The 142500-nt window shown below is 40.2% G+C and overlaps 2 protein-coding genes and 1 non-coding gene across 10 annotated transcripts; 2 read left to right on the plus strand and 1 right to left on the minus strand.

Moving 5' to 3' along the window:
* Positions 1 to 11375: 11375 nt before the first annotated feature.
* Positions 11376 to 85920, minus strand: Pum2 (pumilio RNA binding family member 2). Of its 8 annotated transcripts, XM_051181672.1 has the most exons (23): positions 85757 to 85887; positions 69266 to 69334; positions 68207 to 68331; positions 67173 to 67246; positions 61769 to 61877; positions 57713 to 57900; positions 56824 to 56990; positions 53980 to 54250; positions 53740 to 53833; positions 50758 to 50883; positions 48156 to 48298; positions 46608 to 46746; positions 42251 to 42394; positions 41817 to 42104; positions 37448 to 37684; positions 22282 to 22549; positions 21713 to 21842; positions 20714 to 20848; positions 18242 to 18379; positions 16984 to 17109; positions 16704 to 16825; positions 16101 to 16293; positions 11376 to 14314 (listed from the first exon to the last, which is right to left on the minus strand). In XM_051181672.1, exons 6-23 carry the CDS (start codon positions 57890 to 57892, stop codon positions 14183 to 14185), a joined length of 3033 nt encoding a protein of 1010 aa, XP_051037629.1. In that variant the 5' UTR covers positions 57893 to 57900; positions 61769 to 61877; positions 67173 to 67246; positions 68207 to 68331; positions 69266 to 69334; positions 85757 to 85887; the 3' UTR covers positions 11376 to 14182. The 8 variants fall into 8 exon arrangements, with proteins under 8 accessions (XP_051037629.1, XP_051037630.1, XP_051037628.1 ...); XM_051181673.1 differs by lacking the exon at positions 67173 to 67246; XM_051181671.1 differs by lacking the exons at positions 67173 to 67246; positions 68207 to 68331 and having other exon boundaries at positions 50758 to 50868; positions 85757 to 85920.
* On the plus strand, positions 69896 to 70002 carry LOC127220183 (U6 spliceosomal RNA). The gene has a single exon (XR_007834360.1). It is a non-coding gene; the product is annotated as a U6 spliceosomal RNA (small nuclear RNA).
* Positions 85921 to 127395: 41475 nt separating the features above from the next.
* On the plus strand, positions 127396 to 136467 carry LOC127220024 (b(0,+)-type amino acid transporter 1). Its single transcript, XM_051181684.1, has 6 exons — positions 127396 to 128228; positions 131202 to 131335; positions 131493 to 131622; positions 132528 to 132652; positions 135477 to 135564; positions 136217 to 136467. The coding sequence occupies exons 1-6, from the start codon at positions 127470 to 127472 to the stop codon at positions 136445 to 136447; spliced, it is 1467 nt and encodes a 488-aa protein (XP_051037641.1). The 5' UTR covers positions 127396 to 127469; the 3' UTR covers positions 136448 to 136467.
* The last annotated feature ends 6033 nt before the right edge of the window (positions 136468 to 142500 follow it).

Consider the following 142500-nt stretch of genomic DNA (forward strand, 5'->3'; position numbering starts at 1 on the left):
GGTTCCCCAGTGCAGTCCCCTGAGACCACCACAGTTCACCATACGCTGTTCCTGAGAATGCAGGGGCACTTGAGCCTTCTCTCAGGGGAAGTGGTTTGTAGTTCACTCACTTGGTAGGCTTGCCCACAGTGGCTGTATCGCCCGACCCAGGAAGCATAGTTTAGAGCCTCTTCCACAATAAATAAACAAACAAATAAATAAATGAAGGCTCCATGGTTCCTGGGGGGTAGGGGCTAAAGGATTCAGATATGTGAGCATCCTGCATTCCTGCATGAATGCTGCAAGTAGAATTGACCTTCTCAGCCTTGCTGCAAATCTGCAGATGCAGAGAGAGCCTATGGCATCCAGGCCTGGGGCTGGATCCTGGAGATCCTCAAGTGAAAACATACTGTTTTCATTTTCTAAGAGTTCACACGGTCTTTGAGGAGAAAGAGATATAAACAATCTTTATAAAACAAAGAAGTGTGTGTAATACTGGCCTGTTTACCAGAAGCTGGAGGGAACAATGGCTTCCAAATGCAGGGACAACTCTCCAAAATGTCCCACAAATGTGAGTGGAGGCCAGGGAGCATTGAAGCCATTTGAACTTGGCCTTGGATGGAGAAAGAGAGTTTGGGCTGTATATGAGTTTCCTGCAGCTGTTGTGACAAATTACTACAAATTTTGGGACTTAAAATAACACACATCTATTCCCTTCCAACTCTGGAAGCCAACTGCCCAGGGCTGCTATCTGGAGTCAGTAGGCCTGCACTGCCCCCTGACACTGGGGTGAGAACTGGTCCCTCCTAGCTCACCCAGAGGAGGGCACTGTGGCTGCATTTTTCCATTCTTTACAGCCACAATCTTCAGTTCTCTTCAGTTCCTTCTGTTCCAGGTTTCCCTCCTGTGTGTGGGAAATCCTTCCTTGGACTCCTTTTTATAATAACATAAATGCAAGACTGGACAGATGGCTCAGCAGTTAGTGACCTAAGTTCCATTGCCAACACCCATGTATAAGTAGAAAGAGGGGACATAACTACCTGTAACTCCAGTCCAGACCACCTGACACCATGAGGGCACCTGCACGCACATGCATACACCCTCACACAGACACACAATTAAAATAAAATAAATCCATTCAACAACAGTAAAGACAATCAAGTTGAACCTGTAGGCTCATGTCTATAATCCTAACACTTGGAGGACGGAAGCAGGAGGATTGCTGTGAGTTCAGACTGTAATTATACTTTCTTGTCAGGACCACTAGCCCCATGGAGACTTATTATTCATTATGAAATCTTGGCCTATAGCTTAGGCTTGTTCCTAACTAACTCTTATAACTTAAATTAATCCATTTTTATTCATCTATTTTTATCGTTTTTAAAAAAGATTTCTTTTATTCTGTATGTCCATCCAACTCCTTCTATGTCTCATTGGCATCTCCTCTGTGCCTTGATGATCTCCTCCCACTTCCTCTCTCTGCCCGAAAGTTCCACCTATACCTCCTGCCTAGCTATTGGCTGTTTGGCTCTTTACTAATTGGTTTAATTACATTTGTACACAGTGTAGTGATGGGAGATGTCATTCTGTAAACATGTTTCTCTTATTGGTTAATGAATAAAGCTCAGTTGGCCAATATGGAAGGCAAGATAGGCAGGACTAGGAGACAAGGAGGATTCGGAAAGTAGTAGGGAGGAGCTTCAAGATGTCGGACCAACAGGGTAGAACTCCTTGTACTCTCTCCGGTAAGATAAGGCCATGCAGAAATACTTAGATTAATAGAAATGGGTTAATATTTAAGACAGAGCTAACCAATAAGAAACTAGTAACAAAACAGCTTTATATCTAATCCAGCGTCTCTGTGTGTTATTCGGGGCTGACGGCAGCTGTGGGCCCAGGCCAATGGGAAAACCTGTTCATAACAGTGTACAAATATCCCACAACACAAGACCACCAGCCTGGGCTACAAAGTGAGACTCTATCTCAAAAACAAAAGAAAAGAAAAACGAAAAAAGGAGGGAAGAAGAGAAAGAAAGAGAGAAGGAAAGGAAAGGAGAGAATATACGTGATCAAATTGAGGTGAGACTCAGTGCAGAGCACTTGTCTTGCTTGTTCAAAGTCCTGGATTCAGTCCCACCCCTGCAAACTAAATAAATAAAAACTATGTGATTGCCTTTAAGCTTCACCCAAATAGTCCAGAGTAATTGTCCCCTACCTCAAAAGGTACCACCTAATTACAATAGACACCCAAGTGTCCCCCCTCAACTCCATTGTTTTGTTCCAGGAGTTTGAATATAGTTTGATTTGGGGTCTATGTGCCTCTGGATGGCTTTGTCTAGGCAAGAGGAACTCCTGACCCTTCAGAGCAACAAAGTCAGGATCGGCAACCCTCTGGCCACTTTGTGGAGGACAGGGTATGGAGAAAGAGACCGTGTCTGAGAACATGGGAGAGACCAGAGGGATACAGACATCCTGAGTATAGCAGGATGGGGACAAGGAGACAAGGGGAGGTAAGAGGGAATGGATAGGGTGGGCAGCACACAAAGCTGAAAATCCAAGCTATGGCATAGTTCCAGGCAATGTGGTTCCTGGCTACTGAGGTTAGGTGGTGAACCCCACCTGAGGCTGGTGACTCAGTCTAGGCTGTCTCAAGAAGCTGTCTTTGTTGGAGGCTTGGACAGGAAGCCCTCGTGAAGGTAGGTGTGCTGGCACCAGCCACACCCTTCCAGGTGTGCCAAGAAGAGTCACCCTGAGCCACTTCCTGGGGGTGGGACAGCTCACTCCTGGCCCCCAGCAGCTATCCTACATAACAACCATCAAGGACTCGGTGTCTCAACAGTCCAGGCTCCCTCTGACTCAGTCCCAGGCCCTGTGGAAAGGGGACCAATGTAAATGATCCTAGTGAGGGGACAAAAATAGTGGGTCTCTACAGGGATTCACAAAATCCCTGCAGGTCTGCATTGTCCTTCCACACACCCTTAGGGCCACACACTCTTTTCCTGGGTGGCTTTGGACATGCACTTTAATTTGCCCCACTGAATTAGGGAATCCAAGTGCCCACTCAAGGACTTGGGAGGACTGGAGGAAGTAATGCAGGTGAGCATGTGCCTGTCACACACATGTATGTGGCACTCCCACCCTTGAGGGAGATTACAGATGCCCCAGTCAGGAGGGTCAGAGAGAGGTGGGTATACATGACAACTTAATGTCCACTCTCCCTGTAACTTTGGACAAGTTCCTCAAGTACTCTGACATAACACATGGGAAACACTAAGCATTTTATCTACACAAAGCAGGACCATAGAAACGATGAAGCAGTGTAGGCTGGACTGAAGGCTAAGGGGACTCCTAGGCTCAGCAAGAGGTGCACAAATCCCAGGACTTTGTTGGTACAGCACAGGACTGCACGTACAGGAGTGCCTCACTTTCAGCCCTGAGATCCATGTGCAAATCTACAAAACACATCCTCAACACATCCTAAAGGGACTGCAAATTCCTTTAATGGGACTGTTCAGGGCAGAGGTTGCAAAATGATAGCTTTGAATATTACATTTGTCCTGGGGGGGGGGGAAGAAGAGCGGAGGAGAGGAGAGAATTGGTTGTAAGAACCCCAATTTCTGACTTTTCCAGTAAAGCCAGAAGATTTAGCACATCCCATCTAAGCAGCAATGTATTGCAGCTGTGAGTAATGCAAGTGTTGTCTCTAGCTCCTGAGCCTTCAGGGAACTGAGTTCCCCAGCCCAAGCATAGCAGTGAAGGAGTGTGTGAGCTCTGGCAGCAAACTGGACTTGATGATCTCTGATTGTGCCGTGTTAGACAAGCCACAGAACCTCTCTCAGCTTCAGAGACTACTCCCGTGATAACAGTTGTGTTAGTCTATCTTGTGCTGCTACAATGGAGTGTCACAGGCTAGGAAACTAAGACTAAGTAGTTTATTTGAATCACTGTCCTGGAGGCTAGAATCCAAGCTTAATGGATCAGTACCTGGTTAGGGTCTTCTTGCTCCAGTCCTCCCTTGGGAGAAGGCAAAAGGAGTGGGGGATAATGAGCAGGCGTACAGGGGAGGCTAACGTGTTCTTTTATAAGGGAACCCTCCTCAGATAATGGCAATTACCATTTAGAGGCCCCATGCCCTAACTGCATCGCCACTGTGTGGGGGTTACCAGAATGAGGACTTTAGGGAACAGCTTCCAAGCACAGCCAGGATGTAATGAGGTAGTATAGACAGAACAGTGTCTGGGTCTTAGTAAGTGTTCTAGAATTTGCTGCAATTGCTCTCATTATAGTTTGCAACACCAGTCTGTGATTTTAGAACCCACATCTGGGGAGATCTGAAGAAACCTTCCGTGACAGGCAAAACTTGCTTTTCTCCGGTCTCAGTCCTGCCAGTTGGTGATCCCTGGAGACCACACTGGGCCCTGGAACTATCTCCAAGGACCAAGGTCTCTGCTTTTCCTGTCTGTTGACCACCCAATGTGCAATGTGGGTATGGAGGTGTGTATGTGGGGTGTGTGCCGGTGCAAGACACATAGTCTCACACACTGCACAGCTTATGTTACATAGGCCTCCCTGAGCTCTTTGGTAGTATTTATCTTCTCACCTTCCTTTGGAAGTTCAGCAGTGTGCATGCTAAGACAAACAGGAACTCCTTCAGCTGTAGGGTTCTGGACACGGAGTTGGTCATTGCTCCAGACCCAGACTCACTGAATTAACATTCTGTCCAGACACTGAGCCCAATAGGAGTAGGTGATCTGCTGTCCCAGAGTACAGAGTGAAGGAAAAGTGTCATGCAGAGTATAAGTGTGAGCTACTGGGAGAGCTGTCAAAGGGCCTGTTCTGTGCAACAACAGCCACTGGGCCATGGGTGGGAAGGTGGGGTGAGCTGGGGGTCACAGAAAGGCTGTGCACACACTGGGTGGCAGCTGTATCCACAGGTGGTAGAAATACTGCAGTTTTTACTGATCTAGCCCTGACCAGGATGAGGGGATAGAAAGGGGAAAGAGCCTAAGCTCCACCCACTGCTCTCTCCATTGACCATTTCAAGCTGTCACTCAAACTTTCCTTAGAAAACACTGCTGTTCTCCCATCCCTCAGGAGACTGAGATATAAGGGTTGCCAGTTTAAGGTAGCTATGTATTAAGACCCTGTTTCAAAGAACAAAAAAGAACAACAGCTAGGCTTTGTGATTATTTTTCACAAAATTAGTATTTGCTGGCTATAACAAAGTGAAGCCCTACAAAAAGCTTTGCCGATAGCTTAGTATAGAATTCTCCAGGTGACTTCCTGAGTTAATACTTACACGTCAGCAATGGTGCATGATAGGTGTGGATTCACCTCATTTTTTTTTTAAATAAATGTGACATTGGGGAGACACTCAGAAATTAGAATTTGTGGCTCTTGCAAAGGACCAGAATCCGGTTCCCAGTATCTATCTACAAGGTGGCCTCGAGCTTTCATGATGCCAATTCCAGGATTTCTAGTGCCCTCGTCTGGCCTCTTTGAGTACTGGAAAGCACACTGTGCTTACACGCACACAAGTGAAATACTCAAAGGCATAAAAATAAATATTTTTCAAAAATGTGTGTGTATATGTAGTGCTAGGCCAGAGATCAATATGGGCTGCCTTCCTCTACTGTTATCAGTCTTTTTTTTTTTTTCCACCAACTCAGCAAGATTGGCTTTTCAGCCAACTCCAGGGATCCTGTTTACTTCCCCACCACTGGGGTTGCGTTTTGTGGGGTCCGAATTTAGGGTGTGTGTGTGTGTGTGTGTGTGTGTGTGTGTATTTGTGGATGAGGTCCATTGTGTTGCCAATTATGTTATAAGCCTGGCCTCAAACTCAGATTTCAGTAATCAACCAACCTGCCTCAGTCTCCCAACAGCTGGGATTACCAGTTCACCAGCACACCTGGGTTACAGGCCATTTTTAAAAAGTACAGCCTGGGAGTGCTGTTGTATGCTTATAAATGTTAGTAAATGGGAGGTGGAAGAAGGAGGATTACATATGAGGGCCACATATATGAGCCTTTGTCTCAAACACAAGCATAAAAGTAATACATAAAGAATTCAAACAAGCCAGATGGTGGTGGCACACACCTATAACCCCAGCACTCAGGAAGCAGTGGCAGGCAGATCTGTCAGTTAGAGGCCAGCCTGGTCTACAGAGCAAGTTCCAGGACAGCCAGGACAACACACACACACACACACACCAAACAATAGAGGCATAGAGGGACAAAATAAAACATCACCCCCTCTTTTCTTTCTCTTGTGCTCCCCTCTCTCCAGTTTGGCAAGATTTTATTACGATCTTTTCCCACTAATTTGCATATGCAAGCAGTACACACATCTTTGTGTATATGTGCTTTTTAACACCTCCTGTGACTTACCTTTAGGACTTAGTAACTATTAGACTCTCCCTTGATTAATGAACCTTCCATGGTTCTGCTAGGTGATTTTGTTGTTTGTTTTACTTGTTTGTTTTTAAATACTTTGTTGCTAGAATCAGCGCTGCTAGGATTTTCCCATGAACACATTGCTAAGGCAACCCTCTCTCAGGACCAAAGTAGGCAAGCTGGGGTGGGAGAGATTCTGACCTGTACAGATGCCCTGGATAAAGGCTCTACTTGCACCACACTTGCCATAGTTTTGAAAATAGCCTGGGGCACTATCCTAAGCAGGGTCCTGGAAGCGCACAGTGACTCAGGTGGAGAGCTGTTGAGGAATAAACATGTCTCAGTTGGTGGGGGAGTACACCAAGCCCAACAATGGGTGAGTCAAGCATAGGGGACCCTGTACTGGGTGGGTGGAGAGATCAGGGAAAGGCTCCCCATGGAAAACAGTTGCTTAGGTGCAACAGGCAAGCACAAACACAGGTAGGAAAAAAATACCAGCAGGAGGCGGGCTTGGACAGCTGAAGCCCTTGAAAGGCTTTCCCAAATGCTTAGGGCAGGTCAAGGAATGGGACCAGGTGGGGTTGGTTGATGGGGCACCCGCATCTGTTGGTGAAGGGCCTTAAAGGCCAAGCTAGGGTGAATATTGCCTCAGGTGGGCTTCAAAAACATTGGGCAGAATATTGATTGCTTACACATGAAGCCGTGCCAGCCAGGCATATTGGGGAGGGGACAGTTGCCCCGTGGGTGGGGTCAGGAAAGAGCCCACCAGGAACCTGGCCCTGGGTGAGGAGAGGTGTTCCTCCCGCTCTCCTCTCTTCTCTCTCTTCCCTTTCTTCCTTCCCTCTGCCATCTCTTCCTCTACCTCTCTTCAGTCCTTTCCCTTCCTCAGTATTCCCTGTGAGGCCCCACCCCCTTACCTAGGCTTGGTTTGAATTCCTGCCTCAGTCCTCTGAGTAACCAGGACTGCAATTAATACACCCACCAACTAGTGTCTCCTGTTTGACCCTTGTGTTAATGTGGTACATCTGCTTTAGCTATGAAAGGATACACATGCATTCTTTGTCACAGTCCTTGTGGCTATACTTGTTAGCTTTTTATCAACTTGACACAAGCTAGGGTCACATGGGAAGAGAGGACCCCTATTGAGACAATGCCTTCAATCAGATGCCCTGTAGGCAACTTTTTGAATGATTAATGTGGGAAGACCCAGCCCACTGTGGGTGGTGCAGCCCCTAGGCAGGTGACCCTGGGAAGCAAGCAGAACAAGCCACGAAGAGCAAGCCAGTGAGCAGTATTCCTCCGAGGTTCCTGCTTCTGCCCTGATTGCCCTCTCTGATGAACTGTGATCAGGATGTGCCAGCCAAATAAACCCTTTTCTCCCCAAGTTGCTTTTGGTCATGGTTTATCACAGCAATAGAAAACAAACAAGGATAATTACTGAACAGCATTCAACCTTTTGGCTGCATTCAACTGAACAGTATTCAACCTTTGGTTAATTCATTTGTTGGGATACATTGGTGGCTTTGAATTTGTGGCATTTATGAATACAGTAGCTATGTTAGGTAGCTTTCTGTTTCTGTCAACACGTCATTGACATAAACAGCTCATAAAGATACCAGTGTGACTTGAGTTCAGTTGGGAGTTGGCAGCCATCAAGCCTTCAAGCAGTAGAGATGCATTGTGTCATGGTGACATTGGGTGACAAAACTATTTGCCTTGTGATCAGGTCACAAAAGAGAGAGGAAGTAACTAAGACCCTACTTGGAGGCCAGGCATACTTCCAATAGTGTAACACCTCCTGTGGGTCCATTTCTACTTAGTACTGTCACTGTCCAGAGGACCCTACTTTTGATGTGTGGGCCTGTGGGTGACAATGCAGATGTAGTCTGTCACAACTGCTATAACCACTGCATGCAGCCTTTTGATGAAGACTATATTTTTGTATTTTGGGGGGAGAGATACCAAGGAGTAGGATTGCTGGGTTCCATGGTAAGACTTTTTAAATTCACCATCCATGGCTGCATGGCTGCCCCCAGTTTCATGCTTGTCATACTGACCACCAGTGTAAGGCAGTCAGGTGAGGAGGAGCAAGTACAAGGCATGGTTGTCTTCACCCTCCAAAAGTGGCTTTGCATTCTGAAGTAGCCTCTTCCCTGGGAAACACATCTACTAGGTGGCCCAGGGGTTGGGATGGCTGGGTGGGTTTCGAGCAGGTAGGTACTTATGATTAGGGAGGAAATGTAATGGCAAAATCACAATCAGAGTGATCTCCAGGTTTTGAGTGTTGATGGCTGATGGAAAGAACAGAATTGCTCATCTAGAACAGAACTTGGGAAGGACAGGGTTGGAGGTAGAAAGGCCTCAGGTTCATGATTGCAAGGTGGAGATGCCTCTCGGTGGTGCAAAAGAAACTTCTAGGACTCCAGGAGTTGAGCACTGGGAGGAGTGCAGGCTTGAGGTGAACTTTGTATGACAGCAGTGCATGAGGTACCAGACACAGGCTGCATACCTGAGGTGTGCTGGGGACAAGTGGAAGGGCTAAGGGTAGAGAACACAGGGGAGCCAGCTCTGCCTAGAGGAAGAATTCATCATGATACTCCATGACAGCCCTGCAACTGGAAATAGTTGTCAATAGTATGTCCTTTCCATGTGGTCTAAACTAGTATCGAGAGGTTCTCACCACCACACTGAGAAGATCCATGTAGTAGTATTGGAACCAGGCTACTGCCGTAACTTTAACTGCCACACTGATCAGTGGGCAGAGATGGGGAGGTTTTTGTTGGTACCAGTTAGGGGACTGATCTGGCAACTGTGGCAGATTGATGGTATGGTCTTTGGCTTGCCATCTCTCTAGCCCAAGCCAAAAATGCTGATCCCTCTGGAGACCCTAAGGCAATGGTTCTCAAGTTTCCTAACACTTCAACCCTTTAATACAGTTTATGTTGTAGTGAACCCCAATCATAAAATTATTTTTGTTAGTTCATAACTGTAATTTTGCTACTGTTGTGAATCATAAATACCTGTGTAGTCTTAGACAGTCCCTGTGAAAAAGGATGGTTTGGGTTGAGAACCACTGCCCTAAGGGATCATGGAGGAAAGTATTTGATCAGTTTGGAAGATAAATGAAAATGTCTTTTAGCTCCCACAGTTTCAGGCTGGTTGTTTATTTGGGGTTTACATTTTTGTGTTGGTGTTTACACAGGATCTCACTGTGCAGCTCTTGCTGTCCTGAAACTCGCTGTATAGACCAGGCTGGCCTTGAATTCACATCTTCCATCCACACTACGCCTGGTCAGGTGTTTTCTTTGTTTTTAAAGCTAACAATCCCCAGACTGGCCTCAAATTCAGGATGCAGCTGCTAAGGTTAACCTAACTTCTGACTCATCTGCCTCCACACAGGTGCATCATACCCAGCTTTACATGGTCTTGGGGAACAAACCTAGCTAGTATTTTGGGTTCCTGTATGCTAGGCAAACATTGTCAACAGCACTACATCCCAGGCTGGTTCCATTGTGTCTGACAAGTATTAAAGATGTGTTCTATCATCAGAGGGCCCACAATGTCTGTATTTCTGTGACATTAGTAGCCCTTACTTATACCAGTCTTATAGGGCCACAGACTACTAGACTGTGAAAGCAGCATAACTTGATCTTCTCAGTCCTAAGGAAGGGCTAGAAGTCTGAAATCAGGATGCAGGCAGGCCACCTTTCCATGCTGCCAAGGGGGACTCTCTTGTGCTCCTCCTTCTGTGGAAGCAAGGAGCTCCTGAGTTCACACACTGAGTCTTGTCTCTGCTTCTGTCATGAGGCTTTGTCTTCCCTCCCCTTTTTGAGGCAGTTCCTTTGTGTAGCCTTGGCTCTCCTGGTACTCTGTAGACCAGGCTGGCCTCTATCTACCAAGTGCTGGGACCAAAGGTGTAAGCCATCACTGCCCAATTCCCTTATAACAGTCTACATGGACACACTCAGAATGACCTCTCTAACAAAGATGTTAGCAAGTTAGATTGCACCTACAAGTTCCAGATAGCCGTAATACTCAATCTAGTACACCTATGACGACCATGCTGTATACTTGGTATAGAGAAAGACTATGGAAACTTGAACCTGGATGACTAAACACACTTCTTGCTTCATATGGTCATGAGACTATGGGGGCCAGGAAGTAGAATGTAGCGATTTGAATGATAAAATAGGTATGGCCTTGCTGTAGGAAGCATGTCACTGTGAAACTCAGACTTGTGGCATGCTTGTAGTTCTGAGATGTGAGCTCTCAACTGTTCCTGCTACCATGCCTGGTGCTTTGCTACCATGTTTCATTCAATGCTACAATGGTGACAAACTCATCCCACTGGGAACTTTAAGCCCAAATAAACAGGTAAGTTGCCTTCAAAGTGTTTCATCACAGCAATAGCAATGTCATTCTTTCCTTGTATAATACGGTAGGATATGACTAATCCCCCTTAGATCAACTGTAGGAAGCCATAGGAGCACTTCCAGAACTTGATTCCTAGGATTGCAGTTGGCAGAGACAGGTGGATCTGTTAGTTTGAGGCCAGTCTGGTCTACAGAGCGAGTTCCAGGACAGGCTCCAAACCTACACAGAAACCCTGTGGGGGAAGGGGAGAGGATCAAGACCTAGGGCTGGAGAGACGATGGCTCAGCAGCTAAGGTCCTGAATTTAATTCCCAGCAACCATATGGTAACTCACAACCATTTATAATGGGATCTGATACCCTTTGTGCATTATACACGAAGATAGGGCACTTAAATATGCAAAATACATATTTAAACAAAGCCCCAAGCCCTAGATATCTTCTAATGTATTTTCAATTCCTACAACCAATGAGCTAAGTAAGTAGCACTAGCCCACCAAGGCACCCAGGCTTCTGACATAGCCAAATTGATAAAGTCTGGAGTTTGTGTGAAGTTAAGTGACTTAATTAGGCAGTCTCGACTATAACTGAGATAGAGGGATATTTTATCTAGAGAAAAACACAAGACCAGGTTTATTTCATACAATGTTATTCACACATTTCATTTTCTAATTTATACATAATATACAAAGTGAAGATAACATTTCATATGAACCAATAAGAGCCAGGACTTAGACAAACTGGTCCAGAAACAATCTACATCAAAATGAGTCACTCAAGAGTAAAGCCTAAGTGGTCTCCGCCCAATCAGACTTCTTTATTCTGAAATATTGATCTTTCTAAAGTTCCATGCCAACATACTAGAAAGTGGAATCAGGGTGGGCACCAAAACTGGCAGATCATAATAAAATTTCTACACAAACAGGTATTTTCTAGAATATGCCTAAAAGTATCAGGAAGACTAGGTTGTCAGCACTGGGAAGTATGAATCAGGACTGCTAGAGGAGGATTCAGTTCCAAGTAACTTTCTCTAGGACTTGCCACTTTCTGAACTGAGTGACAGCTGCCCGAGCATCCAAAAGTAAGGGTGAACAGGAACCAGGAAGGAAGGGCTGCTAATCTCTAATACCTGCAGACAGCTTTGACCCTGAAACCATGGGCTGATGCCGGGAAGTTACATTCAACCCAGGGCCAAGACACTCTGAGGCTGGCAAAATTAAGTGGAAAAAGGAGGAAGAATTCCACTCTACAGGTGACAAAATTCTGCTACTGTGACAGGGACATGCTGATGAACCAGTGTGACTGAGAATGGTGAAAAGTGGCTGGATTTAATGGCCTCACCAAGGAATGTTGGGTTAGAAAGCTAGAGTAACTCAACATCAACATGAAATACTCCTGGCACCCCAAACTTCATGCCAAATTTTAAGGTTCATGATATGAGTAACAAAAGGATAGAACTTTATACTCAATATTGTGCTCTGATTGCTTCTGTTCTGCAGACCTCTAGTAAAAAATCCCTTCTACAATTCATGACAGAAATAGCAAGTCATTTCAGTGTTCAGCACTGAACCTAAGTGGGTCAACATAAATGTTTATACAAAATACTGACTTCAACAAAATACAAAGCACTTTCTTTATCTTTCAGAAACTGAATATACAAAGCAATTTTTTCCAAAATATTTTCATAGGCAAAGGATTAAAAACGGATTTTTAATTATACACATATGGTCACAATTTTGCCTTAAAAAGATTGTTGGGAAATGTACATAAGGCCGCTTGTAAATGTACATCATGTTACTGTTATAATGTCTTATGTCCAGAGGAAAAAATGTTATCATACAGATTTGCTCTTACTTGGGAGTAGGCTATTCAAAAATACAGTACTCTTTTGTACAAAGAAAAAGTCACATCACTTTTAAAGATGGAAGAAGCATTGGCATCTGTGGTAATCAAATCTCAGTCCAACACTTTCTATTTACTATGCACAATACCCTGACTTCAGTTGAAAGTGATCCAGATCCTAGCATGTCCATTATCAACAGAATCAACAACTATGTTATAAAACAAAATGTTTTCCACAATAATAAAAGGAAAGCTGGTTCATACTTCTGAAACCATATAAAGATAAAAAATTTTTAAAAATCACTCTCAATTTGGAGAAATAAATTTACATTATACAACACTATATTGCCAGGTTAAAGAGGGCAGGGATGTAAATGTACACTAAAATGCAAATGTTTCCCAAAGAGATAAAACAGATTCCATTTACAGCGTGGAGGTTTACAAATGTACACCTGTACAACCAAAGAAAGTTACTACGAAATTAGCAAGGCTTTCAACAAACACTGAAACAAGATCTGCTTTCAAACTGTAAACTTACACCTACCCCTACACACACAATGTGTTTATTTATAGGAAGAAAAAAAGCTCTCTGAATATGCAATCATGCTAAATGCTGAACTATCAGTCCACTTCTCAGTGGCCTCTCTCACCTCTATCAGGTTCCTATTTATGTATCTACTATGAAAACGCAGAATAAACCGACACTTCCTCAAGTCTTTAATTCTATAATTAGAACAAAATACAAATCTCCATTCGTTCTTGTTGCAAACCAAATTGAAAAGCTAGTGTGAAATATAACTTTTCATTCAGTGCAATTTTAACTGAATGGAAGTGCCACCATGATTTTTTTTTGGGGGGGGGCTAACTCATTACAATAAGTATATACAATTCTTCTGTACATTGCCAGGGATATTAGGGCAGTAATTTTTTTTTTTATTAAAACCACATCCACTGTAAATAATGTTATCTCAAATCATTTTATTCTTGTCTTTTTCTGAGTTTTTCTTTGCATGATAGTTTGTGAATTACCAAAATACAACTTAACTTTCTTTTTAAAATATTAATAATATTTATGCAGTTGATTGTTAGTCTGTTATAAAAGGCTTCACATAAAGGAAAAAAATAAGAACTATAATTCTATGTACATCTATATAACGCTGTTGTGCTATGGGTGTAGACCTACCAGACTGCAAAGCCAGTTTACTAAAATACTGTACTTTTCCCTTTAAAAACTATTTTTTTGCGACTTTACAAGGTATAAATTTACAAAATATGTGACATTTTTTTTCCTTTTTTTTTTGTTTTGTTTTTTCTTGGGGGGGAGTGGGGGGATACAGTTACATCATATACAGGCATTCTGTGCTTCACCAGAAATCCAATCTGATAGGTCTCCACTCAGGGTTGAATATAATTTATAATTCACCACCCCCACCCCCTAAATATACACAAGAACCTTAAAAATTTACAAATGGATGAAGAAAGTCAATAAATAGTTTTGCTTTAAAAAAAAAAAAATCAAGATTCATAGTTGAATTGTGTTTTGATAATTCACAAAGAAAACCCATTCTTTAAACATGGTTGAATCTTCTCCTTTCCCTTAGAGCATTCCATTTGGTGGTCCTCCAATAGGCCCTAGATCTGGGCTGTTTTTCAAATAATACTTTTCCAACTTGGCCAGTATATGCTTCCCATATGTATATTTGCGAAGAGTAGTAATGTGAGGTCGAATCTGAAAAACAAATAATCTTGTTTAAAAAAAAAAAAAAACCAAAAAACCCTAAGTTATTACAGCTTCTGGTTTTTAATTTTTGTATGGTGTGGACATGCCAGTTCAGTAAATGGAGGTCAGTACTATTTGAGAGTGTTCTCTACTTCTACTATGTGGGCTGGGGATTGAATTCAAGTCTTCAGGCCTGGTGGCAAGTACCTTTACCTGCTGAGCCATTTTGCATACTCTATGATTTAAAACAGTTCTGGATAATCTTGCTATCAAAAATAATTAAAAAGTTGCTTGGGTACAAAACCAATTGTAAACCATAAACTTCTCTAAAAATGCTTAAAAAGGCAACATTTTTTGTTCAATGAATAAATAAACCACTGCTGTGTCACATGCAAAGGAAGTCCTGAATACAGTACACTAGGGAACTGTATGTTCTTCAAACCTATATTGCCCCCTTTACAGCTAGACTTGCAGTGAATACACTCATTTTCACCGACCAGACTGATGAATAGGCAACTCTTCTCACAGGGACACAGCTTCTAGGATTCCTGAGTACAACTGGGCAATATCTATATCATCCTATAAAAATAATTATATAAGGGCATTTATAGAATGCATTAAACAGCTAAAAAATACTATATATACTGTTGGCTCAATAAGTAGTATAAATTAAAATTTTTAAGTCTTAGGAGAGTCAAAAAGGCAAAAACAAGCCCCCCCCCCAAACAACAGCACATCAATCTGTAAAATCTCAGTGCTATAATTAAGGCTACTATCTGTTAATTACCATGCACAGGAAATGGCCCTGACATAGTGCATGGCATGAGGAAATACTGAGAATACTCTCTTATTAAGGGAAAGAAAAGTTTGAAGAAGTGACAAATGCTGCCCCATGTTTACTAAAGCAAACAGGTCAGGGAAAGCAGTAACACTTTTTTCCCCCTCCCAGTTTGTTTTTGTTAATTTACTGAGATAGAATCTCGACAAGTTATACAGGCCTCCCAACTACAAAATATAGGTACACGTGTGTGTGTACACAACACACACACACACCGTCTGAAACACAACAAAAGCCCAAACAAAAATTACACGTTGTGTTTAAGCATATGTGCATCATGGCACACAGGTAGGTCAAATGACAATCTGCATATAAGTCAATTTTCTCCATCCATCATATTTGGAGCCCAGAAACAACACAGGTCAAAAGACCTGATAGCAAATAACTCCACCTTTATGAGCCATTTTGCCAGCACAGTGAGTGATTTTTAAAGTATGATTAGATTCAAGAGAAGAAATAGCTTGAAGTATAATAATATAAAGGAAAATCTATCTTTAAAATGATTGATTTGTTGCTAATTGTGTGTGTATATACATATGTGTGCAGGTGTTCACTAAGGTCAGGAGAGTACCAGACACCCTAGAAATGGAACTACAGATGCTTTTGTGACACCACGAGGATGCTGGGAATTCAAACAGTCCCCTGGAAGAGCAGCCCCCTTAATAGGGAAATCTAATATTAAAAAACAAACAAACAAAAAAACACCCCAAAACCTCAGCATTCAAAAACAAAAACAAACAAACAAACAAAAAAAACCCTCAACATTCAACCAATGAATTACTGCATACAAGTGAAAAAAGATGAGGGAAGGAAGACTAACACAAAAGTAACAGTTGAGAAATGAATATGATTTTACTGAGTGAACTAGAGTGGGGAGATTAATCCTACAAGAACGAGAGTATATGCGCACAGTCCAGAGTCACACAGTGTCACTCATCCCTGATCTGTGCACCTTACCTTGTGCATGATTATCTTTCTCTGAGCAGGTTCGGCCATGTCAATCATCTTCTGAACCACGTAATTGGCATACTGATCCTTCATCATGGTGTATAAGGCACTGTGAGGACCATCATTCTGACAGCACACCTCGTCAATCAGTAAAGCTCTCTCAGCACGGGAGGCGTGAGTAACACACTTCTCTACTACATTGCTAAAAATTACAGGCAACACAGAAAAATTTTATGTTTTTTTTTAAAAGTCAAATATTCTTGACTTTTCAATTTGTTCCACTGTACTAGAAAACAGACAAAATAGAATTTGTCATTTAAAAATGACTCCCCCCCCCCCCCTTTCTCCCAAGACAGTGCTTCTCTGTACAACAGCTTTGACTGTCCAGGAACTTGTTCTATAGACCAGGCTGGCCTTCAACTAACAAAGAGCCACCTGCTTCTGCCTCCTGAGTGCTGGAATTACAGATGTGGACTACTAACACCTGGCTTGTAATTACTTTTAAAACAGAAATGGCCACAGAACATCTCACAAGTTGACAACCATGAATTTAACTATAGGCCTACTAAAAAATTGTGTAAAACGAGCTGGGGGAACTGACTGTTGCAATACCTGGCAAATTTGTGTTGACTCAGGGCTAACACCTTTCCTCTGATTTCAGAAACAATTTTGCTCTTATCTTCAGGTCGACCATGTTCCAGTACATGCTGAATAACATAATTGCCATACTGATCCTATAACAGACATTTAAAAATTACTTTCCATCATTAAGAATTGAGAGAATAAAAAAAAGTTCTCTGCTTCATCATCTTTAGAGTTTAACAAAAAAATTACATTTCTTAAAGAAAAATTCAAAATATACAAACATTTCAAAGTATAAGATGACATGTACCTGTACCAACTGTTCTGTGTGTTGGTGAAGCTCTTCCAGGATGGGTAAGGTCTGCTCTGCAGTGCAGTGCTCTAGGATACGCTGAATGACTCTGCAGCCATAAGGATGGGTTGATAGCACAAACACCTTCAAAAATAGATGGATGGAAACAGACATTTTCTGTTATTTCTGAATCATTGTATGAGACTGAGAGATGACAATATGACGACTCAGTTTAAACTAGGCGAGTGGTGGGCCCACACTTATTATTATTACTACTACCATTTATTTATTTATTTAGATTTTTCCAAGGCAAGTCATAGCTATCCTGGAATTCACTCTGTAGACCAGGTTGGCCTTGAACTCACAAAGATCCATCTGCCTTCTGCCTCCTGAGTGCTGGGATTAAAGACATGGGCCACCACCGCTCAGCTGGTGGATCTGTATTTAGCATAATCACAACATTAGTATCCCCCAGCATGGATGTCAGCAGCCAACTTGGTGCAGTCTGTTTTTCTTTTCACCATGTGGGATCTGGGGAGTCAAACTCAGGTCAACAGGCTTGACAGTATTTCCTTTTGACTTGCTGAGCTACCTAGACAGCATAAAGCTAATTTTGATCAAAAAGTAATCTAATGGCAGGAGATATAGCTCAGTTGCCTAGCATGTGTAAGGACCGGGGTTCAATCTTTAGGAGGAAACCAAGTCACAGGATCAAGGGGAGACGGAATGTGACTAGGACTGTTAATCATTGTGTTTTTGGTACTAGTTACTTTGCCTGTGTAAATATAGTTTCATTATTAAGGAAAGAGGTCTCACATCCTCGGCTGGCTCTCAGACATGATACCTGACAACGATAGTGAACTTACAAATACCCCTGCTTCCATCTCCCAAGTGCTGGGATTACAGCTATGTACAACTGCACCCAATTTACATTCACCACCTCAAATTATGTATGTATGTATGTATGTATGTATGTATGTATGTACGTACATTGGTGTCTTGCCTATATATTTGTTTATCTGTATACAGGTGGCAGGTGACAGATCCCCTTTGACTGGAATTAACAGACAGTTTTAAGCTATCATGTGGGTGCTGAGAATTGAACCCAGGTCCTTTGGAAAAGCAGACAATGCTCTTAACTGCCAAGTCCTCTCTCTGGTCCCTACATTTACTGTGTTTAATGAAAGTGACAAATATAATCTTGTACTTAAAAGAATGTAAGATTCAAATCACAAAATGCTCTGCTAAAGAAATTAGTGTCAAAAGTCAATCTTACTTGTCCTTTGAAAGCATCAATGATGAACTGTAGTGACTGTGGCTGAACGCATTCTATACATTTCTGTACAACATGGTTTCCATTCTGATCTTTCACGCATTTAAGCACATGACCATCTAGCTCCTTTACCATTTCACTCTGCAAAAGTTATTTAAATAATTATTTCACCAGAAAACCCAACAGAATTAAAAATATTCATATGGAGAAAAATTAAAAATAAAAAAGTATACTCAAAAGTATTTTGGGTTTTTTTAGTATATGAAAACTTAGAAACCATCCAAAATAAAAACCATTAAAACAAACCACAGAAACAATAATATATGCTAACATAACCCAGTGATGGCAAACTTGTTATATTTAAACTGCAATATTCACTATGTACATGTTCTTTTAAAACAAGTTTCTAATAAACTTTTGTTTCTCAAGACAGGATTTCTCTGTGTAGCCTTAGCTGTTCTGGAAGTCAGTCTGTAGACAAGGCTAGCCTTGAACTCACAGAGATTCACCTGCTTCTGCCTCCCAAATGCTGGGTTTAAAGGTGTATGCCATTACCACCCAGTCTGATAAATATTTTTTTTGAGATTTTATTTTTGTGACCTATTTAGTACCTCCACCCTTTATTCCTAAGGAATCATTATTATGTCTACATGACTTTATCAAAGTATATAAAAGAGTAAAACATGGGGTGCTAGGTTATCTGTGTTTCATCTATTGTCATTACTGATGGCATTTTTTATTATCTAATGCTTAACAATAAAATTTGTAATAAAATTTACTATTAATATGATTTGTATATCTTATTAGATAGAAAATATTACTGCTAAGCAACGGGCACACATAATCTAAAGGCATTTGAAGAACCTTTAACTCTACTATATATCCCAACACAATTATAGAGTAATCCTGTTAACCTACAACATGGATTTATGCCTAAACTAAAACAGACTGAATTACAAAATATAACTTAAAATCCAAAATTTAAAAGAGATACTATTATTTATTAGCTAGTTCTTATTACAACAATGTCAGTGCTTTCTACCTCCAAATATCCAAGATACAGCAATGAAAAGACTGGGCTGCTTGTGACACTGATGGCAGGCAGAGAAGTTGTATGGATTTTCTCCACAGTGCCTCATTTCAATCAGTCTAAAACTAAGAATTTCTTCCAAAGAAGTAATGGAGTTTTCTTCCAGATTTTAAACTTTGTGATTAAATTGTACACTCACCCACGCCCCTTTATCCACCTCTTCCTTATTGGCTAGTTCTATGACAACTTGACACAAACTAGAATCATTTTGGAAGAGGGAACCTCAACTGAGAAAATAGCCCTACCAGACTGACTTGTGGAAAGCCTATGGGGCATTTATCTTAGTTATTGATGTGGAAGGGCCCAGATCACTGTGCTGGTGCTGTAAGAAAACAGGCCGAGTAAGCCATGGAGAGCAAACCAGTAAGCAGCACTGTCCACTACTTTTTGCATCAGCTCTTGCCTCCAGGCCCTAATGTGAAATAAACCCTTTCCTCCCTAGGTTGATTTTGGCTGTGGTGTTTTATCATAGCCACACAAACCCTAAGATAACCTCCTCTTTCAGTTTTCAAACCTACAGAATTTACTTACATTGTCTAACAGTCAAAATTAGCTTTCTAAATTATAAAGATGAAGTTAAAAAGTTTTTCCACTTATATTTCTGTGTAATATAAACACATAAAACAATTTCATATTGAAAGACAACATAAGATGACACAAAAACCTACTAAGTAGTTAGTATATCATTTAAAATATTTTAAAATCTGGTAAAGTAACATTCATTTTCATATTGTACTCAATACTGTTAAGTCTAATGAATATATAACAGGAAATATATTGGCCCTTTATTAACATACTCAAAACTCACACATATATTTCTCTTCTTTAAAATCAAGTAAATCTTTTTATATATGCTTATACATACACTATTTTTTTTAAATCTGAATGTGTATCTGTGTGAGATTATGCCCTGTGTACTTGGGTCTGAACTCAACTGTGTCTTCTAGTAGAGTAACATGTACTCTCTTTCCAGCACCGAAGAAGTCAATCTTTTTCTTCACTAGACTAAAAAAAAAAAAAACAGTATATAATATATGTATGCACATGCTAACTGAAATATGAGAATTAGAATTCTTAAAATAGAAATACTAGGTAGACCCCAAGAAAATGGTGGAAACAGTGACATATATCCTGAAACTGCAAATGATAAAAAGTTAAGAGGCATCATTGGGTGCACTATCTGCCAGACTGCAGATACTCCACAGAAGCTACAGCAGTGAACAGATAAAACATTTGCTTTGGAACTTTTAAATAGCAATGACAGATTTTATGGAAAAATCTTTAAGTCTCCTGGTAAAAATCTTTAGATCATTTTTTCTCAAGTGTTAAGATGAAAAGAAATTCAATTTTAAGTTAAATATTACAAAACTCGTATCTCAACTTACAATTACCTGCTGATCAGAAGAAATAGACTCTAAAGCTTTCTGAATGACACGGCAGCCATACATCTGCAAGGCTAATGGGAGAACATGACCACGAATACGAGTAGCCAAGGCTAATTTCTGATCCAAACTTCCAAACTGAAAGACAGCATTAGTAAGAAATGAGCATCATAGTACTTCGCCAAACTTGACCAACATACTATCTGCTGTACTTTGTAACAACAGTAAAAACCTAAGACTCAAGAAACACTTGCATTGCTAGGTGTTGGTGGAATACGCCTTTAATCCCAGCACTCTGGAGGCAGAGACAGGCATATCTCTAAAAAGAGTTCGAGGCCAGCCTGGTCTACAGAATGAGTTCCAGCAATAGAGAAACCCTGTCTTGAGTGGGGGGGGGGGGGGGGAAACACTTGTAGCAGTTACCTATTGGCGAGTGTTAAGTCCTATCAAAATTTCCTTATTATTATCTTACTATGTTTACAACATCAACCCCAGCAGACAAGGTCACTCTGTAGCACTGTCTGGCCTAGAACTCAAGGCATCCACCTAACTATGCCTACAGAAGCGCTGGAGGTGTGTACAACCAAAAGTGTGCACAACAATGCCAGGCTCATCTGTACTCTTTTCTTTTAAACTGAATTTTTAAAATGTGTGTGCCTTCATAGGAAGGTGTCAAATAGTCCCTGGAATTGAAGTCACAAGTGTTTATGAGGCTCACAAATTGGGTGCTAGGGGAACTATATCCTTGTCAGAGCAACACGTACTCTCATCTGTTGAGCCACCTGTCTAGCCCCACCTTGGCCGTTCTGAGACACTAATCCTGGACACTGGTAATTCACACAGTCTCACCAAGAAGCCACAGGGACTCTGTCCCTGCCTATGACTTCCAAAAATTTGATCCTAGTTTTATATATATTTTTACTAAAAATAACTGTTGCTCAACTTTAGAGCTATTTGCTAGCAAAACCGAATGAACACATAAACAAAAATAAACGTTCTTACCTCAAAAAACTTCTGTATAACATAGTTTCCAAAAACATCCGTCATTAACTGATAGGCTGCCTGTAGAATTTCATTAAATACCATCTGTCGCTCAGCTGGAGTAGCTCTCTCTAGCTTTTGCTGTATAAATCTATAAGGGAAAAAAATTTAAATTCCAAGACAGTAAGCTAATAACAATCTTTCTGAAATCATCTATATGCCCCGTTGTGTGTGTGTAAAAAAAGGATCTTGTGAAAAGGGCAAGGCTGCCCCCCCCCCAAAAAAAATCACTAAGTAGAGCTTAGGGTAGCCTCAGGCATGTGTCACTTCAGTCAGCAAAATTAAAAACTCTTCCTTTTATTTTTTTCTTGAAGAAAAAGGAAGGAAGGAAGGAAGGAAGGAAGGAAGGAAGGAAGGAAGGAAGGAAAGAAAGAAAAAAAGAAAGAAAGGAAGAAAGGACGAAAGGACACACATACAAGAATCTTACCATGCATGTAGCCCAGGGAGATAAACACTTAGATTCCTTTCTTATTAAAGTCAGTAGCGTGGAACAGAAGCAGCGGATATGTGAGGAATCGTTAACCACCTACCTGGAGCCATGCTGGTCTTGAGAAAACTCCACTATGTGTCCAATCAGGTCTCTGAGCTGAAGGTTGGGGAAGCGGTTGTTCCTGAAGTCTTCCAGTAACCTACTGCGGCCGGAGGGCATGATGTCAGATCTATTATATCGTAGCCGAGAAGGAGGAAAGAGCTGGCTGCTGGAGCTGAACAGACTGGAAGTGCTTGATGCACTGCGATATTTTGCTTCTGCTCCAGGTGCTGCAGAGATATACCGACCACTGCCATTTGTCAGTCCTCCTACAACAAAGCAGCTGTGGTCAGCAAATATTTCTGGCAATTATTCCACAGGTAAGTTACAATGTAACTTGTATTAACAAGCATGTTATAATTAATTAGTAAAACTCAAATTTGGGTCCATGAAAATGGTTTAAAATTCATTTGCAGTCTCAGCATGTAGCTCAGGTAGAGTGTTTGCCTAGCATACTCAATACCCTGGATTCTACCTACAACACCAGAGGAAAAAAGATTCATTTACAGTAGAATGGAGTAACATCGAGTGCTAAATCTATACTTTTGGGAAACATTGAAAATATACTGTCAAATATACTTCCATGTAAAGGCAAGCGATTTTAGTTAATTTACTAATGCTTGAAACTTAGAAAACATCATATAAATACTTTTTTGAAACGTGAAAATGTATTAAAATTATTCTCCTTAAAATGCTATTATCGTATAGGTAAGTCATAGTAGTAATAAAGAGCAGTTATTACTAAAGCCATTACCACAAGCCTCTAACTTACATTTATTCCATACAAGAAAATAAAAGGCAGTAACAGAAACTTAAAACATAGGGAAATTGTTTCTACTATGAATAACAGCTAAAGTACTTGACAGTGTCCTTTTAAAACAAGAAAATGTAAAGACAACTAAAATGCAGATTTAGTAGTTACAAAAACAATTATCCACCACCAGCTTTCTCTTATATCAATTGCACATACAGTAATACTGCACAGCGAGTCCAAGCCATGATGTAGGGATGACCCCAATACCAGCGCAAAATCAGACGTTATAATCCAAAAGGCATGAAAAGGCCCGAGAATAGCAATTTAATACTGCAGTGTGAACTGCACTCTTTCTTCCTCACTCTAGCATCCACGCCATAGTTTTCTTTCTCCGAACATCCCACTCTACAGTATATTAAACATTTATTTGAACCATTCACCCTTTGCTAAGTATTATCAAACTGTACCAAACTACATGCTAGATACCTGATGTCTAGCTATATAGTATATATAGCTTAGTAAGTGACTACCAGAAATCTTTGTTTATGAGCAGCAGTTGTCAACCTGGAGATTGTAACCCCTTTGGTGATTGAATATCAGATATCCTGCATATCAGATATTTACATTATGACTCATAACAACAGCAAAATTAAATTTATCAAGTAGCAAAGAAAATAATTTTATGGCCGAGAGTCACAACATGATGAACTGGGATGAACTGGATTAAATCATAGACATTTTATGAAACATACAGGCCCTGAATTCAGTTTCTTTCTAGAACAATCTTATTAAAGTATGTACTTCAGCCAAATTCTGTTGAGTTCTAATTATCTCAGTGTGTGACTAAATTCAATGTTTCAATTCTGCTCAGATTTCATCACTACCGTTAACCCTTCTGGTTCTCGTTATCTCTTCATATAACTGCATGAACGACTGATTATCAGCATGTTTTATTATTTATTCTCCATCTCAAGTGGGATAGGGTGCTTGTGTGGAGGTCAGGGGACAGAAGTCAGCTCTCTCCTACCATGTGGATTCTTGAAATCAAATGCTGGTCCTCAAATCCGATAGCAAACACCTTTACCCAGAGTCATCCTATAGGCCTAGGTCATTTTACTTTTGAGACAAGGTCACATGCATCCCAGACCTACCTTGACTTTGCTATATGGTCGAGTACCTTGTGCTCCTCTCATCCTCTTGCTTCCACTCCTTCAGGTTATATAAATAATTACCACACCTGGTTTATGTGGTCACGAGAGCAAATCCAAGGCTTTGTGTATACCAGCTAAGTAAGCATTCTATCAACTGATTGACATATAACCCAGGCAATTTCACCCTTAATTATTTATTTATGGGACAGGGTTTCTCTGTGTAGCTCTGAAGGCTGACCTGGAACTTGCTCTATCGGCCAGGCTGGCCTTGAAAAGAGAGCTACCTGCCTTCTGCCTACAAGCGCTGGGATTAAAGGTGTGTGCCAACACTGCCAGGGTAATTTTATTCTTTAATAATGCAGTTAGCACAATTTTTATAAACACTATCCTCATTAGCTACTTAAACCCTCAAATTGTTCATACACACACTTTGTACCACTGCTTATCTTTACTGTTAGTCAGTAATGTCTCTATATTAGACAATCCTTGATCCTATTCTATGTGTTCCCCAAAGCCAATTCTCAACATGACCTTTGCTTAGTTAATAATGCTAAATTGATTAGATTTTGAAAATATGCCATTTAGATGACAAATAAATGTGCTAAAATTCTAGCATTTAGAGAACTTAAATATTTTAGACTATGCAAACAAACCGGTCATCCTTATTTGTACTTCTACTGCAAATGATTTTGGGCCAGTGTGCTCCACATCCGGTATGTGAGAGCTTTAAAGAAAAGGAAAAGAGATGGTCGCAACAGACAGATCTGAAGGCTGATGAGGAATTGCTATTCCAGATTGGGTGGGAGATAAATGATAAGTGAAGCTAGTCAGATGTGCTTTGCTTTGTTGCTATATTGGTTTCTCCCAACATTTTAAGTTTGTTACAGTGTCTCACTGTACAGGGTTTGCTGGTCTGGAACTCAGAAAGATCCACCTGCCTCTGCCTCCCAGACTATGGGATTACAGGCATGTGCTACCATAGCTTGTATACTTTCTTAAATGCTTTTAATTTCTGGTATATAGTATGGAAGAATTCTAAACAACTAGATTTCTTAGAGAAATTTCTATGAAAACTTAAAATCATCTTCAATAAGATTGTTTTTAATATTTTCATAGATGAAATGGAAAGATAATAGCATATGAAAGCAGCATACCCTCACTAGCTGCATGTCAGTAACTTTGTTGTCATTCCCAGACTGAAATGATAGTCTGCTTGTTCTACATACCTAGTCAGATGTTTTAAAACTAGTGAGTGGTAAAGAATGAAATTGGACCTGTCACCCTCTCAGGACAGGTGGAGCAGAGGAGAACTCTGGGTATTTTCTTCTTTCATCTTCTATGTATCCTTAGAAACTCAAGTCTAGTTACCAGGCTTGTTCCATGTTAAACACCTTTACCTGCCAAGCCAACTCACTGTTCCATGTCTTTCTTTCCTTGAGACAATTTAAAGTAGCACACGCTGAGCTCTTATTTTGTAGCTGAGGATGACTTTGAACTCCTGATACTTCTGTCCTATCAAATTCTGGGATTAGAGGCGCTCCTGTTCTAGATTTGTTATCCTGCTGTGCTTAGCAATAACCTGAAAAATGGTAGCTATCTACTAAATATTCTATATTAAACTAATACACAAATTTTAAATAAAACATTTCATTATCCTATATCTTTCTTCCCCAAAACTCATTATTAAAATAGTTTAAGGCAATCATTTGTTAGAATACATTCCACTGTGTTCCTAAAATTATTTTCTATCCTTTCTCTGGTTCTGAGTTGGGAAACCAGGGTTGAATTGTATAACTTTCCTGACAAGAGTTTATAACTGACACCTGTCTCTGACTTTAGAAACAGACCTCTATGGACAAAAATGAAGTCAGACTGGGGTACAATTGGTTTTCATACCTTAAGACAATGATTCTCAACCCGAGGGTCAGGCCCCAGGTGGGGGGTGTCCAATGACCCTTTCACATGGGTTGCCTAAGACCATCAGAGAACACAGATATTCACATTATGATTTCTAACAGTAGCAAAATTATAGCTATGAAGTAGCAAAGAAAATAATACTATGGTTAGGGTTACCACAACATAAGGAACTGTATTAAAGGGTCTTATTAGAAAGGCTGAAAACCACTGCCATAAGAGATTCTTATGAAAAAAGCCATGTGCTGACTTGACAGTGGCAGATTAGAGTTCAGCATCTTCAAATAACAGAAAAGGGAAAACTGACATCAACTACCAGAAGCTCAAAAAGTATAAGGAACCTTCAGAGTATGACCAAATCTACACATCCATTTTAGACATCTAGTCTTCAGAAATACAATATATACCTAGGTGTCCATTCACTGGCAAGAATATTAAGTATGCTTAAACATAAAGCATATGTACCCACCTCGGTGTGAATGGTGGAAGGACAAAAAACATATATATGTCATTTTAATTCATTAAAGTTAAATAATATACTATTTCCTAGATTAATATGACTGAAATGTACTGTTTTTCACTATTTCCTCATATTTAAAAATGTTTATGTAAAATCACTAAAGTTCACACCTTTTTATGCTCCTCTGCACTGGCAACATTCTTAGGCTTTACTGTAACAATGGCATATATATCAATCAGAATGTCATCATTTTAGTAACCCTATGACACAAATGTATTCCATTTTATTTTTGTTAAAATAAGCCCAAGAAACTAACTTAATCAAGAAAGCATAACTAGTTATGCTGAACAATCAACTTAAAAGTTTTCAAACTGTTCTCCTGCACTTCAAAGAACATTTAACATCATTTATAATATATACTTGGATAGTGATGTTATATATAAACAGTAAAAATTTTTCTAGTTCTTATCAATTAATTACATATTTACACAATAAACACATATTTTGTTGGAGAAGGGATAAAGACTGTATGTTTAAATTTAATTTTATTCCATGTGTACTGGTGTTTTATCTGTGTGAGGGTATTGGATCCTGGGAATTAAACCCAGGTCCTTTAGAAGAGCAGCCAGTGCTCTTAAGCATTAAGCCATCTCTCAAGCTCCAAAGAATTTTCTTTTCTTGTTGTTGTTTTTTATTCCTTTTCTTTTTAAGAACTACATGTTCAGCCAGGTGTTAGTGACGCAAACCTTTAGTCCCAGCACTCGGGAAGCAGAGGCAGGTAGATTTCTGTGAGATCGAGGCCAGCCTGGTTGACAGAGCTAGTTCCAGGACAAGTTCCAAAATAATACAGAGAAACCCTGTCTCAAAAAAAAAAAAAAAAACACCAAAAAACAAAAACAAAACTACATGTTTAAATACCGAAGTGATCCTAGTAAAAAGTGTAAGTTTGAGCTCATCTTAACAGGCTAATATAAAAAGCACAAATGTTTAAAAAAAATTGTGGTGATATAATAATATAACTAAGCTTTCCTGGGGATCAAAATGCAAAGCTAGCCACAGCCATAGAGGCAGGCAGTGGTGACACATACCTTTAATTCCAACAGCCACACTAGTTAGCCATAGAAGTGTAGGCATACGCCTTTAATCCCAGGACTCAGGAGACAGATAGACATCTATGAGTTCAAGGCCACCAAGGGCTACACAAAGAACCAGTCTAAGAGAAGTAACAGAACTCAATGCCTTTAATCCCAGCACTAGGAAGTATAAAGGGAAGAAGCAAAGGGTCTCATGTGAGATTTTGTTTCCAGACCAGGAAAGCATTTGCTTCTGAGGATTTGTGGAGACAGGATTGCCATTTCAGCTTTGTATAAGTAAGAGCCATTGGAGTGGCTGCTTTGCTCTGATCCTCAGCTTGAACCCCTATATCTGTCTCTGGGTGTTTATTATTCATGTTACATATAATATTGTAAGAAAATGTACACAGACAATGGGTAAGTGTAGACTAGAAGTTCCTTTACACAGAAAGAAGTTATCTATGTCTATGATTATTTTCTAAAAGCAGTTTAGAAGTCTTATACTCTCTAGTGCTGTAACAAAATGTATGGTGTATGGCTTCATCACCCACAAGGTTCTTAATACCCCCTTCATGCATTAGAATATTTTAAACGGACCAGGTTTTAGCATATGACCCACACAGTCTAGTATTATACAATATCTCTCCAAAATACATACATAGTTCCACCTCCATTATTCTATCAAAACAGAATGGTTCTGTATGGTTTCAAAACCTGCTTGGATTCCTTTCATGAAAACTAGATTGATAAACACAAGAATACAGATGGTGGGTACTGAATTTCAGTTCTCTCCAAGCGCACTTATGTGCTCTTAACCACTGAGGCATCTCTCCAGCCTTTCTTGATTATGTAATTTCTCTTAAGTCATGATTAGTAGCAGCATCAAAGTTTGTTCCATAAATTATGAATATTACACTGTATCTTGAACACACACAAGCACATTTATTTTCTCCCTTGGTTTTATGAAGTGGTAAAGGACTCAACTGGCAAGGTATTGTGAAAGATGTACCAAACCTAGAAAAATCTTTTAAAAACTTACATATACACATACAAAAAGCAAAAACCCCATAACTACCAAAAATAAAAAGATGTTAAGTATTTACATATATATATACCCAGTAAAGAAATGGAAACCTGAAATCCACAATTTGTTGAGACCAACATGCTACCACAAACTGTTGCTCAAGCTGGCTTTGAACTTAGAAATCTTCCTGTCTCAGTCTTCCAAATGCTGGGATCATATGAGTGTACCAGCCAGCTCAATTGAGTCTGCTAACTTTTAAAGTTATACAATGGTCTGGACATTCTAAGTTGTATTGGGAAAAATAACCTTAAAACAATTCTAATCACTAATCTGCTAACAACAAACTGAGCATGTAACTACAAAGGAAAGTTACTGTCCCGACTGGAATCACCACCTTCCTATAGAACTAAATTATTTAATGAAGTAAGGTAAGAGCACCACAAATATACAAACCTGATGACAGAGAATAAAGGCTATGGTTTTTCTCAGCCAGGATACATCACATTAAGTATTCAATATTGGATAAATTTGGGCTGGGTAATTGGACAAGTGTTTAGCACTTGTTTTGGTTCAATTTTTAGCACAAAAAAAAAACAAAAAAACAAAAAAACAACAACAACAAAAAAAAAAAAAACCAGCAAACCAAAGCAGGGGTTATTCAACTTCATGGAAAAGACACTGAATAAGCAATTCATTTTAATAATTATGAGTAAAAGTTATTTATATTCAATTTAGAGTATTTTTAAAGCCATAAAAACCCTCACTGATTAGTCAGTTTGAAAATGAGCAATAAATATTTATTTTTGTTTTTTTTCGAGAAAGGATTTCTCTGTATTGATTTGGAGTATGTCCTGGAACTGGCTTTATAGGCCAGGCTGGCCTTGAACTCAAGGAGATCTACCTGCCTCTGCCTCCAGAGTGCTGAGATTAAAAGCATGTGCCATCATCGCCTGACATAATAAAACATTTTAAGGCAGTCTCTGGTAATTTACAGTCAACTAGCAAGTAAAAAAAAAAAAAAAAATCTAAAGACAACATATTAGTAAACTCACCTTTCTCAAGTAACAATTTTGCTATTTATGTTTATAATTAAAGTCTTATTATTACATAAATATCTAAGATTATAAATTTTTAAAGTAAGATCCTTTTAATTTATTCACAGATATTACCAGAAAATAAAGGAACCCTCTGAGAAATATCTGAATAAACCATATGCACACAATCAAAATTTCTGTTGTCTCTTTTTATAAGACTAAACTTAATCACTTCATTTAAAAATGGTATGTGTATATTTACTTGTGTGAAACAAAACTCAAAAAGCTCATATTACTTTGGTCCAACTCACTGATAAGAACATCTTTTTCATTCATTAGAATAGCAACTATTGTCATAAGTCAGGTAATTAAATGTGCACATTTATCTCTGGGTACTCTTATTTGTCTGCCCATGTCAGTGTCAAAATTCTAATTACTACAATTGTATATGTTCTGGTATCTGGCAGTATTTGGTTCTTTTAAGTGTAATTCAAGGCTGTCCTGAATATTCTTGATGCTTTTCCAATGATCTCCAAAATCAGTTAATTTCTTTTTAAAAATTTGAAAAAAAATTTTGGTAACACTAAATGCATCCATAAATTGGAACGCTTACAATGCTCGTCTTTCGACCTACAGTGTGAAATTGAAATTGGAAGATGGACAATGGGAAAATAATAAAATGACAGTAAAATGATATTAAGTAAAGGTGGAAAATAACATTTTTAATGCAAAGGCTCTCATCTACAAAATATTTAAGGGGTGGGCATGTTTTTTACAACAAACAAAAAAATTAGACTCATTTCTCTCATTCCATAAACCCTTGTCTCCATTTTAAAATGTAATGGCACATACTGTAGAGTCAATGGTATACAGTGGAAAAGGAAAAACTACATGAAGTAGACAATGGCTGACAAAGTTATATAAACACACAAGGGATCCTTGAGTTAAAAATCAAGTGTGCCATTCTAGATAACTTGTAACCATGGATTGTTTCTTTGTGCTTGATATCTCTTTTCACATAGTAACTACTGCAAAGTTCAGTGAGGATTATGTGTTGTGGAAGTGCAGCTTCTGCAGCTGGGCACTACCAGCCATGGCTGCAAGCCTATTTTCAAACTCTTCACTTCCTGAGGTCTAGCACAACTGTGTTCCATATCTGAAATGCTCAGGATTACAGGTGTTTCAGAGTTTGTTTTCGAGACAGGGTTTCTCTGTATTGCTTTGGAGCCTGTCCTAAAACTTGCTCTTATAGACCAAGCTGGCCTTAAACCCCCTGCCTCTGACTCCTGAACGCTGGGATTAAAGGTGTCTGCCCCCAAGGCCCAGCTTTGCATTTCTAAGTTTTACAGGTTGAGTATTTGTGTAGAATTCAATGCTGAATATGCTCAGGCTGAAAATTTGATTGGAAATGTTCCAAGTAACAGCAAACTGAGTGCTCAAAGACTCAAGTTTTGGGTATGATGCCCAAATTGTACAAATTTAAATGTGTGCTTCAAGTGATCTAATGCCAAACTGTATGATCAACCAAGTATTCTGTCTTAAATCTGTAATCATTTTAACTAAATTAACTAGAGAAAACATTCACAAACATTAGAACCACAAAGTCACAAATATGCTTAAAGGGTTCATGGTTAATTTTCACTGTTGATTTGACTGGCTTTGGAATGAACTAAGAGACAGGCCTCAAGGCTCATCTGTGAGGTTGTTTCTTGGGTGGTTTATCTGAGGAAAACTTTTCTGGAATATGAACCATACCATCTCAAATCCTGGGTTCTCAGAATGAAGGAGAGGGGTTACAAAATAAGCATTACCAGTCATATCTTTCTAAATCTCAGAACAGAATGTAACCAACCACCTCACTATGCTGATGCCACAACTTCCCTGCTATAATGGGTTGTATCCTTAAGCCAAGAGTCATAATAAACTCTTTCCCCTTACTGCTTCTGGTTGGTTATCTAGTGATAGTTCTTAAAAAAAAAAAAAAAAAAAAAAAAAAAAACAAAAAAAACCCAAACTAATACTAAGGGTAATGAACAAAATCATTAAGAGCAAAAAAATTTAATCATTCTGTCTTGACATCACAACAAAAACCAATAAATTTTTATCCAATTAATTTTTAGCCAGGTATGGTGACACATGCCTTTAATACCAGCACCCAGGAGGGCAGAGACAGGCATTATCTCTGTGAGTTCCAGGTTATCCTGATCTACACAGTAAGCTCCAGGCCAGCTAGAGTCACATAGTGAGAGCCCTTATAAAAACAAAACAAAACTTATGCAGAAAGCCAATCATAAATTGTACCATAAAACACATTTTTAGAATTTCTTCGTTTAACCCTTCCATGAGAAAATAAACAAGTTTCCAATGTCCTGAAGAGTAGAAATAGTGCCTTAGCATACATGACTATTTGTGCATAACCTGCTAAGAGCTAGATGTGATGCTCTACAGTCTGTTCATGAGTTGCCCATCTTAGAATAGGAAATATGATTTCATAGAGAAGGTACTAAAGGTGCTTAGACAATTGTCTATCATACAAATCTCAAGAATAACTAAATTGAGAAAAGAATCCAGAAAATCCTCAGGATAATGTAAACATTACTTCCTGAAAGGCTAGTTAAAATATATTACTCAAACGCCTTTTAAAATCATTCCATTCCTCATGTAACAGTGTAATGGGACAGGAATAATATCCAAGGTTAGAACTGTATAATGGCTTCAATTCTTTTAGTTATTAGTCTAAGGAGTCTTTTGGGCTCATTTACTTTTTATTTTCTTCATTTTAAATGGACATCATTGAGGCAGTCAATCTCCACATCAAAGATGAAATGATGAACATGAAGGTGTTCTAAGGAAAAATGACTTGATGCTACTCAGTTAGCACTTTGAAATATTTAACTATCATACATAAAACACAGAAATGAAACAGAGCCTAACAATCAACTTTCCACTTGTTCACTCTTATACATTTCCTCTAAGAGGAGCAGCTGAATAAATCAGTTGAAATCAGAAATTTTAGTAAGACTTAACAGTAAATAATAAGCCATTTTAATATAAAATATTCTGACTAAGAGAAAAGATGAGTCTTGAAATCATCTAATGCAACAGTGAATGTACTCCTATTTACTTAACATAATCTTCACCATTCATAGCTTTCGATCAACTAATTCCACTGAATTCAAAGCTCATGCTATACATTCCAATATTTCTTTTCTTGTGGGGTGTTGGCTCACATTTTGAGAAGCCATTTATTTAGTCTTTCAAAACCAAGGAAAAATACACAAAATGGTGCATTATAACTAATAAGACCCAAAGTAATCTAAATACTAAGAGCATAAGCATTAGGACAAATTAGAAACCATTAACATATTTCAGTTTATTAAAAGGGGAGAAACAAGAAGGGATTACTTGTCTAGTTCTAGAAGAGTAAAGTAATAGTATAAATGCCCAATGTTCCCAATGAAGTATTAAGTATAGATATTCCCTGACTTAGGGTTCCACATTCTAATAAGCCCAATGTAAGCTAAAAAATTTCCAATTCACAAAATGCACCTAACTGACTAAGCAGCATAGCCTAGCCTACGTTACATGTGTTCACAGACTTACATTACCAAACAGCTGGACAAAACTAACACAAAGTCTGTTTAACAATGACTAGTTCATATAACCCACTGACTAGTAAAGTGAAAAACATGATGTTTGCATGGTATGCTCTTGTATATAATGCAAGGTCCAGAACAGGTATCCTCAAGTAAAAAAAAAAAATTGCATATAAAGACTGTTCTCAATGTAACACCAGAAAATAACTCACTCACTATTCAGGGTTGATCCTAAAGCAGAATTTTAGTTAAACCTCAACAGGTATGTGGTTCATACCTGTAACTTTAGCACTTTCAAGGTAGAAAGATTACAAATTCAAGGCTAGTCTAGGATTTTATAGTGAATTTGATGTTAGCCTAGGGTATATAACAAGATTCCATCCACTTCCCTGCCCTAAAGAGTAGTGACAGAATTGAACTGAGGGGACCAAACAGTGTAACTTGATTCAAAACTAGACATTAACTAATTATTCTGAGAGTTAGAGAATAAAAAGAATAAAGCATTATTACCCTAACTGCCACAGGAGTGGCTCTTTAGGGTAACCACATTAGTTATAAAGGAAATAAATTTATAAATTTATAGTTACAGCATTTTGTAACCTCTAAAGATATATAAACTACACACACACACACACACACACACACACCCACACACACACCCTTCTTTTCGAGACAGGGTTTCTCTGTGTAAACAATAATGGCTGTCCTGTAACTTTGTAGACCAGGTTGGCCTCAAACTCAATTAGATCTACCTGCCTTTGCCTTCCCAAGTGCTGGGATTAAAGGCTGGCAAATTTTATCTTTGTCTGAAGAAATATTTTGGGCAATGGTCATAAGGTTGCTATGCTAAAAACATTACAGCAACTAGTTTAGCAATCTCAAACATAAGACTACCAGATGACAACCAGATACATCCTGACATAATGCAAAAAACAGAAAGTACACAGAGTCGCATCTTGCCAAACATTCCCATCAACCCACTTACTAACCGACCAAGGTTCTTGATAGAATTCCATTTACAGGAAACACTGACAAGAAGGCACATGCTTACCACCACCATAGGGAAGCAATCAGCAAAGTCAAGAATGGGAGGAATTCAACAGGACAATTTCTTCAACAAATGAATGGAAGAAAAAAGGTTGAGGAAACAACTATAAATGAAAAGACAAACTAAACAAAGGCACTGTATTTGGACCACGACTCAAATGAAATGACTATAGAAATATTTAAGTCAACCCCCCCAAAAATTCAGTCAATAGGAAATTAAGTTATAATAACAATGTTATGATTATAGTACTTTGGAAAAACAAACCTGATTTTATATTACACATTGGAAGGCTAAGACTATTTTTCATTCTTCTAAATTCAATATATTAAAAATTAATACAGGTTCTAAAATCTAAGATTTTACTTTAAATATAGTCAAAACTTATGAACTTAAAATAGTTCTCCAATAAAGTGATTCTAGCAATTCTAATGATATATGTTGATTATGTATTTACTATATGAAAAGAAAACTTTTTAGAAACAGAAATTGTTGCTTTTTGGCACTTCCTGTGCATAACCAAAAGGTGAGCTGGGTTTTAAATTTAAGGTCTCATCAGGAACTTTGGGAATACTGAGACCAAGAACCACCGATAAGTGTAACAGTTGTATTTTCATTACTTCCAACTCTTATGCAAGAATAAACTAGAATTAATTTCAATCAATTTAGTAAGGCAGGAGGATCTGCTTTCTTTTTGAAATAGGGGAAAGTTTTTGCTAAGTCCCCAGCTAACCTTAAGTTTACTACCATCCCTGTTTTAGGCTCTAAGGTAATTAGTGATTATAAAACACATCCTCAGACTCAGAGATATAATGCCTTATGAGAGATAATATTTGATTATAAAATCAAATACAAAGTATTTTTATTTATCAGCAATCTTGGTACTGACTCACACAGAAATCTAATTCAATGATACAGAATTCAAACTCACTTTCTACAGTACTGAGGCAAGAGCAGAAAGATCATCATTAAGTCAGTTTGGTCTATGCAGCAAATTCTATGCCAACCAGGCCCTAACAGCAACACTCTGTTTCAAAATAATACATTTTATTTCACAAAGCACAGCTTTGTATCATGATCCCATCATAAGAAAGTATAGACTAGGTTATTTTCATGAAAAGGGTATATAAAGAGCAAATTCATGTAATCTGAATTATTTTCAATTTGGCAGGAGATAATCTTGTTAAAAATTATTGTCCATAACATGACTAAAACTAGAGGAAATTGGGAGCTTACACAAGAAAACAAGACAGGTTTAACTGCCATCAGAAGAAGTGAGCGTGAGTATGTGATTTCCAGCTGAAGCTTTGGGGACAATAGCAATACACTGTAACATAGGATGCTTGCTTAGATGTTGAATATTTCCCACAACTGACTAGAATTCCTTCTCTAAGTAACTCAGCCAGATTCTTTTCTGTCTAAAGAGGAGAAACACATATCCAGATGGTAGTGTAAGTACAGACACCTAAAATGTCACTTCTATTCACTGTCTTAGCAAGTTATATAAAATGAGTCCATTTATACATGTTCTAAGTGAACAAACAAAGGCAGTAACAGTTAAACACAACCTGATCTACAACTTACCTATGAATAGATGACAGGACACAACAAATATAATTTTAACAAACACAAGACTGTTGCCATACATCTGTTTTTATGGCTCCCCCGCCCCCCCCCCAAAAAAAAAAAAAACAACAGAGATTCTCTAATGTAGCCCTAACTGTCCTGGAACTCACTCTGTACACTAGGCTGGCCTAGAACTCAAGAGATTTGCCTGGCTCTGTCTGGGATTAAAGGTGTATGCCACCAACGCCTGGCATTTTTATGGTTCTTATGTTCCAAATGTCTGCATACATTTCAAATGCATGTCTTAAAGTGGAGAAGAGTTTGGTAACAATAAAAGAAAACAAGCAGCTCTTGTGATTGAGACATGTGAGAACGGAGGCTGAAGTGAAGATATACTCCAAGCAACTGTGCTACTGCGAGGCAGCCCTCAGGACTCCATCTGAATAAACTAATCTGCATATATTCAACATAATCAAAAGAGCAAATCATTCAAAGAGTAAAATTCCAGAATTTGGGATGTAGGACCAAGTCTTTCAATAAAGAAGCCTAGCTCATCATGTAATAATACAAATTAAAATGATGGCCACTGCCAACAAATACCTTTGTTATATGGACATTTGCTCTATCAAATGAGCTTGAGGAAAAAGTTATAGACCTATATATTAGGGAGAGTAAAAGAGGATACTAACTTATATAGTCTATTTATAATGTTACTTAAAAAAAAAAAAAAAGGGCAGGATATTTTAAATCTTCCCAAGCACATAAAGCCAACAACAGAACCCTTTAGTTTCAGTTGTACTTTAAAAATATTTTTGAAGACTAATTTTAAAGCAGAATTTTTTGATGAGGTAGAGATTCATACCTAATCTGTAATGTCTAAAATATTTTAAAGATCCTTCAAAAAATACTGTTATCTATATGGACAAATGCTATGCTTCCTAGAGAGCAATAAATGGTAACCATTAATTTAATAACCTGGAAGTAAGGATAATTTTAAACTAGAGATAGAAATAAAAGTTCTAAATGCTTCACCTTTAAGAATACAACATGCTCAAAACATTTATTTTTCCTTTAACATATTCAAAAGTAAGAGAAGTCCATCAACTTCTCTAATACACACACATTAACTGATGTTCTGGTATAACCTTATGGTAAAATGGTCAACACTGTACTAAATTATTTACATAACCCATTATTGTGTAGCTAATCTTTTCTTATGGTGTGTAAAAACTTCTTTCACTATTATGTATATATAGTTGGCTTTTCAGATGTTCTAAAACACACAAATCAAAAGCACAGACATGAAAAACACTGTTGTATGTCATAAAAAGAACATAAGAATGCAAAAGAGGGTCTTTACCTTACTGTACATTAGACCCTCACTTTGAATTTCAGGAAAGTAGAACTTTTTCAAAAGGCTAGTATCTAAAAGCAAAAGCAATTTGGCATGTTTTATCCAACATTCAATATTTTACATATATTATAAACATACACACAAACACACATACATGTATACATACAAATAAAAAGGGTTTTGGGTATTTTTTTACCTAAATGCAAACTGGATGAGGATCCATGTGATGAAAGTGATGGCGGTGGCGTAAGTGAATGTCCTGGAGTTTGGCTTGGCAGAGGCATGCCTATTGGACTTGGAGAGGAGGAAAATCCCAGACTATTGTAAAATGGTTGCCCTATGGGTGCTAGGCTGCTACTAGATCTTTTGTACAAGTCAGAGCTAGTAGATAGAGACTCTCTCCTTGTGGCACTACTACTTGCAGAACTGCCAACTGAAGAAGAAATAAAAAAAACCCTAATTACATACAGTGTTAACTGAATAAAACCTATCCCCAACTCTCGCTGGGCAATAATAGAAGTGGTCACAATAATTATTTTTAGAAACATTATGGAAAAGATAATTACTGTGATAACTATATATACACCAACTTAGTAATCATAAAAGGGTATAAATGCACCCCAATAAATCAATAAGCAATCCTTAACAGAGCAGTCATATGTTTAATTATTTCACACATATTTACCACCGACACATGATTACTGTGCTTTAATACCCTGGTATGATTTATAAACTCTGAATTGGAAAGTTGTCTGTTTTAGGACATGGTAAAGATTACATTCAAATAAGGTTTACTTTGGTATTGTCCTAATTTTCTGCAACTTGTTTTTTAAGATTTCAACTCAATGCCAAAAAAGTATTCATAAAGTTCCCTCACCAGCTATATCTGATTTGAAATTCAGCTGTGTTCAAAATGAAGCCCTTTAGTCCATATTGGCCCGAATTAGTCCATAACTGGTTGGTTATGAAATACAAGTGGAAGGTAACTTCTCAGTAGTGTTCATATAATTTGTTAAACAAAAACTCCCTAAAAACCAAACTTTCTCTTGGAAAATTAATGCCTCTTTTTATTATATACTAAACCAAAGACATGCCTTTACTTCTTAACCCCAAGGACCCTTCATTCTTTAAGAGTCTAGCACTGGCCTCCTGATATCCCTATTCAAGTTCACAATCTGCCACCCCTGAGCTAGCTAGGAGTGCATGCACAGCATAACAATCCAAGATTTGTCTGTAAAACAGCATGCATGTGGATAGTCAAATCCTTTACTGAGAATGTAAAAGGGACGTCCCCAATTTCTATCTCAAGACATATCTTCAGAGTGGTTATTTTATTTTGAAGTATCAAACTCTTTAGCCAAAGACCTTTAATATAGTAAAGAATTTCATGTAATATTTCTTATGCAACAAATAAGGTTTTAAGGACAAGCTCTATATTCGGACCAATATGGCAATTCTTTCCAAGGAATTGTAAATCTATTAAATCTTAGTTTTATGTCCAAAGTCATATATAAGTAAGTCATAGACGTTTAAGTAGGTCATACACTATATGGGTTAAGGAAAACAATTAGAGAACATAATAAGTAAACCAAGTTGAACTTGTAGCACAGAGAGGAACCATGATTACCCTGGTTTTTGTCAAAATCAAATACACAGGAAAAAAAGGTGCTTATGACACTGCACCATGCAAAAGATTATAATGCAATATTTGACTTCTATAATATTCAATGCCATGTCTCACGGAAAAACTCACATCTTAAGACCTTACATATGAAAACTAGACTCTGCAAGGAAGCTATATGCACTTTTAATAGTAAAACTAAATTAAGCCTTAATATAATAATCTTTTTTGAGTTGGTGTTAGAAAAACTGTCAATATGTGCCATTATCAAATATGCTAATTTAAAAGGACACTGTCAAAGTGATTGCTTGAAACATGTATTGCATACTGTATTTATCTAAGGTAATTATTTTACTAATCAATTTACCTGATAAGGAAAGACACCAGCTCTCTACTAAGAGCAGCAGCATTATCATTCCTTTGCCAAATAACCAAAGAAACTGGTTATGACACATACAATATATTCCTCCAAAAAGGAAATAAATTTAAAAGTCAGAAATTATTTGAAAGCATAAAGCTCTATAATTTTGCTCTGTATGTAAATTACCTGCAACACTGACAAACAAAACATACTTAAAATACCAAGCAGCTATACAAATGCTGAAATCATTACTCGTTCATCAACTATGCATGAAATATTACATCACAAACTCTCAAAATATCACTCTAGAAATATCAGGAAGATTTAATTGTTACATTACAGCGGCAACCAGTCCTTGGTTGGCCAACTGTATTATAAATTTGGGTGTTTAATACTACTCAACAATAAAAATATATCGTAAGAAAAAAAATCTATATAAAAAACAGGCAACTGTATTTTAGCTTTCACTTATATATGCAGTTGTGTGACATGGCAGTACCAGGTTTGTTTTAATGATACATATGTACAGCACTTGAATGGACTCTCACAAAATGTCCAAAAGAATGGTAAAGATGAATTTGATTATTTAGAGGCAGTTACTGGTGTCAAGTGTAAGGACCCCTCTTTTTAATTATTAATTTTAAAAAGTTTTATTTCATTTTTACATTGTACTTACTGGGAATTGAACTCAGGGCCTAATGCAAAATAGACAACTGCTCTAATGCTGAGCTTTGGGTTAGTTCTATTGCTCCTAAAAGCCAGGTGAAATGGCTGTCCCAGACCAGGCGTCAGAATAAAGTGAGAGAGGCATGAACCTTCTGAGACCATTGCATTCAGATGAGGGGAAAATTCTTACTAAGACAAATGGGAATCTGACAGAACCGAGAAGAGTGACCTACCAATCTGTACCAGAGCACCAGTAACATACATAAGAGAAAGGAATATGGAGTTTAACAAAGCTGTTCCTTCCCCATTCCCATTCTCAAGGATAAGGGGACAACATCTATAGTTTACAAACTATATGTTGTGCCCCAAGATGTTCCTATTTTAAGCTGTATGTTCTTTCAGTTTTGCTCACACTATTTATGGCTCTTTGGGGATAATGTCTCAACTGGGTTAGAATCAAAGATTGAACCTCACAGGAGTGCATTGCCTGGACATTAAAATAATCATCTCCAAAGGAATTTAAAGACTGGACAGTAGAATCGGCTAAGTATCTAAGAGTACTGGCTGCTCTTCCAGAGGAAACCCAGCATCCATGTGGTGGCTCACAACCAACTCTAACACCAGCCCCAGAGGATCCAAGACCCTTTTCTGGCCTCTGAGGGCACTGCACACATGTGGTGCAAAGACATACATGCAGGCACAACACCCATACACAAAAAATAACATGAAAAAAAAAATTAAAAGAGTGAACATAATCTCCAAATTCACCAGATTTTCCCTAAACTGTGCTCATTATTTAAAAAATTGTTAGGTAAGTACAGCATTCCTTTATTGTATTTCATTGGAAGCAAAGTTGCCTTATATTCTCTACATTTTATAGCTATTTTAGGTCATTTCTGCTACAAAAACAAATATTAAAAGTTCAGAAGACACAGCAGAAAAATGGCAAGTACCTGATACCCAGCACTGCATTAGTTTTGCCATTTTCTTTTCTGGGAGGGAAACAGGGTCTCATGTAGCTACTAGGTTGGTTTCAAGTTCACTATTTAACATAAGATGACCTTGAACTTCTGATTCTTACATCTCTACCTCTGAAATACTGGAATTATGACCCTGCACCATCATACCCAGTTTATGCTCAGGATCAAACCTAGGGGGATGTGCATACTAGACAAGCACTCTACCAACTGAGCTACATCCAAAGACTCGGTTTTGTCATTTTCCAGAGAATAATATAAAGTGTTAAGAAAACATATGGAAAATGTATTAAGGATTCTATAGTAAATATAAATGTTAAGAACTTTAGATTATAGAAAAATCCTTGACGTTCAAATTCTTATTTGTGCTCTTGAAGGCCATCAATTGTATCAACAGAATTAGGGTAAGCTGTCCTTGCCTAATGTGAAGGTGTTTTAAAATTATGATTTCTTAAGCTAACAGACAATCTATTACATTAATTTTAATGAAAAAAGGCTAAAGTATACTAGTAGTTTCTTAAGGGACTGTTTAGAGTGTTTCAAAATTTATTTAGATGTTATGTCAACTAAAGAAAAATCATAATCACCTACCTAAACCTAGGAAGAATGTACCACCCAATTACTATTTTTGTTTTAAAATTATTTATGTTTTAGGTGGCAAGCTATTTACCTCCTCCAATATTATGGATAATAGGAAGTGCTAATGATGAGCAAAATTTAGAGTACTAAATTCTTAAAAGCTGGGGGGGGGGCAGCGGAGGATGGGTGCTGAAATGAGCACATTTATTAATGCCTGAACTGAAGATTGACAGGAATTCTGTGAAATTAAACTAGAAGCCCCACATTTTATTTCTATCCCTCCTATACTGTTATTCCTGCTTATCTTTATCAAATACCAAGTACATTTAGCAAAGTACACTTTTTTTTCAGACAAACTTACCTGATGAGCCAAATCCACTGAGGGCTGAGCCTATAGCAGCTCCCAAAGAGCTACCACTTCCAAAGCCAAGAGATGCACTTCCAGGTTGGCCAGGTCCATGAGAAAACAAAGAGCTGCTCTGGGAGTTGTTAGTCAAAGAGCTGCTCCCATAAAATGAATTAGACTGCAGGTTAGAGCTTGGTTGCTGTTGCTGCGGCTGCTGTGGTGGCTGAGTGCCAATTGGCCGAAACAGACCATTTGTGCTGCCTGTGAGACTATTTGCAGTTCCTCCAGCTGCTGCTGCTGCTGCTACAAAAATAAATTTCAGATACTTCTTGAAACTACCCAGAAAAGAATACTTAAATATAGACATTTAATTTAAAAAAAAAAAAACAAAAACAAAAACAAAAATCGAACTCTAAGAAAGCATCTCTAAAAATGTCAGATCCACTCACCAGCTTGTGCTGCTGCAGAGCTTATTAAGACAGGGGTTGGAGCCATTAACCGTACTGGGGCTCCAAGGCCAGTTCTTGCTCCAGGGCCAACCACTAAGGCACCAGTCTGATCATAATAGGCAGTTGGAGCTAGTACTTGATAGCCTAGATAACATGAAAATTAGTATTTATTAATGAAAACTTTACTTCAGAAAACATATTTACTTTCCCTTAAGTGTTTTATTACCTATTTCACATTTATTACCACCAAACCTTTGAATACCAACCATTGAAATACTTACTCCATCTTCAGTATTTTAAAATACAGTTTTAAAAGGTAAAGTCTTTTACCTTTTAATTAAGTCAAAAGTCTTATTAGCAATGCTTTTACTTATAGATTTTTGGAAAGAGTTTCTTTCCTTAAAACAGAAGCTAAAGACTACCAACAATATTAGAAAATTATCACCATTTGGTCAGTTATGAAAAGAGTGGCTTGAAAGACATTGGAAAGTAAGTCTGTAAAAATAAAAGACTCAACTTCAAGCTGAAGATCAGAAAAGCAAAGCAGCTGGTCACTAGTTCTTACTCCATACTGGCTTCAAACCTTAGACTGTAACCTCTCTTCAGCATGGCTGGAGAATGAATTCTAGCTCTGAGACCTAGCTCCTGTTTTACACACCTCCCTAATGCAGGAACTAAAGGCATGTGATCACAATTCTGTTACTCTTCACTCTTGTAAAGGCCATGGTGGCCTTGAACTAACAGAGATCCATCTACCTCTTAATTCTGAATCCTGGGATTAAAGGTGTATGACACTACCTGACCCCTATAGCTTGTGATTAATTCTGCTTTCTGAATTCTCAGGCAAGCTTTAATAATATCCCCTTACAATTTCACTTGTAAGCATTGTTTTAAAATCTTAAATATTGGGGCTAGAAAAATGGCTGAGGCCAAGAACACTCATTATTGTTGCAAACAACATGGGTTCAGTTCCCAAACCCTAAATGGCAGTTTACAAGCAATTTCAAGGGATCTACAACATGCATGTAAACAAAAACACTCATACACACAAAATAAACATTTTTTTGAAGTGTTTTTGAGTACAGATGCCAGCCTGATCTACACAGTGAGTTCTAGGACAGCCAGAGCTACAGCTACAAAGTGAGACCCTAATCTCAAACACCCTCCCCCACCCCCCGAAAAAAAAGTTAAAAATGTTTCTTAGGGCTGGAGAGCTGGCTCAAAGGTTAAGAGCACTGGCTATACCAGAGATCCTGAGTTCATTTCCCAGCAACCACATGGTGGCTCACAGCCATCTATAATGAGATCGGATGTCCTCTTCTGGAATGCAGGCATACATGCAGACAGACCACTGTATAAATAATAAATAAATTTTTAAAAAAAATTCTTAAATATAATCTGAACACAACTTAAAATCACTAAGAGTATTAGTTTTATTGTAGGCTTTTGTGTGAAGCAGATAACACTTTCACATTACTCAAAAATATAGTAAGTAAAATTCACCTCTACACAGCTTCCCTCAACTGAGTTCTTTCTCTGAACCCAAAACACACAAAATTACTCACATGACAAGTAAGCACTGCTCTAGTGGCACTGGAGAAAAGTTAGCCACGGTTAATAGGTATTTTGGAGCAATAAAGTTTAATTCTCTCCTAGAACACTGGCTGAGAAAGACTTGCCTTACAGAGACAAGAGCTTGACAGCTACCTGTGAAAAATGTAACAAGCTTTGACGCTCAAGTTTTAAAACCACAGAACATACCAAATTATGTGAAAATAGCAGTTCTGAACTGTATTTTATCACAACTATGAAGAAACAAAGTCACAATAAAATTACAATAATAAAGAGGCTTCAAACACAAGCAAATTCACTTCATGTTAAAGAACTATGCTGGGATAAAACATTTACCATTAAGACCAATACTTTCATATATCAAGATGTAGAATGTCAGCCAATGGTTTTCTGTAGTACACACATGGTCCTAAATTCAAGACCCAAAGAGTACTCCTACTCAAAAGCATTATAGTACAACTGGCAAGATGCCTCAGCCAAACCCAAAGAAAAAAAGATAACCCCCATTTGGATACTAGGTTGCAAATACTCTGTAGAAAAAAAACATTAAACTATACTTAAATGATGTATACAAATTCCTAGTATCAATTTACCTAGTCATTTCCTGACACCTTGTAAATCTCTCTCAAACCCTTCTTTCTTCCTTTCAAGACAGGGTCTCTCTGTGTAACAGTCTTAGCTGTCCTGCAACTTGCTCAGAGATCCACCTGCCTCTGCCTCCTGAGTGCTAAGATTAAAGGTATGTGCTACCACCTCCTGGCTCATCCATTCTTTTGATCACCACTCTCCCTGTTCAACTGGACTGATATGTCATGTTTCCTTATCTCATCTTTATCATTTTAAACTCCAGTTAGCTTTTAATAACCAATTTGCTGTAGCATACCCCTCCTCAACTTTCCAAAAGGTTTAAAAATGAAAACCAAAACATTGAATGTAGTCCACAAAGAGATACAGTCTCCCATCTTTAATCTACAGACCCATACCTTACAGGTTCTGGAAATGAGGGTGTTTCAAATTCCCCAAGGGCCACATGTTGCTTATCATCACAGGGAGTGTACTGTTTCCTTGGGTTATGTTTTTCTTCTTTCCTATCTCATTCCCTAAAAAATATCCACACACTTATCCACCTGACATATTTATCAAGTAGCTACCATTTTGTCAGGTAGGAGGAACAATTAAAAGAAACATCTTTGTTTCCAAGGAAATTATTTTCTACCACATAGAGTGAAATAAACAATAAAATAGGTTGGAGAGATGAGTCAGCAGTTGGGAGTACACACTGCTCTATTAGATGACTTAAGTTCAGATCTCAGAATACAGGTTGGGCAACTCACACGTTACTCTTGTTTCAAGGACTTACACCCCTTCTGGCTTCCATAGGCACCTGTACACACACAGGCTAATACCTAATAATAAGTAACAAATCTTTTTAAAAAGTAAAAGAATATGCCCAAGAGTTTTAAGGACAGAAACTAAAAACAGCATATATTAGCAGCATTAGCCAGTAACAGCAGGGTCAACATTTTAAGTTATAGGTTTAAAAAAAAAAATCTGTTAACACAATGTCACATGATAAAAATGCCCTCCCCCCAAAAACAACAACAACAAAATCTAGGACAAGCCAAAACAGATTTCCCTAAGAGGTGTTCCCCTAATAGTGGAGCAGAGCATATGCCACTAATAAGGTAGAAACCAGGTAAAGGATGGAGAGTTAGCAAACTGGCAGAGAAGACAGATCCCACTGTAAGGACTTTCAAGACTTTTACTCAGAAAACCAGGAAATCATTAGAGGATCAATCATGAGAAGGGGAACAGATTACCTGATACTCTAATCCTAGACAACCTGTAAAGAACAGACTCTGAGGACAGAACCTCTCTGTAAGGGCAGAAAAGAGGAAAAGATAACTTCTGGAGCCTGGACAGAAAGTTAATCCAGGTAATAATATATACAAGGCTAGAGAGGCCAAATGATGGGAACAAAAAGGTGTCTGGATTCTTAAAAGTATCTGTTGAGAATAGATGTATATTACTTCTATAATAGACCTACTATTTCAACAAACTAAAGATGGACATAAAAATGCAAATTTACTCAGTCTACATTCCTAGTTTATTAACATGAAATTCTAGAGAATGCTCTTTGTCTCTCTTAAAGTGTGTATAGGTATTGGTTTGCGTGTGCTTGTGTATCATGTACCTGCCTGGTACCTGCAGATGCCAGGAGAGGGTGTTAGATGACCTGGAACTCAAATGAGATAGTATTAAGACACCATATGTGTTAAGGAAATCAAACCAGAGACCTCTAGAGGGCCAATCTGTTCTCTTAATCACTATGCCTTCATTGCAGCTCTTCCTCTTGGCTTTTTGTGATAGGGAAAGTTCCCTGATACTGGATAATTGCATATGATACTGTCAATTTTAGTTGTCAACTTAACAATCTAGAATCAGCTGCGAGAAGGGACTCTTAGAATGTGAGAGGTTATATTAGTTGAGATGGAAAGACACTTTGATTCACATCAGAAACAATAAAAAAAAGAAGCTATGTTGAGAAACCTGTCATTTCCACAACTGTGTTGTTTCACAAAACAAAAAAAAAATGTGATTTCAAGTATTAGTGTATGTGTGTGTATGTGTATATATATATACACACACACACATACAAGAAGGCAAAGCTTCAAAGATGCTTAGTCAATTCTCATTTAACATTTTTAATCTCTTGAGCTCTGTCCCCCACCTCCACCAATCACCAACCCAGCAAAACCCACCTCCCCAAACTGTGGTTATATACCTGGCATGCCTGCAGCAAGACCCTGACCAAAAGCCAAAGTTGGGTTTGCAGCTGCAGCTGCTGCAAGAGACTCTGCTTGCTGCCCTTGCTGGCCCTGGCTGGGAGTAATAGGACGCTGACCTGCTCCAGCACGAAGAACCTAGAAAGGACAAATGACTCTCTTAAAGCAACAGAGTAACAGATTCATCTCAGACAACTAAGTACACATCACAACAGATTTTGAACATTCTTTAAAGAATGAAATATAGATTGGTTATCTATAAAAAAAAAAAAAAAAAAAAAAAAAAAAGCACTACTGGTTCTTAACTATAATGATCTATTAAAAAACATGGAGGTTCTAGATCTTTGGGGTAAAGTCACACCCAATATTTATGCCTTACTAAGGTAAGATATACTTTTTTTTTTTTTTTTTTAATTTCTGACTAAATAAAGGGGAAACAGCTAAAGCTTAAAAGATCTGTTACAATTATTTTTGTGGGCTGAAAACTAAAGCTTAAAGAAACTATGATTTGTCTTTTGAGATTGTGATGGTCAGCATACAATAAAAACAAACAAACAAAAACTCAAAAAAATTTTTGGAACCCAGGGAATCCTAGTATGAAAAATATAAAGCAATATAATAATACATTTTACAAATATGCAAATAATTCAGGACAGAGTAGAGTTAATCTATGTACATGTACACACTCTCTCTCCCTCTCTGTCTCCAGCAATGTATATCTGGCCAAAGACATAGGCCATATCATTATTAAATGATGTATGATACAAAATGGCTGCACTAAATGATGGCGTCTACAAAGCATCTATGTCATTAAAAATATTAAAGAAAATTCTTGGCAAAAACCAGCTACTATGGAACCAACAAAGTGATTCATTAAGTTGCATTTGTAAAAATAAGATGAATATGGAGCAAGAATTTTCTTATCAACAACGTGTTTATATTTATCATAATTTTTGAAAGAATATAAAGTAAAATATTCTTTCTCTGGAGGCAGAGATAGGAGGATCTCTGAGTTTAATGATTTCCATGGCTATCTAGCAAAAACAAAAAAAACAAAAAACAAACAAACAAACAAAAACAAACAAACAAAAAAACTCTACCTAATTAATACTTTGTTTGAGAAATTAAAAGGTAACCTATAGTGAAAATGTTACACCTTTTCTTAATTAAAAATGAAATCACTTGCTAGGTGTTGGTGGTGCATGCCTTTTTTCCCCCACACAGGGTTTCACTGTATAAGAGCCCTGGCTGTCCTGGAACTAACTCACTCTGTCTCTTGAAAGATGGGATTAAGATGTGTACCACCACTGTCACCCAACAACTATTTAAGAAAATGTTGACATTAAGTTTTAAAATTGCTACACATTTGAAGAAATCAAAATGACAATGACAATCAGAATATAAAAACAAAAGTAAGTAGCTGTGTATCCACTATATACTACTAAGTACCATACTATCAACTGAGGAAACAGACATTTTTTAAGTACCAAGAGCTCAGGGATTTTAGAAAGAATGCTCAGGCTATTATTTCATGAAGACAGGCCTACCTGCTGCTGTCCAGGCTGAGCTTGTGATGCTGCTTGCTGATTGGCTGTGTTGTTTGCTGCAGCTGCAGCTTGCTGCTGAAATAAATTGGCTGGATACACGCCCCACGGAACACCGTAATACTGAGGTGGAACCACTGCAGGACCTAAACCAAACACACCAAAGGAAAACAGTCATTAGAACTTATATGTGAGACCAGTTACTATTAAATTATAAAAGGAGACAAGCCGAAGACTTAGGAGTTGGGTCATATCCTTGTAATTTTTTCTACTTACACACTTGCTATATCACACTCTTTTTCTAATTCCATTAAAATATATTATTATTCTGATAAGGGTTTGTTTTGTTTTGTTTTTTGTTAAATTGAACAGTCTCAGTTTGGAGCCAACTGGTCTCACACTCATAAACATAATGTCTTGGGTCAGCTTGGCAAGTACTAAGACAAAGACTACAATGTTCATGACAGGAGTGGCCATTCTAAATAGACTTGAAGCAAAATTCAAGGCTACCAATGAAATGACAAACACATGTAATGACTACCAATGTATGGATCTAGTATAGACACAAAATATTACTAAAATAGATACCATAAAATTCTGATGCTTCTTAAATATAATTCATTAATTGAAAATTTATTTTATGCTGATTTTTAAATTTACATTTTTAACTTTGAACAAAAAACCAGTGAGCAAGCTTGATGAACAACAAGACTCAAACTGTAACCTTTTAAAGACTTTTCCTATCTGAAATAGAATTAGTCACTGTCTTTATAAGCAACTGTGAATCATAAAAAAAAAAAATGAGACATTAGTATTTATATAGTCAGGAAAATGAGACTAGTAGTTAGGACAAGAAATAGATTATTTAAGCAAAGAAAACAAGGGTAAAGAAAGCAAACTAGGCCGGGCAGTGGTGGCACAACCTTTAATCCCAGCACTTGGGAGTCAGAAGCAAGCACATCTCTGTAAATCCAAGGCCAGCCTGGTCTACAGCGTGAGTTCTAGTGCAGCCGAGACTACACACAGAGGGAGAGAGAGAAGAGAAAAAAGGGGGAAGAGAAACAGAAAGGGGGAAGGAGAGGGAGAAAGAGAGCAAAGTAGGAAAAACAAAACGAATGGTTTCTATTCCATTTGATATTTGATTATATGGAACAAAAGATGAGTGCACCAAAAAAGTAAGAGTAAATGTCCTGATTTCTGACAGATAACAAATGTCCTGATATGTCAAATCAGGACAATTAACTTTTTCACTTTAAAAAGTCAAACATACCTTGTTTAGAACAAAATAAAGTCCAGAACAAATGATCAAATCACTAAAATGAAAAGCTCTTATAAACTAGTGATTTAAATACAACTTAATAGTAAAGAAGGTTGGAACACACTATAAACAACAACAACAAAAATCACATAAGTTAAACAAAACAGTGTCAAAACAAATCCTAACTACCAAGAGCTTCTGTATTCAACATAGCCAGAAACTAGTAGGGCATCTGAGCAAGTGTCCTAACTGAGATGTGCTCTACAAGTATAGCAGGATTTTGAAAATTTAGCATGAGAACAGTGCAAAAATCTATTTATACTTTAAAAATGTTAATTAGATATTAAAACTATGGACATAAATGGGTCAAATAAAATATACTACTAAATTATATTCATCTGTTCCTTTACTTTTATATTATGGCTATACCAAAAAATTGGTAAACTATATTTTCTGCTCTACACTCAACAGTACTAAAAGGCCTAAGCTCATTGTGTAGTATGTACTAAATGACCTCTTGAAGTTGTTTGTCAGTCCTATAAGTAAATGTATGTACACACAAATGTACATCTACTAACATTAACATATTAATATTCAGTTAAATGGCACTAGAAAACTACATTTACGGGGTCATGTGGCACACATTTCTTTCAGTCTATCCTAAATTAGCAAATAAGAATTTGAAACTAGCGTTTTTTCTCAATTTTTAAAAAAGCAATGTCTTAAGTTCGAAAGCGATCAAAATCCATAAAAAGATGGACTGTCCAATAGTCATTAGTCTACCAGCAGACTATACCAGTAAACCCAAGAATGACAGCAACACATTCTTGACTCTATAATCAATATATACCACACTAAAGGACTGAACTTATTTATCAGTAGCCAATTCAACCTGAATCAAACTTCCAAGCAAATTGTTCTGTCAGTAAGACTGTATCTGACTAGCCTGTAAGTTTCCCTTACATTTTTTGCAACACAACTTGCTTGTAATGCTTAAGAAACTTTCAGATATGCATTCTTTTCAAGTGTTTTACCTACCGCCAGATTATTTTCTGAAAAATGATGTCACTCTGTTTTGTGAGTACTGGAATCAATTATTTAATGAAGATGTTGGGTCCATTTCTAAGCTACAAACTAGAAATATAAACCAACTATACACAGGGATAAAAAAAATTATTGCTGCCATACTAATGCACTGTAATAGTATAGCTGAAAAATAAACCAACTCCCTGCAAACTTGTTTATTGACAATATATTACAGGCATGTCAAATCGCTTAGACAAAAATAAAACTTACGTACGCCGAGTTTAAACCAAATTCATAACAAGTAAAAAATGAACAAGTTACCTGCTAATGTTGCTGCTGCAGCCAATCCTGCTGCAGTATACGGGTCAGTCCCTGGAGGAGCAGCACTAATAATATATGGATTTGGCACAAATGCAGCTGGAGCAAGGCCTGCTGAGAATACACCAGCTATATTTAAAAGGGTGAGAAATAATCAATAAAAATGTAAAGTATTTCTTCAGTAGGTAAAAACAATTCTATTCTGAATCTGGAGTGGGACCGTGTATGATAAGGGTTCATTTTTTTACTGAATAACCCCATTAACACAACAGATAACACCAGCTGTTTTATAGGGCTTTTCAAAATATTAAATGTATGATACGAAATGATACTAAAGTAAGAAATGACAGTAAAAGGTTAGTTAATAAATACATAGTTGATGGGCAGTGGTGGTGTACTCCTTTAATCACAGCACTCAGGAGGCAGATCTCTTGAGTTCAAGGCCAGACTGGCCTACATGATAAGTTCCAGGACAGCCAGGACTATTCAGAGGAACCCTGCCTCAAAACAAAAAAATACAAAATAAGTGTTTGGCTGTAGATCTATTATTATTCAGTAATTTCTTATAAATTTTTTAGCATAATTGAAGTAGGAATTCAATGAAGAATAACAGAAAAATAAGTTACCAATGAAAATATAGTCTAATATGTTTTATTAGCACAGAGAAGAGTAGTATCTACTAAAGTTTGTGAATGGTTGGCGGGGTAACAAACTTATAGAGTAAAATTAAGAAGAGGCAGAACTATACCCACAAGGTCCATCATGAGCTTCCAGGTTCATCCTAAGTAGTTTGGATTTTGTCCTCAAGGTAACAGGGAAAGAAGAAGGAATTTAAAAGACAGTGACTTGAAGTCTGTTTCTTACTTTTTAAGTTCATTTCTGAATTTAACATAAGTCCATGAAGATTAAGTAAAATAAGGATCAAAAACTACATATTTATAATATTCTTATCAGCAGAGAAGGAATTTCTAAGAATTGACAATTACCATATAGATCCTCTGACAGTTGCTGAAAAATGTATTGTTATGATTTTCTTTTCTGGAGAGTCACTGAGACAAGTTGAAAAGGGAAGGAAATTAAATGAATGTAACTAAAATTAAAAGAGATCCAACTTTAGATGATGATGGGTGTTAATTTTTCTTTTCTTTTCTTTTCTTTTTTTTTTTTTTTGAGAAAGAGTTTCCCTACACAGTCCCAGCTGTCCTGAAACTCCCCATATGTATGTATACCAGGCTAGAGATCTACCTGCCTCTGCCTCCCAAGGACTGGGACTAAAGGTGTGCACCATTATACCCAGATGGGTTTTAGAATAATTTTTTAAAAAACATCAAACAAGAAAATACATTTTCAAGTCTAGGACTTAAAAAAAAAGATTTTGAACCTGTTCACAAGCACATCACTTTCAAATATATTTCATAAAGGAATGTAAAAATCTACATATAAACAGTATAACACACACATACACACAAATTACATATAAACAGTATAACACACACACAAATCCAGCCTCCTGTATCTTTAGATTACCCTTATATCCTACTATGCTCATTTTCTATTACTTTCATAATAGGCTCATTTTCTAAAAATACAGGTACAAACCACACAATTTCATGTCCAGATGCAATAGAGTCATTTTCTAAATTTTAAAGAAACTGAAGGAATCAAACCCAGTGTTTCATGTATGCTAGGCAGGTACCTTACCAACTGAACTACACCCCAGGATCATTAGATCTGAACAAAAGAATGACAGTTTACATTCTTATTAAAGAGTAATTTATAACATGTTAATTTTTCCTAAGTATATTTTAAAACTCCAATCAGATCTTTTGGAAGCAGTGTAGATACAAAAATAAATAAATAAAAAATAAATAAACCCTCTAAAAACTTTAAAAAAAAATTCAAAGAGCCACAGTTAATGAAATTTTAAAACAAACCATAAGTCTCAATATAATACCTGTTATGTTTCATGAGCAGACAGGGAACAGTGCATTTTCAACAGAGAAGGAATAAATTAATAAACACATAAATAAAGGAGGCCCAAGAAGAAAGAAACAAGGCCAGAATGGGCACTGCAATTAAGGAGAAACTATAAATGCATCTATCCTTGTTTAAAAAAAACAAAGTAAAATTCCTAGGAAGCCTTAGCAGCACTAACAAAGAAAGTAAGACATTTGAGGGGAAGAGAAACAAGTCAGTCTTTACAGAGCATCTGTGGGTTGGGAATAGACCAGGGACCACATGGAAGGTCCTAAATTCAATCCCTAGCACCAAGCAAACAAACAAAAAATCTGAAACTTTTCCAACTAAATAAAAAATCAAATTTATCCAAACTCAGACAGACATGGATAAATCTAGAACAATAAAATTATACAAAACTGTATGTACTAAATAAGTGTCATATTACTTGTTTTTAATATGCTATAATTTTTTTTTTTCATGTTTTCTTGAGACAAGGTTTCTCTGAATATCCCTGACTCTCCTGGAACTCACTATGTAGAACACACTGGCCTCTCACAGAGATCTACCTGCCTCTGCCTTCCAAGTGCTGGGATTAAAGGCATGTGCCGCTGCCGCCACCACTGCTCAGCAGAACTAAGAACTTTTATTAAGTAAAGGTTTTGAAATTTTAAAATGTGTATGTGTGTGTATGTATTTTCATCCAACAGCATACATGATGAGGTCAGAGGACAACCTTCAGGAGCTGATGCTCTCTTCCCACCATAGGCCATGGGGATTAAGATTAAATTCAGGTCAGGCTTTGTGAAAAATGCCTTCACCCAACCATTTTGCAGGCCTAAATTACAGATATTTAACCAATGCTGCAAAACAAAACAATACAAAAATACAGAAATAATTCCCTCCATTAATCAGTGATTATTACTAGTAACTTCAAAAATTAGCAAATTGTCACCAAGAAACATTTTATATGCTTAAACAAATGATTTTTCTGACTATAATGAAAAAGGGTTATTCATAAAGACTTACCTATATGTGGCTGCTGAGCTGCTGCTAATGCATACTGCTGCTGTTGAGCTGCAGTTAATTGCTGAACTGTTAGTGCATTAGTCCTCTGAAAGAGCTATCGGAAAAATATTTTATACAAAGATTAATATCAAAACACTGACATTTCTATTAGAGAACTATGAATATTTAAACACAAATAAAAAAGAACTTCTTTAACCATGTTATTTAAATAAGACACTGTCAAAACCCCATATGCTTTACCTGCTGCTGGGAATTGTAGTCAAAAAGGCCTACAGTAGCTCCTGAAGAGTCCATGGGTACCTGATTACCAGGATAGTCAAACTGTAAGGAATCCAGACCAACTTGGTCCATGGCATCCAGATTCTGAGTTTCAGGATTTGAAAATTCTTCAACAAGTGGTTTATTAGCTGTAGGATTAGGAAGAGGACCCAATCCTTCTGAGGGATTAGTACTGGGGCCAAGGCGCTCAACTACTTCTGTTGGAGAGGCTTGACGACTTCCAGGAGTACGACTAAATAAAGATAATACAAAAGCACTATGGGTAAAAGTAGCAAGCCAAAGGGTAAAATGGTAAAATATGAAAAAACAAATGGTTCCCAAAATATAATGAATAAAGGTTTTCTGAGTCAACCATTACATTTGTCATTTTTCCTATTTAATAGCTAGTAAGAGTTAACATACTTCCATTATTTTAATATTACTTGTATCAATTTGAATAGCATTATCATATATATAACTCAACCATATAATAAGACAAATACACCGGTTAAAAAAAAGTTGTTCAGTTAGGTGGTGGTGATGCATACTTCTAATCCCAGCACTCGGGAGGCAAAGACAGGTGGCTCTTTGTGAGTTTGAGGCTAAGCCTAATATACAAAGCTACACAGAGAAACCCTGTCATGAAAAACAAAGTTGTCCATGATTACAACTTAGGACTATATTACCTGAAACTTTTGTCTAAAATCATTGGAAAAAATTAAAATTAATTAAGTAAAACAGGCTCAATATAAAGACCCACCCAACATGATTATGGTTTTCATGACTGAAATAAGTGTAAATTAAGCCAAGTGCTGGTGGCACATGCCTTTAATCCCAGCGCTCAGAAGGCAGAGACAGGCAGATCTCTGTGAGTCTGAGGCCAAGCATCATCTACAGTGCCGGTTTTCCTTTACATTAACTTCCTTCATGGTTCTATTATTCTTTTTACATTATGTTTAATCCTAAATTACAGTCTACATATTTTATACAAGAGCTTTACTCCAAGTGTACTACACTTTGAGGAACTATGCATTCCTAACACATCAAAACATAAGTACTTAAGTTTAGTGGTAATGAATGTTTTACTTGCCTTACCACCAGCTGTGACATCAAAACTAATAGCACCTAACTTGAGGTGTTCCACATGGCCTAAATTTACTAGCATATACACAGCATAGTTTATAAGAACAGTTCACTAAACATTTAAACAACCATGCTACTTTCAAGTGAATCTCTGTCTTTGCAATATTATATTTCAAGTGTGTTTCACTTTTAGCCATACTTGCATGGGAACAACTGTTCAAATTTTGCTTTGTTTTGTCTTTCTACTTGAAACATAAGGAAAATAGAATGAAACAAAACAGAATTTCTTTCAAATCAGCCAATTAGAAAAGGTGGAGTGGCCCTAAACTTCATTCATTTCAGTTTTACTTCAGTAATGTATATTAGTGATATATGCATTACTCCAAATTTTAGTGATTAAAGTTGAAAAAGGCACCACATAGACACAGCTATTCTTCTGAAGCATTTTACATAAAGTAGTAATTGAATATTTTATTAATAATTTCAAATACATCAACAAAAAATGGAACAAAATCTACTAATACAGTAGTTCATACTAATGTTTTTGGTGGGGTTTTTTTTGGGGGGGGGAGGGGAAGGGTTTCAAGACATGGTTTCTTTGTGTAGGCCTGGCTGACCTCGAACTCATAGAGATCTGCCTGTTTTCCTGAGTGCTGGGATTAAAGGTGTGTGCCACCACCACCCCAGTCATATTAATGTTTAAAGGAAGAAATAACCTTTCACATAAAACAACTCTATAACAAAAACAGGGAACAAAAAGAAAACATACTGCTATCTGTGGTGCTATTATTTTCTTGCTATAGTTAATGGTATATTAACACTTCCATTATAAATATATAATCAACTAAGTTTTAAATGCCTGATCTTCACTAAAACTTAATAGTGCAAGAGCAAAATCAGCATACGGTCCTAAATAAATAACATTAAATGTATTTCTTGGATGCTATCTTGCACAAAGTACAGAATAAAATAGTACTTTAACAGACTATTATTCTGCTTTGTTACATGAAGGCAGTAAGTGCAGGAATATAAAATTCACCAAGTAACTATGTTGAAGTTCTACGGTACATGAAGTGGAGCTCAACTATTACTAGAAGCTACAGGTTTAGCACGAAGCATCAACTTTCTAGCATAGTGTTTACTGCTTCATCTAAAACCAACAGCTAAACGAAAATAGGTATTTTACTGCTAGAAACAACAAAAGAAATTCAAGAATTAAGCTTAAAACCCTATATATTTCATATGTGAAAAAACAATTATGTATTAGCACAATTCATATTGTAAGAAAAAACCACTGGTCCCTAAACTAATTTTGCCTCAAAACAGCTAAAAAAAATTAAATGCCCGATGATGAAGAAGTAGTTAAATATAAAAGGAAAAATCCAGTGGAAGGTACTCAAGTACAACTTGAAATAAGGAGGGGGGGGGGAATCATATTAAACCTATAATTCACTAATAAGCAAAGAAAAAACTTCTAATCTAGTTCATAATAGACAAAAAGTCATTGCAGCTTCTAACATTATCCTTCCAACATAACACCCTGTTTCAGATACTATTTTGAAGATTTTTTAATAATTTATGATCATTAACTTTATGGGAAAAAAATTCAGCCAGATTAACACAAGGTACAAAGGAAATCAAGTAACTGTAAATTGGAAAACCATCTAAATCAGTTACATCAAGTAACTACAGTAACTCCTAAAAGAGGTATGTTTTTCTTCTTGAAAAAGTTAAAAATCTTACTTAAAATCTTTGCAATCTGCATCCATTCCATTTGGCAAACCTCTGCCATTTATTTTAGAGTCCTCATCATCTTGTTTAAGATCTCTGTTTTGATCCTCCTCAAATGGAGAAGCCTTGCCTTTTTGATCTCCTTTCTCAGGTCCATCTGTTTCAGCATCTCTAGTACCCTGAGGAAAAACAATCTGTTTGATTCTCAATACTTAATAGAACGAACGAACGAACACACACACACACACAGAGCACCAAAAGGTGGCCCTAAAACTACCCTGTAGTGCATGTAATGATAAAAACTAATTTAGCAAAGGCCAAAAACTGAGTACATACAAGCTAGGCATTTATAACAGAAGGGTTAAGTCAACCTTAACTATAGCAATACAGAAAAAACAGCAACACCACAAATTAGATTACAATATTTAATTCATACATAATTTGATTTAGGAGCAAGCAATTTTACCTTTGCAAAGTTTTAAAATATGATTTTTTTCGTTAACACTGTTAAAAATGTAAATTCTTACACTTATTCTACAATTTCATTTATTTCGTGAACTAAGTGAAGAAACAAATAGCATATTGTTTTAAAGTTTCTTTCAGTTCTACCAAAAAAATAAAAAAAAAAAAAAAAAAAAATGCTAGAAGCAGTGGCCCATATCTGTAATGCCAAGGCATGACAAGCTGAGGCATGAAAACTGCCATGAGTTCAAAGCCAGCCTAGTCTACACAGTGAGTTCTAGGCTAGTCAAGGGAAGAAATACAAGAGCAAAATACCACAAAGCAAACAAAGTCACTGAAAATATTAAATTTTACCAATGCCTCTTTGCAATGAACTTGCAAGTAAAGATACACAAATAAATCCAAAAAGAAAATACTAAATTTTGTTCAAAATACTTACAAAAGTTCCCTTCCTAAACCGAGAATCCAATTTATCAGCAGGAGAAGAACTTAATACATATTCTACCATGCTCACACCAAGGCCTCCACTTTCTGAGCGCGGAGAAAGAATTGCATTTACTTCACTGTTTCCATGAAAACTCTGTCCAGATCTTCTCTGTACCATAATAGGCTGGGACATTGAATGATCTGTATGAAAGAAAAATGCAGTAACATTAAATATAGTTATACAAATTAAGAAAAACCAATTTCCTTTCGGTATGTTTTAGTTACACTCAAACAGCTTTTTATTTGCAACAGTTCAAACACCCTTTTTTCAAATGATACATTTTATATGTATGTATGCACATGTAAGTCAGAGGACAATTATTTATTGACAGAGTTTCCTCCTTCCACATTGACATGGGAACCAGGGATTGAACTCAAATTGTCAAGCTTCTGAAAAGTACCTTCAACAACGGAACCACCTCACCTCACTTGGCTCAGAGCAAGTTTCTTAAAATACAGATGGAACATCAGAAGACAAGACAACCTTATGGACTTGCTTCTCCCACTGTTACATGAGTTTTACTTAGTGATAAAAGCTTATGCAAAGAAGAGTCAAACCAAGACAGGGCTGAGTTGTTTTTCAGTATTACACCAATAGGAATAAACCCCAGAAGAACAAAAACAAGAGATTGCAGTTCTCAAATTCAGTTATAGAACATGCAGACCCAGAACAAACTGTTATTAACACAATAAATACCAACTGGATTTAGAAAAAATTCAAATCCCAAAATTTTCTGTGTTCATGATGGAAAACACAATTTACTTTACAAAATTATGTATCCAACATAAATGCCTCAGTTGAAAACAAGAGGCAATTATTAACATCTGAGAGCTAGCATAATTTAAATACAATCAACAAATTACAGAATTCAAATAAGGCTCTTCTACCTCCCACTTGTATTCGTAAGAGAACTGTCATTATATCTTTCCTTTCCTTTAATCGATCATCCTCACAGTTTAAATACCAGTATACTGTGAATCATGATAGGCATTATGACACAATGGGGAATCTAAGAACAAACAAGACCATCAGAATTACTATTGCTGAGATGAAAACATCATGACCAACTTCAGGAGGAAAGGATTCATTTCAGTCACAGTTCCATGTAACAGTACATCATAAAAAGCAATGAGGACAGGAATTCAAGCAGGGCAGGAACCTGGTCCATTTCCTCAGTTGAGGTTCCCTCCTTTCAGATGACTCCATCTTGGATGGAGTTGACATAAAACTAGCCAGCATACAACCCTTACTCTCAAAAAGGAATGAGTAGGAGTTTGGGATTGTAGCCTAACTGGCACGAGACTGAGACTGATCTTCAACACTGTGTAAGATGGGTGTAGTGGTACACATCTGTGATCCCAGCATTTGGGAAGTGGAAGCAGGACTATCAGAATTTCATCAAAATTTTACCTTCACAGTTAATTAGGCGGAAGGATGACTCATGAACCCACCACAATTATACAACTGCCATTCAGCTTAAAAATATAACTTAGCAACCAGGCGGTGGTGGCGCATGCCTTTAATCCCAGCACTTAGGAGGCAAAGGCAGGTGGGATCTCTGTGAGTTTGAGACCAGCCAGTCCAGGACAGGCTCTAAAAACCACAGAGAAACCCTGTCTAGAAAAAACAAAAAAAAATGTGTGTATATAAAACTTTGCATTCAATTAAAACAAACACATTGATTTCGTGTGTGTGTGTGTGTGTGTGTGTGTGTGTGTGTGTGTGTGTGTGTGTAGTAAATATACATTAGGGAAATGCCTAGAGATGAGAAGAGGAAGCCAGATCCCTAGGAGCTGGAGTTAAAGGTAGTTGTAAGCCACTTGATGTGGGTGCTAAGAACCAAACACAGGTCCCCCACAAAAGTGGCACGGGCTCTTAACCATTTCTCCATTCTGCATCCCTTCAAGTTTTGTTTTGCTTTTTTATTAGATAGGTTCTTACTACGGGCCTATCTCAGAGTTCTACACTCAAGTTTTATAACACATTTCCCAATCAAGTTATTAAGGGTGAGGGAACTGAAATTGATATATAAAACAAGCTTGATTCAAATTTAAATTTAAAAAAAATTTTTAAAGTTATTAAGCAACTGTTCACCTAAATAAAGGATATGCTACTTAAAGGGAATGTGAACCCCAGCACAAACTCTGTATTTTAAATTGTTCTCAATTACACTACAAGAGAATTATTCTTGGCCTATCTCTGCGGGTCCACTCGGAGTTCATGCGGGCAAGATCCTTGACCCCCAAATCCTGGCCTCTGCCAAAGAACGAGCTGGAGAGCGCCAGTTTCAGTGAGATCCCACTATCCTGCAAAACCTTCTCAAGTTCCAGCTCAGCCCTCGTCCTCTTCCGCCGGCTATTGGCCAGAGGATTTCTATTTTTTGTTTCCACAGAAAATGAAAAGATGTGGATTCCTTCCAGACTAATGTGGTTTGATCACGCCAGACCGCCTGAAACAGAGTACAAGGTGATCCTACATTCAAAACAGCCCTACAGACTACAGCCAGGATATCTGAATCTTCTTCGAATCCCCCATGACAGCGCCCCTTACCAGCAGTAGTTTGGAAAAAACGACGCCCAAATTCCCAAATATTGTGTATGTTTGTTTTCATTTAATTGGACTTTGTTATATAAAATTAAATAAAATAATAATTAAAAAAATTATTCTTAAGGAAGTGAATCTTCTTTCTATTGTCCAAATCTGGCATGTTAATTGTCATATATTGGCTGAACAACTAAGAATTTCTAATAATGTAAGTAAATATAAGCCAAAACTAGCTGCTAATAAAATTTTTGATGTAAGAATTTTCTACAACTCATTTACCTTTAGGGTTTTAACTTTGAAGCATTTACTTTATAGTGTAACAAAAAGCTTTAAACTATTAAAAAAAAAAGTTTTAAATCTCTTAACATAGCTTATTGATCTGGACAATAAAAACACCTATTTAAAAATATTTTTAAATAAAAAATAAAAAAGAATAATACATAATAAATAAAAAGAAACAAAAGATCTATCTCTTGAATTGGAGCTCAGTGGTTAAGTACACTCTTGCAAAGTTCCCAAGTTCAGTTAATAGAATCCATAGGCAGCTCACAACCACTCATTAATTCTAGTTCCAGGGAACCTGATGGTTTCTTACACACACAAACACAAACACACACACTCATGCGCACACACACTGATATATATATTCATCACAAATATTTTAATAAAATGTCAAAATGTTTTAGGATTTACAAATGAACACATTGATGTCTGCAGGTTATAATTTCCCAAGCCAAGTTCTTTTCCCTAAGGGTCTAACTTTCTCCTTGATACTTAATGCTAATCATAAGTATTTCTACAGCCAGTAGTAGTGGAACACACTGTTAATCTGATCACTTAGGAGGCAGAGGCAGTGGATCTCTGTGAATTCAAGGCCAGCCTGGTCTACAAAGACAGTTCTAGGACAGCCAGGGCCGTCACACACAGAAACCTGTCTTGAAAAAGAAGTAAACAAAGTTTTTTTTTTTTTTTGGTTTTGTTTTTTGTTTTTAATCTGTTCTGTTTCTAGGAGTTCTGTATCATCAATTTACATCATTTTTGAATGTGGTTAATGTTTTACAATGTTAGACTAAGGTACAGTTAAATAAAATCAGTCACTGTCATTCAATAAAATTTAACATAGAAAATTCTGATGAGTTAGTGAGCTTTCTAGTTTGGTAGTTATCAGAATTTTATCATTAAAGTTATTTCAGAAAACAAAAAGAAACAAAATCATGTTGTAAATATATCTATTTAGTCAATAAAGTGTATTGTCAAGTAAGAGTTAATATCTGTTAAGAAATCTAAACTAAAACTAGACTGTGTGCCACACACCATTAATCCCAGCACAGTAGAGGCCAGCCTGATCTATGAGAGCCATGGTTATAAAGAGAAACCCATCTCGAAAACACAAAAAAAGAAAGGGGAGAAAAAAAAAAAACACTGCATTTATTCATAATTTTCACCCAAAAACCATTAACTTACGAGAAGTTCCCCATGCAGTCTCTCTCCATTCATCATCCGCAAGAAATATCCCTTTTTGTCCATCTTTTGTTGAATCATCAGGTTCCCAAAACTTTTTGGTAGGCAAAAGCTATTTGAAAGGGAGAAAAAAAGAGAAAACCAACAAGAGACTTTTATAATGTCATACAATTTACATCACTCACATGTACATGTTAGCCTTCAAGTAATCTATTTTTCAAGCTGTCTCATTAAACTGCAGAGTGACTCATTTATGAATTGGCTCTAATGATAGGCCTTTAACTTTACTACTAGTTTCAAGCATTTTTGTTATATCCTGACAATTTTTTTTATTTCAATAGATTTATTCACTTTGTGTGAAAGTTTTGCCTGCATGCATGTATGCATGCATACCACATGGGTGCTTAGTGCCCGAGGAGGTCTGGGTCAGAAGGTATCAAATCCCCTTAGACTAGAGTTCTAGATGGCTGTGAGGCACCATGGATATACTGAGCCTAGGTCCTCTGAAAAGACCAACAAGTGTTTTTAACCACTGAGCCATTGCTCCAGCTCCCTCATGGTTTTCTTTGTACATAATTATCTTTAAAAGAAGTATTAAATATCTTGTTAAAGATAATAAAAATGTCCAAACAAATTATGAAAAGAAAAATTTCACTCTTTTGGGTTCTTACTTCAGTTATTCACCAGAAGCAAACTTCACAACTCTTATTAGCTCTTAAACAGTACCAATATGTCAAGCCCAAATCATAAAGCTATGAATTAGCAGAATACACACAAAGATAAACCCTAACAATGTTTTTAAGGTAATAATAAGGTTGTAAGCTGTTTTCTACATGGTAATGTGACAATTACAGCCAGTAGGACTTTCTCTATCCCTGACACTTGGAAGCAGAATTATGTTTGTTTGAATAGATTTGTTTTCTTAGGTATACATTTGGCAGTTTAAGTAAGCATTCCTAAGACATTATTTTCATCCCATTAATTAAATGCCAAGTCATTCAACACTCATAATCAGACCTGTGGTATATACTCTAGTACTACAGTGACCACACTAGTTACCTGTGTTTGCCTCTTTAATGGCACGGTGACCTCATCTTCAGAGAACTTACAAAAGAATGAAAAAACTCAGTTACATCTGACTTAGGGTCTGAGACATAATGTAGTGTGTATTTCCAGGGGGAAAGGTGAGTTGCAAGGCAAGAAATATAATAAGCATAAATGAAACGTGAAACTATGAACAAAAGCAACACTTAAGAAAATACAGTGTTATATATATAGAAGATATAAGAGGACTCAAAATTTGACACTGGTGAAGCTAACCAGGTTGATCATGAATAAATACCCTTAGAGGCATGTTAAGGAAACTCGAAGTTTTATTAAAGCAACAGGAAATCAAGACAGGTTAGCAAAAGCAACAGTACATTTGGGGAAACAATTAAAGTTGATAGAATGGGGGAAGGAGATGGGAACTAGAGACAAGGAAAATCACAACAAAGGCAGAACAGTGAGAACTGAAAGAGAATGGTATTGGTAGAAAAGATCTGAGAAACAAATGGATCTCAAAAGACATTTTGGAAGATCATCAAAAGGAGTTGATTACAAATGGTGGAAAATGCACAAAAACTTAAGAAAAAGTAAATGACAGTGTTATAAACCAAACTGAGAAGCAGCATTGAATGGAGAGGAACATGTTCCTTATTTACAGATTTTCTTATTTTTTGAGAAAGGCTTTCTCTGCGTAATAGCACAACTACCCTGGAACTCACTTTGTAGACCATCTGGCCTATAACCTAGAGATCCATCTGCCTCTACTCTCCTGTGCTGAGATTAAAGGTGTACACCACCACCACTTTACCTACAGATCTTTTATAAAATAAAAAAGAAACCAATTTTTTAAAGTCTAGCTTTTACAAGTTAGGATCCTTCTAAATGATGTGCCTTGACTAAAATATAGACATTTTGAAAAATAATCTCCCCTGACAAAGACACCAGTAAGTATAAAACATTGTATTTACTATATTTAAATAATACAAACTTCTAACTAGTAGGCGTACTAATCATGGGCTTAGAAGTTAAGTAGCTGAAGCATTCATTTCCTGACAGTAGAAATAACAGCATTCCACTATGAAAACTATTCCATTCTTTGAGGTAATATTCCCAAGTGCCCTCATAGACCACTAGGGATTAACATAGTGGTAAACCACCTGCCTAGCATACAAAAAATCCTGGGTTCCATTCTCAACACCACCAAAAAAAAAAAGGCATCTTGCTTAAGTAGGGGAGAAACATCCATGTCAAATATTCAATATGCCAATTTTGCCAAACACTAAGAAATACTGTATTTCTTATTTTCCAAATGCATTAGTGGATACAAGGAAAAAATTTAGCTAAAATTAGCACCTCTCTCTAGTAAAGACCTTCAGTATGCTCTAGAAATCCTTTGTTATTTTTTATATTATGGTTGTGAGCCTAGCCTGTAACGATTGAGCTATCCCATCAGCCTGCTTTTTTATTTTAAAAGTTTTTTAGTTGAATGTGTGTGCTGCATGCAGTGCATGCACATCAGTGTGTTTGGAGGCCCAGAGCAAAGCATCTTTGCCTATGGCCCTTGTCTTTTTGCCTTCAGACAAGGTCTCCCCCACACACTGAAAACTCACCTTTTTTGTCTAGGCCTGCTGGCCAATCATCTATTGAGATCTGCCCAAAGCTGAAGATACAGGCTGTAATGGGTGACTTTTTATATGGGTGATAGGAATTTGAACTCAGGTTCTCAGGCTTGCAAAGCAAACACTCTCATCTACTACTCAGCCATCTGCCTAGCTTCTTAGAAAATACCTTCTGTGACAATTTAAACAGTAATTTAAGTACTCTTCCTAGCTTGTGACCCATAGTTTAAAATAGATTAAACATAAGTGAAGGCAACTCCTTAAGAAACAAAAAGTTAAAACAAGGAGATCTGTCTCTAAGAATTCTTTGATTTTATATAATGCAGTATAAACAAGGATTCATAATAGAAAACAAGGCTAAAAAACATTAAAATCTAAAAAATATTTCACCTATTACCACTCCCTAACTTACAAAGCTGAGTCAAAACGATGGTTGGGCCACTCAATGTTTCTTGTCTCCAACCTCCAAACTCAGATATGACTGACGAAGAATTTTTTTCCTCCAGAAAGAATTTATGGCTTACCCTCTCACTGTTAAGAAACAAATAAGGACCTTATCGACACTGCCTCATAAACAAATCAACCAAATTCCCACTCCAGCATTTGAGGTAGCTGCATCACACTTTTTGTCTATAAACTGTTGAACAAAAATCTCAAGCTAGCCAATTAACATTATGCTTGTCTCTGAAGTTAGATACTTTCAAGAAAAGGAATGTTGTGACAACAGATCATAACTGAACTATCCAGGAAAAAAAGTTAAGGTATAAGATAACTCTACTTAATAATACAAGCACACCCACAGCATTCGCATACACACGGACACACTGCTGTAGAGAACAGCAACAAAGAAACAACGATGTAATTTCCCAAAGCCCTAAAATGGTGCTTTCCTGGTCTTTAATCTTTTCTATAAATAAAAGATAGCTTTTCAGTTTTTTATTTGTAAAGAAAATAAACTTGTTATTATTGAGACTACAATGAAAGACCACCAAGAGACATCATCTAGCACATAGCAGTAATACTAGTTAACCTTTCATGGCCAAAGTTTAAGTCATTTAGTTAGATGATTATTTCAAAGTCACATTACCAAGATTATCTCTAGCCATTTTTATTTCCTTTTTCTTGTCTTAAAGTATTTCAGAGAGATGAAACCCTATTCATTACTGAAGAATAGTTCTAATATAGTCTTTCTGCATAAGGAAACACAACCAGGAGGTTAAATGCCAAAGGTTGGTTTGCACATCCAGCTGGTAAAAAGCAACACCAGCATTGAAATCCTTAGTGGTTTCATATTAAAGCTTTTCTCTTTACATTCAACTACTAGACAAGATAGGTTTTTTTTTTTTTTTCAATAATAGTTTGAGTATTTCTAAAAATTTCCAGTATTAAGATTATTACTAGGTAAGCCAAAAATTACTAATACTCTTAACTCTAAGAATAGTCAGGACAGTGGTTTTAAAATATACTGCAATCCTCTAAACACTATCTAAAATAGCTGATTTCCTTTGTAGGTTTTGTTTTTTGAGACAGGTCTTTTCTGTGTAGTCCTAGCACCATGTAGCTCACATTGGCCTTGAACTCAAGATATAGTTCTGCCTCTGACTCCTGATTGCTAGCATTTAAGGCATGTGCCAACATGTATAGACAATAAAGCTGTTTGATTCTATTTATCCCTAACAACTCAGATCAGTAAGAGCATTTAAGTCATATTTCTGTTTTCAAAGAAGTCAGCATTAACTGTATAGCTTAGTGAGATTTCTGGGAAAACAGAGGTTTCCTTAGTCCCTCCAATACATTTTCCACTCTATCAATCTACAAAAGATTTTTTTTTTTTTTTTTTTTTTTTTTTAAAGACAGGATCTTATTTTGTAGTTTTGGCTAGCCTGAACTCACCATGTAAAGCAGGCAGGGCTTGAATTCACAAAGACCCACCTGCCTTTGTCTCTCTGGAATTAAAGGTGTTCATTACCATGCCACACTCTACTTGAATTTTAAAACACATTTCTTTAATATAGTCCTAAAATACTGTGTCAAAATAGGACAATTTATTTATCACACTAAGTTATGAAACTTACCCCCAAATAAAACTCATTAGTTTGGTGATCTTAAGTGAAATTTTGGTTTCCTCAAAAAATTTCAGGCAAGGTCTTTTTATTCTGTTATTTCAAAATTAAACAAGAGCCAGCTACATGTATCCTAGTAAACTGATAGGCATGTGCCTCTCTCTCAGTCTACTGGATTAAAATACATCTCTATACACACTAGAAAAACCAAATACAACCAACCCTACCTAAGGATCATATTTGTTTGTTGTAAGCCACATGATACAATGGAAATCAGTAGGTCTTTTAACAAAAGCATGCTATTGGGAGGAAAAAAAGAAGAGTGAGTTTATGAATAAAGATTTGTTTCTGTGTTTGGATGAGCAACGTAAGGGAATGACCTCCTGATGATAGCTCGATAAACCCAACAAGAAATACAAAAATGGTACATTTAAAATGAGTCCTAGGAATAAACATTCTCTATACATAAGAGATTATTATAACAGTTGAGACCCAATAAGCAAAACCTTATCTTCAAAAGGAAAGAACAGGGCAATCTATTAAGATGGGGATTTTTTTTTTTAAACATTACAAAAAAACCCAACAAGCAAATTTAGAAATTTCAGGAGCCAAAGAGTACAGGCTGCTTTAATTTATTCCAACGAGTGAATTCTGGAATAAAACAAACAAACACCTCACCTGTCGGTAAAGGAGGAGAAGACTGGTGAGAGAGAGACAGGCAAAGAAGGAAATCCCAGAAGGTTCCCTGCTGCCTGTGAGATGAGGAAAGATAGAAAGGCTTGTGGGAGAGAACCCAGAGACAGAAATTTGAGTAGGTTTCTTAACTATCTCTTAGATGTAACAATATTAATTGGCAAATTGATTTAAAAAAAAAAAAAAAGAAAAACTTATTTAAAAATTTATTTTTACTGGAAGGTCACTGATAAAACTGGCCTGCAGCCATGCACCAGACAGCAGGAAATTAAGGCCCTACAGCACTCTGGTTGTGCACATCTATTGTGTCTACTAATAAAAATTGGATTTTAGCTTATTCAACTATCCAACCCAACTTCTCTACTAAAACCTTCCTCTACCCATAGACAGCTAATCACATAGACAACTGATTCAAACACTGCTTCTGACAATAAGTTTAAACCACAAAGGTATAAATATGCCTTTATCAAATGTTATTTTCAAACAGGAAAAAAAAAGTCAATTTGTACATAAATCTATAATACACATGGAAGAACCATACCTAGAATTAATGTAGGGTTCTCACTCATTCTTACATACATCAAGTTCAAGTTTGTCAAAGACAGAAAAGCTTCAGGAATGCTTTATTATTGTAATATTTTAAGATACGCATTCCTAAGTAACCCAAATTGGCCTTGAGCTCAAGGCTGCACAGCCTTGACCTGCAAAATACTGGAATTGCAGGCATGTTATACAGTGCTCCCAGACCTACTGTTAAAGACATGCTATTCTACTTTCCAAAAATCAAAGAAAACAAACAAGTGGCAGGTAAAAAGCAAAAGCCCTTCTAACTGTCTGTTTAGTCTGCTTAAATGTAAATAATGCCTGAACAGCCATTATGTTACAAGATATAGGCTTTCTTGTAAGTGCAAAAGTATTTCCTCTCTCAATTTTTTCTTAGGGCCCAGATTAGGTTTTACCTTATGTACTGAACTAACAAGTTTATTTTGGCAATACTTAGCTTAAGCACCTTAACTCACCCTTAAATCAGTCCTTTGAAAATGACAAACTCTTTGGAAAACGCTGTTCTGAAGAAAGGGAGGGTTAGCTAGCTGCAGGGTGCCCTCTTGTGGCCCAAAGGAGTGACTGGACTCTCTCTCTGCATCTGAAGAGCACAGCATTGGATGGAGTGAGTCTCATGAATGTCTCTAATCTACTACAGTAAAATAATCTCCAGGAGCAAGCAATTAATTACACATCTTAGCTCTGTTTACTGTCATTTTCTAATATCAAAATTCACACTTGAGTGTGTAATATAGAACACAAAGCTATGTCCACAAGAGATTTTACCAAAGTTTTCTAAAGTTCACCAGGAATACGGGAAACTAAGTATTTTAGATGTCTTAAAATATGTAATGGTATGGTTAACTAGGTGACCCAAAGAAAACCACAGATTAATAGAAAAGATAACATCCATTCAAAATTGTAGAGTACCTATTATGCTAAGCATTCAAAGCTAGCAATTTACAGGAGACAAATACAAAACTATAATCAGTAACATAATGAAAGTATTTATAAAGAACTAAATGAGAAGTCAGATGAGGAAGTAATTAATTCTAATGTAGATAGCAATGGGATACTAGATATTGTGTTTTCAGTCGAGTCTTGCAGGATTTACTAAGCAAATATCTTCAGTGAATAAGAGTTTTGGGAAAGAGTAGTAGTAACAAGCATAGCTAAAGCAAACAGCATACATATATAAAATGGCAGAATAGGATGTATTCTTGAGCACAGTTAATTCTAATTACATAATTTATTACCAAAGTAGTAAAACATTATTTAATCAAGTAATCAAAATCACCTAGACACAAATAAGCACACTAATTACTTACTGGATTTAAGCTACAAAATAAGCAACCAAAATAAATAAATAAAAACTGCCCCTGCACAAGTACATAATAGCAAGTGTTTGTTTTTTTTTAAACCTATACACCTGAAAGTTGTAACTACTATTTCCAAAATCAATGGTTTAAAAAATAAACTTCAATGACTCATAGATTAAAGTGAAACATAAATTTTTAGTATTGGTGGGTTCTTACCTCTCCCATTCCCCGAGATTCTAATGCAAGAGCTTGAAAATCATGATTCATTTCATCCACAGATCAAACCTGGTAAATAAAAATTGAAAATTAGCAGGAATTTAACAAAGTATTAATTACATTGTATAGGAACTAACACTACCACATTCCAAAACACAAAACAGATGATTCTATAAAAACAGGTTTTCCCAAATAAATTACACGAGAGCAAGCTGCATTGAAATAGATGAGTTTTAAAAAAATAATTATGTACTAACAGACCACTACCATATTCTTGTGGAACAGAAGAAAACAAAGTAAAAAAAAACAAGAAAGGCAAAACCGGGCAGTGGTGGTTTAAGCCTTTAATCCCAGCATCGGAGAGGCAGAGGCAGCAGGATCTCTGTGATCTACGAGTTTGAGGCCAACCTGGTCTATAAATTGAGCTCCAGGACAGCCAGGGCTGTTTCACAGAGAAACCCTATCTGGAAAAACAAACAAAAAAAGTTGAGTTCAAGCATTTCTCTTTTTAGTGTTACAATTACTACGATAAAATAGTTTATTTAAGATAGTTAAGATTTTTGAATAATTCTTGCCATGTGAAAAGTTCACCTATGTAAAAATTTTCACTGTAAATATTTAGCAAATTAAGTGCTCTCTTCAACAGCACATATACTAAAATTGGGATGATACAGGTAAGATTAGCACGGCCCCTGTGCAAGAATGACATGCAAAATCGTGAAGTGTTCCATATTTTTTGTGACAGATTTTGATGATGTCCCCTGGGAGACTTCACCCTCCCTGAGGAGTGGATGGGGGTGGTATGGGGAGTTTGGTAGAGAGAATGGGAGGGAGAGGGAACTGGGATTGGTATGTAAAATAAGATTGTTTTTAATTTAAATAAAATTAACTTTTAAAAAAAAATCAACTAAATGGTGATTCATCTACAGTGAAGTAACTACAGTATTTGTTCCTCGAGAAAGCACTTCTCAGCCCTTCCATTCTTAAAAACTGACCACTCTTTCTTATGTGACAATGTGTTATTAGTCCCCTGCCTCCAACTAAGACACTAAAGAAAATAATATAAGGCGTGCAAACTTGAAGACTTTGTCTCCAAACTTAACAGCTTTGAAATTCAACTGGACAAATCTTATTATCCTCTCCCTTCCTCCCTCCCTCTCTTTCTCTCCAGGGATGACACACTGAAAGCACTAACTATATACTCCCTCCTGTAATACTGTTCTCTGTCCTACTCTGTGCCTATATAATTATTTTTGCTTTCCTAGGTTTCTAGTTACTACCTCTTGGATTCCTGTTTTCCCCCCATCTCTATAATCTTAGCATTCCTTGTTTTGTTTTTGTAAGGCACCCTTCTCCACCCCGTAATGTGAACAAACTCTATTCTCCATGCTTTGAGAGCTATCTAGATTAGGTAGATACCACACCCACCAAATTTCTATTTACAAACTAAACCTCTCATTCTCCAAAGCTTCAGTTCCTTTTTATTTCCTTGGATGTACCACAAAGTTTCCATTTTGCCCTCCTTTACTTCCTTTCTTACACCAAGTCCTGTAAAACCAATCTTACCTGCTTCAATCTCTCTAGTTAAGAATTTACCTTTTAAAGATCTGAAACACTGCACTCTTCTCACCTTTCCATTTTGCAATCTAATCTCCAAATTATCTTTCTGAAAACAATCTGGTCATATGACTTCATCCCTAAAGATAAAGCTCAAACTCTTTTTGTGGTTTACAAAGAGATCTTAGCTGGTGAAGAAGCCTGACACCAAGCCTAACAATTGAGTCCAAACCCCTGGATCCAAGGGATGGAAGGAAAGGACTCCCTTGGGCTGTCCTCTGATCTCCACTAAATGGTTGTGGGGAGCTGATGAAGTCCTGAAGTCAGTGTGTATTGCTGACATGGGCAAAGTGATGTCAAAACTCCAATTCCTCAGAACCATGAAAATGGCTAAGCTTCTTTCTGATCCAAGTTTTAGTGTTTATGAACATTGACCAATGTGTACACAAACTAGCCATAACTTCCTCCTTTTGGTTGACTGCTTCCTTATAGAGACGTCCTATGAGGCTAGCTAACCCTTCCTCCTTTGTGCTGTACATAATAAACAGGCTGAATTTCCAGGGTTCTAGATACCCTCCATTAGAATGAACAGAGCCCATGTGATCCCAGATGATTGGTATGTGTAGTTTCTTCATTCCCACATTGCCCAAGCCAGGTATCCAGGACCATGCAGCCAATATTATAATAATAAAACAAATTCTAGTTCAGATATTTGGTAGTTCTAGAACTCTGAACAAACTGATGTCTTTCATCTATGTTCAGACAGTAGTAGTTAGGCAAACATTCAAGACACTTAGCAAAAGAGCTTCAGGGGCTGAAAAGAAGGTCCAGCAGTTTGAGGACCAGAGTTCAGTTCCTGGCACTGCATCAGACAGATCACAACCCTGGCTCCTGGGGCCTCCTGATAGCCCCCGACATGCAATGCTTGAACAAACCCAAAGTAGACAAATTATGAAAATAAAATAACACAGGAATCTAGAGAGCAAATAAGCTTTCTGACTTAGTAGAAACACTAGATTCATTAAGAGTTCTTACTGAGCATTTCATCCAACTCATAGTTCAATAGGCCTTTACTAGACTTACTGAAAAAAATATATAAATAAATTCAAATATGGTCATACTTGTCACTTTAGTGGATCTTGTGTTTCCTAGTAATCAAATCCAAACCTTTCTACTATTAACTCCAGACTAAAGACTATTTGCAGGTAATAGAAAAAAACTGAACAAAGTAACTAGAGAGCCTACGCATAAAAGAAAGATCCAGCAGAGTTTTGTTTTTCCTTCCAGTGGTTTCTTTTGCTTGCTGGTTTTGCTCAAGGGCAAGCAAAATGGGCTTTAAAACTCCTATAGCAAACCTACTATCATAAGCCCTAAAGAACTAAAGAACAATTTGGAGCAGAGCTGTTGTACAACAAGGGAAGGAGGGAGCAAAGCAGGGAGGGGGAGGGCAGGGAAGGGAGTAGAAGGGGAGGGAGTGAGGGAAAGAAGGAAGGACACAAATTCTGCCTTTGAATTAAAATACACATGTAGATGACCATGAAACTACAGGTCTAGAACTGATTCCAAGAAGGCTAATTAAGGATATAAGAATTAAGCAAATTTCTGCTGCTGACCAGAAAAATCATGGGAATTTAGATTTTTAGTTAGAACATTCTCCACAACAGAATCTAATCCTCAACACACTAAGCATAAAGTCTGAAATTCAGAAATGATGTAAAGAGAAAAACCAGTATCAATTAAAGACAAATTCTGAAATCAGGCTGTGCTATCTATGCCTTAAGAAGCTCTGTCGAGACAAGGTTTAGCTGTGCAGCCCTGGCTGGCCTGAACTCAGATCTGCCTGCCTCCCAAGTGCTGAGATCATGCCTAGCTCCACCACAAGCAACTTTTGACTCCACTGAGGCGTTGTGTGCCTAGGTAGAACATGAAAGATACCATCTATCCAGCACCACCCACATGGCAAACTAATCCAGGAATAGAGACTTCCACTCCATACATTTTCCTGGCTTATTAAAACCACATTGGGAAAAATAAAGTCAATAACTTATCAGATACACCAGTCCAAGGCAAGAGTATAACTGCCTTACCTAGACCTGATACAGAGACTAATACCTAGCACTGATATCCCAATGACCTGTGTGGGGTGGGGATGGGATCGAGTTCAACAGCCAGAGAACTCTCCACCTTCCTAGGGGGTTCAGCTTGGTTTGGCTCCTGATGTTGACAAGGTCTGCCATCTGCCCATCAGTCTGGACCTGCCACCAACCTGTCTGTTAATTTACCTAGGCCAATCCTACCCTTAGCTTTCTTAGCAGCTCAGTTCTGACCTTTGCAGCCTGACTGTAACTAGTAGCCAGTAGTTTCTCCAACTGAGGTTATTTGCCTCATCAATAGACCACCCTTAGCATTCCTATCAGGCTCCCAGCTTTAGCCTCCCATGCCTCCTTCCTTGAAACTCTGCCCTTTTAACCTCTGCGGCTATTCCGTAACCCACATATATAAAAATATACACTATGTCATTTGAGAGATTATTTATTTATTATGTATACAGGGTTCCACCTGCATGTATACCTGCAAGTCAGAAGAGGACACCAAATCATATATATGGTTGTGAGCCACCACATGGTTGCTGGGAATTGAACTCAGGACTTCTCGAAAAATAGTCAGTATTCTTAACCACTGAGCCATCTCTCCAGTCCAGTCAACTGAGAGTTAGTGCTAATAAATAAGATTGTAATAAAATAATGTGTCAAGGAGAGCAACTGCTACCATTAAAAGTCATCTGTGTGTACACCTTCCACTCCATTCTCTGTGAATTTACTGTTAAATACTGCCTGATACTGAAAAGACACAAATACGCTTGTCTGTGTTCCCAACAATGTATTCATAACAATTCAACCAACATCAAGCTAAGGGATGACAGAATTATGAGATAAAGTAACTATCAACTGTACAAGATGAAGAAAAAACATGCTCTAGTACATGAATCTAACTGATTAGTGTTAACTTGACAGACTCTAAAAGGGACCTCTGGGAATGCCTATGGGGGACTGATCATCTTGATTGCATTTACTGAAGTGGGACTGACTCTGATTCTAACCTACAGAAAATAGAGCAAGGAAGCTAAGCATAAGAATGTTTTTCCCTATTCCCTGCTTGTGGGTATTATGTGGAATTTATGCTGATGTTTTGACTCCCCTACTATGATGCACTGTACCTTTCACTTTCTCAAGCCAGGGTATGGTGTTGCATACCTTTGATCCCAGCACTTGGTAGACGGAGGCAGGCAGATCTCTGTGAGTTCAAGGCCAGCCTGATTAACACAGTGAGTTCCAGGATAGCCAAGGCTACACTGAGAAACCCTGTTTTGAAAACAAACAACAAAACCCTTTCTCCTTGAAGTTACTTTTGTCAGAGTATTTTATCAAAGAACTAGAAAAGAAACAACAAATATAAAACTACAACAGTTAAAAGAAACTAGAGCTGGGTGTTAGTGGCGCATGCCTTTAGTCCCAGCACTTAGGCAGAGGCAGGTGGATCTCAGTGAGTTTGAAGCCAGCTGGGTCTACAGATGAGGTTCCAGGACAACCTCTAAAGCAATACAGAGAAAAAAAAAAAAAAAACAAAAAACCTAGAAAGACAACCAATGGAAATGCTAAAATGAAAAAATACTTCTTTCAATGTCAATTACTGACAGACAGGATAATAAATGGGCCAATAAAACTTGAAAGAGATAGGTTTTTTTTTTTTTTTTTTTGCTTTCTTGAGACAGGGTTTCTCTGTGAAGCTATCTGGAACTCACTCTCAGACCAGGCTGACCTTGAACCCACCGAGATCCGCCTGCCTTTGCTTCCCAAGTGCTGGGACTAAAGGCATGTGCCACCACTGCCTGGCTGATGCAACACACTTCTAATGTTGTTGTATTTCAGTATGTTTAGGTGCACTACTACTTAAGACACTTGTTCAGTCCTGCTGCACATGGCACAGGTTCACAGTTTGTGGTCATTTAGACTAGAAAAGGATCTCATGTTCGCAGCTGAGTCACCCAGTACACATTTCAGTATTGTATGTCCTGGTGGAATCTGTCACTGAGTGGTGCAGGGTTATCAGTCTTCCTCCATTTTTATTTTATGTTTTACTTTTAAAAAAAACTTACAAAACTATGTATTTGTTTGGGTAGGCACACATATTACACAACTGTGGCAGTCAGACAGTTGGGAGACATTTATTCTCACATCATTTAGGTTCTGGGCAGCCTTGGTAGCAAAGTATCTTTACCCACAGAGCCATTTTCCTGGCCCCTGTTTTTGATGGTGAGTTAAGACAAAGCCTGGCCAGCCCTCCAGCCCTTGAACTGATTGTGCAGCCAAGAATGAGATGACCTTGAATTCCTGATGCTTCTGCTTAAGTGCTAGGATTAGAGGTGTGTACCCTACTGACAAACCAGCTTCAAAAAGGAAACTTTTAAAAACAAGGTCTCTGGGGATGGAGAGATGGCTCAGTGGTTAAGATCACTTGACTGCTCTTGTAGGGCTGGAGTTCAATTCCCAGCAACCACAAGATGGCTTATAACCTTTTGTAACAGGATCTGATTCCCTCTTCTGGTGTGCATGAAGACAGGGCAGTCATATACATAAAATACATGACAAAAGATAAGGTCTCACCAAGAACAGAACAGCATAACTGATGTAGACTAGTGCCTCCAATTATAAAAGATTGTACCTAAAACAGCTTTAAACCTAAACTTTAAGAAAGTAACTAACAAATCCAAAATATAGGTATAAGGGGAGAAATTAATTATTTCACTGACTTATCTTCTAAATTCTATAATGGGGTAGAGAAATCAACTATTATGTAGACCATAAACTCCGTTGTAAAATATTATTTTTAAGGTGTTACATTTGTTGAACTCTGTAAAGCTGTGTTACTTTGCCTAAAACACCTAGTTGATCTAATAAAAAGCCAAACGACCAATAGCAAGGCAGAAGAAGAGATAGATGGGTCTGGCAGGCAGAGAACAAATGAAAGGAGAAAAAGAGCAGAAGGAGCAAGAGAATAAGGGGGGAGGGGGCAGCCACCCAACCAGCCACGGTTTTAAGAGTGAAAGAAAGATGTACAGAAGAGAAAGGTAAAAGCTCACAGACAAAAGGTAGATGAAATAAGGCCAGGCATTCATAAGAATAAGCTTCTGTATGTGATTTATTTGGAAGCTGGGTGGTGGGACCCAAAAGACCAAAGAACAAAAGACTAGAAAAAGATAAACAACAACACTTGTGTTTGAGTTTTGATTCTCACTAACCAAATAGAAAATGCTTTGAGAAAACAAATTTTGTTTGATACGATACTAGTAACAATCTTTTGTCTTAAACAGAATGCAGTTTGTAAAGATGACTTTTCTCAAAGTTAAATCCACTTCCAGTTTTGGTTAATGAAAAATTTCCCCAAAATGAGTACAAAGTATTTTGACTTAAATTTTAATCAGTCAGCTTTCCCAAGAGTAGTCAAAGGAATCTCTCACTAAAGTTTATGCTAATCTAATGAAGTTGAGATTATATTCCTACAAATTAAAAAACGATAGCATATTAATATCGTGTTAATAGTGTAACACGAAATATGTTAATAGACAGTAATTCAACAGCAGAGAAATCAGTATAATCAAGACTTCAAAAGCCTCATGACCTTTCCATAACAAAGCAAACCATCACTGAAGCAATATTATCATTTTAATATCAAGTTTACCCTCAAAAGGCTTACATATTGAAGGTTCAGTTCCCAAGGTAGTGTCCAGAGTTGGACTTTCTGGAAAGTGACTAGATATGAGGAAGGCCCTGGTTAGTACACTATTAAGATTCATGATCTGACCCAATTATTGGGGGCTGAGACCATCAGAATGTGGGTCCTATCTGGAGGCTCAAAGGTAATTCAGAAAGTGCCTTTTAAAGACTTGACTTCCTCCCCTGTCCCTTTCCACTCTACTCAGCTTCCAAAGTTGCCAGGTCAGTGGCATTATTCTACCATGAAGCTGCTGCCTCTCCACATGCCCAGCAACCAAGAAACAACCCATCATGGAAAGAACATAAACCATTCATTCCTCTTTTAAATTGCTCCATTTATTTGACACAGTTATAGAATGCTAATAACAAAGTTGATAACTCACTCTTTAAAAAAAAAAATCCTCAGACCTAAGTATTTATTCTGGGATGTTTGCATGAGGCAAAACTCATGCAAACAGCACCCATTAGTAAAACAGAATTAACTATTTACCTAGTAGTGCTTAATTAAGTTCCCTCTTCAATACATTTAAGACACAATGTTCTCAAACACCCAGTAGTTATTTTGTAAGCTCTGACACATGCTTTAATCCATCAATCAATGTGGTTTGCTCATTGAAATGTGAGAAACCTATAGACTTTAACCAAGTACCACCACAGCCTTTTCTGTGTTGTTGTGTGGGGGCTGTTGTTAATAGACATGTGTAGGCCAGAGGCAAATGTTAGGTTACCTTGGCACTCCAGCTTTATGTATTGAGACACAGCAAGAGCTGAACTTGAAGTCTTTTAAGTTCATCAATTCAGCCAAGCTATCCAGAAATAAATTTCAGTAATAGGCTTGTTTCCACCTAGTCCCATAAATAGGGTTGTAGACATGCATGACCATGACTGGTTTGTTATGTGGGCTGTCCCAGAACCTGAAGCCAGCTCTCCATCTCCCACCATAACTTTTATGTAAACATTAACACAGAAACCCAGTAATATTTCTAGTAATTTTCAAGACAACTTAAAAGATAAATGTTTTTATATGTATACTAATTTTTTCAAATAGGCTAAATAAAATAACTGATTTAACATTATAATGGTTTGCAACATTATAACAACTTTGTAACAGTTAAAAGCTTTAAATGTTATTATAGTTCATAAACTAGTATAAAATACAGTTTATATAAATCTTTGAGTTGTATAAAATATATAGTTTGTATAAATCTTTGAATTGAACAAAGGAGTCTTTTAGGTAATGATAAATTATAATTTTAAAAATTCTCACACTCATATAAACTATGAATTGCTAATTATCTACTTCTCAATAACTGTCAGTGAATGAAATAATCAAGTATCCTAAAGATGGCAAACTGAGGCTAGAGAGGTGGCTCAGTAGTTAAGAGCACTTCACTCACTGCTTTTCCAGAGGATCTAGATTTAATTCCAGCACCCACATGGCAGCTCACAATCATCTCTAACTCTAGTTCTGGGGGATCCAACACCTTTTTCTGGTTTCCTCAGGCACCAGGTACACACACAGTGCACAGACATACACACAGGTAAAATACTTATACATAACCAAAAAAGAAAAACAAAGAAAACTTTAAATTTTATATTGTAGCTTTTAAAAAACTTTAATAAAATCTTTTTTAAAAAAAGAGGAGGGTCTGCCCCTGATCATGGGTCTTAGTTAGAAGGCCTGGGCAGTCTAAGGGACCTCTGACAGTGGAACCAGGGTGTATCCCTGGTGCACAATAGGACTTTGGGAGTACATTCCCCATAGAGAGATACTCCCTTAACCTAGAAGCAGGAGGGAGGGCCTATTCCCCTCTCCAAATGACAGATTTTGTTGACCACACCTGGAAGGTACCACCCTCCCTGTGGAATGGGGGGTAGGGGTGGGATGGGGGGTGGGCATGGAAGGGACGGAGGAGAGGGAACTGGGATTGATATGTAAAATAAGAAAAATAAACCCAAGTTAAAAAATAAAAAAGAGGGTCTGAGCTGGGCAGTGGTGGGGGCACACCTTTAATCCCAGCACTGGAGAGGCAGAGGCAGGCGGATCTCTTGAGTTCAAGGCCAGGACAGGATCCAAAACTACAGAGTGCCAGGATTAAAGGGGTGTGCCGCCACCACCACCCCACCCCTCAAGACTAGTTAATAAATTCTAAATTGACTAGCTAACTTTTAACCATATAAGATATAAAGACTAGAATTCCATACCCAAGACCCATATTGTAGAAAGAAGATCCACTCAGGTTGATTCCCCCCCCCCCCATACACACAGAGTAAAGTGAAAATTAAAAGAAAAATGTAAAGTATGAACACCTTTCAATATTCAAGATATAACTCTGCTTCCTGACAAGGCAGCTGCCTGCCACTGCAGACATGCCTTCCCCCATGATAATGAAATAATGCAAGGGCCTATGATTGTCAAAAATCTATGATTTTGAATGGGTCTGTGATGTTAGAAGCTCCGTGACCTTGGAAGAAAAAGCCCAATTTCAGCTGCATACCATGAAGGACAATGACACCTACCACGCCGACTTAAGTTACCCTCTAAAAATAGCCAAAAAGGGTTAAAACATGGCAGTTTGAACATACCAGTGGGGGCAAGTAAAGTATCTCTTTGGCAAGCCAAATTTGATTGTGAGGGGATTCATTGGTAGATCCTGGCTTTGAGCTAAAAGGGAGCACCTTTTTGTTTACCCAAAGAGGATCACATAATCATCTGATATATTCAGTTTATGCTAATGTATTCCATTTCACCATACCCAGAACTTCAGCTGTAAATACTGGCCCCACAGTAAGAATTTCCCCTGCTGCCTCCCCAATCTTCATTCTTGAGGAAGAGTTCAAATATGTTGGCACAAAATGTAAGGAAAGAAAATACTTGCACATACAGAAAAATAGTTCATTCCCAAAGTTTGTTTAGGTAAGAGTTTCTTAGTTCTCATTCTAATACATACATACATGTCATGTCTTTGTTCAGGAATAGTCGTTTGTGATTTGACTGTAATATTCAGACTAGGTTGGTACACTGATTTCTTGAAACTAACATTTGGAAAATTAACACAAAATAAATTTCACGGGGGGGGGGGGGGGGGGATTATACCTGTTCCCTGGAGGCAACTTTATTTCCTAGCATTACCATTGAAAGGAATGTTTGTTAGAGAAGGCACAGAACTGTTAAGAGGTAGTATCTTCAATGAAATTCCAGTATTTTTCTCCAGTCAATTCCTCAAGGACAGCTTAAAAATCCATAGCAATTTTAGACTGGCTCCAGGATGGTAGTTAGTCTAAATTCTTCCTGAACTATAATCCTGGGTGTGCAATGTCTATATACAAATTAGATGAGTCTGTTACTGTGAGCTCCTGTTGCTCCATTCATATCTATCAGTTTTCTCCAATCAGTCACTAAATGTAAATCCCTCTAACTGAATAACAGCTCTTGACTACATTGGTGTCTCTAAATCTTTTTGGTTTTTTTGTTTTTCAAGACAAGGTTCCTCTGTGTTGCTTTGGAGCCTGTTCTGGGACTATCTCTGTAGATGAGGCTGGCCTGGAACTCATTGATCTGCCTTCTGAGTGGGATTAAAGATGTGCACCACCAACGCTTGGATGGTGTCTCTAAATCTTTATTCCTATCACCATTATTATGTGTGTACACAACAAAAGTGTGTGGATGACTCTACCACAATGTTCGTGTGGAGGTCATAGGACAACAGGTCTCTTCTTCCACCTTTACATGGCTTACATGGCTTGCACGGAAAAAAACCCTCTTTACTCACTAAGTCATCTCACTGGCCCTAACTTCACTGATTCTTTCCAGATTCAGCTGTACTTTATGCAAAGCTTTTCCTGATCACTATATTCTCTACCTCACTCAGAGTCCACAGTCACTTTTGTAAAATCACCTCTCTGACAATTAACACACTGCACTAAAATCCCCTTCCTCCACAATATAAAATTTCTTAAGAGCTGGGCAATGGTGACACAGGCCTTTAATACCAGCACTTGGAAAGCAGAGGCTGGCAGATCTCTGCTGAGTTGAAGGCCATCCTGGTCTATAGAGCAAGTTCTACTAGTTAGTTCCAGGGCAGCCAGAGCTGTTACAGAGAAAACACTGTCTCAAGGACTCCCCCCCCCAAAACCCCACCTAACAAGAATCACTGACAACCAACATCTAAAGACAGTGTAGATCAAGACCAACCTACATTCCCCAAACAAATGTGTGTCTGATAGTGTACCTTAATGAAAAGATAGGAAGGACATTTCAGAAAACAAATAACTACATTCTTCAACATCCCTTGAATACTTTCTCAAGAAGAATTCTGAATTTAAAGTGACAATTTATTTTTAGCAAGAGCTCAGAGTACTCCTCTTTTGCTGGTGTAAAAGCCACAGAATTTAAAATTAAAGTACTTTGTTTCCATTCTTTGAAAATCAATTACAATTGTGCTTCAGTCAAAAGGTCCAAGCCAGGCACAGGTAATGCCAGCATGTTAGTCTCAGGGGGTTCTAGACCAACCTAGGCTACATAAAATCCTACCCATACCCTCTACCCTACTCCACCCCATCTACCCCCCAAAATACAAGAAAACAACTGTAGGAAAAATTGAGGCCCATTGTCTAACTTCAGAACTTCATGCAGAACTGTGAATAAAGATTCAGATTTTACTACAGAATTTAAATAAAAAAGTACAGGTAAAATAATATGGAGAAGTTCAAGTAGCTTCTACCAGTATCTAATTTTTGTTTTTGGAAATAGAGTTTCTCTATGTAGCCCTGGCTGGTCCTGAACTGTGAGGTACACTTGCTTCTGCCTCCCTAATGCTATGATTAAAAGGGCGTGTGCCACTGCTGTCTGGTGGGGTTTTTTTTTTTTTTTTTTTTTTGAAAGTTAACAAAATCATAAAATTCAATCTATTGTTTCTCTAGCTTACAGTTTTGACAGCCTATTACAGGACTACACGTAAATTAACTGCCTCTATATTTCACTTAGCTGTCTGTATTATCTGAATAAAACCAACTATACCTTAGCTAGAGTCACTTATCCCCCCCAGTAAGTCTTTTGGAAATGTTGCCAAAGGCACTTAAGAGTAAGGCCCTAACTTCAGATCTCCAAAACCTACATAAAGCCACAATCCCCAAAGGTCCTGCGATGGGTGGGAGATAGAAACAAGAGAAACTCATAAAGCTCCAGTAAGCCTGTTGTGTGCAATAGCAAACAAGAGACTCCGGTTGCAACATATCATATGTTATCCTGTGATCTCAACACATGTACTGTGGCACATTCATTTCTGTGTTCAAACACTCAAACATACACACAAAGAAAAAAACTTGCTACTCTTGGCAAGCAATCAGGCTTTTTTAAGGACTATAAATACAGAAATAATACTCTTCTACTTTCCCAATCCTACCACATTATATATCTGTTGGCAGTCCGTTACAGGTTTTATTCCAAGGATATCCAAACTTTGACAAGTGACACAACATTGTCATCTATGAACTTCATACTTGAGAACACAAAAAAGTATTTCATAATGTCTTTAAGTGAGTTTAAGGTTGCACTCATAATTATTCTTGACCACATGCAGCTGATGAGCCAAGAGTTGGACATACCTGATAAGGCAGTGCTGAGTATATGGTCTTGTAGTGTATCAGAGCATAGCCAAGTACACTAACAACAAATTTCAGGGATCCGTGTAGAGCCCAAGCACGTATTTTGTCAAAAAGTAGGGGATAAATACCTTGTTTCTTTCTGTCCCACTTGCATTCAATTAAAATATAATGACACCTTTTGCATTTGATATTACTTTACTTTTCTGTGGATGGGAGCTAGTGTGGCAGGCCCATCAGGTGGACACAGCTGGATGTTCCTCAGTACTCTATAAAGTCTAAAGTGAAAATAAATGACTGGATTAAGATTACAGTAGCAGCTGGGCGGTGGTAGTATTAGCCTTTAATACCAGTGCCTGGGAGGCAGAAGCAGGCTGGTCTATGTGAGTTCAAAGTCAGCCTGGTTTCATTTCAGGACAGGCTTCGAAGCTACACAGAGAAACCTTGCCTTTAAAAAAAAAAACCAAGTAGCTAAACTTGAAGAATGGGGCTAACTCCTTGTCAACATGCTTGAACAAATCACTTTAAATTTCTTAAGCCATTTTAGACTCAAAAAAGGAGTCAGGCAAGCACCAAACAAAACTACCCTTTAAAAAGTCAAAGAAATATGTGTCCAGAACTCAGTTAAAATTTAAAGTGCCTATAAGGTGATACTTGTTAACTAGGTAAATCCTAGTTCAATCTCTTGAATTATACTGGAAGAAAAAGTATCACCTCATCTCTAAACATACTATTTTCCGAAAAAATTAAGAAAAAGCATTGTAATTCTAGTGGTTTATGCGCTAGAAAGGTTTGAAAATACTTTTATGAGTTCACATTTCAACCACAAAGCAGTAATTTTTAAAAAACTGACATGTCACTATAAATAGAAGTATCAGACCATTATAGTTTGAACATTTTTCTACTGCACCAGAATTCAGAACCTACTGAACTAAGAGGCAACTTAGACTGATGGTAATTCAACAATCTCTGCTACTGATAAAGCTAAACATAGTCACAGGTAGCATTAGACACCTACTAGACAATACACAACTACTGTCTTCTCCCATAGAAAGAAGCTGTCTATCCTGGTTGGCCTCATGAGGTAGAACATGTTTTATGCAGGGGATATGCTCCCAAGAAAAAGGAAAGGGTCAGCGTTGTTTTTAAATTCCCTCTTACATTTCACCTAACAGAGAAACAAGGAGAAAAGACAGTAAGTGTAAGCCAGACAGTTTTTATGCCTTCTTAAAAGTATGAAATAAGGTATCTATTTAATGTAACAAGCTAATTTACCCACCTACCATGGCAATTTTTTATTAACCTGTTAGTAAAATGGTCTCAAGCTGTGAATGAATGCAGGTTTTTCAAATATGAAAAATACTAAATATTTCCGGTTTAGAAACCCAATGAAATTCTAAATTAGGAGACAAGAAGATGTGACTACAAGATACATGAACCAACTTCCATTTCAGATTACTACTTAAAAAGAGGCAGGGTATGTACGTAGGTCGTAGAGCACTCACTTTAGTAGGCACAAGGTGCCTACTAAATTCCAACTGCACTATTGTACACACACACACACACACAGAAGCAGTTTTAGTTGACTAGAAGTTTGTTTCTGGATGTCATACCTGGCCTAAATCGATTACTATTTCTGATAACTTGGATAAATACATACTTAAAAGACAAATAATCTCAACACTAGAAAGATTAATAAGCAAATATAAAAGGTTTCAAAGGAAAGAAAATCTATGTTTTTGTGCCATTGCTCTTAAGTTACTTTAAAATCTTGCACAGGCATTGCAGCTTGCAGCAGCCTAACAACCTGAGTTCTATCCCCAGGGACCACATGGTGGGAGAAGGGAATAGACACCCACAATTTGTCCTCTGACCTCCATGCATATGTCACAAGCACAAATACACGGACAAAAAGTTACATAAAAGCGCAATGTAATTTTTAAGAAAGTTAATTTAAAAGCTTACTAAATACTGAACCACCTAAAGGAACTCCTGACTCAAGACAAAGAAAATTTCATTAAAAACTAAACAGCTTAGATTGTCTAAAAATGCTTAAAAGTACTCATGGCAATCCCACTTAAGGTAAATCAGCTAGACTGGGACACAAAATAAGTAAAACAAAAACCCCTGAATGTTGTAGCAAGTTTCTGAACTACAAAAAGTTATTGTAACTTTTTCGTGTGGAAGAGCTGTGCTCCAAAACACCAAGACAGCATCACAAAACTTTGTTTCCCAGAAAATTAATTTTAAAGAATTCTTTCAAGAAGGAACATGCTGTCAATTATTTGACCATTCACATGACGTAAGTCATTTATAAAAATCAAGATATTAAGAGACTAGCAACAGAGGCTTGTTATTAACCAATTAAAAATATCCATCTTAGTATTTTTAAAACAGAGCATTCCTGACCAGAATTTTCTCTATCCTCCAGTTCACGCGGTCACATGGTGAATGAAGAGTCACGAATCTAAGCCATGAACAAGCTTTTAGCATGCCAAGGTTAACTCCTTAAAACTGCTTTCGTGACACGCAGTATCTTTCCAGACATTAGATCCTTTTAAGCATTTAAAAGTATTCCCCCTAGAACATTTACAGAAAACCTTCTTAAAATCTGAAGGAACTGTCAAGGAATTATTTTGTCTTCTTGCACATAAAATGTCTGCAATCCATTCCCTTCCCCAAAAGTCCAAATGTGTTACAGAATAAAATCCTAAGTTAAAAACAACAAACAAAAACCAGGGTTTCTATAGCTGTGTTCTTGGAAAGAAGCACCAACTTCACACGTGTTTGGACACCAACTCTGCACCGTTTATCCACCCCCCACCCACCCCCCCCAGCGAAATCTCACCGTATTCACACCCCAAACTAAGGCTCAAATAATTTAAAGTCGCTGATTTGGCCTTCGGCTTTAAAGTTACACATTCTTCGGAGCACCGAAAGATGTTCCCCTAACAAAAAAATACCACGTTCCTTACTAAGGCACCTGAACAGGTCGAATCCTGGCCCCTACTTGATTTCACATCCACGTCCGTCTGCCAAGGTTTTCTTGGACGCTCGCAGGGCTCGAGGAACAAGCCCCATCCCGACCCCCGCCGCCCACCCGCCCGCCCTCCAAACTCCTTTTTTTTTGTTTTGTTTTTCACAAAACCGCTCCTTTCCGCTTCACCCACTTGCAACTCGCACGTTTCCCTGGCTCCATCGTGCTTCTTCCAGACTGCGGGACCCCAGGGGTGAGGCTGGAAGGCATTCGGCTTTGGTCAGCAAGGCCGCCGAAGCGGGTCCGGCCGGCCAGCCAGCCAGCCAGGCGCAGGACGCGGGAAGGAAGCGGGAAAGCAGCGAGCTGCGCCCCCTCCCCCGCCGGCGCACACCCCCTTCCGGCTCCCCTCCCCCGGCGGCATTGTGCGAGCGGGGCCCAGGCCGCAGCCCGCCGCCGACACCCGCCCAGGCTCGGCCTGTTCCCGCCCGAGGCCTGCTCCCGCGGAGGCCGCCACACAAAGCCCGGAGCCGGCCCCCGCGGCGCCCACGGTCCACACGGAACGAGCGCGGGCTCACTTACAGGGCTGCTGCGGCCGCGCTGCCTCAGCCGGAGGACACCGACCGTTGGGCACCGGCGGCGACGCTCTCGGCCGGCCGTCCTCCCCCTCCGCCTCCGGTGGCGGCGACGTCTTCTTTCTCCTCCTACCTCCCTCCCCCCCACCCCACCTCCTTCTTCTCCTCCCCCTCCTCCTCCGAACCACCGAAGTACCGAGGGTGAGGCACAGAGACTCACAACAACATGGCTGCCACCGCCGCCTCCCCTCCCCTCCCTCCCCCGCCCACCGGCCGCGCGCAAAGCACTGCGGGAGAAAAGGGGAGGGGTGGGGGAGCGCTCACCCAGACGCGGCGCCTCTCAGTGAAGTGCGTAGCTTCTCCCGCGCGGCGGGCGTGCGGGGGAGGGGGAGGGAAAGAGCGCGGCCGAGGCTCTGCGCGTGCGCATTGTCGCGGCGCTCTTCTTGCGCGTGTGGCCGCCATCAGGCGAGCACTGTCCGGCCTTTACCTTGTGGGTTCAGGGCAGGGCTTCGCGCTCGGCCGCTGGAGCGCTGTTTCCGGGGTAGATCGATGCCTCGTAGAGTCAGGGTGCTGCAAACCCCTGACTTTCTATTTGAGGTTAAATTATTCATCCTCCACTTCCTCCCTGATACCTATCTCATTGTTCTCCCCAGACTGTGCAAACCCTGCTGCCCACGCCCCCAAACTTGGAGTGTGTCTAGCGCTACACTTCCGCTATGCGGGCACCTGCAAGAGCTGCACCTTAATATAGGCCCCTGCCGTTCACCATTCAACTCCCCTTTTATATAGATGTTGGTTATTTAGGGGTGAAAATTTTCACCCCGCAAATGTCTGTCTACTGTCTAGTCTCCTAGTGACTTCTCAGTAAGCAAGTGTTGCCAACTTCCCGCAAAGGAAGAGACCCGGGTACTGAGTAAGCACAAAGGAAACTAACTTGCTCTAAGTATGAAACTAAATATTGTCTTATCAACAGTTTACAGACACCAGACCTAACCTTGTGAGGCATGGCTTCCTTGAAATCTGCAGAGAATAGCAATGACTCCAAAGATTTGGTCGCAGTCATTGGGACCACTACCTATCAGCAGCTGTCTTGGACAGCATAGGCACTTGTGGGACCAGATCTTGATGGCTTACCACTGGTTTTGACATTCCCGTACTTCATAAATATCCAGGGCCTTGGAATTGCCCTGTTCTAATATGTCTTCTCTAGATCCCCGTGAGTTCCACCAGGCTAGGGACTATATGTGTTTGTTCATGTAATGTCTCCTCCTAGTGCCTGTTAAACACAGGAGATTGCAGGGCAGTGGATGGTGAACGCCTTTGATCCCAGCACTCGGGTGGCAGAGGCAGGCGGATCTGAGTTTGAGAGCCTCCAAAGCCACAGAGAAACCCTGTCTTAAAAAAAAAAAAAAAAAAACCACACAGGAGATCTTTGGGTTTGGGTTTTTCTCATTATAAAAACAGATTGGCGTTAAAGTTTATCTTAGTGTTGTATTGCTTTGACAGAATACCAAATCAGGTAATTTATAAAGAAAAGAAATTTCTCAAGTTTCTGCAGACTACAAAATCCAATGCTAACTTTCCAGTCTCAGGCAACATCTTGGGTACTGTGTAATCTCATGGTGAAATGCAAAAGGACAAATAGAGCAGGAGGAAGGGGTTGGGTTGGGCCTGCTTTTATAATAACCCACTCAAGATAACATATTCCCGTAATAGTAACACTAATTCAGGAAGAAGAGCCCTTTGAACCAATCACACCTCTTTAAAAATGTATATTCATGTGTTTGCTTGGCACTTGGAGGGCAGAAGATGATTGCCAGTGAATGTCTTCCCCAATTGCTCTCCAACTGGTCTCTCATTGAACTTGGAGCTCACCAATTTGACAAGGCTGACTGGCCAGTGAGTTGCAGGAATCTTGTCTCTGCCTACCTGACACTGTAATTACAGGTAGTTCTCACAATGCCCTGCTTTTGGTTTTTGTTTTTTGAGACAGGGTTTCTCTGTATTGCTTTGGAGCCTATCCTGGCACTCGATCTGTAGACCAGGCTGGCCTTGAACTCACAGCGATCCGCCTTCCTCTGTCTCCCTAGTGCTGGGATTATCATGAACCAACCCCTCCCCAGGGCCAATGCCCTGCTTTTAAACAGGCTCTGGAACTCAAACTCACATTCTTTTGCTTATGCAGCAAACATGCCACCAACCAAGCCATAGGCCCCAGGTCCCCAATACCATCTTTTATTAGGCTCCCACTTCCCAACCCACAAACATTTAGAGACACATCCAAACCTCAGCACTGTGTATCTTTACCTCCTGCCCAAGTTCCAGGGTTCTACTTGAGTATCACTCTTGTCCCCAAACATGCTAAGAATAGAAATCATATCTGAACCCAATCCTGGATCCTTAACTTTGTCTCCAGAGTTAGGGATTTCATCACCACTCCATTCCCAAATGACTTCTCTGGACCATTTTTATCTTTTCCTCCTTCCTGACACCCGCCACGTAGCTTAAATTGCCAAACCTTGCAGATTTTAAACTACCCAACTATTTCTACAGACAATTCCTTCTCCCATCTTTCCACTAAGACAAGCCCCACTTTGTAGGTAGCTGGCTTGTAACTATCATTGGTCTCACTCTGTGCAATACGTTCTTCTCAGTGCCATCCAACATACAAGTTCAGTTCAACTTATGGTACTCAGACCTCTACTTCAAGCTTCCCATCTCGAAGTCCATCCCAGCAGCAGCTCCCAAAGCGTTCTCTCTCTCTCTCTCTCTCTCTCTCTCTCTCTCTCTCTCTCTCTCTCTCTCTCTCTCAGTTCCATGTTAATAGTGTTCCATTAAGAAATATCCCCAGCCAGGCATTGGTTGTGCACTCCTTTGATCCCACCAGAGGCAAGCAGATCTCTGTGAGTTCGAGGCCAGCCTGATCTACAGAGTGAGTTCCAGGACACGCTCCAAAGCTCTAAAATCCCTCCAAAAAAAGGAAAAGAAAAAGAAATATCCCCAGACTGGGTGGTGATGGTGCATGCCTTTAGTCCCAGCACTTGGGAGGCAGAGGCAGGTGAATCTATGTGAGTTCAAGCCCAGCCTGGTCTACAGAGAGAATGCCAGGACAAGTTCCAAAACCACACAGAGAAACCCTATCTCAAAAAAAAAAAAAAAAAAAAAAAAAAAAAAAAAAACAACAACAAAGAAATGTTCCCAGACTATGCATGTTGACCACATCTGTAATCTCAGCACTTAGGAGGCTGAGGCAAGAAGGTCTCATATTTGAGGACAACCAGGACTACATGTGATGCCCTGTCCAAAAAAAAAAAAAAAAAAAAAATGTACCCCAAAATAAGCTATTATGGGATGTATATGTTTTGCTTGTCTGTATAAAAACACCCTTGTGCATTCCAAATCACCAATTGTAGAAGATACTGGGACACAGATAATTGAACCTCCTTCCTCAGGGTAGCTAGCCCTAGCTATCCTGAAACTCACTCTTAGACCAGGCTGGCCTCAAACTCAGAGATCTGCCTGCCTTTGCCTCCTGAGTGCTGATGGCATTTACCCCATCACTTGGCTCAACAAAAGTCTTTATACACCCATGTTTAGTCTAGGTAAAAATAGATGGAACCATCAGAGCCTCTTCCTTAGAAAACAGAATTAGCATGAAGAAACACTCCCCAGACAGTCCCCCACTAAACAGTCTCTGGGACTGACTGCAGGGAGGATGTAGATGGAGAACCTCTTGAGTAGAGTTGAGAGTTGTAACAGTGTTTATGTTGAGAGTTGTAACAGTGTTTCTCTTCCACTTGTTTAGGTGCCTGGCTCACTGCCTCAGGTACTTGAGAAACATGTGTGAATTACTGATGTTACTACTTTTCCTCATTCTTGCTCAAGTTTGTAACACAAATAATAAAAACTCAGAGACAGATAATGGGGTTCAAGCTGAGGGTCACATAAGCAAAGCAGCCAGCCACTAGTTCTTTCCTCTACCTCAGACTAAAAGGGTGATCCAGCTAGCTCCATGACTATCATGAGACCCTTTGCTTCTTCCTTTTATACCTTCCAAATCCTGGAATTAAAGGCCTGGGATCCTAAGTGCTGAGATCACCTTTGTGTGAGCCATTTCTCTTTTGGACTGTATCAATTTCATGTAGTTTAGTGTAGCCTTGAACTAACAGAGATCCATCTACCTCTGTCTCCTGAGTCCTGGGATTAAAGGTATATACCACCACCACCTAGCTTCTATAACTATCTAGTGTGTCTGACTTTGCATTCTTCAGGCAATCTTTATTAAATCATAAATAATATATCACCACAGAAGTTGGATATAGTGAGTTTCTGCTGCAACCAAGAGTCTTAACCAAAGCCCATATATGTGTGTGTGTGTATATATACACAATTATTGTGTGTTTGATGTTTATAATGTGTAAACATTTTGTATTCCTTCCCCTTTAGTCCTATCAAATTCTTCACAAGAAGTACTGGCTTTCTGGGCCTCAGTACAAGCCCTCACTCAGAAGGACTCTGCAGTTAGTTGGTGTAATGTTCTTGTTACCATCTAGGAAGTCTTAATATTTTTTGGAAGAGCAACCCCTCATTTTTATTTCATTTCATTCATGATATACCCCTCTCTGCCTGTCAGTTACTGTCTATTCGAGGAAAGGTTTCTTTACTGCAGGAAAACTTCTTAGCATCTTGAAAATCAAAATAGCCATTGTAAATACCCAAGTGAGAGACATAGAATGCAATGTTTCCCACACTAATTGAACCCAGAGGAGTTCTTTTTCATAGACAATCTCTTTCAGTTTTGTGTTCTTAAGAACAGCAAAGGCCAGCCTTTTAGTGATCTGACTCTGCCTTGCCCCATCTCTTGGTGCATGGTGAGCAGGTTCTTGCTTTTGTGCCTTCACATATGCTTTGCAATCTGCCATGCTCATTAAGCACTTGTGAGTATAATTGGCTTCTCTTTGGAGTTACCTACAAGGAAAGAATGTATTCCTCAGCTAATATAAATATCGTGTGTGCTTGGCAGTTAAGACGGACATTGTAATTGACACCTTAGCCAGCCTCTCTAATCACCTGGGAGCTTGTTAGACATGCCAAAATTGGCCCATGGCCAGACCCTCTGAATCAGAATCTGCATTTTAAAAAGACTCTCAAGCAATACCTGTACACAGTAATGTTTGAGAAGCATTAGTAAGCTAATCACAATAGTTCTAACATGCTCACTAGAAATGCTTCTGTGATGGATGTGCCTTATCTGTTTGGAATCAGCAACATACAGTGAGGTATCAACTCAGAGCATCTGGGGGACAGAAAGTCTTCCCCACCTACCCCCCCCACACACACAGATAGGTACAGAGTTTGGATGTAAATAAGAACACATGTTGGCTTCTTGGCTCCTGCTGAGCATATTATGACTTCGAGGGAAGCCAGATTGGGGTCCAGGCTGGTGAGCCCATCTAGTGTTCATTCTTCCTTCTTCCCTAGCTCTGGTTGTGACTGCTTCTAGGACAGAATGGAGTGTCCTGACTTTCTAGCCATGTGCCTTGCATCTTGGGAATTACCCATGTGACCTCTTGAGTTGCACATCACAATCACTCCAGGAACATTTAGCACATATCAATTCCCAAGTCCCACTTCTGAGATTTTGGTTTAATGGGTCTGGGCTGAAGCCTAGACATTGGTATTTTTTAAAAGCTCCTCAGTGGTTATAATGTGCAGTTATAATTGAGAAACAACAATTTAGTCAGATTACATCTTAGAGCATAATTTCATTTTAATATTCCCTATGCAAATAGCCTTTCCCCCGGGGCTGTTTGTGAAGCTTCTTATAAATTCATTTTATAACTTTGTTATCTTTATAACAACAATACAAGCTAAGAATGGAGAAATAACTCAGCAGTCATGAACACTTGCTACTTTTCCAGAGGACCTGAGTTTGAGTCCCATCACCCAAATGTCTCAAAATTTGTAACTCACTGGTGGGTGGTGGCTCACACCACCTTGGAGGCAGCACCTGGGAGACAGAAGCAGGCAGAACTCTGAGTTCAAGGCCAGCCTGGTTTACAGAGTGAGCTATAGACAGCCAGGGCTATATAGAAAAACCCTATCTCAAAAACCAAAGAAGGCAGGAAGGAAGAAACGAAAGACCCTGTAACTTCAGCTCCAGGTGATCCAACACCCTCTACAGATACCAGGCATGCAAGCAAGACATACACCAGAAATGACACACAGATAAACATGCAAGCATACATACACCCATACACTAAAATTAAACTTTTAAAAATAATAATACAAGTCCTCTATAAAGATGTTCAGAAATTCAAAACTGGTTCTTTCATTCCTGGTTTATTTTCACAGAGAGTACATCTATTCATTCGTTTGTTTATGGGAAGGATCTCTTGTAGCTGAGACTGGTCTCAAACTCAACTGTAGACAAGGCTTGCCTTAAACTCCTGATTCTCCTGCCTCCGCCTTTTAAATTCTGGGGTCACAGACAGGCACCACCACACAGGTCAGGAGTTTGTTATTGGAAGCACCTTTATCCTCTGCATAGATCATTCTTCTGATTTTACTAATGATTACATCAAGCCTTTCTAAACATCATTAGTTCAATTTGTGAATTGCTAAGTGTTCATTGCCAAGCCATGCAGTGGTGCACGGTCGCACTTGCAGGGATGTTTTAATTGTCTGGCTTGCCTACCTATGCAGTTCATTCTTTTCATCTCATTCCAGAGTTGTCAGTTCTTCTGATGGTTGGACCCTCATTCCTCAGCTCCAAGCCTGCACTGTTGGAGCTGCGGTTATGCAGACTTTACCATCAAGCCTGCTATCTGCCAGGCTCTGAGGACAGTAGGTAGCTGAAGAGACACTGGAAACCAGGAGGGAAGAGAAGCCTCTTGCTGCTTCTTGTTTGCTTATAACTTTTGTCAGAATAACCCCCAAACAATACAGCAGCCCAGCTGCAGCACTCACTTCCTGTTTTCAACTTCTTCACGCACTCTTAAAGCTAGCTCAGAGTACTTCCTTAGAAGTACCCAGAATTACATCGGCCAGGTCCTGAGCTGCTACAGCAGGCAGGCCACTCCTCCCTTAGGAATCGTGTGCCTAGTTTCCCCTTTACTTCCCCAGGAGAGTCAGTATTTGCCACAGCTGTTAATTAGCAATGCATTTCTTCACTGACCCATTCTGTTTTGCCATTTTTTAGATACCTGTGTAACTAATTTCTGTGTTATAGTCTCTCTGTTAAAGTAATTAGTGTGTAGCTGGCCATCGTGATACATGCCTGAAATCCCAGGTTCCTTAGTGGATGAGACAGGAAGATGACAAGTTTAAGGCTAGCCTGAGCTACATAGTGACCTAGTCTCAAATAATCTTAAAGAAAGAAAAAAAGAGTCTGGAGATCAGGCTCAGTGACAGAGTACTTACCCAGCATGCATGAGGCCAGCACCACAGAGACTAAAACAGTGAAATAATCAATATGACTATCAATAATCAGGAATCATACAATAGGACTCATACATCATCTTTTGGAACTTGAATTGAAATCATAGTATTAAAGTTTTCTTTAGTGTGGGCATCTGCAGAAAATGAAATTTTAAAAAAGATTTATTTATTTAGTTATATGTGTGTTTATCCGCCTGTGTTTATATGTTCCACATGTGTGCATGGAAGCCAAAAATGCCAGACCCACTGGAACTAGACTTGTAGATGGTTGTGTTGGTACTGATAACCGAACTAGGGTAGTCTGCAAAAGTAACAAGCCCTCTTAACTGTTGAACCATCTCGTCACCCCTAGAAAATGAGATTTTTTTTTATTTCCTTCACATTATATTTTCCCATGCCTTTTTAAAACAATTTTTCTTCATATTATTTGGTGTTTAAATTTGTAGATAACCTTGTTAGTTCTTATTTTGAAGCAAAATTATGGAGATAGAATTTATATATTTTATAATTTGTCCATTTAACATTTACTACTCTGTGTGTTTTGATGTTATTATTTATGTGTATGGATATTTTGCTTGCAAGCATATGTGTAGTGCCCACAGAGGTCAGATGAGGGCATCTGATTGGATACCCCAGGACTGGAGTTACAGACAGCTATGAACTGGCATGTGGATGCAGGGAATTAAATCTAGGTCCTTTGGAAGAGGAGCCAGTGCTCTCAACTACCAAGCTGTCTCTTTAGTTAGCCTCTTATTATTTGGTTTTATTTTTGTTTATGTTTACAAATGTGTGTACCCGTTAAAACAGCTAAATTTAGAATATTTTCATCACTTCAAAAAGAAAGTGTATATCATTATGCTATCATTCCCCTAACTCTCCCCCCTACTTCTATGCAACCACTAAAGGGCTTCATTTAGTTTTTCTTAAAACTGTGTACTTCAATAGGCTGTAAACCAGGCTAGCCTTGAACTCACAGAGATTCGCCTGCCTCAGCCTCCCCAAGTTCTGGGACCACAATTGTATACCACCATTTACAACACTTTTTATCCAAATTGATAACTGACTTATCTATTTTGTTAAAAATGGAATTATGTATGACTTCATTTGTTGGCTTGGTTCACTTAATTTTTTGAAGGTTCATCTATGTCAGATGCAATGCATTCCTTTCGTTGGGAAAAATATCCTATTGCATTGGCTGTGTCACATCTTGTTTATTTTATTTATCAAGTAATGAATATTTTGGTGGTTTCTATGTTGTCTATTATTAACAATAAACTTTTGCGTACATGTTTTAGTTCAGAGCACCTTTGTTCTTTGAATATGTTTCTTTTCTTTGATTTCTTTGTTTTTGAGGTAAGGTTTCTCTGTGTAGCTCTAGCTGTACTGGAACTCACTCTGTAGACCAGGCATATGTTGCCACCACCACCACACAGCTTCTTTGATTTCTTTAAACAAGCACTTTGTATATTTATTCATTTAGAAAGATGATCTTATGGCCAGGCAGTGGTGGCACATGCCTTTAATCCAAGCACTTGGGAGGCAGAGGCAGGTGAATCTCTGTGAGTTCAAGGCCAGCCTGGTCTATAGACCTAGTTCTAGGACAGGCTCCAAAGCCACAAAGAAACCCTGTCTCGAAAAGCCAAATATACATACATACATGCATACATATATACATATACACATTGCTCTTAAGATATTTTTAAACTCCATTTATTCCTATATTTGAGGGGTAGGCGTATGAATGTCTGAGGACTTGTGGGAGCCATTTTCTTCCACCATGTGGAGATCAAAATTAGTTCATGTGGCTTGGTGACAAGTGTTTTTACCTGCTAAACAATCTAATCAGCCCCAAGAAGAATATTTTTGAAAGCTGTGTTACTCATCTGGAACCAGTATGTATTCCCTTGAGATTTGCAGTTGGGTACAGTCCTGGATAAAGCTGTAATTGTCTTGGCAGGAGGGAGCAAATTCTAAATAGAGACTTATGTGGCTCCCTCCCTCCATTCCTCTCTGGCTATCAGACTATTGACAGAGTGGTTCCCAAGAAATTGAAATTTCTCCAGTAATCTCATGATGGGGAAAAGGAAAGGCTGGAACTTTGGTACCAGCCAGAGAAGGAACTTGTCTCCCAGGAAGAGATTTCATAGTCTCGCATCTTGTCAGACCTTCAGGTTAGACTAGGAGCCAAGAGTGCCTTTTTACCAGAGCTGACCACCCCATCTGTACCTGGAGGATGGACTTAAGGGTCACTGCTCCTTTTCCTCCTTCCTCTTCCACATATGGCATTGAGTGAATTTCCTTTCTGTGCTTCTCGCTAGAACTTGTGTCTTTAATTGGTAAATTGAGGGTGAGTGGTTGAAACTAGCTTTTTAGGGCTGTCAGGGCCCAGGCTCATATCTTATAAACTCCAATGACAGAGCCACTTCTCTTAAGCTTTAGAGAACCATGGCTGTGGGATAAAAGTTTAGTCAGTGCTAAGTTTAATTCCTGGGGAACAGCTTAGATTCTGATCACGCAGTACACATCATCTGAACTCTCCTCGCCAGTGCCTGGGCCACCCAGTCTTGGGTCTGTTCTACTCCCATGGGCTTGGTGGGTTCTGCCAACTGGGAGTAGCTTGGTAGATGTCAAGTTAGGGTGAAACCTGCAGTGTTTCCTGGGGCATCTCCTCATAGCATCTTGGTATGTTTGAACTTGACTCTGATTCTAAAATAAAGCAAGAAATCGCATCCTGCCAGTGCATGCCTGCCATAAGCCCCCCTCCCTTCCAAGACAGCCTAGTTTTGTCAGGATTTATGTTGGCAGATGCTTGGTTTATACCAAATTTTCACTTCTAAATTGAAGAAATGCCTTAGTGCTCGTCGTCAAATGAGCTGAAATGAGCCGAATACGGCACTCTTCGAGTTGAAACAGCCAGTGTCGAGTACAGGAATTCTCCAGCATTTTATTTCCAACCCTGAAATAGTTCTACCACTTCTTCCTACTCATGGCTGATGCGGGCTAACTTGAATCCCACTCTTATGCCCAAAACCTCAGGCACAAAGATGCCTCCCCTTTTAGCTAAACATTGACTGCCCACTGTTCTACCAATACATAGTAGCACCATATGGATCTGGGTCTCAGTGTTTAGGTTCTGGGAACAGTTATCCTAACTTGGATTAAGCTATGGCATGTTTGTGCACAAGACCAGTATTGTTATAATCGTGCGTGTTCTAGTACCCTTGAAGAAGAGGTCACGTGATTAGAGGAAAAGCCGAAGGGAACATCCTGGGTATAAACATACAGGGGCAGAGTGGGTCAGTCAGTTACTCTTTTGTTGCTGTGATATAACACCATGACTAAAAGCTACTTGTGGAAGGAAGACTTTTTTTTGGCTTGCATCCCCAGAGGAAGAGACCATAATGGAGGGGGCAACAAGTAGAAGGAACAGGAAGCTGAGAGATCACGTCTCCATCACACACAGAAAGCAGAGAGCCAACAGGAAATAATGTGAGACTATAAACCCTCAAAGCCCACCCCCCAGTGATGTGTCTCCTCCAACAAGACTGTACCTCCTAAAGGTTCTATAGCCTCTCCTGACAGAACCACCAAGTGGGGGACAAGTGTCCACATACATGAGCCTGTGGGGGACAGTGTCATTCAAACTCAACAGGACGGTTTTCCTAACTTCTTATTGTTTCTTAGGGGCAGATCCCAGCTCCTCTTCACATTTGAGTGTAACTTTCCTCAACGTAAAACATAAATGATAGGCTGGGCGTTGGTGGCATATGCCTTTAATCCCAGCACTCGGGAGGCACCGGCAGGAGGATCTCTCTGAGTTCCAGGCCAGACTGATCTACAGAGCTAGTTCCAGGACAGCCTCCAAAGCTACAGAGATAAACCATAAATGATAGATCGTAGACACAGCAAACCTATGGCATTGGCCAAGAGACCCTATGCCCTCTCAGATGTACCACACTTCTGTGGCTTCTAGAGTATAATTGTATGCTCTTGGGGTGAGTCTCAGCTTGTGAGGAGGTGAGTCACAGAGTCGTATGCTAAGAAATTAAGTAGTTGATGAATTCAAGGAAAAGCTACTGCTGTCTTTTACATTCTGAGCTATCAGGAATGGACATTTTCAAAACATGTCTTCTTACTTTGTCATTAAATTAGAGGTGCAACTCTTGTGCTTTGTCATAACATGTAATACTGAAAACTTCCCAGTTAAACAGCAGGCCTGGATTCAGTGTACATGCTTTCCTGTGCATTGGGTGTGAAATGGCTCTTCCTAGAACACTTTGTCAGTCTCTTTTCTCTCACTGTAATAAAATATCCAAGCTGGGTAGTGTATAAAGAAAGAAGTTTGTTGAGCTCACAGTTTTGGAGAGTAAATGTGAAAACAACTTGGCCCTCAGAGGCGGCCTCCCTGGAAGTGTTACTTCATGGTGGATGGCATCAGGATGGGAGAATGTGGAAGGAGATATCACATGGTAAGACAGATGGGAAGCACTCTGTGAGAAGTATATCTTGCTCTTTTATATTTTTTGAGACAGAGTCTCATGTAGCTCAAACTGGTTCCTACCTCTTTATGTAGCTTCAAAGTGACCCTGAACCCCTAACCTTCCTGCCTCCACTTCCTAAGTGCTAGGATTATAGGCTACTATACTATGACACAGTTGCTTCTGCTACCTATGGATCAAAATCACAGCTCCTTCTCCAGCACCATGAATATCAGCCATGATGATAAAGGACTAAACCTCTGAAACTGTAAACCAGCCCCAAATAAATGTTTTCCTTTATAAGAGTTGCCATGACCATTGTGTCTCTTCACAGCAATAAAAACCCTAAGTAAGACACCCTATCTCAAAAGAATTTTTAAATTAAATTTATTTTTTATTATTTTTGTGTGTGTTTATGTATGTGCAGGCACATGAATGTTATGATGTGTGTAGAGATTTGAGGACAACTGTAGGAGATGGTTCTCACCTTCTATCGTGTAGATTTCAGGGATAAAATAGACTTGGCAGCAAGCACCCTGACCTGCTGAGTCATCTCTCTGGCCATTGCCATGTTTGCAAACAGCTCTTTTATATATACCAATTTTTCTTTGGACTTCTTCTAATGACTTTTTATTTTGGATATAACATTTATTTTCTTTTTAATTTGACACAATAATTATATATATTTGTGGGATACAATGTGATATGTTGAGAAAGCCATGCACCATATAAGGATCAAACTAAGGTTATTATCATATCTGTCACCTCAGATGTGCCAGTTCTTTGTGATAATATTCAAATTTCTTCTGGATGTTTTTGAAATAGGAAACTGGTTATTGTAACTATAGTCACCCCACTACATTATAGAACAGTAGAACTTAAAGCTTCAATCTAACTATAATTTTCTTTTAAAAGAAGATTTATTTCTTTTGTGTGTATTAATGTTTGCCTACAATGTATATATGTATATATGCTTGGTGCCTTCAGAGGTCAAAAGAGGGGTTCAGATCCCCTACACCTGGAGTTACAGATGGTTGTAGACCACATAGGTTCTGGGAACTGAACTTTGGGTCAGTGTTGTTAACCACTAAACCATCTATCCAGCCACTCATTTTCTAACTACAGGTCAACCTCTTCCTACATTATCCTCTCCTAGCCTCTGGCAGCCACTATTCCACTCTCTGCTTCTTGGAGACTTGTTTTTAGTTTCCACATATGAGTGTAGTCCTGCTCTTGTCTGTCTGGCTTTCAGTGTGCTCCATTTACATAGGAAGTTCACTTCTGCTCCTAGAACCCTTTCCTGGTTCTGGGTGTTGCTTGATGGAAGTCCAGAATCTCTACCTTAGCCTTTATGATGTGGCTCCCTGCTGTCTCTCAGATTCCTTACCTCTCCCTCCCTAATCTAAGCCATGCTGGGTGTGCATTACTCCTCAACACAGCAGGAACCCTTTCTTCAGAATAAATAAACATGGGGTATTTCTTTGGCTCTCCGCTTCCCCGAGATCCTATTCCTCACGTGACCTATTCCTCAACGCCTTGCGGCTCTGCTCAAATGTACTATATCCAAATACCTTCTTCAAATGCTCCTCCCTGGACTGCATGTCCATATTTGCACCCTTCTGTGCCATGCCATACCCATTCATCTAATGGCTTATATTTTTCCACACTTACCACTGCCTGAAGTATTGTTTGTTCACTGTTGATGCTAGAATGAAGCACCACGACAGCAGAAATGTCCTTCCCTTGTTGTTCTCCATCTCCCAGGTAGTACTGAATGCAGGATAATGGGGAGTGAATGAATGATAAGTGAGTGCATCATGGGAAAGCATCTACTCATCCTAACTCTTTGGGCAAATAGCTTTGGTGGCATAGCTTGTACCCTCTACAGAGAATGCTGTATGCCTCTGCCCCTCCGAGGCTGCTAGCTTGCCTTGGCTTCTACCTCACCATACAGCCACAGAGGAGAGCTGCTCTGGGAAAGGGAGTCTGAGCTAGGGGAGAGATGAAGCCACAAACTGTTCCAGATGCTGCTTGAGGAGTGCAGGCACTGAGTAAGTCACCAGAATCACTCAGACAGGAGGAAGGCCAGGATTCTTGCTGGACGAGATACCTATGGGAACTCCCAAACTCCTGAAGAACTCTGAAATGAGGGTACAGGACAGGCCAAGACTTCTTGCTAAGATGCTGAAGTCAACCATTCAACACACACAGAGTATCGAAGCTGCTGCCTGTTTTGCCAGGAAACCAGCACGGCACAGACCTTTCTTTTCCAGTCCACAGAAGTTTACTGAGTAGGTGCTGAGTACCAATCTCCACATAAGAACTGTCTCAGAGGATGACTTCCTGAGATACCACCCCGGGTGGGAGTGGGTGGGTCCTGAGGAAGGGTACCTGTCAGCTCTAGAGTTTCCAATCTTCCCCTCTCCTCATTGGCAGAGGCAGCTGTGGAGTCCTCCTCTCTGTGCCCCCAAGGCTGCTGGTGAGCCAGTGAGGCCTGTGCAGCCCTCTGTAGGTCCCCATCACTTCTTATCACCATGGGAATGCCCACACCCCCAACTACCTCTAACTCTTTGACAAACTGAGCAATGTATCCAGCACCTATTGTCCTGGGCTCTAGACACAGACCTCTGTCTACCAATGTCCTGAAAGTCTTCCCCTAGCACTGGTTTGTGGCTTGCTACAGCTAAGAAAACCCTCTCAAGTGGACACGCAGAAGTCCATTTGTACAAGCACAAGATATATTTCTATAGGGTAGGGTAGTCTGTTGTGCCAGGCAGGATTGTAGTTCAAGAGTCCTCCAGCAAAGATGAACAAGTGTCAAATTATAAACAAGCCATGATGACACCTGAAATGGAGTTCAGCTACTAACACTGGAGGTCACTGGTGCTCCAGGCCAGCATAGAGCGTGGCAGAGGTACCACTGATGCCAAGTCTGGAGGCCACAGGAGAATCCACTGAACCTTCCTAGAAGCACAGCAGCTCAACCCACTCACCTTAGGCATGGGGGCCAGGTGGGATTAGCTGGAATTGTGTGACGCCTCCCTGGGGGCTGAAAGAGTGACATCACCTGTAAGCATTGGTGAGTACATTTAAAACAATTGGGTGAGACTGCTGTGATCTCATTTCCAGAATTTGGCCACTCCCTTGACTGGTCCATTCAACCCATCCTGAGTTCTGGTTAGGATAGTCCAGCAGGGCTGGCATCATCTCCACAAGAGGAAATAAGCAGAGACAATATAACTTCAAGTCACCCCGCTAATGGTCTGTGCCGGCTAGTATTATGTCAGCTTGACACAAACTAGAGTCATTTATTGGAAGAGGGAACCTCAAATGAAAAAACACCCCCACCAGAATGGCCTGAAGTGCATTTTCTTGATTGGTGATTGATGTGGGAGGGCTCAGCTCACTATGGTCCCCATCCTCCCCCACCCCCCCACCCCCGGGCTTGTGGTCCTGGGTTGATATGAAGGCATGCTGAGCCATGGGAGCAAGCCAACAAGGAACACTCCTCCAAAGGCCCCTGTATCAGCTCCTGCCTCCAGGTTCCTGGTCTGCTTGTGTTGCTGCCATGAGTTCTTTCAATGGATTACAGTGTGGCAGTGTGAGCCAAATAAACCCTTTCCTCCCCAGCTTGCTTTTGGTCATGGTGTTTATCACAATAGAAGCCCTAAAGACATGGTTCCTTTGCTCTCAGACCCAAAGGAAGACGTTTTCTTAAAGGTTTTCAGAGACGTCGTTTTTTGTAAGGACATAGGAGCTCTGAGAACAAGACTTCCATTTTTCTGTGCATGTTCCTACAGGTACTCTGGGGGCAACCTAATGGATGTATAAGGCTGGACAAAGTGTCTACAGTCGTGCTCTATGGATGTGACTGAGCTTCAGATCCCCCAGCATGGAAGCTGGTTGAGCAAGGAAAAGCAAATCCTGGGCCTCAGAATTCCTGGAGGAGAAGCTACTGATCTGAACCTCCCCCTTAGACAGAGATGGGTGGGAGAATGGTGAGGGCTTCATCAATGGTATCTAAAGGCAGGCTCTCAGTCCCCTTTACATCTGAGACTATAGTTGGCAGAAGCAGGCTGCTGAAGTCAGGCATTTGGGTGTTATGAGCAGGATTGGTTCAGCACTGACGTGGTAAAATAATACACATAATCAGGGGCATTTCCAAAGGGAGGCTAGCTCCTCTGGCGCCTCCAGTCAGCAGCTTTGGAAACATCAGAGACAGTGTTCTTGGTACAGACATTGCCATTTTCCTGAGTGGCTGTGTCCCAGGAAGAAGGCATGAGGCACCCTACTGCAGAGTCAGGAGCCAGGACAGCAGCAAAGGAGCATGGGGTGAAAGTGGCTGGCACTATGCAGCTGACAAAGTGGTGTTCGCACATCCAGATTGCGCCCCTGAGAACTCCACACAGTATCAGAAACTTTCAGGGTCCCCGAGTCCAGAGTGAGCAAGTAGGAAACAACAGTAAATCTGACCTAAGAGTGCAAATGCAGCCTGTCACATTTGGGTGTGATAAGTGGAGGACAGGCATGAGAGCAGTCACAGCCAGTGTGCCTCAGCCTACCTTGTACCCCACAGCAGGAAAACTGAGCAGAAACTGACAAGCTGGCTCAATGGGTAAAGGCGCTTGCCACCAACACTGATGACCTGAGCTTGATCCGTGGAACCCACGTGATGAAAAGAAAGGAGCAAACTTATGCAAGTTGTCTGCTGTCCTCCACACATTTCATGATCACACACAAGAAAGCCAGCAAAATAAATGTCTGGAACTCAGAGAGAGACCTGCGGTGCCTCTGCCTCCTGAATGCTGGGATTAAAGGCCTATGCCACCACTGCCCATTGAGAATTCCTGTCTTGAAAAATGAAAACAACAGCAACAAAAAACTTGAAAGAAAACTGAGCAGCTAGCTCCCTTTCCTCTCCTGGGATTTTCCTGGATGTTCTCATCTCTCTCAGCTTATCATCCAGCTTTCTTTTTGTGGTATGGGTTTTTTTTTTTTTTCAGTCCAGTGTGACCCACATACCTCATATCCCATCTTCCTGGGGTTTATGGATCACAGAAGACTTCCCAGTCCTTTGTCTCTCATGTCCATGGATTGTTTATGCATTGATAAGCCCTCACCAGGGAAGGGTTAGAAATCAGAGTTCTCTTGACTCCAAAGGTTTCCTTTCCCACTGGCTCCATTCTCTGCCCTCATTTCCTTTCTGTGTATCGCTTCCCTCATACTTGCTTCTCTTTTTCTGTGTTTATCCCTCATGGACCCTGATCTGAACTGAACACAGCCACATTTTCTAGCATCCATCCATGAGGCATTTGTGAAATGCCTATGTAGAAGGGTTTAGATCAAGATTGATCCCCAGGAAGTGTACATTCTTGGTCACAACATAAGCAACACATGGCCAGATAGCAGCTAGTCACCATTGTGCCCTAATAATGTCTGTCTGGAGGCAATTGTTTGCATGTCCTTTGCCCATTTCAGACACCACCAGATGAACTACACTTAGCAGATGACTTCATTTAATTTGCTTCTATGGGACACAAGAATCACGAAGATTTGACTTACACAAATAATTTCATTTTATTGCTTGAAAATATTTTTAGAATTGTCAGAGAGAGATGAGGAAACCCTATACACCATACCAACAGACAAACACTAACACAAATTCTATTAAGCTGCACTGTCTAGTATGGTAGTCACTAGACCAGTCATTCTCAACCTTCCAAATGCTGTGACCCTTTAATACAGTTCCTTATGTTGTGGTGACCCCTATCATAAAATTATTTGGTTTGCTACTTTATAATTGTAACTTTGATACTATTATGAATCATAATGTAGAAATCTGTGTTTTCTGATGGTCTTAGTGGCACAATCAACAGGTTAAGAATCAATGCACTATGGATTTGGGCCTATTTAAATATTTTAATTAAAATTAAAAATTACAGAAATCTCACAAGTAAGTGCCACTATTATTGATTGCCTACCAAAATTGACTTGTGAGACCCTATTGCTGAAGATTCCATGTGCCACTGGTGACAAGACATAAAACAACCAAGTTGGAACTAGAATGGGAGTGTCTTCATTGTTACCTAGCCCTTGTATGCTAGAAGATGCTATGTAGGCTGCTGGAGAAGGATTGTTATCAACAATCTTATTCAACCTCAGACCCTGCATGGAACAACACCAATTTGCTACAAAAAAAAAAAAAAAGTATCCCCTGGTGCTGTAGTGACAAGTCCGTTATGAGAGTAACAAAATGCTTTTTCTAAAAAGTCTGTTCCACAGGAGGAAATCCACATCTTATACAGTAAAACTGGCAAAAGCCCATGGCTGGGAGGCCATAGACCCTAGTAAGGAAGTTAATGCTTTTGTTTTGCTTAATGGGCATAATGTGTTCATCAGATTGCCTTCTAAAAAACTAGGAAAAGCTCCATTCTGCGTGGACATCAGTAACTGCAGGGACCCATAACAAGTCAGAGTGCTGAGAATAAGCGAACTACTGGATCATTTACATAGTCTCCTCCAAGGTTCAAGGAACATTGAGAAAGAAAGGGTAGGAAAATGTAAGAGCTGGAAGAAAGCAGAGCGGTGTGAAATGTTGACTTCCAAACATAACACAGTTGTTCTACTCTTGAACTCACAACAGTTCCGATTACACAAAACTGGGTTCATCAACATCCTGTCATGGAAGGGAGAGAGAGTCATGGGAAACCTACTCTTCTTTGTGTAATTTTACAAAGTTAATGGTTGGTAGGGTATGGAACGGCATTTTCTTTACGGGTGTAGAATCTGGTAAGGTGCTCATGCATCTGAAAGCAAACCCTCTTCAGTACTTCTGTAGGCAATTCAGTTGGTTATTAAAAAAAAAAAAAAAAAAGGCATGTAACTAAAAGGTGGGCTAGTTGGGAAGGGAAAGGGAGTCCGCGGGAATGGGAGGGGGGACAAGAGATGGTAACAAAGATGAGTATGAATGAAACATCATAATTATAAAATATGAAACTGTAATAATGAAACCCATCATTATGTATAATTAATATATGCTGACAAAAACACTTGAAAAACTACAAGTTCTCAGTTGTATGAACCACATGTCAAGTGTCCTTTAGCCTTGTGTAACACATGCTACTGCAACAGGACATTTTGACATTATGGGCTGTATACATTCTCATATTAAATGCTTCCTCTTGGCACTATGGACTTAGTCCTGGTTGTCTGTACTGACCTCACCTGTCATCCATGGTGGCATTCTCCCTGAGTTCTGTTGTCCCTGTTCCGGTTCCTCAGCCCCTGATGCCTGGCTTGGAATGAGCAATATTTTTGACTGTTGTTTGTTTTGAGACAGAATCTGTCTATGTAGCACCAGCCAGCCTGGAACTCACTATGTAGCCCAGGTTGGCCTTGTGTCAACCCTCTAGTTTCAGCTCCCAAAGTTTTGGGATTACAGGTATGAGCCACCGCTCCAAACATAAGCATTTCTCCTGGTAACAACCTGCAGGAGTTAGCTCTCCTCTCATCACATTAGTCCCAGGTCACCAGGCCCCACACCAAGCACCTCCCCCCATTGGGCCATCCTGTCAGTCCACATACTTGATATCTCTGTGCACACACTCATTTTTTGAGGAATTCTGGCTTTCTATCTTTCTAGTTGGCTTGGGGGTTTCTATTTTAAGCCCAGAATTATATTTTAAGCTCTTTTGTTAGTTCTACACCAACAGTTGTAGAAAGTAAATACTAGGAGTTTGTACTAAAACCTATCTTTCTGGAAATTTGGCAGAGTTACCATGTGCACTTTCATTGACACAGGTCTAAGACTGTTGCCAAACAGATCTGAGGTGAGTGTTTTTACTGTCCATCTTTTGGTTGAGACTTCCTTAGGCTTTTGTAGTTACTAGCTCTTGAAGTGTGCCCAGAAGCCTGCCTCTGCTCAGCTAAAGACAGTTTTTCATAGAGTTCTGAGATGGACAGAGGAAAGAAAGCATGGTGTAGGGGGGCAGGACAACACTCTGGAGCAGGGAAATTGCCTGCCAAGCATCTGTCATGTTTCGATCAGCTCCAGTACCTTCATGCCACATGTCACATCTGACACTGCAGTTGTATTGGTCCACACGGACAGGTACAACTTCATTGTCTGGGTGGGTCATCTTGGGCTTCCTGGCTAGGCTGGACACTGCATGCTATGCTGAGCTAGGCAGTTTGTTTCACCTTGGGATGAAGGCATCTTTTCTTGTCACCTTCATGTTGGTCCTGATAACCAGCCAGCCTCCACTGCCAAGGCAGTGTCTGAGCTTTGCTGACTCCACACTGTCTCCCTTTCATCCTGGCTGCTTCCTGTTGCCCCAGGCTGTGGTCAGGCTCCAAGTTTTCCTGCTGGATTGCCTCCCACACTAGGCTGAGACCATTTGTACACTGATTGGACTCTCATTCTGTGCTGAGCTGTCTCTACAAGTAGAAGCCTTCCTCCCCCACTCTGACTCCCACAGCCCAGACCAGACTGGCCTCCATCAGGGACACTTCCCCGTTTTTACTTGGGCTCAGACATTGTAGGATCAGTTACTGTTCTATCCAGGTGCTTGTCTTCTGTCCAAGTTTCAACACTACTAGTTTGGAGATTGTCACAGCTCCCTACTCTTATATGCATGTCTTTACCTCCCTTTTTATGTATTTCTGGGTGGTCTGAGGTTGGGCTGGCCTTGAACTCACAGAGATCCACCTGCCTCTGCCTCCCAGGTTCCGGGATTATAGGCATGCCCCCAACACAATTGTGTGACACAAAATGACTTTTGGGCTGCACTGAATCAAAGAGAATTCAATCAAAGAGAGAGGAAAGAGGACTATGTACATTCCTAGCCTGTATGAAGTGCTTGATTAGATCCACAGCATTACATAAACCTGTCATGGAGGCACAGGGTTGTAACCTGTCATTGTGGCACTCCAGAAGCAGAGACAGGAGAATCAGAGGTTCAAGGTCAGTCTCAGATATGTAGATTAGAGCTATGGTTCAGCAATTAAGAATGCTCGCTGTTCTAGAGGACCCGGGTAACGTGAGCAGTTCACACTGTTTATAATAATAACTCTAGCTCCAGGGAAATCCAACACCCTGTTCTGGCTTCTGAGGGGGGTTTCTCTTTCTTCTCTCCCCCCCCCCACACCATAAAAATGTCGTTTAAAAAGAGAAAGGGAGATAAAGCTGTAAAGTTACTATCTAGGGGTATTGATAAAGTTAATTTTCTCTGCTAAAGAATGAAAAAGCAGGACAAATCTTGAGTATAACAGGTAGCAGCAAGGAAAAGTCTCAGACACAGCAGACAGAAACAATTGATGAAGAAAGGCTTTCTTTCATTAGGGGTGAGGAAATCCACACACACACACACACACACACACACACACTCACACACACACACACACACACCCAAGGCACACATGGAGGTAACCCTTCTGCAGAACAGGGGGTGGGGCTTGTGAAGCCAAACCATTATCTGTCCTTGAGGGCTGTGGTTTTAAGGGTCTTTGAGTGGTCTTCTGTCCCTAATGTAGGGCTGGTCAATTTGAACAAAGACAAGGAGGCTAATGGGCCCACAACTTTGGAGATAACATGTCTTGATCTGATCTTGAACTCACTGGGCTAGTCCCCTGATGGGAAATCCTGGAGAGAAAGCCTGCCAGGCCTTCAGGTCTTTGTATCAGGTCAGGAGTAGGAGGAAAAACAGAAGCTTGCCATCTTAGCTCTTCTCCCTATCTGTCTGCCTCTCAGATACCTGTCAAGCCCCTAGTTCCTCAAAAGAACCTAATAATTTACTTCCTTTTAAAAATATGTTTTACATTTATATATTTTGTGTGGGGGAACATGGGTGGATACATATACTGCAGCCTGCCTGTGAAGGTCAGAGGACAACTTTGTGATGATGGTTATACCATGTGAATTTTGGGAATCCAACTCAGGTGATCTGTACCCTATGCTGAGATTAAAGGTGTACACCATATGTAGCCCTTTCTAGTTTTTTGGTTTATTTGCTTTTATTTTTGTTTTTTAAAGAAATTCTACTTATTCATTTATTTATTCATTCATATGTGTGTGTCTCTCTGTGTGTAGTGTATGTGCAGGTATGCAAGCCTGTATGTGCTCAGAGGCCAGAAAAGTGCATCTTCTATCTCTCCTTACCTACTCCTTTGAGGCAGGGTCTCTCCCTGAACCTGGAGTTTATGCCTTCTTGGCCAGGCTGGGAGCCTACAAGCTGTAGTGATCTTCCTGCCTCAGCCCTCTTGGTGTCTAGGCTGTCACTTAGGTGCTTGGCTTTGAACTCCAGTCCTCATGATTGCACAGCTGATGCTCTTAACCACTGAACTCTTACTTTGCTTTATCTTTTCTTTCTGTACTCTTTTTTTTTTGAGAACTCTCTCATAGCTGACCTGAAACTCAGTATATAGCTGAAGATGATCTTGAATTTCAGACCTGTTTACATCCACTTCCCAAGTGTCATTATTACAGGCATTTGCCATTGTGCCCAGTGGCTCTTATCTCATCCTTGACTATGACTCTAACATTTATTATTATTATTGGTGTGCTTTTTACTTATTATTTTTAAAAATTATTGATTTAAAAATCATTACTATTATTGTATGCATGGTGTGTGTGTGTGTGTGTGCCATGAATGTGTGTGCAGGTCAGAAGACAGCTCTGTGGAGTCAGTTCTGTTTTCTGCCTGGGTTCTAGCGATCAAGTTCAGATCATCAGACTTGTGAAGCAGGCACTTAACCTGCTGAGCTATCTCTCTGGCTCTAACATTCATTATGAAGTATGAAAAGTGACTTAAAATATCATATGGATGAGGTCACAAAATTCTTTAGCCTAGAGAAAATATGAATGGTCAGACCAAAGTCACTTAAGTCCTTCTGACCTACCTAGCACAGCCAGTTTGTGTGAACTCCCTGACACCAAAAGGATAATAAAGGCTGTGGGAACAAGCTCATCCCTGCTTACTGACATCCTTTCCTGGGACATAAAATGTAGGTGAATGGTGTCTTATGCCGTTCTTAGCGTCCCATGTAACTATAGTAACTGGTTTCTCTAACATCTCTCTTGGTCTTTGTTGTCATTATTGAACTCAGGGCCTTGCACATGCTAGGCTAACACTTCATCTTTGAGGTACACCACCAGCTTCCAACCCCTCCTTTTCCTCTTCCTTCTCTTAATCTGTAAATCCCAGATTGCATAGGCAAACTTATATAAGAGCATTTATTCTGAGCATCTTGAGTTCATGTTTTTTTGTCAGGTACCAACCTCCTTTTGGCTTCGGTGCACTCTCCCTTCACATACTCAGTGTGCCTCGACTTTTTAATATTCTATCATCTCCAAAAGGGTGCTACTTTCGGTGACTATCAAGAACTGGATCTTCTTTTACCTGTGGGATTCTTGTTGTCTTTGGGAAAAGAATTCAGATGAGGTAAACAGCTCGAAGTGCAGTGCAAAAGATGGAGATTGTCATAGAGCAGAGTAGAGTGCCCACATGCTGGTGGACAGGGGCGAGGAGGGACAGACAATGGCCAAAGAGACCACTATGTTGAACAACAGTCTAGCTTGGCATGTGAGTGTTTTCTAAGTGGTGTCTAGAGCAAGTAGCCTTTGTTCTGTCCACACGATTGACTAGCTGATTCTGATTGAGTTTTAAAAGGTGGGATGGGGGGGTGGGTGGTGGGTGGTATGACTTTGATCATTATCAGTCAGAAAGATATTCTGCTGCATAGTAATAATGTAAGATTTGTGCTTCCTGGAGTCAGGTTTAGAAAGTTACCCATTAATAACCTTCTGAGAGGTTCAGGATGTTATATGTTCCTCAGGCTTGGTTCCTTTAAACCAATTACTAAATCCTGTTCCTCCAGTCCATTGTTTTTTTGGCTGCTGACTATTAGGGAGGAGCCCATCCCTAATGTTTTCCAAGAATAATATCAAACTAGTTGCCTAACCAGGGGCTCCCAAAGTGCCTCCCCACACTTCCTGGGTTGCTCTCTTCAGACACGGCTGACATATCACTGGGACAGTGAACCCATTGTGCTGTCCTTCCCAAGGCCCATCTAGACATCAGGACTGAGTCCCCTCAAGAGCTCAAGTCTCCCAGGTCTTTGAATAAGACTGTGTTTTTGGTTTTTGAGTTTTGATTTTTCAAGACAGGATTTCTCTGTGCAATAACCCTGGCTATCCTGGAACTCAATGCGTGTGTGAACCAGGCTAGTGTTGAACTCACAGAGATCTGCCTGCCTCTGCCGTCCAAGCACTGGGATTAAAGGTGTGTGCCACCACCACCCAGTGAGTTTTATGGGTTTTTGTTTGGTTTGTTGTTGTTGTTGTTTGTTTGTTTGTTTGTTTTTCGAGACAGGGTTTCTCTGTGGCTTTGGAGCCTATCCTGGAACTATCTCTTATAGACCAGGCTGGTCTCAAACTCACAGAGATCCACCTGCCTCTGCCTCTTGAGTGCTGGGACTAAAGGCATGTGCCACCAACTCCAGGCTGAGACTGGAGCTTTTTTATTATCTTCTCTCTGAGAATTGGCCTAGTCTATGTCTGTAAGATATCTACTGCCTCCTACCTTCCTTTGCTGAATATTTGAGTCTCGGACAAGATCAGGGTTAGTTACCAGTAAAAGCCCTAAGGTGGTTTTTGTTTGGGTTGATTTAGTATAAGCACTTTATAAATTACAATTGTGTGTGTATGGAGGAGAATTGTATCTACCTTTGTCAATCCTCTTTAGTCTGATTTCAATTTCAAAAAGGGAAATAAGAGACTGGGCACATAGTGGTGCAAGCCTTTAATCCCAGCACTTGGGAAGCAGAGGCAGGAGGATCCCCCTCACTCTGTAAGCAACCTGGTTTACATATCAAATTTCAGGCCTCCAGAGCTATAAACAAATAAACAAACAAAACATGTTCAGGTGGGTGGAGAGGTGTATGTTTATAATCCCAGTAATTGGGACACTGAAGCAGAAGGGTTGCTGCAAGGCTACAACCAGGCTGATCTACACAGAAAGTTCCAGACCAGGGCTACCCAGAGAGACTCTGTCTAAAAGCAAAAATCCTAAATACCCAAACCAAAAACAAAACCAAAAAAACCCCTTGGGGTTGGAGGCATGGTTCAGAGGCTTAGAGCACTTTTTGCTCAAATCTCAGCACCCACATGGTGGCTCACAACCATCCATAACTCCAGTTCCAGGGGATCTGACACCCTCCTCTGGCCTCCATGGGCACTGCACATGCACAGGGTGCATGCATATACACACATGCAAAAACAAACAAACAAACAAACCCATTCATACATACAAATAAGTACATCTTTAAAAAAATACCAACCTTCTCTCCATGTCCTTGCAAACCAAGCAAGTAAAACCATGAGGATAAATCTCTGAAGAGATTACATGGCTCTTTGTAGGTCAAAAGCATGATGAAGGAAAACATTAGGACATTGGTCTGTGACCAATTTTTTTCTTCAAGGAAATTTCAGCTCACCAGGAAGATGCACACTAAGTCTGTTCACCTGGACCTTGAACATGACACTTAAAGAATAAAATCAACTCTTTGGAGAGGAGTTTAGTCAGGGTTTCTCTGTATAGCCCTGGCTGTCCTGGAACTCGATCTGTAGACCAGGCTGGCCTCAAACTCACAGAAATCCACATGCCTGTGCCTCCCAAGTGCTGGGACTAGAGGTGTGCACCACCACTGCCTGACTATAAAGTCAACTCTTAAGGTGAAGAGACATGGAGGAATAAGGTTCACAAACCGTGCACTCCAGGCAATTGGCTTGAGTATGGGAACTCTAGAAGGAATGTGATTGACAAGTACCAACACATGAACTTCCCTTTATCCTAAAAAGTCCAGTTGGCCTTACAGACCACACCTGTGTGCTCCTAGAAAAATGGTCCCACGAGACTGAGAATGTCCCCCAAATGGTTATTTACATTTCATATAGCTTCAAAGCACATCACATACTGCCAGTTTCTTCTTAAGAAACACTAGGCATTTTTCACATGGGTTGCTGTGGAATATTAGTTTGGGATGTGTTGTGTTTGTTTATTCTGTGAGACATCTGTTTAATGATGCAAAGCTGTGTTGCATTCTTGTATTTGTTTGTCTTTGTGAAGCTGTGTTGTTTTGCCTGTCTAAAATACCTGATTGGTCTAATAAAGAGCTGAAAGGGCAATGGTGAGGCAGGAGAGGCTAGGTGGGGCTGTCAGTTTGAGAGGATAAATAGAAGGAGAAAGAGAAACTGAGGAGGAATGAGAAAGAGAAGAGACGAGGAGGCCAAGAGCCAATCACCCAGCCAGTCGCAGAGTAAGAAGGAAAGAAAATATACAAAAATAGAGAAAGATAAAAGCCCAGAGTCAAAAGGTAGCTGGGATAATTTAAGAAAAGCTGGCTATGGGCTGGAGAGATGGTTCAGTGGTTAAGAACATTGGTTTCTCTTCCAGAGGACCAGGGTTCAATTCCCAGCATCCCCATAGCAGCTCACAGTCTAACTGCAGTTCCAGGAGATCCAACCTCCTCACACAGACATACATGCAGGCAAAACACCAATGTACATTTAAAAAAAAAAAAAAAAAAGCTTAAGTCTCAGTGTATTTCTTTGGAAGACCCTTAAGGAGTAAATTTAGAGTAAAAAACCCAACCAAACCAAACCAAAACAAACAAACAAACAAAACCCACCTAACTAACTACAGTGGGTCCTTTGCTGTGGTCTAAATCTTGGTAAATTAAAATATTTCTCTAAATGTTTTCTCCCAGTCTGTTTCCCCCAGAGAATGCAAGGTGATGATACACTTTCTAAATCTTTATAGTTTGGATTGTGTGTGAAGAATCCCATTTGATAAAACTTTGTAGCCCAGCCTTTGTTCTCCTGGCTTCAGTTTCTTCTGGAATCTACCATCCAGTGGGAATGCTTAGGCTATTTGATTGCCTATTTTTCCACCTGAAGTGTCATAATTTCATCAGTACATGCATCATTGTTTGTACCTTTCTTCATATTAACTGGTCTTGGTAATGCATTTGGAGCTGAACTTTCTCTTTTCTGTAGGAATGTTTTTCTCCTGTTTCATCTTTGAATATGGGTTCTGTTTCTTACTGTCCAAGAACACAAATTATTCCTTGTTCTCCTTGGCTGGTCAATAAATCAGTTAAGATGGTTCTTAATAGAGTCAGAGTCCACCATGGTGGGTAGGACAGTGAATGGCAGTCATGGCAGAAGAAGCAGAAAGCTGAGAGCTCAGATCTTCAACTGTAAACACCAATTGGAGACTAAGGAAGACGTTAATGGAAGCAGGCAGGATTGCTCAGTGGATAAAGGTGCTTACCATGCAAGCCTGGTGACCTGAATTTTATCCCCAGAGTGTAGGTGGAAGGAGATAACTAACTCCACGAAGTTACCTGCTAACCTCCACATACATATGAACATGTGGCACTTGCCCACCTGCTTGTGTTCACATACATGATATACCTGAGCACAGGATAAAAATGAAACAAAACAAAAACTAAAACTCCAGTGGCTAGAGTGAGGGTCTCTGGAAAAGCTTGGTTTCAAACAAACAAACAAAAAAGTGGGAGATGTGTCTTTAATGGTATTTTATATTTAATGGTAATTTGTATTCAATGGTCATGTAGAAGCTTCTAAATGCAACACAGGAAAGATCAGCTCTCTAAAACCAAACCAAACAAAACAAAAAGATCAGGATTGTCTCTGAACTCAAGACCTTCTGAGGCTACTGTTAGCTGCCAGCAGGCTCTTTTAGAGATAAACTCACAGGAGTATGAGCTCCTCCCTTTTTAAATGACTAATAATGCCCCATCAGAGTGCACCACCACCAAGAAGATTCCTTGAAACTTAGAAGGAACAAGCCAAAGCCCTGAGTCATTCTAACTCCTTCTGTTTAGGTGACCTATAGTGTAAACATTGCTCGTTGCAATATGGACATTCCCCGCAGAGCTTGCATTCATTGTAGTTTTGAATTACATGCTATGTGAACTGTAACTGAGCATGCTCAGGGGTATGTCTGCCTCTACCTGGGAGCAGATGTTCCCAATTAAAGACCTTGATTTCTCTGTTCAGAAAGACACTGCTTTGAGAATATTGCCTTAGTGTGCTCCATCCTCTCTGCAAGTAATTAACCTCTCTCTACTCTGTTTCCCTCTTGAGCATAGTAGCTTTGCATCCACTAGGAGGTGAAGATAGTTGCACCACAATACCTCTCCCTGCCTTGATGTTGCTGCTTCTGCTCCCTGATAGTTCAGTGGTAATGACAGTACTTTAATCCCTGTGACCTAGGTTTGATTCCTGGACCTGGAACCATGACATTTGGGTGACCCAGGTAGAATGCTGTGACTTCCCCTTTTATCTTCCTTTTTGAGAACAAAAATATGGTCCTGTTCCCTGAACATAGGGACAGCTACGGGGCTTGGGCAGTCTATGGGGCCACTGGTAGTGGAACCTATATTTATTTACTTGTTTTGGTTTTTTGAGACAGGGTTTCTCTGTAGCTTTGGAAGCTGTCCTGGAACTAGCTCTTGGCCTCGAACTCACAGAGATCCACCCGATTCTGCCCCCCCCCCCTGAGTGCTGGGACTAAAGGTGTGCTCCACCACTGGCCAGCAATGGAACCTATATTTATGACTAGTGCATGAACTAGCCTTTTGGAGCCCACTCCCTATGGAGGGATACCTTGCTTAGCCTAGATACAGGGTGAGGGCCTCAATCCTGCCAAATGATGTGACAGACTTTGATGATCCCCCATGGGAGGGGGGTGGGATAGGGAGGTGGGAGGGATGAGGGATGGGAAGGAAAGGGAACTGGGACTGGTATGTAAATAAGATTGTTTTTAATTTAAATAAAAAGAAAATAATAAATAAATGGCCATTAAAATATATATAGTCCTATGAATAAATAAATGTATGTGTATACTCTGGGGTGGAGCAGGGAAAGCCTGGGTATGATTGCACAGGCCTGTAATCCAACACTCAGGAAGCTGAAGCACAGGTCAAAGCCAGCCTGGACTGTACTGTAAGGCACTGTCTCCAAGCAAAAACAAATACAGGAACAAACAAGCCAACAAAAACCCCACAAGGCAATGCCTTTAGTTTCCCACAGACAATATGTTTACAAAAGGCCCTTCCCTTTTTCATTATTAACACTTTAGAAGTCAGAATGTCTACTAATGGAGAACAAATCCAGGCTGTGAAAGGCTCTGCCTGGCTGAAGACTGTTCCTCCTCAAGCTTGCAGATGCCCACTGGGTAACTATAATCAGGATGAAAGTTTAGCATATTTGCTTCCATTTTGTATGTCTCCTTACATCTGAGTCTTTTTTTAATTTTTTATTTTTTCTACAGGCATCTAGGATTCCAGTAACAATAGTACAGATGTATAAGCAACTTGAGACAAGAGTCAAAACTACCTTGAAGGCAATAACAAATTTCTTATTAAGAATACCTTGGCCTGGCCAGTCCTGAGATAATGATCAACCAGACTACCATTTGACAGTTACACATGGGTCTAGCTCTCCCCACTTCTGACTTTTCCCTGTGTAATCTAGGATCTATGCAGTACCCTCAAAGACAGTACTGAGTTCCCTTGTATTCCCATATAACTATATAAGTGCATTGATTTTAGTCTTTCACCACCCCTTCCTCTAATTTCTGAGATGAGTCACTGGACCTGATCAGGCTGGGTAAGGCCTAGGGCTCTAGCATCGATTACAGCTTGCAAGCCCTAACCCATAATGTTCCATGCAGCACCTCTCTTGTGTCCCACCCCTCTCTACTTGTCCCATCTATGCTGATACAATTTCTCAGTGGGAATCTCTTGGAAACTCATAATATACACATTTCTCTCTCTCGAAAAAAGAGAAGTGTCTTTAAACTTAGTCAAGATACTCAATTAGGACAATTAAAACAGGCAGAACAGTCAGATGTAGACTTCTTGGTGAGTTTATGGGCTCCAAAATACCTCTTTCACAACATTTCCTTCTTCTACCATGCTCTAAAGCTTTAGAAGGATCTGAAGAGGCATTCCCAAGTACTCCCTGGTCTAATGGGCATAAAACATATTGTGTGCTCTGCTTATTAAAGGACTATGTCCTAACATCTATAACCTAATATAAAAAAATAAATAGTATTTAGAAAGGCTTAGACCTGTCATCCAAATCACCCTCCAAAGTGTGACTTGCTGACATTTTATCTGGCTATTTTTAAACTCTTTATAAAGGAAATGCACATCTATAAAGAAAAATTCCATTTGTGAGGGTGTTTTCCTCCCTGCCAACTAAATCTTCAAACAGGGAAAAACATTAGCATAAAAATCCTTTCTAATGAGCTTCATCTTTGACCAGCTCATCTCAAATGGACCTTTATTTGTTCCCTTCCTGGTCTCAGTGTGCAGTGGTGTTTAGGTTGGAGTTCAGTGAAGTTGCTGAAAGCAGGCTGTGCCCTGTCCTAAGTGATTCCCTATTGTATGAAACAATGTTTTTTTTCCAGATGGCTCCCTGCATTAAAGGATTCTGCTTTACAAGTAGCATTTGGTTCCATTTTAAGGAGGGAGAATGACTGTACATTGGCAGATGTTTGACCACCTGTCCAGCACCATCCATCCTGTACAGACTGAAAACTGGTGTATTCTTGGGAGCAAAAGAGGTGCCACCCTGTATGTTTATTGGGGTGAACTGAGACTGTAGGAGCACATGGGCACATGAAAATCATGTCAAGTAAACCAGACCCAAGAACTTACTGGACTGGACACAGCAGACTAGGGAAAGGGTGTAGTTCCAATAAAGAAAACCTCTTAACACTGTGATGGTGTTGGCTCTTTCTGAGTGTCCTCTGACCACCTGGTGTGTGTGTGTGTGTGTGTGTGTGTGTGTGTGTGTGTGTGTGTGTGTGTGTGTGTGTGTGTGTAGCAAGGGACCCATAGGCAAAGAATCTCTGACTGTCCCAGGGACTTCAGTTTGGCTTGGTCCCTGCCGTTGACGGGGCCTACTTGGATTGCAGTCTGCCTGTTCGTATGTCAGGACACGCTGTCCATCCATCCTCCTGACCTTAGTTCCTACTACTCACATCTGCAGCTGGACTCACCTCTGTAGTTCCCTGTAAACTTGTGACCCAAAGCGGCTGGTTCTCCATTAGCATCCCCAGCAGACTTCCACCTGGGTCTATCTCTTTATGCTCCACAAAATCTCTTTATGCTCCTTCAGCTTCCTCTTCTCTCAGGCCTCTTTAGAAATCTCTTGAACCCTGGCATGGTGCATTTAACCCTTTCCAGCCATTCCGTAACACAGACATATATATCCACCTATATATGTACATATATACACATATTTGCATAGCATATGAATTAACCTATAATCTCAGCACCGGGAGATAGAGTCAGGCATATCTCTAGGAGGTGGAGACTAACCTGGTCTATATAGTGAGTTCCAGGCTAGCCGGGGCTACAGAGTGAGACCCTGCCTCAAAATAAAGAAAGTCCGCAGGTGGTGGTACACGCCTTTAATTCCAGCACTTGGGAGGCACAGGCAGGTGGATCTCTGTGAGTTTGAGGCTAGCCTGATGTACACAGTGAGTTCTAGGATAGCCAGGGCTACACTGTGAAATCCTGTCTCAAAAAAGAAAGGAAGAAAGAAGGAAAGAAAGTAGGCAGGCAGGCAGGCAGATTGCAATAAAGAAAACCATGTTTCACTCTCTTTTGCCTTCCAGCTCTCCTCTCTCTTCTCTTCTCTTCTCTTCTCCTCTCTTCTCTTCTGTTCACGGTGCCTCTATGTCTCTCCCTTCCCCCTAACTCCCCTTTCTAAATAAACTCATTTAAGCTAAAAAAAACAAAACAAAACAAAAACAAATAAACAAAAAACACCAGAAAACCATGTTTCCTTTGTTCTGACTAACAAGGAAAGTAGGAATACTTGGCAAATTGCTGCCAATGAAACCACTGGACTTTGTGGATTATTCAATGAACTATGCCATTATAGAAAGACACTTATTTCTGACACTGCACACTCATGACCAAATTATACATTTCTTTTTTGTTTTGTTTTTAGAGACAGGGTTTCTCTGTCTTTGGAGGCTGTCCTGGAACTAGCTCTTGTAGACCAGGCTGGTCTCGAACTCACAGACATCCTCTTGCCTCTGCATCCTGAGTGCTAGGATCAAAGGCATGCACCACCACTGCCTGAAGACAAAATATTAATTTTATATCTTATTTTATTGAAGAATCATTCACACCTTGAAAATGCAGAGTTGCTTAGCTACCAGATCACTTAAGCCATGAAACAATAGAATCAAGAGTTAGTACTCACAAGAGTTGCTTATTGCTACTCTTGTCTTGGTCTCAGTCTCCTCCTCTCCTACACAGGCTGTGACCACTTGGAATGAATCTCCCTTTTAACAGGGGATTTCGTTCTTAACCCCTCAGAACTATCTGTTGATCATCAATGCTTTTGGAGAAAGAGTTTGCTAAATTATTGTACCTGACTAACCATTCATCTGTATGTTAACTGAAGAGTGGAAATGAGAAAGTATTTTAAATGCCACAAGAATGAAGTCACAGGATTCCTTAGCCTAGGGAAAAGCATGAGACGTGGGCTCAGGTTTCTGCAGACTTGCTAAGCCATTAAGATGCAGACACGCACCGGGAAAAGCTTGTTCCAGTTTGTATCACTTCTTACCTGGAATATATAAAGTGATCACAGACAGACAGTCACTGTCTTGTGCTGCTGTGTCGCCTTGCGCCTTCTTGTCCTTTTTTTGGGGGGGGGGTGTCATGTTTTTTTTCCCCCAACACAGGGTTTCTCTGTATTGCTTTGGAGACTGTCCTGGAACTAATTCTGTAGACAAGGCTGGCCTCGAACTCACAGAAATCCACCTCTGCCTTCTAAATGCTGGGATTAAAGGTGTGCACCACCAAAGGCTGGCTTTGTTCTTTTTTTTTTTTTTTTTTTTTTTTTTTTTTTTTTTTGCAAGACAGGGTTTCTCTGTGTAGCCCTGCTGTCCTGGAACTCGCTTTGCACACCAGGCTGGCCTCGAACTCAGAGATCTGCCTGCCTCCACCTCCTGAGTGCAGGGATCAAAAGGTGTGTGCTGCCACCACCCACCCTTCCTCCTTGTGTGTATCAGCCCCCTGCAATACCACTTGAGGAACACTTATTCTCAGCAGCTGGAGTTTGTGTTTTCTCTCAGGTGATCATCTTCATGTTGGCTCAAATAAAGCCTTGTTCTGACATTTGATGTGCCTCAATTTGACTTTTAGGTTGGCAAACTTACAGGTTAACAGCTGAGATTTTTGTGGACTCGAATCACAAAGTTCAAACATATTTTTCTTCAGTTACTTTCAAATTTTATCTCTAGTATTGAATTCTAGCAAACTTTTTTTTCTTGCAGCAGATTAGAGTTTTTCTTAATTTGTATGTGCACACACACACATGGATGCAGGCAGGCATGTATTTTGAGATAGGGTCTCGCTCTAGCTAAGACTGGCCTTGACCTGGTCCTTTTATCTAGGCTCCTGAGTGCTGAGGTTACAGGCATGTGCTGCTATAACTAGACCCACCTTTCTTTCCTTCTCTTCTCCACTTCCTCCTCCTCTGTGAGTGTGTGTGTGACCTGCATGAGTGTGTAGCGAGAGTGTGAGTGTGTGCTCTAGGGCAGTGGTTCTCAACCTTCCTAACACTGAGATCCTTTAATACAGTTCCTCAAGTTGTGGGGGACTCCAACCATAAAATTATTTCCCTGTTACTTCATAATTGTAATTTTACTACTGTTATGAACCATAATCTAAATAGGTGATATTCGACCCCTGTGAAAGGGTCATTTGACCTCTCCCCTCAAGGGGTCAAGATCACAGATTGAGAATTGCTGCCCTAGAGAGATGTCAAGGGCAGGAACATTGATCTAGCCAAAAACAAAACAAAAACATAAAACCACACAATGGTGCAGTGGCAATCAGAAGAATCAATTGGGCGTTGGAATCTAGGGAAGTTAATGTCTGAGTTGGCCATCAGGCAGGTCCTCCTAGAGGAAAGCATAGATGGAAACTATCAAGAACCTATACGTTCAAGAATTCCCAGCCCAGCTCAGGTGGGTGAGGGTGCTGCTCACCACTCCTCCAGGGAATGATGCATGGTGAAAAGACACAGGATGGTCCAGGAAATGGGGCTGATCACATGGGGATGCCTCTGAGCTTCCCATCTCTTAGGCTTTCCCCACTCCATCTGTTTAAGCTCTCTGGTCCACTAGAGGGAGACATTTCACAGCCCTGGGGCCAGCATTCTCTCAGAGGCGGTTTGTTTTCTGCCCTCTTGTGGAAGACCAAAGAGAATGCTGAACTTACAACACGGGGGGGGCCCCTTCTCTCCCAAGATGCTCCTGTTGTTATAGGGATCTACATGGTGGGAAATGCTGTGTTTAGGAGAAAGGGAAGAAACCACTTCTCTACCCTCCCTTCTAAACGGAGAAACACAACTGGAAGCCAATTCTTTCTGCCTGCCAGGAAGATGGAAGGAGGGAGACAGAAAGACATAGACCCTTTCAGTGCCTCAGAATGGACAATCACTTTCTCAGGCTCTTTGTGGGCTGAGGGTGACAGAGCTCAAGAGACAGGAGTTAAATGGTCTGCCAGAATATCCTATTCTGTTTCAGACTATTTTTAGGCAAGGGTTGTCTTTGTACTGCTGGAACACACTCTGAATAAAGATCAGGCTGGTCTTGAACTCACAGAGATCAACCAGATTACTCCTGTCTCTCCCTCTTCCCCCCTCACTCTCCCCTCATCTCTCTAATAGGCTCAAATATTCCAAGCTGGTTTGGAACTCATGGTGACCTTGAGCTTCTGATCCTCCTGCCTCTGCCTCACATGCTGGAACTACAGGTGTTAGCCATCACCACTTTATTCTGTGGTAGACATGGAACCCAGGGCCTTGTGCATGCTGGGCCAATGTAACTACAGCCCCACCCCAGGTATCCTAGGACCTTCTTGACAGGCATTCACTGTTATGCAGAGAGTCAAAAGCCCAGCTCCTTTCCATGGGCTGCTCTATCCCATCTTAGCAGGGTATGTGACAGCCAGATAATTTCTGCAAGGCCCTTTGTGACTGGAGGTCAAGGAGAAGTGTCTGAGTAGCCAGGGTCATTTCTGAAGCACAGTGAGGCCCAGAGAAATTTTCCCAAGTGGGTGGAATGGAAATGGAAGAATCTGGTTGGGAGATGGTACGTGAAGAAACTCCCAGAACAACACACTGGATACCTTAGTGTATATGCTAATGATATGACCAATCTATGGTGTGGTTAAGGTGAAGGTTTTTAACTGTAGATATGAGAGAGAGAGAGAGAGAGAGAGAGAGAGAGAGAGAGAGAGAGAGAGAGAGAGAGAGCCAACAGAGGCTTCTGGAAGAGTCCAGAACAGAGAGAGAGACAGAAATAGACAGCATGGCCAGAAGACTGGACCTGGTCATGAGAGAAGTAGGAACAGGGCAGAGAGATAGAGAGGGAGAGCACAGGAAAGCAGAGAGAAGGAAGACTCAGACAGACAGACAGACAGGAGTGGATAGGAAGACAAAGAGAATAACAGCAGAAATAGCAGGATTATAAGGAGAATGAGCAGCCGGGAGGAGGGAAACCCATGGGCTGGAGGAGTTTAGGGTAGGGGAGGACGTGAGAAGGACAGGATGCTAGCAAGGACTCTGAAGCGTATAACAGGTACTTGTGATACTGAGGGAGCCTGGAGACCAGCATGTGGGTTGGTATGTTAGCGGACACCACAGGTAGCCAGTTATCCCTCTGGAATTTGGAGAAATGGAGTTCCCTTTGGACCTGACACTTGCCTATGAGCACTAGCAGCTGTCTCTCCCTACCCGAACCACAGTTATACACAGCAGCTTCCCAGCTATCACAGCGTCACAGTGGACTTCACAGTCACGTTTGGGCTCAGAGAGCAGGCCCCTGGCAGGGAGGTCTGAGGAGGAGTCCAGGGACTTAGTAGTCACTGGCTCCAACAGCATCCTGCCAATCTATATTCTTTCCCCTGATCCCCACATCTGAATGGCCTTTAATGTGTTCCATCCTCTGCACTTGTGTCCATCTTTTTTCATGTAGTTGCATGTATCTACGCTCATTCTTTTTATATATCAGTAACATCCCACTGCACAGATATACTACATTTCATTTATCCATTTATTGGCTGATACAATTTGAGCTGTTTCCTCAGAATAGTGCTGTTATGCTGGGCCCAGTGGTACACTTCTCTCCTAAGGTAGTCAGAAACAGGAGTATGAGTTTGAGGCTAGCCTGGGCTATGCAGTGCCATTTTATATAAAAAGAATAGTGGTACTATGACACTTTTGTCCTGTGACATTTTTAGCTCTCATGACTTAAGTTGGCAAATGCTGTCCATTGCATCTGACTGTTCCAGAGTATCAAAGTCTTGATTGGCAGCTTAGCATGTTTAAGGATTGGTTACTATTAGGGGAAGCTAAATTATCAGGGGTGTGCCCTCAAAAGCATTATTGGAACCTCAGCCCCTTTCCTGTTGTTCTCTTTGTAGAAGCCATTATGCAAGCAGCTTGCTCTTTCTGTGAATGTTCTGTTACAGGGTGATGCCTCATCTCAGACCGCAAAGCAATGGGCCCACCTGATCACAGAATTAAATCTTTAAACTGGTGGTCACAGACCTTTTCTCTTTCTAGGTAGATTTGCCTCAAGTGTGTGAGCCATCAACCAGCTCCCAAATCATGACACGGAGACTTAATATTAGTTTCCCTCAGTCTAGCTTAGGCTCTTTTCTGGCTAGTACTTTTCTCTTGGCGGGAGTGGGTGAGGTGGGGGTGGCGGTTGGGGTGGGGTGGGTGGGGTGGGTGTTTTTCTGTGTAACAGCTCTAGCTGTCCTGGCTGGCTTCAAACTCACAGAGATCCACCAGCCTCTGCCTCCTGAGTGCTGGGACTAAAGGCATGTGCCACCACTGCCTGGCCTTTGGCTAGCACTTTTAATTTAAATTAACCTGTTTCTCTTTATCGATCTTTTGCCTCGGAGCTTTTTAGTATTCCTTACCAGTTTCTTGCAAAGAAATTCTATAAATCCACTGTTTCAGTAGGTTTATCTATCCTAGAAACTTTTTATTAACACAGCCATAATACCATGGAGCCTTTTGTGTCTTACTTTCTGCTTGTTTGATTTTGTTTGTTTGTTTTTTGAAACAGGATCTTATGCAGTCCAGGTTGGCCTTGAACTGCGTAGCCAAGGGTGCTGGGGTTACAAGTATGTACAACTGTACCTTTTTACTTTTCTTTCACTGCTTCTAGCTTCTTCTGGCTGGTTCTGGAATCTCCCTTATTCTCTCCTCTCTTCTCCTTTTCCTCCTCTTTCTTGAACCTAGATTTTTCTCTCCTGTTTATTCTCTCTGCTGCCAGCCCTACCTGGCTATTAGCCATTCAGTTCTTTATTAGACCAACCAGGTGCCTTAGGCAGGCAAGGTGAAACACATATAACGCATCTTTACATAATTAAACAAATGCAGCATAAACAAAAGTAGCACACCTTCACGAAGTTAAATATTCCACAACATAAACAAATGTAACACATTTTTGCCCAGTTAAAATATTATTCCACAACAGGTATCTGTTGCTGTAACAGAAAGCTGACCAGTACACCAAGACATATGACAAATTTTTGAGAAGCTGTTAAATATCTACAAGGCCTTCACTGTTTTACATTCATATTAACAATGTATGAGGGTTCAAGTTTCCCTACATTGTTATGAACATTAATTTTAATTTGCATTTACTCAGTGACTATTAGGAAGATAAGTCAAATCATTTTGTGTGACTTGGAACAATGTAATGCCTGTAAGATAAAAGCTTGCCACCAGGAGGCTCTGGTAAGAGCTAGACCTCCGAGGCATGTTCAGAGCTCAGATGAGTTAATGGGTTAGTCCCAGAGCCAAGCCTGGGACAGCCCTTGATATGCTAATGAAGTATCCCAAGGTTGCATTGCTATGTTAGATAATGCAAAGCTACCACCCAATGAAATGATGCTCATATTGGAGTTTTGGAAATGGTCTCCAGGACTACACAGCCATGCTCTTGATATGTGGCTTCTCTACTGGCTGCATTGATGCCAGCGGCTAGAGGATGACAGACTGGACTCTGTGTCTGGCTCCTGCTTCAGTGACTGTTGAACTTCCAGCACTACCACAGGCTTATGCATGCCTACCTGTCAGCTCTAGCTGCTGGTCAACACTCTCAAGGACCTTCTAGACCTCCACCACTGCCATTCTGGCCTGTCACAGTGGAAGCGCTTCATCTCTTCATTGTGGATGTGGGTGGAGCCTGCAAGCTTCTGAAGCATCCTCACTGCAGAAGATTCCCCAGTGGGACCTGTAGCAGCATTTTCTGCCCAACCAACTGTTCCCTGCTTGGTGAGGTGTCTGTTTAACTTTTATATTAGCATGATAGTATGACTGGTGAAAATTGTAACTGTAACTTGACAACAAACGCTTATTGCTTTTGTGCTTATAAACCTACTTCTGCCCCTGTTCAGGGCTGCCAGGAGAAACAATGCTCCCAAGTCCTTGTCCTCCAGCCCTGATCGATCAGTGACCTGCTTATGTAGTGACTTATTAAAGACTATGGAACCCATAAGTGTTGTGTCTCTCCTTCCCCATGGCTCATCACAGCCCGGTGTAACACCGTGTTCTCAGCACTTGGCATTAGTCGGCAGGATTCCCTAGGATGTGTGGCTAGATGACTGAATGATGTTTTTCAAACAGGAAGAGAAGAGTTGGATCTAAAGATCTCAGTGTCTAAAAATAACTTGGTATATCTTTAAAAAGAAAGTTAATCTTTTGTTCAGAATGGCCACCCAAATGACTTGAAAATTCTTCAAGGATTATTTCAAAAGAAGCCTGGGCAAGATGATTATGCAAAAGACTGATGGGAGAATATTGATAGACTAGTCAAAAAGAAATAACCAGTGAAACTTCCCCAGTATATACAGATTGCATTAAAATACAAACAAAACAAAACAACAACAAACCAGAACTTCAGTGGTCACTGAAGCCAGGGCTACACACACACACAGTCCAGTTTCAAGTTCTCTTGCCTATGGGTATCAACACAGGGCAGTGGTTTTGCATTACCAGGACTCACAGCGTGGGCTCACATGTTAGTCTTGGTTGTCAACTTGAATACATCTTGGAATTAACTAAAACACAAACTTCTGGGTACATGTGTGAGGGATATTTCTTTCTTCTTCTTCTTTTTTTTTTTTTTTTTTTTTTTTTTTTTTGAGACAGGGTTTCTCTGTGGCTTTGGAGCCTGTCCTGGAACTAGCTCTTATAGACCAGGCTGGTCTTGAACTCAAAGAGATCCACCTGCTTGTGCCTCCCGAGTGCTGGGACCACCCAGCTGTGAGGGATATTTCTTAATTAAATCATTTGAAGTGGGAAGGTCCACCCTAAATCTGGACCTTTTGAGGGGGGGAAATCTACCTTAAATTTGGGTCACCCCTTTGGGTGGCAGCCTATATAGAAGACAGGACAGAAGGAAGCTCTTGCTCTTTGCCTGCTTGCCCTTGCTCTCACTGGCAAGTCCATCCCTTTACTGGCATCAGAGCCTACTCTTTTGGGATCTTTGTGTATACTGAAAACACTGAAGCCTTGTGGACTGAACAGCTACTAGATTCTTAGACTTTCTATTGGTAGACAGCCATTGATGAAGGAGCCTGTAAGCTACTCTAGTAAATCCTATACCTACGCCTAAGATGCTGTTCTTGCAACAGATATGAAAGGTAGAAGAACACTCAGGAACCATAACAATAGAGGTCCTGGTGTCTGTTGAAAGCCTTACTGACACCTTCATGAGATCCAAGTTATCCATGCAGCTAGCTTGAGCTAGAAGAGCCAGACGGGAAGCTCTGCTCACTTTTGGAGTTAACATCTTTACCCTAAATTTCAGTAAGTTCTTCTTATGTTCCTGTAACTACCAAGATTCCATTATGCCATTATTTAAAGTAAAAGGGGTGATCAATGAAAAAGCTACACACACTACCCTGAAATAACTATTATTTATAGATCAAAGAAATTCAGTGCTATTAAATGGTTGTAGGAATCTAGTAGAGTCACTGTATCTAGGGTAGACCTTTGAATAAGCAGTTGTTTTCACTGTATCTAGAATAAACATTAGAGTGGATAGTTGTTTTCTAGAAGTACTTTAACCTTGAAGAAATCATTGTGTGGAACAATGATTGCTTTCTGTGATTTACAGAGTTATTTTTCTGAAGTAGCTTCACAGTCTCCCTAGACACTTCTGGCATACCTGAAGCTCTTGGATCACCGGGTACTAAAAACGGTACACAATAAGGACTGAAGTAGCAGGGGTTTGATGCTTTCCTTCAGAGAACATATAAATTAGATCAGGGACTTTGGTATGAGGAACTTGTTTACCTAAAAAACAAGTTTGTGCAACAATCAATAAATATGCCTTGGTATGAGGTTCAGCCATCAGACGCTGGACCTTCCTGCTGCAACATAGACCTAAAAAATTCATCTTGGAGTGACCTCTTCCTTTGACCATCTTACATAACACAGAATACCCGACATTAAATATAATTTAATATTAATTATATATGTATATTCATAATATATATATACACACATACATATATCCCTTTAATCTTTTATCTTCCTGGTATTAATACCAAACCCTCTGTTCCCCAGTGGAATTAAGGAAAATAATCCAGAGAGTAAGGGGATGACCATAGTGATGAAATTCATAATTTGCTTCATATATTACCCAAACTTCTTCAGATTGTTAGTTCTTCAAGTAGTTCTACAAGATAGGTGAGGAGTAAGATGAAGTTCAGAGATCTCATTCCAGTCACCCAACTTTCAGGCCATAGATTTGGGATTTGAAAATCAGCAGTCTCATCCTAGAGCAAGGCTTTGTCAATTTGTTTCAGTTACCACACACCAAAACAGGTTTGCTTGCCATATTTTTATACATACTTAGTTCCAGTTGATTGACCTCCCACCACTACCACCACCAACACCACCACCGGGAGAGTCTGAGACATCTTTACAAAGTCTACCAGAAAGCAAGGATTCCAATACAGTCTTAAAGCCAAAGGCATAAAGCCTAGCCCAGGGAAGAACCAGGAGGATTGGTGAAGAAACTGCAGGATGGAGCTTGTTACCTGGCAAGACGGAAGGAAGTGGCTAAGAGTAGACACTCTACATATGATGTGAAGGTGGAAAGGGGATACTAGGGAGAGAAGGGTACAGTGGGGGATGGGGAAAATGGGAAGGAGGGAAGATGAAGCAGCTTGGCTATCCTGCTGATACCGTATACACATCCAGCTGTCATGTTGCCATGAAACTGGACAACGGAAATGCCTTCCTTCCCTTCCTCTCTTTCTCCCCTTTCTTCTCTTCCTCCCTTTCCCCCCCCCCCCTTTCCCTTCCTTTCTTCCCTGCCTCCCACCTGTGGGGCTGGGGTTGAAACTTGAACCCTCTTACTTGAGTTGAGCCATACCTCAGCTGTTGGTAGAGATTTCAACCCCTTCCCTCCTGGACCTTTCATGACTGATTCTGACCCACAGACTGTTTCCTACAGACTGTCTGTTCTGAGGCTTGATCTGGTGCTTGCTTGATCAGCTCCTTCTAGATCACACCCTGCATCTTTGCCCTCTGGCTTGGACTCCCTCCAGCACTGTAATCATTAATGCCTCCAGGAAATCCACAGACAATAGGTACCAGAGCCCTGCCTGTCTCCAACCAGAGGCAGTATCTGCTGAAGTCCCAAGATGGAGAGAAGTGAGGAGAGAGATGGCAATGACAGGCCCTCAGGGCAAGAGCAGGACAGTGGGGTACCAGAGCTGACACTGAAGAGGGAGATTGGACTGTGGAGTGCAGTGTCCATGACTGCTGGCTGTATGATTGGTTCTGGCATCTTCATGTCACCACAGGGGGTCTTGGTTTACATGGGCAGTCCTGGAGCCAGTCTTATTGTCTGGGCAACCTGCGGCCTCCTGGCTATGCTGGGTGCCCTGTGCTATGCTGAACTAGGGAGCCTGATTCCTGAATCTGGGGGAGACTATGCCTATATTCTGCGAACCTTTGGCTCTTTGCCTGCCTTCCTGGTTATTTACACATTTGTCCTAGTGGCCAGGCCAGCTGCCATCACTGCCGTCTCTCTGAGTTTCGCTGAGTATGCCCTGGCTCCCTTTTACCCAGGCTGCTCCTCCCTCCCTCAGATCATGGTCAAGATTGTAGCTTCCTCTTGCATCCTGTTGCTGCTACTGATCAATTTCTGGAGCTCTCGGATGTCCACAGTGGTGATGAACGTGTGCACGGCTGCCAAAGTGTTCTCATTGTTGGTCATTGTAGTGGGTGGGGCTGTGGTGCTAGCCCAGGGCCGTAGTCGTACAGAATTCCTGCTGTTTGCCTTCCACAACACAACACAGCAGGCAGGGCGAATTGGCATGGCTTTCTACCAGGGCCTGTGGTCCTTTGATGGCTGGAATAATATCAACATGGTGGTGGAGGAGCTCAAGAACCCAAAGGTGAGTTGAGTGTGCTGCTCTGGGGTGAAACTCCAAACATCCACAGCTCCCAGGGACCAGAGTTCCAACCAGGGTTCAAGTGACTGAGATCATGAATGATCTAACTGGAGTCAAGGCTTCCTTGCTATACTCATGGGACTTGCATGGCAGCCCACCTGCCTTGATTAGTTATGGGGTTTTAACTATGCCTTCTAACTAAAGCAGAGTACTTCATACTGTCATACCCCATGGACTCATCTTTCTGTACCTTGAGGTAGCCACCAACACCCTATTTTTTTTTTTACAGGGGAAAACTGAAGTTTGCAAAAGGGAAATTATTCTGAATTCATACTGCCAGTATTCTTATTGATTCTGCTGGCTACCTCCTGGATTGTTCCCTCCAGATACATATTCATAGTTCTGAAGTCTGGAGCCATTTGAGGACATAGCATACTTTGGCTTGGGGGAATAAACCAGCCATGCTTGTTAACCCTTCCTGTGAGTCTGGCCTGGATAATCAGTGTGCTAGCGGGTCTGAAGGGACTCAGTTGTGGCATTTGGATCTTCAGTTATTAATATACGGACTCTTTGCTATAAATATATTTTCTGAGATGTTGTTTGTTTTCTTTTTCCCTTGCAGGAGTTTCAAATTCTCACAGAATGGGAACTGCAAGTCTTCTGCTGTCCCCACTGGGTTGGCTTAGGGGCGTTCCAGCTTTCAGAGTTTTGGCAAAGGTTTGCCCTCACTGAAGGGCAGCTAGAGATGAGAATGATAGCTCAGAGACAGAAATGGAAGAACAGAGCGGGAGGGAGACAGAGACAGATAGAATCATAGGAGAAACAGAGGAGAGAGATATAAACAGAGACAGGGGAGAGAGAGACAGAGGAGAGCGGGAGACAGAAAGACAGAAGAGAAACGATGCAGAAACAGAGAAGAGAGAGAATGCATGTCTGCTAGGAGTCCTAGGATCTCATCCTTATTTTCATTTGCTTTCTTTGAGGCACAGTCTCATTGTAGCCCAGGTGGGCCTTGAACTTACGTTGTGGCTAAGAATGTCTTTGGACATCTGATCCCTCTGTCCTCATCCACGAATGGTGGGATTACACAAGTTACCAGCATGCCTAGTGGTTTTAATTTCTTGCATATAATTTCATGTTCCTAAGTCTTTGTCTATGAAGAGGGACCATGGTAATAACTGCCCTGATGTTTCACTGGTACATTCTTGGCTCATGGATTGGGAAACTTTCAAGTAGATGGGTAGCATGGGCATACTGTTGCCTCATAGTAGTAGAGCCCCCTTTCTCAATCTAGACCCTGGATGTTCAGCTAGGACAAGAGCTGGGTCCTGGAAGTTAGTCTCTGATGTTGAAGACAAGCTCTCATGGTTGCAGTCGTTATCAGCAAAGCTTTTCTAGAAAGGATCCAGTAGTTAAGATTTTAGGTCCAGGATTCATTAGTTCCTGTCACAACTACTTAATTCTTTTGTAGCAGGAAAATTGCCATAGGCAAATATAGGAACACAGCCGTGTTTCAATAAAACTTTATTAACAAAAAATCAGGCCACAGGCTAGAATTGATCCATGGCTGTTTGCTGGCTTCTGTTAGAGCCATTTTTTTTTTTTTTTTTTTTTTTTTGTGGGTTTCAAAGCAAAACCTAAGCCAGTCACCACAATGCCCTACTTTGTTCTAAAGGGTATATTTACTTATTTCATACTTCCTTCACCTCCAGAAGAGAAACTACAGAAACTTTGCCAAACCAGGGTCAGCCTTATATGCAGACGCCTTGTGATTTGAATGAAGAAGACAGGTCCCTCGGAGTGAAATCAGAAAATCTCATTGTTCTTGTGGTATATCGGCCAGAAACATATCTATGATTCAACCCAGGACCCTACCATTGTCACAACTCGTGACAACTGGGAAAGTTGCCTGGGAGAGGTCAAATTCAAAAGCATACTAGGTTCCTCGCCCTGACTTCGTGTGAGGTTGAGTCATGCATACTGAGTGCTCACTGTGCTGATAGCATCCCCAAGAGACCTGTGGGAGTGAGAGTACCTTGGCTCCAGGTAGCCTTGTGTGAATCTAATCAGAACCACATTCCAATCCCTGAGTGGCAAAGCAGCAGCTACTGTATCCATTCTTTGGCCAAGGCACCTACCTTTGAAGTCAGAGTCCCAGATTTTAAAGCTGAGGGGGGCCTGGGGACTCATACATAAGAATCTGTTGCTGTATCATCTGCTTACTTTTCACTAGTTTGCAACATGGTCCTCTCGGGAGGGTGACCCACAAAGCAGAACAGTCAAATAAGGCTTCCTGGGAGAGGAGACTGGAGTCTAACCACATCTCTGCAGAAGCAGTATGAACATGAACTTGGAGGGCAGAGAGGACAGAGCTTGCCAATGTATGAGGGTACACAGGGAGCAAGGACAGCATCTACACGGAGGCTAGCTGCCAAGAGCTGGAATAGGTCAGATGACTGCCCCAGTCTGTGTCTCCCTCCTTTCCTTTCCCTCTCCATGTCCAAGAATTTCCATAAACAGAGCTCAGTCTTGGCAGAAAGCACTGGAAATTGTCTTTTCTTTAAGGCTAAAGAGGAGCCATGCTAATCAGATGTTTCCACTAGGGGCAAATCATACCTATTGCAAAGCAGACCAGTGAGATCTTTAGCCACCTTTCTCTTCTGGTTTCTTCCTGCCCTCCTGAGTCGTTTTTTGTGCCTCAGAGAGAGCCCAGCTGAGGGCCCTCTTCATCGTGGAAGCTCTGGCAAAGCCTCCACCATTCCCTCTATACCTCTACTGCTGTCTAGCACCTTTTGTCACTTCCCACACATCTGCCTGACTGGGTGCCCACACCATGGGGATCACATTCTCATGGGGAAGGAACACAGTGCTTCCATTCCCCAGGGTCTGGCGTGGTGGTCCTGTGGACAGCATCGTTCTGAAGGCCTAGGAAGGCTTCATTGGCTAACCTTTGTCCCGGTCTCCCTGCCCCTGCAGCAGAACCTGGTGTGGGCAGTGATGATTGCCATCCCCCTGGTCACCATCCTGTATGTCCTCGTCAATGTCAGTTACCTCTTGGTTATGTCGCCCTTGGAGATCCTCTCCTCTGATGCCATGGCTGTGAGCTGGGGGTGAGTACCTTGCATTTAGGGATAGAGAAGGAGGGTGCTCTATGTGGATCTGAACTTGCCTTTAAATGCATTGTTTTTCTCTACAGCAAGGAGGCCTTGCGGCCCCTTTCCGAGTCACTGCTAGGAGATCTTTCCCTTGATTCCTTTGTTGTTCTAGAAATCAGGTTCTGGGGTCCTGGGCCTGGCTGGTACCCTTGGCTGTTGCACTTTCGACATTTGGTACTGTCAATGGGGCATTCTTCAGCGGCAGCCGTTTGTGCTATGCAGCTGCAAGAGAAGGTCACATGGTAAGAGGTGGGATCTGGGGTCAAGTGAGCTGGTGAGGGCTGCAAGAGGGTTGCTGGGAGACCTTTCACCTATGCCTTCTCCTGCCTGAACCTACCATTTAGCACAAGCCTGGACTTCCCCAATCAGATGTGACCCTCTTTCCTTCTGAGAATGGGGCACAGGCATTCCATACCTTTCTGATGTATTCCTAATCTCTTTCAGGTTTCAGGGCTGTCATGGTCCTAGAATATGTGGGACAGGAGATGTGAGTGATAAGGTCTATTTGTGAACAGCAAGAGTACAGAGGCCACAGGGAAGAGGCACTGAGTACACACGATGCCCTTTTCCCTCAGAGATTCTTTGTCCTGTGTTAGCTTTGAATATGATAACAATATTGAGTAACAGACAAACCCTAAACCCCAGTGGCTTGCAACAACATTTAACTGTTGCTCTTCGTATTAGCTGTGGCCCAGTTTGTTTGGCTCATTCTTATTTTGGAATGAGTCTGTTCCTAGTTCAGGGATCCAGACCAAAGCAGAGGTGGCTCCTGGGGCCATTTTTTGATTCATTCAGGAATCAGGGTTTAAGATGTCAAACCAAGCATATAATCACATTTAGAGCATTTGCTTGTCATTTGTGCTCTCTTTTTTTTTTTTTTCTTTTTTTTTTTTAGATGAATCAAGTGACATAGCCTAGCCCACATCAATGGTTGAAAACTATTTTCCTGACATGGAGGCAAAGAGAGGGAGACTGAATATTTGAATATTTGGAGGATAATAAAACCAGTGTATCATAGAAATCTCCGCCCTGGAAGTCTTGCTACTAATGACCATTAGATTGGACACACTTGTGTCCAAAGCATGAGAGGGGACAGAGTGCTTATTGTAACTTTTCTACAGCCTCTCTCACACCAACTGTTTTCCAGCCCCAGCTGATGTCCATGATTCATGTGCATCGACTTACACCAGCACCAGCCATGGTCTTCACCACAGCTGCAGCTTTGGTCCTGGTCATTCCAGGAAACTTCAGCACCTTTGTGAACCTCTTGAGGTAAGTGTCTGTATCCCAGACGTCTGTGTATCTATATACCTCATGTGTACAAACTTCTATGCATCTGCACATATAAATGTGTGTGTTCTCTTCTGCAGCTCCTATGTACATGTGTGTGTGATGCATTTCTGAAAGCCCAGACATAGAATCCTTACATCTCTACATATATTTTAGTCATTCTCTCTGTTATGTTTCCAAAATTAAATGTGGCTCTCCTCTCCCCACATCCAGTAAGACAGATGTTTGCCCATGAGATAGCCTAAGGCTTGTGCTGCCACTATCACTTTCTTCCTTAACTCTGCTGCTAAGATGATGCTAAAGGACATTTAGGATTGGCTGGAGAGATGGCTCAGTGGTTATGAACACTGGCTGCTCTTCCAGAAAAGCTAGGTTCAATCTCCAGCACCTACATGGCAGCTCACAACTGTTTATAACTCCAGTTTCAAGGGATCTGGCATTTCATACAGACCTACATGTGGGCAAAGTATCAATGCACATAAAAATAAATAAGTCTTTTTTCTTTTAAGGACATGTATGCATTGTAATGCTGGTAGCCCTTGGACATAACATGATTGTTTTCCCCTCAGTAGTCTGTCTGGGCTTTGTTCCTTAGACTCTGTCTTATATGCTTTTTCAGAACTCAGTGTAGAGCCACATCAAGCCTTTTGGGCACAGTGAATGATTTCAGCACAGGGAGGTGATGTTCTGAGTCCCTGCTGATATTTTCCTCAAGGCAGAAGTTAGAGGCTGTTGTGATAGCCATTTGTCATTTTCTAAGCTCATTTGAAGCAAGGTCAATTCCTTAACTGGCAGATGAGCATAGTATCTGGGTGCAGAGGGAGTTTTAGGGACTTCTCAGGTATCCCATGTTCCCTGCTCTGTTGTCTAATCTAGAAGGGGACATACAGTGCTTGGTGTGATTCCTAAGAACACCACATCACAAGCAATGTTTTATTTTCATTGTTTTCCCCATGAGAAAGATGGAAATTATTATACACCAATAACAACATCTAGTCCATTGTGGTTCTGAGGGTGGGGTGCCTTCAGGTAGAGAGTGGGGAATGTGATCAAGAATGTCCCAGTGCAGAGCAAGAATTTGGGGGTGATTCATTCAGTTAGGACCTAGCACTTTATAGTCTTGATCGCCTCAAGGGGTGGCTTCTTCTGGTCCTTGCTTTCCAAGTTAGATAGAATTTGTGTATGTATTCATGTGTATGTAGGTGTGTGTATACACATGCATATGTGCATGTGGAGGTCATGGGGGACCAAACTTGGAAGACATTTCTTATATGTCATTTATATTTTTAAAGACAATATCCTAGTTAGGGTTTCTATTGCTGTGATGAAATACCATGACCAAAAGCAGCATGGGGGAAAAAGGGTTTATTTGGCCTACATTTCTTCCACATGTAGTCTATCATTGATGGAAGTCAGGACAGGAACTCAAACAGGACAGGAACCTGGTGGCAGGACCTGATGCAGAGGTCTTCCTTGGTGGATGCTGCTTACTGGCTTGCTCCCCATGGCTTGCACCAGCCTAGAGATGAAACCACTCACAATGGGCTGGGCCCTCTGTCATCAATTAAGAGACTGCCCTATAGCCAGATCTTATGGAGGCATTTCCTCAACTGATAGTCCCTCCTTCCATTTTAACTCTAGCTTGTGCCAAATTGACAAAACTAGCCAGCACAATTAGGGTGCCATTTTGTAACTCTGGCTAACCTAGAATGTGCTCTGTAGTCCAAGATGGCCTAGAACTTATGAAAGTATTTCTTCCTTTGCTTCCCAAGTGCAGAACTATTCCAGAGATCCACTTATCTCTGCCTTCACAGTGCTGAGAGTACAAGCCCATAGAACTACAACTGGCTTTTCCACATGCCTTCTGGGGATTGACCGGGTCTTTGTGTTTGTGTGGCAAGCTCTTCACTGACTAAACTGATTCTACCAGACTCTCAGATAGGATTTTATCAGAATGGCAGCAGCCACCCAAACTATAGACCTTGGAAAGGACAGAAGCAAGGGCTGATTGGGTGTTTAGTGGCCTACATGTGATGTCATCAGCTCAGAAGGAAGGATGGGTTGGGAGAAGAGCTCAGCTTCTAATGTGGTTTTCTCTCCAGTGAACACAGGCCTCCTTGAGATTCCACAACACCCTCTCTCTTTCTCTCTTTTTTTAAAGATTTTATTTAAAATAATTAATTTATGGTTTGACTGTTTCACACTTGATTTTAGCTGAAAGGGCAAGAAGCAATTATCCTTTGATAATTTCATGTATGTGTAAAATGCATTTTGGCCAAAGTCATTCCTCCTGTTTTCTCATTGATAATTCCATATATGTATAAAGTATGTTCTGGCCAAACTTATCCCTCTGCCTGCCCTTATGCCTCATACCCAACTCCCATTCCTTCCTTCTACCAAGTCCTTATCCCAATTTCATGCCTTTTGTTTGGTGACCCTCAGGGTCATCTCTGGGTTTTTTGTTTTTCAGATTTATTGATTTTATTTTATATGTATATGTGTTCTGTCTGCATGTGTGTTTATGTACCACATTCATGCCTGGTTCCCACAGAGGTCAGAAGAAGGCATCAGATCTCTTGGAGCTGGAGTTAAGGATGGTTGTGAGCCACCATATGGGTGCTGGGAACCAAATCTGGGTCCTCTGTAAGAGTGGCAAGTGCTCTTAATCATGGAGCCATCTGTGTAGTCCTAGGTTCTTCTTCTAAAGAAAACCAAACAGCTCTCACACTCTTTGAACATTTTGTCCTGATCCAAACAAATTCCACCAGAGAAGGCCCTCTCTACACATTTCATTTTTTCACTGCAGCTTCCTCTCCTGGCTCACATCTGGGACCACCTTTGGCTGTCTCCTGTACTTGCGAATAAAGACAAAGAATCTTCCCCACACTTACAAGGTAGCCTTCAGGACAGATACTGGGCATTTCTTCAACTAGGCTCTATATGAAGTGTATCTTTGGGCCACTGTCTCCTTCAAGGCCTAGAGCAGTGGTTCTCAACCTTCCTAATGCTGTGACCCTTTAATACAGTTCCTCATGTTGTGGTGACCCCCAACCATAAAATTACTTTCCTTGCTACTTTGGTACTGTTATGAATTGTAATGTAAACATCTGGTATGCAGGCTATTTGATGTGTGACCTCTCTGAAAGGGGCTGTTCCACCCCCAAAGGGATTGAGATCCACAGGTTGAGAACGGCTGATCTAGATGTCAGCGGCTGCTGCTCTCATTGTATTTGGTAGATCATTGCACGTTTTGGGGTTGGTCATTTCTCCTCTGAAGGGCCACTTGGGAGAAAGATGGAGCACAAATGTGGAGGTGACATAGAGAGGTCAATGCTGGGCCCTAGACTCAGCGTCAAAAAGAGCCTCCATGTAGTCCAGCAGGTGGCTCCCCAGGCCCAGTCTGGTATTCTATCCGATACTGGAGGAGGGACACTAGTGGCCTGTGGAAATAACTGAGAGGTAGATAGGATGGAAAGACCTCCAGGACTACCCCTCCCTCACCATTTCCGTCTCAGGGTGCAAATAACCTCTTTGTGCCCTCTGCAGGTCCCCACCTTCATCCCTGCCATCATGCTCCTGGTGTCTCTCTACCTGGTGCTGGCACCCATTCTCGACCATCCCCAGATGGAATCCCTGTACATCTTCTTCTTCCTGCTCAGTGGCTTCCTGGTGTATTTCCTGCTTGTCCACTCCCAGTGTCAGTCCAAATGCATGCAAGCAGCCACTACGCATCTCCAGCTGCTCCTGGAAGTTGCTCCAACCACTAAAGGCCATTGACTGGATGGTCACAGGTTCTGCTCTGTTTTCTTCATTATTCCTACTGACTTTCTGCAAACCCACGAGGTGTAATTCTAGAAGCACCTAGTGCTGTAGTACAGCTGTTTTGAAGTTTGGGAATATCTACCAGGGCAGTATACAATTGCCTTAAGGCCTATTCCTTTGACACAGGGACCACCTTGTTTCACAAAGGAACCTTCTGTTGTGTCTATTACAAATAGACATTTGGTTCTTATTTGTAGTCTACATGGAAAAATGGAATGAGTCCCTTCTTTGGGTTTCTGTCATTGGAATTCTGTAGTCTTATTTGGCCTCTGACATGCCTTGAGCTGAAGAGTTGTACATCTTGGGATCTATATGGGGCCACTTGGGTCAAGTGGGCTGAGAAGTAGAGAAAGGCACCATGGCAAGAAGAGTGAAGATGATATATGATCAGATATGCTTTAAAAAAAAAAAAGATGTGGCACTGAATCGGTGTGGGGGGGGCTGAAAGAGCAGTTTTGTCCTGTGATATAACTGCCACTTGATAGTGTTTCTTGAGTTTTATGTCCTCTTCCTTCTTTTCCTCCTTCTCCTTTTCCTTTTTTACTAGTAATTAATCCCAGGGCATCATGCATACATAGGCAAGCACTGTATTGTTGATTTTTCTGGGACAACTGAGACCATAAAATAAATTTTTCTTTTTGTCTCCAGTGAGTTTGAATGTGTACCTATTTCTAGCATCTACACAGGATTTGTCTATGGTAATATTTAACAGTTTATTTATTTGTATTTTATGTACATTGGTGTTTAGTCTGCATGTGTGTCTGTGTGAGGGTGTCAGATCTTGGAATTACAGACAGTTATAAGCTGCCATGTGGCTGCTGGGAATTGAACCTGGGTCCTCTGGGAGAGCAGCCTGTGCTTTTAACCACTGAGCAATCTCTCCAGCCTGTTTATGGCAATTCTTGTTTGGGAAGACTTCAGCTGTGGTTTGAAGCTGTCTATTTTCTTGAACAGTGCAATAAGCATTACCTGTACTGCTAGGAAGGAGGGTTTACTGACTTTGAGTGAAGGAAAGACAGATAAATTTCCAGGAGAAAGGATAAAGGGTTAGAACAGCTCCCAAGAAGGCCAGGATAGTTGTAGAACTAAACAGAAATGAGAGGAAGGATGTGGGAGATGAAGAATGACAGGTCCCTGGAATGAGGGTAGGAGTATGGCTTCTGAGAGCATTGTTGGGCATGATTTAACAGAAATTGGAAGAGAACATTTTTTAGTTTCTCCTGAAAACTGGATTCAGATAACTCACGTATGGCTTTAGTACACCTTGCACACATCATTACTTTTTTATTGCTCTGTTAAAACACCATGACCAAGGTAACTTAAGTTTTATTTGGGCTTATGGTTCCAATAGGAATAAGGGTTCATTACCACTGTGGCAGGGACAGGCATGGTGTCTGCAACAGCTGAGAATTCACATTTTGAACTTCAAACATGTGGCAGAGAGCACAGTGGGAATAGTGTAAGGCTTTTGAAACCTCAAAGCCTGCCACCAGTGATACACTTCTTCCAGCAAGCTATATCTCCTAAACCTACCTGAATAACTCCACTAAAGGGAGCTTAGTATTCAAATATCTGAGCCTCTTGGGGCATTCTCACTCAAAACACCATTCATCCCATAAATCAGACACAAATCAGACAAGTTCAACAGTTTCACTCAGTTCTCACAGAGTCTGAGTTTGGTTCCAGCTCTTCCTTCAGGTTTAAGAGTTCAGTTCCTCATGACTACCCTTACTTCAGACACCAGGTCCCCATGCTACAGGTCCCCATGCTACCTATACATCTATCCAGCATGATTTTGGAATAAGGAAATCCTACAGCTTCCCCCTTCAAGTACAATAATTTGATAAAATGATTCACAGTATTCAGAAAGCCATTTTATTTATGATTACCAAATGAATATAAAAGATTCAACTCAGAAACACTCAAATGGAAGAGATGCACAGTACAAGGTTGGAGGAGAGTGGTGTAGCTTCTAAGTCAGCTCTGGTTCACTGTCTTCTTACATAGCAGCAGTTTGAAATATCCCTTCCTGTAGGGAGCTTTGTTAAGACCCAGGAAGTTAACAAAACTTACAAGGCTCAGGAAGTAGACAACTAACAAGTCTCAGGAAGCTCCCAAAATTCACAAGATTCACGAGGTTCCCTACCCAAGGTGGTCCAGCCTGCACACAAGCTCTTCTGTTTGCTGAGCCCTTTTGCTGGGTAAGTAGATGTTTGTTCATGCCTGCCTCCTCAGGAAAAGTCACCAATATCCACTCCAGCACCTCCATATGTTTACTCAGAAGCTTTCTAAATCCTGTCATTCATGAGTTTTTATAGAGGTGTAATTTTATAGGTATGAATGACTAAATTATTGTTTGAATGCTATCTCTTCCGTCCTCTTCCTGGGGGAGTGGATTGAAAGTTCTAAGCTTTTAACTATGCCCTATTCCTGATGGTATCTAGGGGCCTCGGGTGTTTATCATTTTATTACCATATAAGATATTCAGCATTCTAATAATTCCAAAGGTTTTAGGGACTCTGTACCAGCAAGGACAAAACTTTATATCTGGTCTATCACAATCCTGAATTGTGACCTGTTGATGAGCCCAGATCTTGTTCACAATTTCATAGTGAATTTCAGCATCCCATCTTCCCAAGGAGGATACCCAGTTGCAGAGAAAAGAAAGCTTCAAAAGAGACTAGTGGTTCCCAGCTCCTCCTCTAAGCAGATGGTAGGCTAGGCTAGAGAAACCAACCATGTGATTGGAGGATTGGAGTGTTAAGCCTAACCTCTGGAGAGGAGGGAAGGGCTAGAGATTAACTTCAATTATCAAAAGCCAATGATTTAATTGAGTACACCTGTATAATAGGGATTCTATACAAAATCAGAGTGAGGAGTTGGAGAGTGTCCAGGCTGCTGAACTCATGAGGGAGGCTATCGTGCTGGAACTCTATGCCCTTCCCACCTTACCCTTCATACCCATCTCACCTTACCCTATGTGCCTTGGCACTGCTCATTTATATGTTTTGTTTTGAGACAGGGTCTCATCTAACCCAGGGTAGCCTCAAACTTATTATATAGCCAAAGATGGACTTGAACTCCTGATCCTCCTGCAAACCATACCTGAGTGCTGCAATTACAGAAGTATACTACATCACCAGTTTATGCAGTGCTGGATATCAAACCCAAGGCCTTGTGCATGCTAGGCAAGCACTCTACTACTTTGCACCCTTATAATAAATTGCTAAATACAAATAACTGTTTTCTGGGGCTCTGTAAGCCATTATAACAAATCATCAAACAGTAAGATAGGGACTTTGGGACTCTTGATTTGTAGCCCACTTGGTCAAGGACCAGCAGTCACTGTGGCTTGCAAATGACACCTGAAGTGGGTGCAGCCCTTACTTGTGACTGTAGATCTGACAGGTACCTAGGGCTCTTGATCAGCAAGTGGCTATTAGCAGAGCAGCACAGTTGGTCCTGAACCTGCACTGGCAAACTCATCCTCTCTGTTCTCCTCCCTCACATATCTCTGATCTGTCAACCGTCTCCTCTGACCTGCTCCTGGCACCACTCCGTCTCCTTCCTTTCTACAGCCACAATCTTCATTTACCTCTGAGAGAAGACTAACTGGTTCCACAAACACACATAAAAGAATTTTTGTCTAGCTTTTGAATCTTTGTTCCTGCTTAGGCGTGGGTCAGAGAAGAAAAAATCCTGCCTGGCCTAGCCCTTGGGGGCACCACTGTGCAAGAGGGAGTGAGACAAATATGCAGATAATACAAGCGAGTTATGATTCTGAGATGTAACTCGGAACTCACAGATAAACTGTACAGGCAGCATCTACTTTAAAATAGATATAGATAGGGGCTGGAGAGATGGCTCAGCAGTTAAGAGCACAGGCTGCTCTTCTAGAGTACCAGGGTTTAATCCCCAGCATCCACATGGCTGCTCCCAACTCTCTGTAGTTCTGGTTCCAGGGGATCTGACACCCTCACACAGATATGCAGGCAGGCCAAACATCAATGCATATAAAACAAAAATGCATCATTAAAAAAGAAGACCATTTAAAAATAGATATAAATAGCCTGTGGACTTTCCTAAAAAGCCCTAAATAGAACTGGGATTATAATTCAGTGAGTAGAATATTTGCTTACCAGGTACGAACCCCTGGGTTTGATCTCTAGCTACACAAGGAAGGCTTGGAGGTCCACTCTAGCACTCCAGTAATCTCTTCCACTTTGGAGATGGAGACTGAAACTCAGGAATTTGAAGTCACCCTTCAAATTCAAGGACAGCTAGACTACATGAGACCCTATCTCATAACAAAAAACAAATCGAAATGAAGGACAAGATTAAAAGTTCTTAGTGATTTATGATTCTGGCAGGCCTTTTTGTATAATACTTTTGTATCAGCATGATTTTAGTGAGGGTTCTTATGGGTTTGAATGAGAATGGCCCCCATGGGGCTGTATCTTTGAATGCTTAATCCCTAGATTGGGAAGAACTAAGAGATGTGGCTTTGTTGGAGGAGGGGTATCACTGGGATGGGCTTTGAAGTTTTAAAAGTCCACACCAGGCCCAATCATACTCTCTCTGCCTCCAACTTTTGGGTCAGTATGTAAAGGCTCTTAGCGATTGCTCCAGTGCCACGCCCATCTGCCTGCTGCCATGCTTCTTGCTTGATGGCCATGGACTTTCTGAAACTGTAAACAAGCTACCAATTAAATGCTTTCTTTTATATACCTTGCCTTGGTCACTGTTGTCTCTTCACCGCAATAGGAACTCTACTCGAGTCAGTTCTCCAGAGAATCAGACCAGAGGGTCCCTATGTGACAGGTGAGAGGGGACAGCTAGTCCATGTAATTATACATCTGGGGAATCTCAGGATAGGCCTATAAGCTGGAGACCTTGGGACTCCAGGATCATATTTCAGTCCATGTCTCAAGGGCTCAGTACCTGGGAAGCTGAAGGTGTTATTCTCAGTTTTGGGGTGAAAGGCTGGAGAACCCAAGGAGGAAGCTGTTGATATATGTCCTGGAGATCAAACAATTTGGACTCCAATGTCCACCTCAGGAGCAGAATATGCCCTGGCTTTTGGAAGGAGTCATTGATCTCTTTGTGTTTATGCTCTGGTTGGGTGGTGCCTACCCACACTGAGGGCAAGTTCAGCCAGAGGCATCTGCTGTAATTCTCTAGGAACATCCTCACACCCCCAAAGCTCCCTAAAAGGTCTCAATTCCTTAATCCAGATAAGTCAACACCTAAAATTAAACATCATAGGCACTTAACTCCTCTTTAGTGATTGCTTAATACCATTGGCCTACTCTTCATGTCTATTTCAGTGACTCCGTTTTATTGTATTACAGAGTTGGAGGGACCATCTCGATGTATGGAACACAGTGGTCTTCTTCACCTACCACTGTTCTACCTGCTCTAAGAGCTGGTCTTATTCTAGGATTATTAGCTGCCATCTTTCCTGTATGGATTAAATACACAAGTGGCTATAATCCCCATGAAGGCTGAGGCAGGAGGATTACCATGAGTTTGAGGGCAACTTAAACCATGTAGTGGATTTTAGACTGGGTGGCAGAGTGAGATTATGTGTGCATTGGTGCATGCGTGTGCGTATACATGTGTATCTTAGGGTTTTATTGCTGTGAAGAGACACCATGACTATGGCACTCTTATAAAGGAAAGCATTTGATTGGGGCTGGCTTACAAGGCAGCATGCAGTCAGGCATGGTGATGGAGGAGGATCTGAGAGTCCTGCAGCAGGAGACTGGGACACTAAGCCTAGCTTGAGCATATAAGACCTCCTCAGATCCCACCTCCAGTGACACACTTCCTCCATCAAGGCCACACCTCCTAATAGTACCACTCCCTAAGGGCCAAGCACTCAAACACATGAGTCTATGGGGGCCATACCTATTCACACAATTTTTTAGTTTGTTTGTTTGCTTGCTTGTTTGTTGTGCAGTACTGAAGATTGAACCCTGGTCCTTGTGCATGTGAGGCAAGCTTTA

This window comes from Phodopus roborovskii, unplaced genomic scaffold (assembly GCF_943737965.1).
Source record: "Phodopus roborovskii unplaced genomic scaffold, PHOROB, whole genome shotgun sequence".
NCBI lineage: Eukaryota > Metazoa > Chordata > Mammalia > Rodentia > Cricetidae > Phodopus > Phodopus roborovskii.

Excerpts from the sequence above, each read along its gene's own strand:
- LOC127220024 (XM_051181684.1), top strand. The coding sequence starts at position 127,470 with ATGGAGAGAAGTGAGGAGAGAGATGGCAATGACAGGCCCTCAGGGCAA. Across the intron at positions 131,623-132,527 it reads CTGCAAGAGAAGGTCACATG|CCCCAGCTGATGTCCATGAT; the intron begins GTAAGAGGTGGG and ends ACTGTTTTCCAG. Across the intron at positions 135,565-136,216 it reads ATCTTCCCCACACTTACAAG|GTCCCCACCTTCATCCCTGC; the intron begins GTAGCCTTCAGG and ends TGCCCTCTGCAG.
- Pum2 (XM_051181669.1), bottom strand. The coding sequence starts at position 69,316 with ATGAATCATGATTTTCAAGCTCTTGCATTAGAATCTCGGGGAATGGGA. Across the intron at positions 53,834-53,979 it reads ACTACAATTCCCAGCAGCAG|CTCTTTCAGAGGACTAATGC; the intron begins GTAAAGCATATG and ends TTTTTCCGATAG. Across the intron at positions 20,849-21,712 it reads TTATACAGAAGTTTTTTGAG|TTTGGAAGTTTGGATCAGAA; the intron begins GTAAGAACGTTT and ends GCTGTCTTTCAG.